This window comes from Gallinula chloropus (genome assembly GCF_964237585.1).
Source record: "Gallinula chloropus genome assembly, chromosome: 2".
In the NCBI taxonomy this organism is placed as follows: Eukaryota; Metazoa; Chordata; class Aves; order Gruiformes; family Rallidae; genus Gallinula; species Gallinula chloropus.
Genome location: NC_140086.1, coordinates 138,711,886 through 138,833,781, shown reverse-complemented (window position 1 = coordinate 138,833,781; position 121,896 = coordinate 138,711,886). Strand labels below are relative to the sequence as shown.

General features: G+C 38.7%; 2 protein-coding genes across 2 annotated transcripts; one reads left to right on the top strand and one right to left on the bottom strand.

Annotated features, from left to right (window-relative positions):
• Window positions 1-468: 468 nt before the first annotated feature.
• Window positions 469-20,038, bottom strand: KRIT1 (KRIT1 ankyrin repeat containing; the record flags this gene model as incomplete). The annotated part of the gene is made up of 17 exons (XM_084260855.1): window positions 19,977-20,038; window positions 18,530-18,651; window positions 17,934-18,093; window positions 16,477-16,569; window positions 15,479-15,608; window positions 13,223-13,466; window positions 12,797-12,912; window positions 12,216-12,359; window positions 11,100-11,256; window positions 10,708-10,815; window positions 8,538-8,694; window positions 6,567-6,718; window positions 5,774-5,940; window positions 3,805-3,892; window positions 1,678-1,884; window positions 1,274-1,390; window positions 469-537 (listed from the first exon to the last, which is right to left on the bottom strand). The coding sequence occupies exons 2-17, from the start codon at window positions 18,629-18,631 to the stop codon at window positions 469-471; spliced, it is 2,211 nt and encodes a 736-aa protein (XP_084116981.1). The 5' UTR covers window positions 18,632-18,651; window positions 19,977-20,038.
• Window positions 20,039-22,768: 2,730 nt separating this feature from the next.
• On the top strand, window positions 22,769-115,230 carry ANKIB1 (ankyrin repeat and IBR domain containing 1). Its single transcript, XM_084260427.1, has 20 exons — window positions 22,769-22,813; window positions 59,150-59,415; window positions 75,757-76,057; window positions 81,781-81,963; window positions 88,541-88,658; window positions 91,617-91,825; window positions 94,065-94,153; window positions 95,838-95,982; window positions 97,259-97,425; window positions 100,807-100,895; window positions 101,895-102,025; window positions 105,888-106,022; window positions 106,588-106,674; window positions 106,760-106,826; window positions 107,240-107,385; window positions 108,038-108,216; window positions 108,785-108,836; window positions 112,057-112,168; window positions 113,758-113,891; window positions 114,239-115,230. The coding sequence occupies exons 2-20, from the start codon at window positions 59,228-59,230 to the stop codon at window positions 114,989-114,991; spliced, it is 3,285 nt and encodes a 1,094-aa protein (XP_084116553.1). The 5' UTR covers window positions 22,769-22,813; window positions 59,150-59,227; the 3' UTR covers window positions 114,992-115,230.
• Window positions 115,231-121,896: the final 6,666 nt, after the last annotated feature.

Here is a 121,896-nt window from a genome sequence, read left to right as displayed (position 1 = left end):
AAATCCCAAGAGTTTTTCAAAAGTAGTTGCTCAAAGATCTTCTACAAAACACCATAACATACACAACCTCCTTGATGTTCCACAGAATAACGTGAAATGTAATTATGTTAACTGAGACTTGCTTAACAGCACTGGCAGTCCCACAGTCCTCTGGGAACAAAAGCCTTACCCGATTCATGCTCATCCAACTCAGTCAACCATTTACATTTCATTAGCTTTATTGGTTAAGCTCAAGCCCTACAATAGCTTATATAGGAAACACAAAAATATTTATAAAAATAATAGATATGTTGTACAGTTTCTCTAAAAAAATAAACCATGCAGCCTCTGTACAAAGTTAAAAAACTGTACAAATTGACTTTCCTATTCTGTAAAATTTACATACATGGAAGTCTTCCATTACAATGGAAAATAAGTTGGGTTTTGCTTAGCCATAAGATGCTGTTTTGTAACTGTTGTTCATTTCCATCATTCGTTTCTTTCACCTGGCATTAACTGGCCATTTAATTTCATTAGAAGTTTAACGACGAGACCTGCCTATATAAAGGGATACAATTAAATTCTGTCAGCATTTCAGAACTATGACACAACCGATTTAAGTAGATGATAAAAACAGGTAGATAAAAACAGTAAGTTAGAAGTTGCATCATTTTAGAAACAAGGAAAATAAACCCTAGGTTTTACTCAGATATCAAGAAAAGTGTTCTTCAAAATTACTTCCCCTATAATCACCTCAATATATAAGAATCAAAACCAACCACTGTCAAAGAATGCAAGATACTCAGATCCTGTCACAACACGGCCTGTTACCACTGATGCAGACTACGGGCAAAACAAGCTGCTTCCATCAGACATCCACAAGCATCAAAAGTTCTTGGTACTGCAGTGAAGTTGCTTTACAACACTGCATTTACAGACCCTCAGTTTTATCCAACTTCAAACTCCACTGGTTTGATAGCAAAGTTATCAGCTCTAACTCTGATTCTCATCATACTGGGGAGTTATCCCTATAGCCTGAGGGACCGGGCACACGCAACAAACAGTTGCTTACTGATGCATTTTATGCATTTTTAATCTTACAGGGTTCACATGCAAGTAAAACAAGGAAACATTCTGAAATATTGAAAAGAAAGTTTTAAGATCATTTTTGTGGGGGCTTGGCTTGGCCTTCTTCTATGCTGCGTAAGGGTGATCAATCTCAAGAGAAGAGGCATGTATCTAGTTAAGGAAAAAAAACAACAGTACATGAGGTATGAAAAATAACAATGCTTACCTGTTTGGTATGCACAATAAAGCTCATTTTGTTTTCCAGGCCATGGATTTGAAAACATGTATCTCCATCTCCCAACTGCCACATAAAGCAACCATACTTCAGGCTGAGGAGTAAAGCCTACAATGAAAAGTGGGAAACTTGCTCAGAAAATATTCTCCATACTTAGAAAATGAACTTTCCTTAGTTCACTTACACTGGATTCTGACTTGGAACAGCACATTCCACAATCTAGCTGTAACTTATAAAGTAGTCAAGTGGAAAAATACCAGGCAGTATTAGTATTTTGGCTAACAATGTTAGTGGCAACTGCACCAAGCAGTTGGATGTGAAGTGACAACTAGAACGGAGTTTAAGAGAACATAATTAAGCTTAACAGGTAGCATTGGCAGTTCACTCAAACTGACCTTTGTTTCCATGTTGAGGAGGTGCAGCCCTTTTACATTTACTCCTACATACACTTTGATGACTTTATGGCTACTTGAACTTGCTTTGGTGAATATCTGTCCTGTGAAAAAAGCTGCTCCGTAAGTAGGAATTTCCCAGCAGTTCTGCAAGAACATGCGCTGAAGGTGATGCATCTCCTTACTCACACCTTCACTGGTGCTGAGATTCTAGAAATAAAGAACAGTGCCAATCAACAGGTCTTCCCAAATAATCGTGGTTATTTGAAGAAAACCTACTATTTAGTGGAATTCCAAATAAACTAGTATTCCCAAAGTGCTTTCCCATCAATTGTATTCTACATCTAAATCAAACCCAAGAGTCACAGAAAGGCTCGGGTGCCAAAAGAGACTGAGGCAGAAAGCAGGTGCATGTACAACCCTCAGAACTCTGACACCGAACCTCTGCAGGGCCCCACATTTCTGCCTCTCTCAGAAGTATGCTGGACTCATCAGGGATAGGAGCTATGCACCCATCTGGCACTAAACACATCACAATCCATAAAACTATGCATTCTTCCTTTAAGGGGTGCAATCCAGCAAGTCATGGAAAGATGAATAAGTACCTGCCCCCAAAATGCATAGATTTTTTTTTTCTTTTTTAAGCAAAAGACAGAAAACTTCTATTTAGTGAAGCCTTCATTCAGAGCAAGACAAGCTTGTTTCTTCCTCTTCAGTACAGCACAATAGTCAATACAAAGGATTGCTAGAGTGCTGCTGCCTCAAAATAGGCTGATGTAAAGTACCCTAACACACAAAAAACACATGAGATGAGAAGGCAGAGACATGAGAGAAAACACAAGTCTTCAACAGTCACGGGGCCCTGACTGTGGGCATGGTGGATGGGACCAACCTCTTTGGATCCACACCCTGCATTACAGTGTATCTGAATTCTACACAGCCATTAAAAAACATCAATTACATGAATGCAATTGGAAAAAAAGATTGCAACTCTTCTCCCCTGTACCCTACACCCCAAAATAATGGCCAAAGAACAGAAGTCAAGAAAGCTATGCTTACTGTTGGTCTCTTCTCCCACATAACAAGTGATAGGACAAGAGGAAACAGCCTCAAGTTGCAGCAGGGAAGTTTAGATCGGATATTAGGAAAAAATTCTTCACTGTAAGGGTTGTCAAGCACTGGAACAGGTGGCCCAGGGGAGTGGCTGAGTCACCATCACTGGAGGTATTTAAAACACGAGTAGATGTGGTGCTAAGGAACGTGGTTTAGTGGTGGACTTGGCAGATCTGATGATCTTAAATGTCTTTTCTAACCAACACATGTCTATGTTTTTATGATTCTTATCTACTTGAAGAAGGTGTAAAGACTACTCTGCTATACCACAGTCTTAGAAAGACCACCATCATCCTTCCTCCCTTGCTATTACAAAGAACAGGAATGATCTGTTGGTTTCAGATAAAAAGGCACCAAGAGGAAGTTTATGATTGATTGACCTTATCTCAGAGGAGGGGCAAAGCCTGAAAGCTTCCCTGGGTACCCCTGCAGTGTTTCCTGACACTGATGTGTGGCAGCTGGAGCAGTTCTCCCTCTGACACACTTCACTTTTTCCACTGTTTATGAAGTTCGTTAATTGAATCTCCAGGTGCCTTTGACCCTGTTTGGAATCCACAGCCCTCCATTAGAGGTCTTTTACAGAAATAGCTCACGTCCACTTTTAAAAGTTTTGCTCAATTAACTGCTGCAGTCAAAGCAGATTATGTGTGTTAAGGGGTGGACATCAGCAGTGCTAACAGAACGTACAAGTTACACTGGCAAAAAGGACTGAGGGGATGTACTGCTACAAGGAGATGTGAAAAAAAGGCTGCTCTGATTTTCATTTTACACTTATGCCTGAACTGGCAGTATCCCCAATACACAGCTGATACTGAAGATAAATGAACAGATGACAATTACATTTACTTCTAACAAACAGATAACTGTACCTCTACAAGAAAAACAGTATTCCAATAACCTATCCTAAAAATTCAGAACATACACAGTTCTTGCTTGATATACCGGTATTTTTGTTCATTAATTGATAATCAAAGAATGTTTAGGACAGGATTTTCTACTATTTGATATTTATCTCACCTTGTATTCATGAAGTATCCTGTTTGTCCAGTGAGGAGCTTTACTTTTTAGTTTAGTGATTGGCACTATGGATTTAAGATTTTCTTCACTACAAAAAAAAGCAGAAAAAAGTTCTTCTTCACCAAACAAAACAAAGAGAAAGAATGCCCACTTGTACCTTCAAGTCACATATTGAGCTAGACGGTCAGCTCCTCCTCTGTGTTGCCTCAGCAGATGAGCAGCTTTCCTGAAACATAAGCCTAAGATATAGAGTAATTCTCAGCTAATGGAGATCCATTTTTGGGTTACACACTGTGTGTCATGCATCATGGACACAGCAGGGAAAGGAAATATTAGCAGCAGAACATGTGAGACTTAATTGATTACAGACCAGTTTGGAAGCAAAAATTATATCTAAACAGCCACCTGCACCAGCATAACACATGCTCAGGAAAGATCACAGCTTATACATACTCTTCCTTTCACTGCTGTATTCAGCCCCACCAAGGACTCAGCCCAATTAATTTTCACATTAAGATTGTATATTACGTGACATGAAAGTGAAGCTATTTATATAAAGTGCCTTTTTTAAAAAACTCAAAACACAGCAAACAAAAACACTCTAAGGAAGCCTTTACTAGTTTGCTTTCATGCACAATTAAGGTAGTCTCATAAACTTAATGATGCAACCTATTTAGTAATTTTAAAACTACATTTCTCAGAACTTGCACATACAACCTAGCAAGCAAAAACCCTGCACAGGACAATGCATTCAGATCTTTAAGGTCAAGGATACTCTCATACAAACAATAGCCTGGATATATTTTGGAAATGACCAGTCTTTTAATAAACATTTATGTCAACTGCAAAATAAAAATCCAGAATATAAATATTTTTGGCCGTCTGAAGAACAAGTTGAGATCTTTTCCAACATCTTATTTTGAACATGGGTGGAAAGCATGCCCAAATGCCCACAAGGCTCTTTATGTGGCCCAAACTATCTTTCCAAGTACTCCTGTCTACAGAGTCAAACACTTCCACTGAGAAGGATCAAGTCAGAAGCACATTGCTCATTTGCTTCAGTGAACTTTTACCTGGCTTACTTTGTAGTGCTACAGTCTCTACACCTAACAGAAGGCAGGGAAGGGAATGAAGAATTGTAGTCAGTACAGCCAGCCCTTTCAGGAAGAGCCTACACTTGCATCAGTGTTAACTGCAGCAGAAAATACACCCTGACTTACAGATGATGGAGAACACAACCCAAAAAAAGCAAGCCAATATCTGTTGATGCTATGAATGAGAGAAGTATAGTAGCATTCCAGAACAGCACAGCTGCTATTATGTGAATGAACTGGGGTGGAGATGAAGGTGGAATCCTGACATGCTCAGATAGTACAGAAAAGTATGTGGGAGGAAGAAGCTGTATCCCAGAACAGACCAGCCAGCACAACAGTAGCTGAGAAGTGCAGAGAAGAGCAGAGGAAACCACCATCTGGCAGGACTATACTGGTGCTGTGCTTCTGATCAATCTAGTAGAGCAGTTCACATACAAACGAGAGAACAGAAATACTACCTCTCCATGGTCAGCTCTCTTCAAATAGGAAGGAAAACCAATCCCAGAAGTTGTTCTAACTGGGCATAATAAGAGGTTTCTTCAGCATTGTCTGAAGTCTCAGTCCTGTGAAACCCTTTATTCACATGAATACAGTAATACCAAGAATAGTAACAGTATCTCAGTATAGAATTACAGAACACAGAACCTCCATCCCTCTGCCTGGGACTGCAATAACAAAGATAGATGTATTTTTCAGACCCCACATCCAGCTTCTGTTAATGGGACAATGGTGATGTGTTCTCGCTGAGCTAGAGCTCAGTGATGAAGAAAAATAGTAAATACATCACACCTAAAATTTCAGAGTTACATGTTAAGTGCTCTCTAAAAATACTTAATCTAAAACCATCATTTTACATTTTATACAGACATACTTACTTTAGGAAGCCCTGTTTATGTTTCTTACTTTCATAATTTCCATAGACTATTTGTAGAAGTAGACTTGCTAGTGTAATCAGCTTGGCATCAGGTGAGGTATAGAAACCTTTCAGTAAATTATATCTGGCTTCATCAAAAAGGATAAGAATAGCCAATGGATCTTCAATCTGTTAAAAAGATTTAAATAATATGATTTCTTTGTAAAAGACAATGATCTTAGAAACTATGAATACAGAAGACAAAGGTGTGATCCCAATTGAAGTGCATATTTTACTAATGGCTTCATAATAGAAAAAATGACATATTTTCATTGACTTATTTCAAGACTCCACTAATCTAACACACTTACAAATTAAAGGTGACTAGCATACAATGCCCACTCAAAAGGTACCCAGAAATACTGACAACTGTGGGATTTTGCCCACATTAATTAATTCTGAATAATATATTTGAATAATCGCCTTTAAATTGGCCAATTAGGTATCTGAAATAAAAAATCATAGCACAAGGAAAAGCAAGCAAATCGTTCCAGTTTTCTTTACCTGTCTGACAGGCAGGTAAAGACTGTGACACACAGACCTATAAACCAAACAGTTTGGAAGGAGAGAAATGAGAGAGAGGGGGAGCATGGGAGGAACCTGAAGACAAAAACTACTGCAGAAAAGACAAGGAGAGGCGAGATCTAGTTTAATTAAGTTTGGAAAATACTCCAGTCATTAAACACACTGGGTGTTGATGGTCAAAGCACTCTGATTCTGATCGTGATTTCATGCTATCACATCTAAGTGCAGACCTTTTTTTCTATTTCCAGTGGAAGCCTCACATCTCTTCTCAGAAAAAGCTGTGAAGTTTCCCTCTGAGGATCCAAGTTTGTCAGTTCAGTGAATATTTCAGGCCAGTCTCGAATATGCTGCAAAGGCTTGTGATATGGCTTCAGTTGGAGGCCTGAAAAAGAACAGGTTCTATTTCTAAATAAACAAGCAGAAAAAACACACACACACATGTACACACCCAACTAAATGCTGCACCAGAACCAGAGTATCTGAAAGTGAGGACACATTAACAAACATTTCTCCCTATTTTTTCTAAATGGCTATATAAAGTTTTGAAAACATGGATTTTGTGACAAAACTCTCAGTATCAATTTACTAAATACATTAGTGATGAAACTTTGTTTCATCCCTAATGATGGCCTTTACAGTTGTACACAAACTACAAGAAATAAATTTTATAATAAATGTTGCCATTTGTTATTCATAGCCATAGATCAGAAGCTGACTGATTTTCAAGTTTAAGCTAAATATCTAGACAATTACTTGTTTTTAAACAAAAAGCATCAGTGAGCTCTTCCCCTCAAAAGCTATCAATGATTTGAGTAAAGCATGACAGAGGTACTTTGAAAAAGCACAAGCTGCAAGACTTCAATGCTCAAACACTTCTTTTTCTTCCAGTCATTAACATCTGTGTTACCTGTGTTTGAGTGTTACAGTATTCAAGTGTCATACAGCAAAGTAAAAAGTTAAATGGCATTACACTGGGAGAAAAAGATTTAAAAATAACGAGCACTTTCTGCAATATTTACAGATTAAAAAACAGAACCAAAACCATCCCACTTCAGTATTGACATCATTAAATAGCATTTTACATGCAAGCCTTCTGTTAATAGACTGTCAACCCAGTATCATACCAGACCCAAATTTTGCTTTGTAAACCACAGAAGGATTTACATCAGAAGGAATCTCAAAGACCATGTAGTCCCAACTCCCTGCCGTGGGCACAGACATCCTCCACTAGACCACGCTGCCCAAAGCCCCAACCAACCTGGCCTTGTACTCTGCCAGGGAAGGCAATCCATTACAGTATCTCCCATAGCTATCTTGTTGCAGCAGTACAATTTACCATGTTTTCTAACAAAACCCAATCACAGTCATTGACTCTGTGTCTATTTATCTTGTCATGTATCTCAGAATGTGACAATACACTTTTTATTTAGATCAGAAATATGAAAAAATACAGCAAATGTAAAAATGATGTTTTGAATCAGAACTCCCTCCCATCAAATACAGCTGAACACTTGTTTATCAAAAATCCTTTTAATGCAAAACACAAAAATTTGTATGATTCTATGACCTAACCAAAAAAAAAATCATTAAATCAGATTGGTTTTAATTACTAATTCTAAATAGATTAAACATCAGTAAAAAGAACTATATGCAAATTTCAGATACTCTGAAGTATCTGGAGGAAAAACACCACTAAAATCAGGAGAAGTTAATGGTAAAGGCTATGACAACAATGGTACCAATAAATGCAGTCTAGACTAGCCTCATCTTCCTAGATGAAATACACTCTAATGCAAAAAGATCAGATCTGTTGGGGGTACCCAAAATAATGGCTAAAACTGGGATACTCTATACAGCTCTGAACGCACAGTTTGAAGACATCTGATTGTAAAGGCTGGCAGTTGATCTACTGGAGGAAAGCTTAAGCAGAGAAAAACAGAAAAACTTGTCTCATTCCCTAAGCAAAAGCTATAGACTGAGACCTACAGCGATTAGAGAATATCTGGCAAAGTGCATTAGCAGACAGCCTAGATAGAAATTATCTCCTGAACATGGCTTGTAAAAGCTGAAAGAAAGAGGGTAATACAGAACAGTCAGAGCACATTTCCTATTTTCCTAAGAAAATATTTTTTTCTAAAGGCAAGCAGAAATAGCAAGCTATGATAAACTCTCAGGTATAATGATCTTCCTTGTGTACTTACTGAGGTTCTCAGAACAGATCCAGATAGTGAAGTACTGCTGAGTTTCTTGAGACAAACGCATCCCCTCCATTATCTGCTGCACAGTAGTATTGTTTCCATGTTTCAACTCAACAGACCGGTACGACCCATCCATACGATAAATTCGTGCCTTTTCATACTGCATAAAAATTTAAACATATTAAATAAAGAACTTGTTAAAATCCTTTCTGTTGGCACTTCCGAAGAGGAAAGCAATTTTCTGTAATTCAGCAACATCAACACTGTTCAGAAAAACAACACTGCACAACTCCTCCATATTTACTCTTTTGTCAAAATTGCTTGTTTCATGTCCTATGCAAGTTCTTACACTGTGCTTTTACCACAATAACTACAGGAAAGATCTCACTGATCCTTTGAGGCCTTCACTTCTGTTGAACTCAAAAGCAAGTAGGCATTTAAAAGTTCCCTAAGGGATTTGGGATCAACTGCCTATGCATATCTCAAAATAGCCACTTCACTATTACTAGGAGCTTATGAATTATCTCCCTCATTAATCTACTAAAAAGACTGATTTTTCAGAGGGAAGCATCATCCTTTACACAGACCCCAGCACAATAAGAATAAAACCTTGCTAAGATATTTAGCATTTTTGTAATATTACTACTAAATCATTTATTCCCTTCAGAACTCCCATAGCTTTCACTGAATTGTGTATGGGCCCAGAATATGCCTCCTGGAAGACAAATCAGGTGCTTATAGCGCATACACACTAGTCATAAATCAACGAAACGTTGGGTTCACCTCTAAGAGCTTAAAAGCTTCCACTGGTTGAATAAAAAGTTGCAGGGACTTGTTATTTCCCTTCTTCAAACAGACTCAGTCATCAAGCACTGAGACATCAATCCTAAAAACTTCTGGAAAAAGATTAATGCTTTGGAAAACTACAACTGACTGAAAAAGGCTGGAATGGAAAGCATCAGTTTGTTTTCGTTGCAGTAGTCACTGTGTCTCCTATTGCAGTAATGTAACCTTTTTCTTTAATGTAATCATTGTATAGCAATAAGTGACAGCATAGTGCAACCTTTTAAACTAGGAAACCCAGTTAAAATGTGTGCGTAAAGTCTTTTAGAGTCATTAGAGATACATCTGCCATTTGATCAACTGCATAAATTCCCTAAAATAAGGGATTTTTTTCATTAATTACTTTGTCAGGTTCATAGAGAATTAAATGAAGATAATTTAAGACATCTTGAAAAATTCACAGGTTTACTGCCACCTACCTATGGAAATATAAGTTGCATCTGAAGTCAAAGAAAAGAAAGAAATGGATTTATATGATCTGGCTACTTCCAGATGAGAGGAATCGCACCATAAATTTTGTTCACTATCCTGGCTAGATCTCCACTGACTGCCAAGGAAGAGTACACTGACTAACTGATGTAAATCCTATTTTGTAGAGGCCAACATTCAGCCAGCTGAATGCTTCTGTTTATCAACATGTAAGATGACAATGCATAAAGCAAGTTAATGGTTATACAATCAAAAGTAGACATAAAATCGGTAGCTCCTAGGAGTAAATCAAAACATCACATTTAAAGTCTTAAATGTATTTCTTGAGCAATAAATATAGGCAGAAGCATTTAAAGAGACAGCTTGTCAGTTCATCAATATTTGCACTAACAATTTCAATATAATGCATATTTTCAACAGCAACTACCATAGAATCATAGAATGGCATGGGGTGGAAGGGACCCCAAGGATCACAGAGCTCCAATCCCCCTGCCACAGGCAGGGCCACCAACCTCCAGGCCTGGCTGTCCAGGGCCCCATCCAACCTGGCCTTGAACACCTCCAGGGACAAGGCATCCACCACCTCTCAGGGCAGCCTGTTCCAGCACCTCACCACTCTCTCTGTAAAAAACTTCCCTCTAATATCTAATCTAAACCTTCCTTCCTTTAGTTTTACTCCATTCCCCCTTGTCCTGCCATTGCCTATCCTTTTAAAAAGCTGATTCTCCTCCTGTTTGTATGTTCCCTTCAGCTACTGGAAGGCTGCAATGAGGTCCCCCTGCAGCCTTCTCTTCTCCAGGCTGAACAAGCCCAGCTCCCTCAGCCTCTCTTCGTAACTCTTCTACAAGTTTATGTGTAAATTAAATATAAACTTTAACCTATTCAGAAAATAAACTCATACAGGTTTGTTTATGGCTTCCTTCAGCAGTTTTGCAGCTTCTTCCCACTCATTTTGTTTGTTTTCTTCACAGACATTCAGTGGAGATCTTCCTTGTTGATCAGTAATGTGCTATGAACAAAACAGAAACACTGATAATATATTTTCACTGAGGATAGGTAAAACGTTATAATTTTTTTGGTGATAATTAAAATACTAGATCCTAGGGTTCAAATGTTTAATTCATACACAGTGGGAAATGGAGAGGTAATTAAAACTATATAACCACTTATTTTTGTAATCTCTCAACAGAATCATTGTGCTTATGCACTGTGATCTGGACACAGTATTATTTCACATACACAAACTAGAAGCTGTTGCTAAAACTATTACTTCTATATATAAACAGAACTTACTCTGTCAATTTCTGGATGATTTAGTAGAATTTGTACTATTTCAGCATGCCCACCTCCAGCAGCAAAATGAAGAGGAGAGCTAAGCTGGCCGTTCAAAAGATTTGGATTGCATTTCCCTTTCTCCAACAGCATTCGAGTGGCTTCAACTTTTCCATACCTGCAGACAGGTTCAAAGGAGAACAGACATAGCAAATGTAACATAAAATCTGTTTTGCAGATAGCCCTAAATATGGAAAAGTATATTTCTATGTTTAAGAGTTTATAGCTTTGAAGTGACGTAAGTGGAATAAGTCTGTGGAAAGGAGTATCAGTTCTGCACGTCTTTGGCAACCACTGATCTAGCAATTATTTAGTGGAGTCATTACAGACACACCAAACCGTGCTTTAAACTAGGTAAGTTTGGGTAGCTGTACCCAATCCTGGTAAAACAGAGCTCAGCCTTGCCTGTAAAACAAAAAAATCTGTATGGGAATCAGAGTAAAGCTTTTGATTGTCACAAGTGGCTTTTTTTTTTTATAACTAACTTTGATTTTCATGTTATTCATATCATCAGACAACTACTATAAATACAGAATACTACCTTGCATAAAGACAAAACAAAAGCATTTTAACAACGGAGGAAAGCTCTCAAACACTTACAGCTGAAATCATCACTGAATTAATAGTCAGGCAAGCAGATCACCTCGTCCAGCTTCCTACTCAAAGCCTGGCCTTCACCAACATGTGCTCAGCTCAGTTGTTGCTGTGCTGTAAAAATGCTCATAGCCTTTAACTAACAAGGACTGTTAAGTTGCCGTGCTAAGCTAGACCCAGTGTCTAGTGGGAATTAGAACTGATGCTTCAGGACAGATATAGGGCAATGGGCAAGGATTTGATGACATGATCTCTGCACCAGGTCTCCTCTGAAACCATGCCGATTGAAATGATCTCAAAACCTGAAAGCAGTCTTTCTTCTCAGAAGGTTAACACTAACATATATTAGTATAAAAAGTCTAGAGGTGTTTTTTTTAATTCTCATTTTTTAGTCTGTATGATAAAGTACGTAAATAATTAGCACCAAAGAATCAGGATAGCAAGAATACGTTTGATTGGAAAAAATATTTTCATTTGACTCACCAGCATGCATAATGGATAGGTGCCCAGTGGTCACTATCTAACTGATTAACAGAAAACTTTTTATCCAGAAGGTGGCTTAGTAAATCAGAGTCACCTTCGCAAGCACTGCGGTGAAGAGGGAAATCATCTACCCATTGGTGTTCCCTACGGATTAAAAGGGGAAACATGAGGAAAATACAGTTCAGAAATATTTCAAGAGTTGAGAACACTGACTTTTTTAGTTACTAACATAACACAAACTGTAGATCTACATAAAGAATAAAAATTAAGCTCATGCATCTAAAATGTGACAATATTCGTACAACTAGTATTTTAATCGTTCAGTAGTCAAGCCACAGCTCAATTCATTATGCTAAGAAATGCTTCCCTAATGTTTATAATTTAAGCCCTTCTTGATCCATCCTTTAACTTACATGTTTCAGTACTCAGAGACTTCAAATAGAATTTCTTTAATATGTATTTATATTAGTATATAAATCCCTGAAGTAAGAGAAATTGCATTCTGACCAAGTCTACCAAGTACTACTGTAATATAAGAAAACAAAATTATCCATTATTGAAAAAAGAATGTAGCATAATACTTGTCCTCTGTGACACTGCTCATGCTACGTTGCCACTTTTCTCTTTTAGGAATCTGAATCTTTGAATAATCTGGAGCTCCAAGGCCAAAATATGGATTTATTACCACTTTGTCAACCTGCAAAGACATAATTTAAACACAACTGAACAAGCATCTTATTTGGCTAAACAACCCCCTATCCAGGCCAGATATTCTCATGAAACCATGTTAGGAAGTTCGGATACCAACATTTTACAATTAAAGAGAACGATGTTCAAATGTGAGGATTTGAAAAAAGATTTAGCAGCAAGTGTGCAATAAGGCAATCTGATTATACTAAACATAAAGCACACATTCATGTAAAAATATTCATAAATTGTAAAATTCAAATGTATTTCTCAAATACATAATGTATTTCTCAAATACATAATGAAAATCTAGTTCTTACCCTATTGGTATACTGAAGGTCAGATCCAAACAAAGGATTATAGATACACACATCTGCTTTCTCCAATGCCAGCATTTTACTCTTTATTTCCAAGGCAGTGTAACCCATGTGTAACGAGCTCTCTGTTTGACCAGGTTCTATAGCATAGGCAGGGTTTATGACATTTGTTTTAATTCTCTCAAGAGGAGATGGTCTGAATAAAGCTGGGATGGAGTGAGACTGGGTATGCCTTTCATCCAGCCACCTGCAGGACAGAATGGACAAGTAATTAATTTTCAGGTAGAAAAGGACTATTTTGGTCATGTCTGTATGATAATCACACATTTTAATACAACGTGCACTGCCAATTTTATGTCAGTAAATTGATACCCAAACATGATTTTTTTTAACCAAATATAGTTAAGCAAATGTATGCACTCAGACACATTTCCTGTGGATGCACGTTCTCAAAGTAAAGGAAGTTACAGACTAAGGTAACGTTTTACAGCCAAAACACTTAACCACACCAAAACGTCACCATTTCGTTTACTTTCAGTTTATCAGTATTACTGCTCTCAACATACAAATTTTGCAGCTTAAAGTGAATGGTGAGAAGTTTCAGTATCTTTGCTGACTTAAGCCTTCCAACTCATGTCTTTTATCAGGGAGAAGTGGGAAAAGGCAAAAACACCAGGTTCTTTGGTAGTTTCAGAATGGCCAAGTCTCTTTGGCATAGATTACCACCTGTCTTTTCACAAAGACAAGAGCAACCTTCAGCACAGCTCAATGCACTCCTGCTGACAGTACAGAAGGGCTTTAGAGCCCTTTTTCTCTGAGCTAGAGGAAAAAGTGCTGTAAACCTGCTGCATTTTTTTCCTGCCACGTTTGAAAATTAACACAGGGGTCCGGACTTTCGAATAAACATATTTTCACTGATTTGCTAAATGATTTTAGAGTTATGTTAACTTAGAGTCTAAAGTCAGGCTTGCATTTAAGGTTTCTGCACACACTTTCTCACAAGCTCAGATAAACATGTACTTGCTGGAACACAATAAATTCTGATCAGTGATTTAGCCTGAAAATACAGAAGACAGACAAGTGTACGCTCTGGAATCACAGATCCACTGACAGCTTCAATCTTGTCTGTCCAGAACCATGTGTTAGGAGGCAGAACATGGCCTGCAGTTCAATGCACGTGCTTCAGCATGGATTTTTAAGTCCCAAATCCAAGCTATCACATGCTGCAAAAACCGTTTTCTCTTCATTGACTCACTGTCCTGCTGGGAAGGAGGACGTAAAATTGCAATCATTGTGCTATAAACACCCTGCTGCCTCTCTGAGGTATTTTCAGGCATTTTCTCCAAGCAGTTGGCAGATAAATTAGTTCTGGTAGTTTGAGCCTTCAGAAAGTGCTGTTTCAGATTACATACATAAAGAATAATCAATATAAACTATTTTCTACTATACATCCAAGGTTTCTCTCATAACTGTAAGGCTGATAAAACATCTTAAGCAGAACCTAAGAGGTCTGAAGGCACTCATTAAATAGCAAATAAATGTATCAACTAGCACAATTACAGACTTGGAAATATCATGGATCTTCTAATAAACTGTAAAAACCCTACACATGGAACCTCTTTAGGTGCTAGCCTGTAGCTTATAATTTTTAATATTAGTAAAGAGCCTCACCTAACTTTATTAATGCAAATAAGTCAACACATAAGTAGGTCTGGTATTTGTTAAGATTACATAAAAAGGACCAAAAACCTGCTCACATATGCAATTTTCAAACTACTATAAATCTGGTTAAACAAATAATCACCTTTCTGAAAGTGAATTCCCTACTGCAAATGAACTTGTATGGCTGGGGTATATGCATTCCGTTTGTAAACAGGGTGTTAATTTAAATGCAAATCATAATGGTATACAATTAACAGAGTAACTTTACTACACACTGGCAAATAATCTGACAGGTGGAAATTATGTCACTTACAGAAGATAGTACTTTAGATGATTTTACAAAATCTTCACTGTGAGCAAGAACTTCCCAAAAGCCACTTGATATACGTAAACTCACCATTCTTCAGTTTTTGAAATTTTTTTTAAAAATATTTAGAAATGTTGTTAAGATTTCAGTTTCTGATAAACACGAAGAAAATAACATGGTATCACATTTCCTCCTTAATCACAATAATGCTATAAAAACTGTGTATTACATCTAAGAATTCTCTCACTTAACACCTAATTTAATGCATTTTTACTGATGGCATTTCTTACTTATCCAAGGCAATTAACATTCTTGCAGTAAGCGTAGCAAAATGGGTGCTGGATTCACTGCAGACCCTCATGATGTCTTGTAAGCAGTAGAACACAGGGCATCCAGGACTGTATGCATATTTTGTATTATCTAAAAAAGAAACATTCTCTGAAGGTAACATTGATGAGAAGACGACTCTTAATTTTCCCTCCTGCATCTTCTGTAGTTACACATTCCCAACTACTTGAGAGTATAATCTAACTTTAAACCAGAGAAACTCTTTTTTTGACAGAAGCTAATTGATAGAAATCACATACAATCCATACCTAACAATTCACAACTCAACAGTGTAGCCTCCAGTTACTACTCCAGCAGCATGATCAGGTTCATCTGAGGAATTAGTATTAAATGTATACTATTGCCAGAGAAATAGAATAGTACTTGGGACTAGAAGAGGTGTTTATTGCTCTTGGTAACTCTACAATGTTTTTTATTTGATTGCATTTATCCTCAAAGCCTCTCACTAAGGCAAAAATGAAGGAGTTTCCCTGAAGCAGAGACATATTTACTTCAGGCTTTTAAAAATGTACTTTACTGAGAAGCAATTTACTGTACCTTCTAAGGACTTTATTCACCAGTCTTTATTTAAACACTTTACAGACTTCAATAAGCATTCTTCTCTGAGTAAACAACAATGAACTGAACAGGATGTCTTATTTACCCTTGCATTCAGTAAATTCTGTGTAAGTTAATGCACGTGCTTTGATACATAATCAAGGGAACAAATACAGCTTAAAACACAAGTGTGCTACTGTTACAGAAACTAAGGCTACCATTAAACCAAATACTTTTTTCCTTAAATTTAAGTAACTTTAGAAGTTTTTAAGTATTCAGAGAGAGGTTTCCACCTGAATGATGCTTTTAATATTTAAAAGCATATTCATAAAAATTCTTAATAAACCCTCAACTGAGCTTCTGCAAAAATGGGTGCAACTTCAGAAATAATGTTCAACATTACCTTTCACAACAGTTGGAACAATGTAAAGTGATGCCTCCTGGCCTGCCTTCTCTCCATCAAGGGGAAACTTTTTCATTAACACTACACGCTTTCCTAGTGCAGTATTTAAAAAAAAATAATAATTAAGCAACTGATAAAACAAACAAACAAACAAATAATCTAGAGTTGACTCAACCTTCCTAATTTCTAAGATAAAATAATTATTATTGTCAACTATAATTTAAAGCAAGCAAAGAAAATCTAGATACATATGAAAAAATTAAGATCATAAATATGCATAAGACAACATTACAGTACCCCTTTTATCATAGCAACTTTTCTATACCCCCGATGTTTCATAGCATTCACCACCTATCTTTAAGTTAAACAAGATTCTTATTGAAATGGGAAAGCACAGCTGCATGCTATATTGCACGTGAGGGTGAATGTTTTATTCATACAGTAGGAGGACAGTACTCTCCATGTTATCCTCCCTTCTACCCTTACAGAATTTAGCATTTTGTTTGCTTTTCTGACCTCAGCTGCATATTTTAGCAGTGGCCACACTAAGTTGTGCATATTAATGTTTGGGCCCTCTGAGTCAACTGAAAACTCTCTAAACTGCATAACAAACACAGTTTTTGTTTTTCATTAGCCATTCCCCAATGTGCATTAATGCCTTTACACAATTTCACATTTGCTGCCCAGCTAGCTCTGCTGAGTCCACTCAATTCCAGTTATTGCCACCTGCAACATTTTAGCACACAATCAGCTACTCCCTTTCTGAACTGTTAGCACTGCACTGCCTTGTCTGCACTGACAACCTTCACAGTATAACCTTACTTACAAAGCAGAAATGAGGTACGCAGGGGGGAAAAGAAAGAAAAGGAAAAAGAAAGATAAAAAGAAAAAAAGTGCTTTAGTCAGTACAGTTTATACCAGGCTGGAAATAAAATGTGCTGGCTAAAACATTTTCTGTTAGCAGAAGTGTGAGGTTGGTTGCTAGACCAGCTATGAAAAAGAAAACATGTTAATTAAGTTATATCTGTAAGCAGCACAATTATGCCAGATTTTTTTTTTTTGGTAGATACTGTCTACTGAACAATGCTGGCTTGAGAATAGGTTTTAGAACAAAGCAATTCACTACTTCAAGTTTTAGCTGAAATTAAGGATAAAAAAGCCACTTCAGTCTGGGTTACCAGAAGTTTAGCCCTAAATTTCAAGTTGAGAAGGAGGAGTGGTACAGACAGACAAAATTTCACTTAAAAATCTTTTAGTAAGTGTTTTACAGGGAGTTGGAAAGAAAGGCAAATTTCTTTTCAGCTGTGTAGCTGGTTTAGGGTTTTTTTTATGAATGCCAAAACATACCTTCTTTTTTTAAGCAAATTTCATGCTTTTGCCCAACTTTTACATGAACATTAGTTAAAAAAATATTTTTATAGAGCTATCAACAATAAATCAGATTAAAATGTTTTTACCTTTAATACCCTGATTGGCTGGTGAAATTGGTCTGGTGGCTTCTAATACATAATCCAAGATGCTCTGAGCTACCTCAGCGCCTCCCTGCAGTTGAGTTTCCAACAAAACTTTCTTTCTTTTTTTCTTTTGGCCTTCGATAGGAACTTCAAGCAACAAAATCTTTCAAACAATAAAGAAAACAAACAAGTTTAAGCACAACTGAAACAAGTACAGCACACTTCTTTAAAGCTTTTTTCTTTTTTAAAAAGTGTATTGTTTACCGTACCACTGCAAAAGTAGTAACAAGATTCAGGAAGTATGAAACGTGGAGAAGCAGGATGGCAAAGACAGAATGACCTCCACAGCAGTAAGGTTAAAAAGAATACAAGGCTGCACCCTTGCACTGAGCAGCCCACAGGGCAAAAGGCCCTGAAATGACATGAAAGGCACAAATATTACAAATCTATTGTGTTCAGATCCCCTAGGGATGAGGCAATGCATAGTAGGTATATGACATACACAGACATTATTTAAACAATGTTGTTACAGTATAGCTGAAGATGAAATATTATATTTACTATTTTTTTTATTTTAATAAATAAAAATGTAGTTTTACTTCGTAAGATTTGGCTCGATACTCCCGAGAATTCAGGCTCGCAGTATTTTTTGGACGAATCACAGCAACGTACGCATCTCCAAGGTTTTCTGGGTTCCCCATCTCTCCTCCTTGTTTTATCACTAGAAACAATGAATAAACAGAAGATAAAGGCTGAGTTGAAAAGAAGAAAAAAGTCCAATAGCCCTCTAAAGAGTAACACAGCAATTATATCCACTGTTCATTTGCATTATTCATTTATTGTTCTTCAGCTGGAGAAATATCAATGGCTGATATAATTCTAATTAATTTTTATAAAAGGGAAAAACCCTACATCACAAAGATTTAATACAAATAGTCTTGTTCTTTAACCCATGTTTAAAATAAACGTATTTATTTTTCTACTTTGTACCCACCTTCCCCATTCTGCAAGCCAGGCAAAGAATTTTATGCCTCTGAAAAATATGTGAAATTGAAAAAAACCCAATGTGTTCTAAAGTGACAAGCAGTGTAATTTATAAAGTCTGCTATGACAAAGTACTGCATTTCTATGAGTTCCACTGGGATTTCAAGAAAATACATGATTTTCCTTCCCCCTGCTCCCAATAGGAAGTAGAACAGAGTCTTGCCTACAGCCCAAGTAACAAAGCTGATAAAAATAAACTATAACATGGATTCATTTACTTAGTTTTACTTCAGTGAGACTGCAAAGTGGTACACAATTCATTCAGACACAGAGCTTCCGAAATTGATGTCTTCAGTATTTTGCAAAAAGTAGACAGAGGTTGTTAGATTTAAGGTAAACTTTTGCTTACCTTTCTGTTTAACCCAAAGTGATAACTGCTATAATCACAAAATTTTGTAAAAACAATGGGGAAAACCTCCTAAGGCTAAATCACTTCCTGTATCAGATTTGAGAAAGGTCATTTGTGGTCATTAGCACTTTCCAACTGATGGAATCATAGAATGGGTAAGGTTGGAAGGGACCTTTAAAGGTCATGTAGTCCAACACACACACACAGACACACACGCACACCCGCCCACCCATACACACACACCCCCCGCACCACACCCCGCCCCCCCCCCCCCCCCCATTAAGCAGAGACATCTTTACTAGATCTGGTCTCTCAGAGCTCGGTCAAGCCTGACCTCCTCCAGGTCAGGCATGGGGCCTCCACTACCTCTCTGGGGAACCTGTTTCAGTGATCTACCACCTTCATATTGAAGAACGTTTTCCTAATATCCAACCTAAATCTCCCCTTTTCTAGTTTAAAACTGTTACCCCTCGTCCTATTGCAACATGAGCTCATGAACAGTTCTTCCTCAGCTTCCTCATGGGCACCTTTCAGGTATCATTTTCTTCATCTGCAGATGAATCCCGTCCAGTACATATCATCAGTAAGCACATGCTTTTTGCATATTAACCCCTCAAAAAGATTTTTAATGTTACTGCCTCCAACTTCTTCACCTCTTCTAGGAAGAACAGAGGTCTTCAGATTCCCGTGCCCTTAATCCAATACTTTTGCTGGGATCAAACTACCTAAAAATATAGTAAAAAGCCCAAAATAAGTAACAGCATGTATATTTTCACCTTCATTTAAGATATATGTTAGACGATTTAATGCTGGTACTTGAATAAGAACAGCCAAATGGAAATGTATATTGATTTACATTACAGCATTACACTAAATATGCAATGTGTTGACCTGTGAAAGAGCTCATACTTTTGAAAGGAACAAGAAGCAACTATCCCTTGTGGGCTGCTGGGAGAGGGACGCTCCCTGCGTTTCCTCACATGTACCGGGACATGCCGGGTTCGGGTCACAGGCTCCTGTGGAGGAAACCTACGGAAGCAGGGCTGGGCCAGGCCAGGCCAGGGCGCCTGGGTAGCTGGTTACAGTCATGGCAGTAAGCAGCGACTGAAGTCCCTGTACCAGTGCTCCGCGCTAGACCCTGAGCGGGGTGAGGATGCCCGGGAAACAGAGTTGCGGGTACGACTCCCGAAATCAAAACTAGAGAACGTAAAAGGGCGGGGGTGAGTAGGAAGGCAACGCCAGTGAGCTGACCCTAACCAAACCCAGCTGCCGCTAGCCTGTTAGCGTCTCAAGAGAACCAGACTTCCCTCAGCGCTGCCGGCCCTCTCCCCCTCCTTCACCACCACTGCCGGCACCCTCAGCAGCCCCGAACCCGCCGGGACAACTCAAAGGGCGGCTCCCGCCTCCCCCGGGGACAGTCACGCCACCCCCACGACAAAGGCCGTCCCGCCGCAAGTACACTCCACACAAGGGACAGCGGCGGCCTCGGTCTCCACCCCCCTCTCCATCACAGCGAGACCGCTGCGGAGGGAGCCGGGCCGCAACAGAGAAGCACGACGCGGGGAAAAGCAGCCCCGCACGGCCGCCACCTCCAGCCGCGGCGGCACCCGCCCCGCCGCTCCGCGCCTCACGGCTGGGAAACGCCCATGAGCCGGCCGGGGCCTCACGCCGCTGCTCCGCGGAGCGGGAACGGCTCCCACGCCCTCAGCACCGCCCCACCAGCCTGAGGGGCAGCTCCCCGACTCAGCTCGCTCCCTCCCTTGCCTTCGTCGGTGGTGCCGATGGCCGCCTCCCCCGCCGCATCCTCTCACCGCGCCCGTCGCCCGGGCCCCGCTCCCGACACACGACACATCCCGTCCCGCTCCGCCCCGTCCCCGCCCCGCTCCCTCCCCTGGCTCGGCGGATCCGCTTCCCGTCGGAGCCCCGCGGGCCTCGGCTGCCGATGAGTTTCCGGGTCGGCGGCCTGAACTTGTGCTGCTGCCGCCGGCGGCTGTTGACCGCGGGCGGAGAAAGAGGGAGAGAGACCGAGCTGCGGGCCGGGAGCATGAGGCGCTACTGGCAGGCAGGGAGACGCTGAGCTGAAGCGCCCGCCCGGGCCCGGAGAGCATCGCCGGTGACTGTCAGCGCCGCCACGCCGCCGGGAGCCTCCACCGAACAAAGGGGCAGCGAGACGGCGGTAGCCGCAACGCCCTGCCCGCGCAGAGGGAGCCTTGCCGCCGGGCGGGCACTCCCCACCGCTTCAGCCGCCGAGTGACGGCCCCAGCGGAGCGGGCGCTCCAGGGGGCGTCGTATCCGGAGCGGAGTGAGGGAGAAAGGAGCAGCCGCTGAGCAAATGGAGGCGCTGGGTGGCGGGCGCGGAGGCGCCGGGATGGGCCAGGGAGAGCCCCTGTGAGGAGTCGGTGAGTGCCCCGCGGTGCTGGCGGCAATCCCAGCGCCGCTTGGAGAGGCTCGGGTGGGGTCCGCGGGGCTGCGAGAGAGCGAGGCGAGTCCGGCTCAATGGGAAGACTTTGCATATCTGGGCGGCGGCAGCCCATCGCATCGCGGGTGCGGTGGGCCGGGTGGCGGCTCCGGGGGCGCTCAGCTCCTCGTTGCCGTCGGCAGGAGGGGAGAGAGGAGGCGAGAGCAGAGGGTAACGCCGGCGTGCGGAGGTAAACAAGCCGCAGGTTATCGAGGCTGGCCGTTTCGGGGCGCGGCGACGCAGCCGGCGTGGGGACAGCCCCCGGCGGCGCGGGCAGGGGGCTGTGGGGAAGCGTAATGGCGGGAGGCGGGGGGCTGCTGGGGTGAGTTGTTCTTGGGGGGAGAGAGGCGGCCTCCGGCCCAGGCTCTCGCCAGGCGCCGCGCCCCGTGGTGGTGGAGGCCGGGGATGGGGGGGGGTCCTCGCCCGGAAACAAGCCGGATTGGGGGGGGGAAGGGGGGTGCGCGCTCGGCGGCGGCAGTCACGGGGCGGCGGTCTCCCTCGGCCGGGACCGTCGGAAAGTTTGGAGCTGCCGGCTGGCCTGGCTTTAACCAGCTGCCGCTGTAGAGCTCATGCCCGCCTTGTTCGCAGCCTGGGAATCTTGCCTTGAAGGCAGAAGGGGAAGAAGCGCGAGCGGCCGGAGCGGGAGCGTGTGGCGCGGGCGAGCGGTGACAGCGTAACCTTGCTGCCGGGCTGGGAGCAACGTCCGGAGCGGGCTGGCTTCGGCCGAGCTGGACGCTCACATCTCCTGCTTCAATTACTATTTTTTTTCTCGGGGGGGGCGGGGGGGGGGGGGAAGCGAGTTTTGATACCGCAGCGGTTGTGTGTAAGTCGCAGGATCGCTCGCACAGACATGTCCAAACACATGCTGGAAACTGGGTGACTTTTGAAAGTGAAGAACCTTGATAACTCACGGCTGCTCAGTCTGTCTCTTATTTACAGGTCAGGTAGTACGCAGAGGAGACGTGGAGTCACAGAAACATGCTCTGCAGGACAGGGAGCTAATGCCACAACTTAAGTTGTAACGACGGAGGGGTCAGTGCAAACCAGCCGTTGTTCATTGCGCTTTCTTCTTCATAATGCGCTCTCTTTTGAGTGCACTTCTGTTCTTACCAGGTCCAGAGATGGAGTTTTAGTTGCAGATGTAACATCAGTAGGTGTGCTGTAATTTAAGTACATCCCCTAAAGGGAGTGACCGCTTCTGAGAGAATTATTAGCTGTAGAGGTTAACAATGAGAAGAGACTGTGTCTTCCTTACGCGTAGGGTGTTTCATCTTTACTGTCATCTTATTGATTTTCAATATGAAGTGTGGTGGATTAGTTTCTCTTTAACCTCTCTTGGGTACAGCAGAAAAATACTGTTCCATGGGGAAAAAAGAAAAACCCAACAACCCAAAGCTTTAGTCATATGGAAAGTAACAGCATTTTTAAACTAAGACCATGTGGCTTATTTAATTGAGGTGTCTGCGCAGAACTGAAGTGGTAGAATTTCTAGCGACTTTTTTCCCCCTTTTCCCCTGGACATGGAAAGAGTAAAAGGCAGTCCTTAGGAATAAGAGACCACATTGCAGAAGACTCTTTTGGAAACTTTAATTCCCAGACTTTCCGTGGTTCTATACTCAGGCAGTTCCTTCTTTAACAAATTTTAGTCCTTAAACAAAAGAATAAAAATATTTGAATAATATAGTATATTACCCCTGAATAAAAATATTATTAGAAATCTACGAAAAAGCTAAGCACTGTTTGTGATGCTCTGTCTTCATATATGTATATACACATGCTATACATACATGCATCAGCAGAATATTATGAATGAAAATATTTTTTAAAAACCCTAAACCAAACTAACCACAGCAATAGTGGTAATATTATAGTAATAATAGTATCAGTACCCAAAAGACAAAAATTAAGTAAGTTTCCTAGACATAGTTATATATTGTCTATAAGTTTACATATATCTGTTGGTTATATGTTCCTATCAGACATACACAGTCCAGAAAATGAAAGGAAACTAAACATCTGAGTTTAAAAGGGAATGAATTCTATAGCTGTCAGATTTTGTTCGATGGAACAACTATAAAAAATGGGTTTTAAAAATGTCATTATGCCTTTGTTCACTATATAAAAGCTTGTTAACACTATGGCTGATTTAATCTGTCCTGAGCAGTTTCTCACCCGCTGGTCTGTGACACCTCTGCTGTGATTGATTAGCACTGCATTGCTTTTTGTTTCAGTAGTAGAGCTTTGTTTATTAACTGTTAATTAGTTTGGCTAGCAGGGTTTTTTTGGTGGGGTGGAGATTTTTTAGGGGGGGAGGGGATTTTTTTTTAGGTTAATTGTTGTTTTGTGTATATGTGGTTTGGGTGGGGTTGTTTGTTTTATTTTAGCTTTGCTGTTTAGGAGTTGTGTTACCCTTAGCTGACTAGTTGATTAACTTCACTTTGGAATCTGAAAACTAGGAGATAGTCTCTGTTGTTGTCATAGATGTCACTACTGAAGTTTTGTTGCTTTTGCTAAGGTGACTCATGCCATTAAGAAGAAAAATTGAGAAGCTGGAGGTTACCAATATGTGTGCTGATCCGGTTATTTTTCTAATCACATTATTATATTTACATAATTGATAATGATACATACCAGAGAGAGAGCTGTTTTGCTTGAAAAACAGCCCTATGGAAATTCTGAAATGTCCAAAACAACAAAGAAAATTGTTAAGTTTTCAACACCATTATAATCAAAGACTTTTTACTGCTTTCCTTCCCTCTTCCCAAAATACATCGCATAATTTTCCATGGAATGTTACTGAAATCACATGTGTAAATTTTAAGGGCAAAGGATATTTCATGCCAGATTATATCATATTAAAAGTTCAAACCAGAGAAGTCTACCTAAAGACTATTAGTTTTCTTCACAAGCACTAAATGTTTCCCATGTTTAAAGTGGAACCAGTAAGAATGGTCTTTGTGTGCCACTTCGGAAGGTCAAGCACAAGTTCCTCCACCTGGAACCAGGACAGTCCCCAGTATCACACAGACTGGGGGATGAATGGGTTGAGAGCAGCCCTGAGAAGGACTTGAGGATGCTAGTGGGAAAAAAATCAGACTCGAGCTGACAATGTATGCTTGCAGCCCAGAAAGCCAACTGTATCCTGGACTGCATGGAATGAAATGTTACAAACAGGTTCAGGAAGGTGGTTTTGCCCCTCTATCCCGCCCTTGTGAGACCCCACCTAGAATACCGTGTCCAGCTCTGGGGTCCCCAGTACAAAAAAAGACATTGACCTGTTGGAGTGAGTCCAGAGAAGGGTCACAAAGATGTTCAGAGTGCTGGAGTACCTCTCTTGTGAAGACTGGTTGAGAGAGTTGTGTTTGTTCAGCCTGGAGAAGAGAATGCTCCAGCAGGCAGCATACCCTTCTGGAGAAGAGAATGCTGCCTGTTGCAGCCCCCCAGTGTATAAAAAGGGCTTGCAACAAAAATGGAAAACGCATTTTTACCAGGGCCTGTAGTGATGGGACAAAGCACAACTGTTATAAACTGAGAGAGGGTAGGTTTAGATTGGGAGTAAGAAAGACATTTTTTACAGTGGGGATGGTGTGGCACTGGCACAGGTTTCCCAGAGATGTTGTGGAAGCCCGGCAGTCAGAAGTGTCAGAAGGTCAGGTTGGATGAGGCTTTGAGCAACCCAGTCTAGTGAAAGATATCCTTGCCCATGGTAGGAGGTTTGTATGTGATGTCTTCAAAGGTTCCTTCCCACCCAAACCATTCCGTGATTCTCTTGATTATTTTTTTTTTGTGGAATATTAGATTGTCTTCTCTAGTATCAGTGAAATAGTATGTTTTGCATTCCAGATTTTCTTAATCTATGTTTTTATATGTATGTGTGTATCTACTTATCTATCTAATGTCAAAAAATAGTATAGCCATAGCAGAATATCTTCAGTTTATTAGTCTAAAAATTACATTGGAGTAAGATAGATGCTGGTCACTTGCTTTGTTGTCTTTATAGGATGTTTTCTGAATTCGCTTTACCCTCCATGCTCTAACAGTACAGTCCTTGCTTTCTGCTTCTTTGCTTTTAGTCTCACATACCTGAAATTCTGCTATGAAAATAGAAAGAAAAAATGTAAAATCAGCCAGGGTTTTCTCTTATTGGTGTGCAGAGGTTGTCTGAGGGAGACTTGTTATTTCTTCAGTCCTCTTCCCGTATTCTTGGTTTTAGTATTTAAAAGTAATTTTCAGAAGTTACAAACATCTTGTATATCATATAGATTAATGCTTCAGATTCATGTTTATGTGTATCTTTAACTCCTGTTTTTCAAACAAGAGAATCACTGTACTTTTAGATAAGATTAATACCTTTTTTGACCTAAATCTACTTTGCAGTACTGCTAGTAGCCTTGAATTTTCTTTAAGGGGTTTTGCTGGAGCTGCATAAGGGAGTTTTTCATTTATTGGTTTTGCTTTGGTTTATATTTTAACGCCCATAAATTCTGAACTCTTACTGTTGAAGGATAATTGCAGTAAAAATACAGTTACAGGTTGTAAATGGATTACTGCAGGGAAATAGAAGAGCCTCTCTGATGTATGCCTGGGATCCTTCCTGGCTCTGGTGACTTTCCAGAGCAGCTGTGTGACAGTGTTGTCTGTAGAGTTTCTCTTGTAACTTTTCTTCTTCAGTTTTGTACTGACAAGGAAGACAAGGGGCCGGAATTATTTCTCTAACAGTAGGTTTTATGTTGGTGCCTGAACTTCCAGCTAGGAATCAATCTTTGCACACAGCTTGCAGTATAGTAATGTTATTCTTTGACAATGTTAGTGTAGTTTAAATATTACATCATGACAGCTGAGACAGTGTATTATTAAGTATGTACAAAACAGTTCTTGTGTGCAGGCTTGTATGTGGGAGATCACGTCATTAAATCTCTCGGGGATTTTCCCTACTTAAGGGAGTTTCCCAGTGGCTTGTGCTTACCATTTTGATGTACCTCAAGAACTTAGAGAACACATGATACAGAGGATTCCCTGTCCTCTTGCTGCCTGATGGAACTCAGTGACTTAAGGGATGAGGGGCAGTGGTGACAAGTTCTTGCTCAGCACAGCAGGTGCATCTCCTGTGTGACCACTCCACCTTCCCAGGTGCCCTTGCATAATAGGTACGAGACTGCAAGTGGAAATGAACAGTAACAAGGATGATGGTTCATCTAGCTTGGAGGTGTCACTGAGGTTGTCTGCCAGTGCTCTATGTCACAACTGCTCTCATAAAGAAGAAAAGTTGAGTCATTGTCGTAGGATACTCCCTTCTGAAAGGGACAGAGGACCCGATATACAGAACAGACCCACTTCTTAGGGAACTCTGCTGCCTCCCTGGGGCCTATGTTAAAGATGTGAAGAGAGAGCTTCCTACCTGTGATGGCCCTCAGGTTATTATCCTTTTTTCTTTTTTTTTTCAGGTAGGCAGCAGTGAAATTGCAACAAGAGGTCCCAGGGCAATCAAAAGAGACTTCAGGGCGTTGGGACAACTGGTTAAGGGATCAGGAGCATAAGTAGTGCCCTTCTCTATCCTTCCAGTTGCAGAGAATGATGAGGGAAGAAACAGGAAGAGGCAGCAGATTGAGTACCTCCAAGCCTGGTGTTACCAGTGGAAGTTTTGGGGTTTTGTTCATAGGTCGGTTTAGTCAACATCAGGCCTGTATGTTACGGGGGACACCTGTCTCAAAGGAGGAAAAGAATCTGTAAATAGGAGTTAGCAGGTCTCACTGATGAAGCTTTCAAGCAGATTTGAAGGGGGAAGGGATAAAATCAGGCTAGAGATCAGCCTGAGCACAGCATGTCAATATTTGAGGGGCAGTGTGTTACTGAGGTCCTTCAGTCTGCTATCTCATTGGAGGCAAAGGATGAAGGTCCATGTAACAGTAAAGACACAAGGTCATTTAGGAATTAGTGTTTTCCCTGCAAAAATGTGACAGGATCAGTAGCCCAAATAAAGTGCAGCTACACCAGTGCACACAGTGTGGTCAACAAACAGGAGCTGGGAGTCTTTGTGTGGAAGAAAAGTGATATCATGCCGTCATGGAAATATGGTGGGATGGCCCCCAGAACCAGAGTGCTGCAATGGATGGTTATAAACTCTTCAGAAGGGATAGGCAAGTAAGGAGAGGTGATGGGGTAGCCCTGTGTGTTAGGGAGTGTTTTGATATTCTAGAGCTTAATTATGGTGATTAGCATTTATGGGTAGGAATCAGGGGAGTCCAACAAGGCAGGTAACATCTGTTATAGGCCACCCAACCAGAGTGAAGTCAGATGAAATACTCTGTAAGCAGCTGTGAGGTCTCACAATTGCTAGCCCTTGTTCTCATGGGGGACTTCAACTTACCGGACGTCTGCTGGAAATACAATAGAGTGGAGAGGAAACAGTCCAGGAGGTTCCTGGAGTGCGTGGAGGAGAACTTCCTGTCACAGCTGGTGAGTGAGCCAACTAGGGAAGGCACCCTGCTGGACCTGTTGTTTGCAAACAGAGAAGGACTTGTAGGGGATGTGATGGTTAGAGGCCATCTTGGGCATAGGGATGGTGAAATAAAAGGTTTTCATTCTTGGAGATGTAAGGAGGAGAGTCTGCAGAACTGACACCTTGGACTTCTGGAGGGCAGGTGGTGGCCTGTTTAGGGGCCTGGTTGACAGAGAGCCTTGGCGAGCAGTCCTGAGGAGCAAAGGAGTCCAGGAAGTCTGGACAGTCTTCAAGAAGGAAAACTTAAAAGGTGTAGGAGCAGGCTGTCCTTGTGTGCTGAATGACAAGCTAGCAGGAAGGAAGACTGGCTTGGCTGAATAGAGAGCTTTGGCTGGAACTCGAGGTAAAGAAGGAAAGTTTATGACCTTTGAAAGACAAGGCAGGCAACTCAGGAGCTCTGCAAGGGTATCATGAGGTTATGCAGGGAGAAAATTAGAAGGGCCAAAGCTCAACTAGGACATATCCTGGCTACTGCTGTAGAAGTCAATAAAAATATTTCTGTAAATGCATCAGCAACAAAAGCACTAAGGAGAATCTCCATCTGTCTCTTTTGGCTGGGATAGAGTTAATTTTCACAAGAAGCTGGTAAGAGGACACAGCTAGGACAGTGGACCAAAACTAGCCAAGGGGAGATAGTCAATACCATATGACATTGAGCTCTGTATATAAAGGGAGGGGGCAGGCCATGGAGGAAGCATCACTGCTTGGGGCTGGGCTGGGCATTGAGTTCTGGGCAGTGAGCAAATGGCACTGTGAGCGAGCAAGCGGCTTTAGAGTGCTGGTTGGGCATAACCCAGGACAGCCCTTTTTGGCACCCAACTTGAAGGGTTGAGATAACAACAGATCTGACCACAGCATGTTAAAACAAATTTCTTACACACGTTTTTTATATTAGTTAAACAGTTACTGGTCACAATAGAGGTTTGTTCACATGGCTGTGTTATTTAAACCTTTACTTGCTGTATGTATTTCCTGTGGTGCTGTTTATCACCTCTGGGAGAGGAGGTAGGATTCTCATTTTGCAGTACTGTGTAATACTGACTACCATATAACTAATATGATAACATCAGTGGTCATGAGGTTAAGCTGGTATTTGCATGTGGCATTGCTGTCATGCCCATGCCTCAGATGACATCTCTTGGAACTTATTAATAATTGTACCAAATCTATGGGGAAGACAGGGGGCTTCTCTTTCTCCTTCCCTTTTTCTTTCAGGCTGGTTACAACAGCTTTTGAGAATCGTTAATATTTTTGGGAGGTTGAAGCCAGCATGCTCCTATTGCTGTGTCTCCTGAATGTGTTGTAAGTCCTGCTTAGGGTTACAAAAAACTGTTCTAAGAACTGCCCAGAGATCTGCCCACAGTCTTGATAGCAATGGGTGGCTTGACATGTGGGACAGTATGGGCAGGTGTCTAGAGAAATGCACACCTCCAATGGTTTGGAACTTCACTCCAGAACAACTACAGGACCCTGATAAAGTGGTAGAGTGTTTGAAAAGAAAATGCTGTGGCTGTTCCAAAGAGGCACAACTTACCACGCTGTGCTGGGCCCTGGCCAGTATCTTGAGTGCTGTCACGCCACATGTACAGGACAATGAGAGGCCCTCAGCATGGGTTCATGAAAGGTAGGTTTTGCTTCATTAACCTGATCTCCCTCTGTGGCAAGCTGACCTGCTTATTGGGTGAGGGAAAGGCTGTGGATATTGCCTGCCTAGGCTTTAGTAAAGCTTTTGGCACGATTTCCCACAGCGCTCTCCTGGAGAAACTGGCTGCTTATGACTTGGATGACTTCCACCCTATGGAAGCCACGTTGGGGCAGTTCATGAAGCCCCCACGGGAAGGACTCACGTTAGAGAAGTTCATTGAGGAGTGTCTCCCTTGAGAGGGACCCCACTCTGGACCAGGGGAAGAATGTGTGGGATCTTCCCACTGAGGAGGAAGGAACGATAGAGACAGCTTGTGATGAACTGACTGCAGCCCCTGTTCCCCGTCCCCCTGTGCTGCTGGGGGCAGAAATTGGGAATAAAGTTGAGCCTGGAAAGAAGGGAGGGGTGGGGGGGAGGTGTTTTATGTTTTATTTTTCATTATCCTACTTTGTTTTGACTGGGTAATAAATTAGATGTGTTTTATTCCATGTTGAGTCTGTTTTGCCCATGGCATTAATTGCTGAATAATCTCTCTCTGTCCTTGACTCATAAGCCTTTTACTATATATTTTCTCCCATGTTTAGCTCAGGAGGGGAGTTGATAGAACAGCTTTGTGAGCCTCTGGCCTCCAACCAGCGTCAGCCCACCACACCAGAGAAGGGCAACAAAGCTGGTGAAGGGTCTAGAGCACAAGTCTTATGAGGAGCAGCTGAAGGAACTGGGGTTGCTGAGCCTGGAGAAAAGGAGGCTGAGGGGAGACCTTACTGCTCTTCACAACTCCTTGAAAGAGGTTGTAGCGAGGCGAGAATTGGTCTTTTCTCCCAGGTAACGAGTTGCCCTACGGGAAGTTTAGATTGGATATTAGGAAAAATTTCTTCACCAAAAGGGTTGTTAATAACTGGAACAGGCTGCCCAGGGAAGTGCTTGAGTCACCATCCCTGGGGATATTTAAAAGATGTCCAGGTGTGGTGCTGAGGGACATGGTTTAGTAGTGGACCTGTCAGTATTAGGTTAATGGATGGACTTGATTTTAAAGGTCTTTTCCAGCAAAAACAATTACGTGATTTTAACTTCTTTGGTGTAGTCTGCTGTGCTATATAGCATTCCATGAATTGGAAACTTAAGTTATTGGCTACTGCTTTTCTGTATCTCTTCGTTGCATTCAGCATTTCCTTTTCTCTCCAAGAAAAATAAGAACAGTAAAAAACAGGTATTCAATTTTAACATAAGCTTTTATTGTGAAAATAGCACCCAAGAAGCATGCAAGTAAGTAAAACAAAAAGACTTTTAGAAATGCTTCAATCACCAAGTTCCATGGAATAGGACTGTCATGTAGCCAGTGGTGTATATTCATTTTAAAGGAGTATTTTTAAACTGCTGTGAAACACTTAGTCGTTGCTTGATAATAAAGGCTGTGGTAAGAAATACAGTTGAGGCGTATCCAAGCTTTTTGTGGTATTTTGAGTGAGTTACAGGTTTCCTGGAATGATCTGAACTATTCCCTTTATATTTACAGTTTCTCTATTTACAGTCTGTAAGGCATTGGCATAACCCTCTCTGACTTAAGTATTCTGAAGCAAAGCAGAGTTTAGAGGAAAAGCTGAAGAATGATCAATTTCTGAACCATCTGCAAGACTGTACATGGTACTAGTTGGCTTCTGGTAACTGGACAGTAGGGTTTGAAAACTAAAAAAAACCTAAAGAGAATAGTTTTGCTCTTGAAGAAGCTAATTGGTTGTAGGCTATTCTCTATATTCAGCATGAAAGTAAGTCACTACTTGTATATCTCCTACATATAACTTATAGAAATGCTTGCAATTTGAGGTCATTTTTCTGTAATGTGGGATAAGTTCTTTTATCTAAGTGTGCAGGGGTTTTTTTCAGGAGTCATTATCAGAGGTGGGAAGAAAAGGTCCACTGCTTGCTTTCAAATTCTGGAGTAAACTACTAAAATACTTTCCATGGAGGAAGATTTTTTTTTTTTCATGCAGTGTCTTTAAATCTGATGCAGTTAAATCTTTCTCCATTTATGCAAGTCAATAATGTGAAGTCTGTTTATATCCTCAAACCATGATGGCTACTACTGTTGAGGTTCATGTTACTTCTCTTTTATACAGTGTCTCTGCCATACCTTGCAGTTGCTGTTCTGTCTTGGTGTTGGTGTTTCATCTGTATTTATTTTACATACTATTTATAAGATGCTCTGACTTCTGAGTATTCTTATTTTTCTTGTTTCTTTTTATCCTTTCCTCTTTTTTATTTTTGTTGTGTTTCATTGTTGCCTTGTACTTCTTGAAGCAAACATTTGTTTCTTCTGCTGACAACATGAATACCTCATAGCTTTGATCTACTCTTGCAGAACGTTTGGGGTTTTTTTATGGAGTGAGGATTGTCTTCAGCAGCATCTGCTGTGATAATGGCTGGTATGCTGTGTTATACTTACCTGACACCTCTGTCTCATGATGTTAATTGGATGGGTGACACAATTTTAGACACAGTGTGGTGTTGGTTTGAGGGTGTTTTTTTGAACACTGTCAATGATCCGGCAGTGCTGTGCAAACAGAAAATCTTAAACAGTTCTTGGCAGATGAAAACAGGAGGAGAGACACATAGTCTCTCATAGTCTGTGAAACAAAGCGCTGGCAAGAAACAAGATAAACTAAGGGAAAATTAACTCAAGTGGGCAAGTTTTTATGTGAATACCACCCTGAATTAAGATCAAACTGTAGTTCACATAGAATTAATAGTTACAGAGAGGAAAACATTTTATTTTGACTTGGTTTCACTTAGACTCCAGTAGCTCATGTCAGCTGGGGGGGTAATATGTGAGATAACATATTTGAAAGGTGGTAAAAGGATGTGTGTGACTAATTGTGAAAATTCTTACACACTTTGATTCTATAGTAGACGTCTCAACTGAAATACTGACTTTGGAATGATGTCCTATAGGACTGTTGGTGATCTCCACCCTCTCCCCTTCTTTTAATGAAAGATGACTTGAGTAAAGATACAGCTTTGGTAGTTTCAGAGATACTTCAGGGAAAAATCACTTAACATATGTAATGCTAATTATGTGTATACTAATGGCATATTTCTTGTCTGCTTTATGTACTCTGTATTCAATTGCAGCTAAAAGTAAACATAAGTTGGAAACTGATTCTCTGCCCCAAGTACGTCACCTGATGATCACTCTTCTTGGAATTTAGCACAGAAAAGAATTAGATTTTTCTAGTTTACAAATAGAATTCTGGTTTAAAAACAGGTCCTGCTTGTTTTCATAGCAGGCACTTTAAATGACTGTAGGAACATCCTGTCCTGTTTGCATGCAGCTGGTTTTGGTCTTGGTTGTAAAATACTACAAATGAAATAATTTAGTGAAGAAAATTGTATTTTTTATACATATTTGTTTAAGCTGTGTTTGCAGTCCAATTAAGATCTCCTTTTCAAGGAGCTTTCACAGATGTTAATTGGGGTAGCAATTCCCCTGCCCCTTTTATTTCAAATAGATTTCTAATAGGAATTCTAATAAATGAAGTTAAAAATTGTGTCTTTCTATCAAAGCTGTTGTGTAGGAATGCAAAATCTTCCTCTGTTAAAAGGCAAGAGTTTATTTTACAGATGAAGCATTGATAATGATGATAATTATGATTGAAATATTTCCTGTTACAAACCAGACTTGGAGAAATAGCTGAAAAACTGTGATAAAAGATTATTATATGTATTTGTCTTGTTTTTCACTACCATTATATTAAATACTGGTTCTATTAAAATTATAGACTTAAGAATAGGAATTTTAGGGCTGCTATAATTTACTAAGAAACTCTTCTCTGTACTAAGGGCTTGTTACTGTACTGCTGTGGTATGTAACTGCAATTTTTCTTTGTATCTTTATTAACTACTATGTAAGATGCAAAAATAATATCTGCAAGGCTGGGTGCACATCAGGACCAATTTTCAGCAGTAGCAATCTGTAAATATTGTTGCAATAGAAGTTTCCTCTGAAATACTGGTTTTCTTATTACCATGCATGTGTAAATTACTAGCAGAATTGTTACTATTTTTAAGGTGATTTTTGTTTTGCTGTTTGTTTGGTTTTGTTTTTTTTTTAAATCCAGTTGGCTCTGCTGTGTTCTAGATCTCTCAGCAGCTGGGGGGAAAGCAAATGTATTAATGTCCTCTTAACTCTATTATGTTGAAAGACATTTAGAAATGTCCTGGTAGAGTAGAGGCCAGAAAATTTCTTGTTAGTCTATCAAAATGGTGAATTTCATCATTGTCATGAAGAAACTGCAAAAGTGTGTGGCTACTAAACTCTGAAGCCCAAAGTTCCAGCTGTGCTAATAATGCAGGTTATATGTTTTAAGATTTTAAAGAATTTACTGACTGATGTGATTTCATGCAAATTTGCTAAGTCATTGAAGTTACTTTGTACCCATAAGGTGAGGATTTTGATACTTCAAAGCTCAAGACTTGAGACGCAGCTGTGTAACAAACTTCATGATAGCAGAACACAATACTGCAGCAGTGATCTGACACTTTTATTCTGTAGAAATAGTTCTACTACAAAATTGTAAAAGCAAATAATCAAGGCCTATGCAGCATTGTTATTTACAATTCTAAGACAGTTTTTGTTTGTTCTCTGTAAAAGTCCTCCAGTTACTTGCATTCTCTGATGGCTTGTGTGTAGAGGTGCACAGCCAGCAGTGTTGAGACATACCAACAGCTCTGTAGCTCATTGCAGTACAAATATACAGTAGCTCTTAATTTAGGCCCTTTTGCCTGACTTCTGGAGAGTCACTGACATAGATACTTTAAGCATTTAGTTTCCCATATTTAGAACGATGTGTTGGAGAGAAATCTTTCATTGGAGCTATTTCAGTGAGTCACCAAGCACAAACTGCCCATTAAAAAAAAAAAATACTGAAGAGACTTTATTTGGTGGCTTGTGTATTGAAATACAAGTTCTTTGTAACATCCCATTTACCAACCTGTTAATTAGGTAAAATTAAACTACACGGAAGTCCTTTATCCTTTTCAGGACATGATAATTAGTATTCAGTAAGATCAAATAGTGCCATTTTGCATTTATAATCTTCATTAACTACCTGGATGAGGTGGTGGAATGCACCATCAGCAAGCTTGTTGATGACACGAGGTTGTGTGTACTGGAGGGCAGGGCTGCGCTCCTGAGGGACCTCAATAGGCTAGAGAAAATGGTTTGACAAGAACCTCATGGTGTTCAACAAGAAATCTGAAAATTGAACCAGAATAACCCCACACAGTAGTACAGGCTGGGAACCAGTGACAAGAAAGCGATGTTGGAGCAAATGACATCACTTTCCTGGTGGACACCAAGTTGAATGTGAGTCAGCAATGTGCCTTTACTTAGCAATAATGAAGACAGGAGCTAAGAGAAGTATTTATGTCAGCTTGACATTTGTGTGACTGAATCTGAAACAGTGTCTAGTTTTGCATTCCCCAGTATAGGAGAGATGCTAATGTACTGGAGCAGGTCTAGAGGAAGACTGCCAGGATAATGAGGAGGCAGGAGAACATAGTGTAGAAAGGGAAGCTAGAAGAGCTGAATGTCCTCAGAGTTCAGAAAAGGCCATGGGGAGGATCATGTTTTCAATTAATGGAGGGTACAGAGAAGGCAGAACCAGACTTTTTGGAGGAGCTAGGGGACAGGTTTGGAGGCAACACAAAAAGTTCCAGCAAGGGATGTTTCAATTAGACATTAGGAAAGGAATTAGATTGTGAGGGTGGTCAAATCCTGGGACAGGTTGCCCAGAGGGCCTGTGGGATCTCCGTCCTTAGAGGTACTGTGAGCTTAACTGAGAACAGCATGAGTAGATTTTGAAGCTTTGAAGATTGCCCGGGGTAGAGGATTGAAGCAATTGACTTCCAGAGGTTCCTTCCAATGTAAGTAAGTGCTTGCTCCATATCAGATGTTATGGTTGTAAAAGCAACCATTTTCTTGGTCCTTTGGCATGCAGCTGGTTCTGGCCCAACTGAAGCCTGTGACCCAGAGGACTGTGGAGCTTTGCAGAAGAGAATGCTATGAATATCTTATGTAAATTCCACTCTGTGGCTCAAACCCTGGTTTTTAACCTGCCTTCTGCATAGTCAAATATTTGAAGTGCTAAGTGTAGTGCTTTGAATTACGATGTGTCTGTAATGAAATAGATTAATCCTGGATGAGACATCTTTTTTCAGAGTTCTGTATTTTTAAATAACATTGGGTTTGTTGTTGAGGTTTTTTTCTATGACTTTTTTTTTTTCCTGCTATGCAGAAGGAGCTTCTTGTGCATCCAATGAAGTAAATATATAACTTTAATTGGAATACAGGTTTATTCTGTTTTGAGTTGTTGGGGCTGGGTTTTTAGTATAGGTGTTTTTTTTTCAAATTCATAAATCCAAACTTTCCCATAAGCAAGTTTGAGGTTTATATTTACACAGTAAAGGAATATGAGGTTAAACTCATTTTTCTGGAATGGGAGGTAGACAGGCAGTATGTTCTAGTACAAAATACATTGCTTTAATGCTTAAGTAAGAAGAGATAATTTGGAGGTTTTAGTCTCTGTTACCTTGGATGTTATTACAATGTAAAATAAGCAAACTTAAACAGTCACATAATTTTACTGTAAGTGCAGTGTAAAGTGCCTATTGATTTGGTCTTTATTTCATATAAATAACTTTTAAATTCAGCCTCACTGAGCTCAATTCAGAAATCCTGTTGAATTTTTTCATTCCTATTATGTATGCAAGTGAGGAATCCGTGTGGAGGACCAGAGTTTTAAAATCCGTCTCTAGGAAGGTGATTGGTTGTTCCCCCCCCACACACACACAGAGTTTTAACTATTCATATGGATTTCTAAGAAGAGATGAGTCAAGTTTCTCCTAAATTAGTCACAAGCCTTAAAAGTATACTGAATAAATTATACTGATTTAACTTCAGTCTTGTTGGTTGTGGTATGAGAGTAGCCATGACTAATAACTATGTCCTTCATTGTGTTGCAGATATACAGAGGTTCTCACTTTTAGCACCTGCTCATGAGCACAGAGGAAGAAATCCTAAACCCCTAAATCATGTGTTTCTTGGGAATAACTTCTGTATGAATTACACATTTTCTAGCAAAACCAGGTAGTATTTTCTGGGTGTCCTCAGCATGTTTCAACTCCTTCAAAATAATGATCACATGCAGATCAAAGCAGACTGGGTTAGTGCTAAATGGAGTCGTTCAAAGAAGTTTCATTTTGAAACTTAAAACTTCAGTATGAACTTTGAAGAAAAAAGTATTCCTGAACCAGTGTACCTACAGCTTACTGTGAAAATAAATCTTTTCGCATTCCTAACGCCAGAGAGTCTACTCTAACCATACCCTACTTTAGCTATTCTATATTTTCTTTTCCCCAGCGTTGCCTGGGTCTCCTTTCTCAAACTCCTTCTGATGATTCCTGTCTTGTCCTTCCAAGACTGCCTACCCAGCTGTTGTATCAAAACAGTTGTAACTGAGGGCACCCAAGAAATCCTCTGATGCAGTAATTGTATGCTGTGGCCCTGATTTCCTACAATTGAGGGTGCTTCTTATAAAGAATTGTTTCTCTTTTTATCTGTGTTGCGTTCTTCAAAAAGGAAATGTTAAAATTTGTCCACATAGAATTGAAGACCTGAGAGCAGTATTCTTTTTTCAAAATTGATTCAGTGGGATATGAGGCTGTAAAATGCAAAGTTTTGGGCTATTTTTTAGTACTGTTTGCTGTCCTAATTAATTAAGGAAATAGGATTCCCATGTTACACAGACATTTGATTACATCCTGAAAATGAGCAAGCTATTGCATAGGTGGATTATGTCCCTTTTCGAGTAGGTGGTTCCAGCATCCCTGATTCCTGGAAAATTCCAACCTCACACCCTTCCAGTGCAATATGATATATTTTCACACATACCACAATTTGAAAAAGGAGTCCTTTCTATTTATTTAATCTCTTTATAGAGGGTTGGGGTTTGTTTTTTTTCCATATTCTGTATTGTTAGTCAGCTGTTCTTTAAATTATTAGGTGCTTGCTTCAGAGGGGCTTCTTACTTCCACTGTAATACTGTTTCCTTTCTCTCACTTCTTGTTCCTTTTCCTTTTTTGAGTCTAGAGAGTAGTCTAATGCAAGTAGAACATGCTTCTTGCTATGCAGGATGTTATTTGAGTATACAGGGTGACACCAGAGTAGACATTTTAAAGCTGTTTGTGCCTGTTGAAGCTTTCAGAAATGTTAAGACTTAAATCCTTTAGTGAATACCAGGACTTTTTTGATTCTACACATCCACCAGCAGTTGAAAATCGTGTCCCTGGATTGCTCCCCAGCAAGTTTTAAATCTATTACAAAATACGATACAACAGGATATGTGATACAGGAGGGAAGGAAGGGAAGATGTTCTGATGTTAAAGATCACCCTTTCCCAGAGAGCAAGTGGGTGGGAACTATGTTACATCTATTTCTTGCCACCCCCACCACCTTCAAGCCTGGTCAAAAAGTATTGTGCCAAGTTAGAGTTTGTTCTCAGCAGAGAACTCAGGCTTATGGGCTCCTGCAACTAAGCCAAACACCTTTCACAAGTACCTTCTTGCCTTACTCTTGCTTTCTGACTGCCAGGGTAGCAGAGCTGAGGTTTCTTTGCCCTCTAGTAAATGTAAGCTCACTTGTGTGCTTTCACTGTCTGTTGGACAGTGATTCTAGTTGTCTTTACCTGTGTCTTGCTTAGTATCAGACACTGGAATAGCATCTGGATTCCCCGTCCCTGGAGGTGTTCAAGGCCAGGTTGGATGGGGCCCTGGGCAGCCTTGTGTAGATCCAGGCCTGGAGGTTGGTGTCCCTGCCTGTGGCAGGGGGGTTGGAGCTCTATGATCCTTGGGGTCCCTTCCAACCCAGACCATTCTATGATTCTATGGTCTGCGGTTGCTTTTAACAATTATCTGGACACAGGTACCAGTTCTGCTGACGTTTTGGGGAAGGACTAGGGTGAAGATGCTGTATTAGTTGTTTGTTGGGAGTTTACATCCTGACTCAGTTTGGTACTCCTTTGTATGTGGCTCAGCAGGGGCACGTGCAAGCTTGGGTGCAGTTTGCAGCAGCCAGTGCTACCTCTGGTGCTGTGGTGCCTGCTTGGTATCTGCAGACTCCCACTCTACCCAGCTGCATCCTTCAGTCCATGGCCCATGTTCCAGCCCCTTCTGAATGCACTACCACTGTCAGAGTCACAGCTAACAAAATGGTGCTGGGCTGCAAGAGAAAATTCCTGAAAATGGCTTTGACTGCAACACTGTGGTGCTGGTACACTCCTGCCTTGCTTCTAGCACCCTGTGGTGCGACTGTGGGCTTTGCAACACTTTGCATATTGCTGGTGTTTCTGCTTCTGTCTGCACTTCAGTTTGAACAAACACTGGTTTGAAAGTATTTCCACTCTTTACAGTGTGCACTGGTGCAAATAATCCTGCTGCCCTATCACTGCTGCCATGCTCTGGCCATTTGGACCATCAGCATCCAGGAAGAAAAGCCAGAAGAGGGAACTGATCTGAGTTACACCTATTCTGCTTCTCTGGCACATGCCAGTTCAAAAAAGGCAAAGTGCAGAAATACAGACGAACAGAAGGGAGTGGATCAGAAACAGAAAGGGCAGGATCAGCTCTCGTGTCAATTAAAACCACTTTAGAAACTGCCTTCTGTCTCAAACAACATTAGTGTCATAAAAAGGTAATGGAGGCAGTTTTCCTGCTTGCTAAGTGCATACTTCGTAATAACTATAAAAATGATTTTATAACTTCTGAAGCTTTCAGAGAAGCCTGCAAGAGGTCACACACTGATCTGTGCAGTGACAACAGGGAAGTGGACCTTAGGGAGGAGAACACCCCAAGACTGGAACAAGAAGTGCAGGGGAAAATGAAATGTGCTTGGTTTGTTTGGGGCGTCTTGTTTTTCTTGTGGTGCCTTTTACTTCCCAACCAGGAAGAACTGTTCTTAATTGAGTGCCTGTGTGTTTCATTGGTGCTGGGACAGGTTTTTCATGAAGTGGTGGCCAGGGGGTCCTGAGCATCACAACTCTGTGAGCTACTGAACTGAAACTAATACAGCTGGTTCTTCCAGCTTATGTCTCACCTACCACGTCTTGCTTTTGCTCCCACAGATACATGCAACAAAACTAGCAGTGGGATTATTCTTCTGACACACTCTGTGTGCTTGGAACTTCTCTTGGTGGATTTGTGTCTCGTTCTCAGGCAGCCACGTGGAAGTTCTACCAGTACATAGCAAGTGTTGGATTGATAATTGAACTTCCCCTAGCGATAAGTCAGGCTGCTTAAGAGCAGCTTTATCAGTCATGGTAGAGGAAGGTAAATGGGCTCGTCACAAGCTTCAGAGACATGGTGACTTGCCCAACAGTGGTGAGCCTGTTCTTTTACATGAGCAGGCTGGATTGTGTAGTCTCAGGTGGCCATATGCTGTCTTTGGCCAGATGTCTGCTGTCACTGCTTTGCAGCCAGGATTGGTAGAATTGAAGTGAAAGTCTTCCCTTATGTCAGGAGGCATGCCTGGCTAGGGAGGTAGCAGGAAGGGAACGCGCATCCCAGTCACAGCAGCCTGGTCATGGCAGGAAAAGCCCATGTGCAGGTGTCCTCTGTGACTTTGTGAGCAGTGTTCAGAAATAGCACTGGCTGAGAACCTCCTGTGCAGCATCACTGACACCTCCTGAGTCAGGAGAATGACCTGGATCTTTCTGTTCTGAAGGATCTCTGTGTCTAATGTAGCAGCAAATAAGGGGGACAGAGGTCCTAAAAGTCACCTTACCTAACCAGAATTACTAGATCCACTACTGAGCTAGCTATGTTTGCAGCACAGTCATTCTTTTCTTCTGACTTGGAAATGTGTGGAGCAGACATGGAAGCAACAGTCAGTGATGAGCACAGCCCAGGCTGTATTAACTCCACGTTATATATTTTAATACTAGATGGGCTTATGGGTAAGCAGTATTGGAAACAAAAGGTATGTAAGTCTAGTAAATACTGCTTTTCAGAAGACTTGCTAGCTGGCTGTAAAAACAAGTAAGGCAGCAGTTTTTGGTAGGAAAAAAATATATCCTCCAAAAGCTTGGGCAGTACACTAAGGTGAATTGGTGGACAAGACATGAAATGGTCTTGGTTACTGGAGAGCAAGACAAAGGCTGTTGTTTAGGGGGCGGGGGAAGCATTATTGTTTGACCATTACCAATCTGATATTGAACAGACTTAAACCTGGTACTGTGGCCATCCAGTGTGACTCTCAAATTCCAATCTACATCTTTTTATAATGATTCCCTTTCTGAGATAGCAGTGTTCTGGTTTAAAGTGTAAAAAATGTTGTGTAACTGGTATATTTGACTGTATAATTAATGTTGAATGCTTCAATCTGTTTCTGGACAGATTAATTTTCTCCTCCATATTGGGAAGTCCAGTGAAATTTTCAAGATACACTTTGGCTATTCAAGTGCTGTCTGTGGGGAGATGTCTTGTTCTTCTCCAGGAAACATGAAGTAGAGAAGAACAGTAATAACAGTAACAAGGTTTGCAGAATACAGAAGAGCATGGGAACAGGGGAATTCTGGGGACAGGGGCAATTTTCCTTACAAGTTCCCTTTTATTTGTTGTTCTGTGAGGTGAGGAGTAAGAAGCAGCAGGATCTACATATATGATACCGTGAGCGTTGTCAGAGAGGACAAAAAACATGCAAGATTGCTTATGCTTTTCTCTCTTTCCTAGCATCTGGCTGCAATCTTTCCATGATAATGCAACATCTCTTAGTGAGAAAGGTTCTTCCATGAGAAAATAGGGAGGAAGTCTGAAATAATTCAGTGTTCTTAAAGGGTAGAATAAATTCCATCTCGGAGTAAAAAATATTCTAGATGTGCTTTACAGATTTCTTGCATTCTGGCTGAATCAAGCAAGGTGAAAGGAGATTAGCATAGATACCATCCCTTTATCAAGTATCGCCTGCCAAAGTGGGATGTACTTACTTGGTGATGAGAGCCAGGGTCTAATTTTGTAGGTCTGATCTCAGAACTGTCAATCTGTGTTGAATCTTGTGGAAAAGCTGTGGAGACTCTGTTTCAGGTTATTTTTCTCAGTGCAGATATGGTTTTCTTTAGTATACTTTTTGATAATTAAAGCTGTGCGAAAAAAACCTCATTTTGTCATGTGTAATCTCTCTTAAAAACTAATTTGGTGCTGGATTGCTGGAGGTGAGTTAACGTGATGCAGTTTTTAAAAGATTCCAAGACAGGCTTGTGGAACAGCAAATGTATAAACCTGATGCCTGTTCCTGGAATATTTGTAGAAATGATGTAATAATAGACTAGTTAGCAGACACGTGGATAAATGTGATGTGTCCTGAGGAACAGTCAACATGGCATCATAAGAGGAAGTCTAGTCTCACAAACTTACTGAAAGTCTTTGAAGAAAATATCAGGGCAAATACACTTCCTATAATTTGCTTGGATTTTCTAAGGGCATTTCACATGATCCCTTTCTTAGAAGTCTTAGAGTCCAGACAGCTTTGGGAAAGGAGGAGGGTCATGTGCATGCAGAAGCTGTTAGTTCAAAGGTAGGAAATGGGTAGGAATAAAGAGGCAAGTTTTCGCAGTGTTTGAAGGTTACTGGTAGAGTCCCAGGTAGATCTGTGCTAGCTTAATGTGAGAATAAACATCCCTGGATGTGTTTAAAAAAAGGGTAGATCAGGTACTTAGGGATATGGTTTAGCTTAGGATGGGAATAGTTGGACTTGATGATCTTAAAGGTCTTTTCCAACCCTGTGATTCTGTGAATAAATGATCTGGAAGAGATGGTAAGTAGTGAGATGGTAGTCTCTAGACAGTACTACAAACACAGTGTCAACTGCAAAAGAACTTTATGAGACTGAATGGCAAATAGCATATGAAACTCAGTTGTAGCTAAAGGTAAAAGAATCACATTTATATAGAAAATTATTCTCTTAATTATTACTACTCAGGAACAAGATCTTGCATTTATAATAAAAACTATGAAAAAAAATCAGCTTAGTCCTTTGTACCAGTCCAAAAAGTAAATCAGATGATGAAAGAGTAGACACCATGCCACCACCTTGTAAATCCATGCAGTTTGCATCTTGTACACAACTCCTCCTCTCCTAACTCAAAAATATTTTAGTGACCTTGGAAGTAGAACAGAAGAAGCAGAAAGGATCTGAAAAGTTGCACAGAATCCATTCCTTAAGTATTAGGGTTAATCAATCTGTAACAAAACAACATGTAAACAGATTGCTATGACAGAAGGGTGATAACTTGTAAAAGGTGATACGATATAAATCTCTAAAATCACAGGTGGAATAGAAAGAGAAAATAGGAAAAGGTTTTTGCTGTCTGCCTCTCAGTTCTTGTAGACAGTGAAAATGGTATTTAGCAAGTGGCAGGTTAAAAACAGATGTTTCTTCACACTGAATAGTTAAGCCACAAAATTTCAGGATGCTGCGGCTGTTACATTTTTGTATGGATTCAGGGAGGTTTTGAACATAATAATGAAGGAAAAATGCATTACAGGTTATTAATATAAAAATAACACATGTGGTGCAAGAATTGTCAAGTGGTGAATTGCCAAAGACTGGGAGGGTATCTTGGGAAAGTACTGGTTCATGCTTGCCAACATGTACAAGTTTTTGTACTTTTCACTGGTATCCTCTGCTGGAAACTCTCTGGACAAGGTATTAGATGAGAAGTATCAGATCCAGTATAGACATTATTGTAACTATGTTTATAGTCTGTGGAAGAAAAATGCAAGTATTTGTAACAGCAAACTTTTGAAGAACTAAAGTCATATATCACCTGAATTCATATTTGTGAAGTTTAAAACCAATTGAAATTTTGCTGCAAGCCAGATAGAATGCTGTTTCATGAAAGCACACAATAAATTGTATTAATCAATAAAAGGTTGACATATAAACAGTAGAAGTAGTAAATAAGATTGTTACAATTTTGAAGGAGTAATCTAGTTGTCATTAATAACATTTGAGTGTATATATATGATGAAAATCATCTTCAGCTTGCTTTAAGCTAATGTCTTGAAATAGAACTGCTGCCAGGATTGTAATCATTCCAAGGCAGGAATAAACCAGGTTTTCTCCCATTTAGAATTTTAGAAATGCATTCCTAAATGAATTCCTATTTGCCTTTATTTTTGGGGATGGACGCTTTTTTTTTTCCCCACTCTGAAATAACTTGTAAAACAGCAAAGGGCTCTAACCAGTCTTTTTCAGATCTATAGTAATTTTTAATTGATACTGTAAACCTTCCAGATCTGTAGAGCTGAAAAAAACACCGTGGGTTTTGCTGTTATATTTTTTATAGGCTTGCCTATTATTTTTGTCATTCTTCTTGTTTCAGTTTAATAATGTAGCTAAAGAAAATTCATTAAGTTTTTTACTTTCTTTGTCTGTTGTAGAAGCCAGGTAATTTTTCACATTTCCAAATTGAATATCAATTGAACCTATTACCTCAAGAATACATGAGCTCCAGTAATCTATTATAATTTTTTTCAGTATTGGACACTGTGGATGCAAGTAATAAGAATGCTCATGAGTAAATATAAATGATGAAGAATTCTGATATCAGACAAGATCGATCAGTTAGTTGTTGGACTAAAGAAATAATTCCCTTAGCAGATTGTTCATTGTCTAATAAGCTTTTTAAAACTTTTTCTCTAATATATAGGACTGACTGCTAGGAAAGAGAAAGGATTATGTCAACTTCTGAGCTTGCAATCAGGAAAACATTTTCTCTGTACCATGCAGAAGGTGGTAAATAAAACTGAGGAGTGCAAGTCCTGCAGGTCTTCAATGTCTTTAAAAGTCATTCTGGTGTTACATGCATAGATTTCCCTGGAGAAGGTGTCTGAGATTCTGCCAGAAGTTCAACATTAGCCTGATCCTTTCTGATTGTTTAAATCTTGATCATGTCAAGGATAGGAAAAGAAGCTCTTACCGTCATCTAGGATCCTTAATTTCTCAGTACCCAAAAGCTTGCTGTCCTTCTTCTGTGAAAATTTGTGGATTCTTTCATAAACTGGGGCAGTAGTTTTCATCCAGAAACCATTGCTCTACATTTTTATCTTTTCACTGTATCAGGCAGTTATTTACCTAGGTCAAACAGTTATTTGATATAATAGAGACGATCAAATTTTGCTCCAGATACCTTTGAAGGTGTCTGGATGTTGCTTAATCCAAACTCATGGAAGTTGCTGTTAAATTACTGCATTGGGGAGAAAGAAAATTCTTAAGACTTTGAAGAAAGAATAATTTGATTATATAGGTTGCTAAACAAATAAAACATAACCATTCCTGTCTTTCTACAGCAGTATTGCAGTTTAAAATGAAAACCTCTGCAAACTGGTTAGCTTTAATCAGTACAAATGCCATTGGATTTGTTAGAGCACAGATGCTCTTTTATTGTTATGACAGATTTCTGCATGAACAGAGAGTTTTTTGTTTACAGGCTGTTGTGGTTTAACCCCAGCCAGCAACTGAGCACCACACAGCTGCTCACTCACTCCCCCCATAGCGGGATGGGAGAGGGAATCAGAAGAATAAAAGTGAGAAAACTCGTAAGTAGAGATAAAGGCAGGTTGATAAGTAAAGCAAAAGCCACGCACACAAGCAAAGCAAACCAAGGAATTCATTCCCCACTTCCCATGGGCAGGCAGGTGTTCAGCCATCCCCAGGAAAGCAGGGCTCCATCACATGTAACAGTGACTTGGGAAGACAAGTGCCATCACTCCGAATGTCCCTTACTTTCTTCTTTCCTGAGCTTTATATGCAGAGCATGACATCATATGATATGGGATATCCCTGTGTCCCCTCACAACTCCTTGTGCACCCCCAGCCCACTCGGTGGTGTGAGAAGCAGAAAAGCCCTTGGCTCTGTGTAAGCACTGCTCAGCAATAAGGAGCACATCCCTGTGTTATCAACACTGTTTCAGACCAATCCAAAACAGAGCCCCATACCAGCTACTGTGAAGAAAATTAACTCTATCCCAGCCAAAACCAGTACACAGGTGTAGTAAGAAACTGAAGCAGTATATGTAATAGTGAAATGTTCCAGCAGGCACAAGATGTAAGAAACTGGTGAGCAGAATGTTGTGGTTTAGAACATAAAGAATGGGGTTTACAACAAAGTTTTGCTGTTTAAGAAAGGCCATAATAGACAAATGTAACAGATCTTTAAAAAGAACAATTAAACAAAAAAAGCAGGTCTTTGTTCAGTAATATTCTTTGAGCACGTGAGCTAAAGTGTATGCCAGGCAGGATTGAGCAGAAAACTCCCAAACTTCTCAACAATCTTAACTGTGAAAAGAACATAGAAAAAGTTAAATTAAAAAATATTTCTAGCATGGAGCATCTGCTCTCTTTACATATGGCTTAGATTTTTAATATAAATACTATTTTTGAAGCACATGGTAACATGCATTTTTCTTAAGATTGGATGTCAGGAATGGTAGTAATATTAATGTTTTGTTTATGCCTCTGGGAGACTAGTCTGAACAACTTGTTTGCTAATTTGAAAGGAAAAGTTTGCTTTTTTGTGTCACTGGTTTAGGGATGCATATTTTGGCAATGAAATTATGAAAAATAATGCAGTGTAAGGAACTTGGTGTCTCTGAGTAAGTGATGGCGTTTCAGGATTGTGGACGTGAGAAATGTCATAACTCATGGAAAGGGGCAATTACAATCTGTTTAGAGATTTTGCTCTTTCAGTGGCTTTAAACAACTCTTTCAGAGTTGTAAAAACAATGGTGTGCTTAGGAAAAACTGAGCATAGCTATTTGTAGGAGGGTTTTCTGTTTGAGCTTGGATGACCGAGAGGAAAATTTAAATTTTAGTTATTTTGTGCCCTCACGCAGCAAGTACAGATACACCAGTACATGTTCACTGTAGGTGACATGGGTTTGACCTCTTGGGTTCAAAGCAGTGACTGAGAGTCATGCTCTGGGTGAATTATTTAAAGTAAAACCCTTGTGCCAATGCTAAGGGGTGGTGTGGCAGGGATATCTTCTAGCTTGAATTTCTTCTCTTTGTTTCTGAAGGAAGCTTTGTTGTCCTGCCTGCACCATTGCATTGACAAGTAGCATAGGTACACACTACTTGAGAAAGTTTTGACTAAAGAAGAGTCATCGTAAGAGACTTACACAATCTCAGTAATTTCCTAGAAATAAAATATGCCAGAATAAGGAATGTTTATTGAGGACAACCACAATTCACCTACTTGTGTAAGTCTTTTATTAATATGTCCTTTACTTTAAATGAACACCTAGTAGTTTTGCCTTATTTAGGTTGCATGACAGTGGCCCATGAATGGCAAAGATTTTTCAGTGTCCTTTCTCTTTTGACTTTCCACCCACTGACTGTTGCAAACCGTTTTCCCTTGTTTCCTGCCTTTTTCTTGCTTCTGGCAATCCAGCCAGGCTTGTTACTCCTGCTGCTCTTTTTCTGCTACCTTGTCTGGTTGTCAGCAGGAATAGTGAGAGCACAGGAGAAATGGCATAACTGCTGTTGCCATCTTCTCTGTCTAGCTTCAGCCTGACCCCTGGAAGTGATCACAAAGAAAGTTCCACTAACTGTCAAGCACTGTTAGCTATTTTATGAAACCAGTATCTGTACAGTTACTTCTGTGAAAGCTTCAAGTAAATAGCTGAAGATCTCAAAGTCTTAAAGATTTTATTACTTGGATAAACAATGCTTTCTTTAAACTGGTTTTTGAAAACCTTTGTAAAGTGAAGTCTGCATACTCTGTTCTGTTTCATGTATTTTTGATGCCAAATGGGTCAGACTTAGCAAAATAAGGGACTCTGGTAACTTCCATTTCTCTTTGCTCCATTCATTACCTTACATAGGAGAGATCAGTAATAGTATTCTACAACGAATGGCAGTTACTTGTATTGTATTAATGTGTCTCCATCAGTGATTAGGTGTGTTGATTCTCTTAATAGGAGAACTGATAGAAGAATTAATAGGAGAACTGCATGACCAGCAGGTCGAGGGAGGTGATTCTTCCCATCTGCTCCACTCTGGTGAGACCCCACCAGAAGTACTGCATCCAGCTCTGGGGTCCCCAGTGCAAGAAACACATGGAGCTGTTGGAGCGAGTCCAGAGGAGGGTTACAAAGATGATGAAGGGGCTGGAGCACCTCTCCTGTGAAGATTGCTGAGAGAGTCAAAGTGGTCAGCCTGGAGAAGAGACTGCTCTGGGGAGACCTTTTTAGAGCATTTTTACATTTCAAGGGGGCTTTTATAAGACAGACAGACATAGACTTTTTATCAAGGCCTGTAGTGACAAGACAAGGAGCAGTGGTTATAAACTGAAAGACAGTAGATTTAGATTGGACATAAGGAAGAAATTTTTTATGATGAGGGTGGTGAGGCGCTGGCACAGGCTGCCCAGAGAAGCTGTGGATGGTCCCTGGCAGTGTTCAAGGCCAGGCTTGGGGCTTTGAGCAACCTGGTCTAGGGAAGGATGTCATTGCCCATCGTAGGAGGGTTGGATGCAATCTTCAAAGGTTCCTTCCCACCCAAAATACTCTGTGGTTCTGTGACTCAAGCTCAGGACGGTTTGGATTTTTTTATAAGATTTATTCTCTTCCTCTCTGTTTTCTTTAGCTTGATATTTATCTGGAAGCCCAAAATCATTATCATGCAACAAGGTTGTGTTTCATTGTAATTACACTAGTGTCAAGAATAATCTTCAGAAATACAAACTGTAAGTGACATACTATAATTAAATTTTGTTATCCACAGCCTTTATGTAAATGATTAAACAGTTTGCACGCAGTGGGAAAAATAGCCCAATATTTCAGCAGAGGTGTTCTGGCAAAAGTTAAAAATATTTCTTCAGGTTATGTGTTTGTGTAAATTAATGTTAGATTAGATCCAATATATCTTTTGCCATTTCCCTGCCAGAGTCAGAATTTTGCCAGTGGGTGTATTAAATATTTTATCAGAAGTGCAGCAGTTGCAGTTCTGCTAATTTTCTGGTGTACATAAGGTGCAAGTGATGAGCCTTGTCACAGTGATGAGCCCTGTCACTGCAATTACCTGAATGGCTCCTTCTTAGCAATGATGATTCTTCAGACACTGGGAATTTAGCACTGTGCCAAGGTGCATGAGTGTCTCTTGGACTAGAACAAGTTAATTAGTTCCTAAAGTTGTGTCTCAGAAATGTTGTGAAATGTTTCTGAAATATTGTGTAGAAAACATATTTTGCCACAAGTATCCGTCCAATTTTAGACAAACAATGATCTGGATTCTGTGTTTAGACCTTAACTGAATGCATTGCTTTGAAGGAGTGCTGACTGGTTAAATTACCTCTTTGTTAAAAGGAAATTGATTTGTTCATTCATCTCTGTTCAGATCTCTTTGAAAGATCGGTGGGGTCACATTGTCTTTTAGCTTTATGGAGAACAAAACCAGCATGTAAGAACGCTTCCATGAAACAACAGAAGTATGTGTGTGTTTGTTTCTAGTCCAGTACATTTGTGAACATTGTTCACCATTTTTCTCTGACAGTTGAACATGCTTTCCTCATCTCCCACTTGAATAGCATAGAAACAGACACTTCTTTAATGTAAGTAGAGTATACTTTACAAAGTAAATATTTATTAAATAATTAAAATGCACCATGTAGAGATGTACTCTCAGTCTTCAAAGCATATCTTGCTTATGTGAAAGTAGGGAGCTCTTCTTACATTACATATTCCATGAAATGGAGTGTAATATTCTTTTCAGTGGATTCAGTTATTTGGATAATAAGAGAGAAATTACAGTAAGCACTGCTTAGTTTATTCATAATGTGGAACCTCGGACTATGAGCAGCCCACAAATAAAGCACTGATCATCTCAGGACTGTAGCTATGAGTTGGGAGTCTGTGGTAGGATACTGTGATTGTTGCTTTCCTCTGTTGATTTGGAATACAGCATGATATTTTGGGGAATTCTACAGTGAAGTCTCTAGATTTATTTGTTTGCTCACTTTTTTTTTTTTTTTTACTTTATTGACAATACATTCCTGTTAATAAAACCAGTCTCTTTTTGTGCACTGACTTCAGATACTCATTATTTCTGAATGCAACTGTGTGCTTTTAGGAAGTGGTGGAATGACACTTACGATGTACAGTGTGGCTGACCTTGTGTATTAACTATCCTTACTTTTTAAGATCCATCATGTAGGTCTCTTGCATAGTTGCAAGATCCAGTGACAGCGTGACCTTACCAAGCAAGATTTTTCCCTGTGAAAAAGCTTCCTCAAACTGAGAGACTTCTGCTTCAGGAACAAGCTAATGTTTCTAAACGTACAAGGGATTTTCAGATCTTACCATGGGGAGTTTGCTTGTGAGCAGTCCTGTGTTGCCATCCTATCTAATGCTTTCTGTGGATATGGCTTAGCAGCCTAGAAGTTTTGTTTTCAATTGGATCAGTTTAATGCCACTGAAAATGGGTTAACATTAATCTGGCCAGATTCTACCAGAGGCCCCCTCCTGCTTCATGGCCAAGTAGTGCACTCCAGTATTTGTTTTCTTTACCCTCAGTTTTCCTAAGAAGAGGAATCTGACAGGAACACATAAATTTCTTCAAACTTTTTGCTCCCTACAGTGTCAGTCTATTTATCCCATCTGTCCCTTATTTGGTAAACTCTTGCCTTGTAGCTCGTGGTGGTGGTTTCACTGTGTACTTTTTGTCCACTGAAACTGACTTTGGAGGGGGGACACATTTGTCTTGAACTGAACTGAGCTGGGTTGTTGCTTATCTTACGGTTAAACAAAGTGTGTTTGAGTCTTTTTTGCAGAGAGGCTCCTATCCCAGCCATCATACTGGGCACAGTGTGTGGGTGAGGGTAAGGAGAAACCAGTCAGGGAAGCATTACACTACCTGAATGGGGTTCTCATGCTGCCATAAGAGACATTGCACTGGTTAAGAACACTGTCGGTCTCGGGCTCATACTCTTTGACTTATCACTGATGCTAACTGTCCTGTGAGTCATCAGCTGGTAGCTCTTTATATAGGAACCAGGTGATACTTGTTCACTTTGCTTGATGAAAAAGTGGTGAGATCAACATTGACCTGTGGGAGAGAAGTCACTTTTATTGACATTTATTGAACTAACAGTGTTTTATGCACTGAATCAAAAGTGGATTGAGTAACTTTAGTCAGTGGAACAGCCTGTAGTGAGCTTTTTATACTAAAACACAGTGGGTTTGAGGTTAAAATGGAGGAACTATCAAGTGTGCCTGTCTTTAGTTTGACTTAATTTAATAAAATGTCAAACATTTCTTTTTGTGCTTCCTTGCCCTCTGACCTAGATAGAGGGGTGTTACATTAAGGGCAGATATTTTATGTTATTTAAGATCTGCTTAGACTACTTAACCTGAGGAGTGAAGAGCTAACCCTAAAAAAGTTCCTGTGTTCTATGAGTGGAACCTAAGATGACCATTAAGAAGAATATCTCGTATCACTGCCAAGGCTACAGCAGACTAAATCAGATTATCAAGTCCTTGACAGGAGGTTGCGTTGGAAACAATTATCCAGTTATCTGGACTTTAGATAACTTTGAGGGTTTTGTTGTTATTTTGAAAATAATTTTCTAAAGACATGGAATGAATATGAAATGATGCTGCAATTACAGGTGAGACTATTGGATATTCCAGTGCATGATTATAGAATGCTGGCTTTTGTGTTCTTACTGAATTGCTGCTCCTTAAAGGGAAAGAAAAAAAAGAAGAAGAAAAAATTCAGGTGCATTGGAACAGATGCTTTTTTTTTAACTAACTTGTGCCACTGGATTTTTTTCTGCAGGGATGCTGTCTTCATCTATCAATCACAGTATACCTCTAATTCGGCTGCACAGTATCTTGTCTCTCTGCCATGTGTGTATGTACCTACCCCACAGCGGATTTAGCTCATTTCATCTGGATGATGAATGTGAGCACTGTAGACAACACCATCAAAATGAATGTAGCAATTACTCTAGCCACAGCTATGCAGAATTTTTTCCTTAAAGTGATTGCTGCTTCTAAGTCTCTGTTGCAGCTGCCCCTGTTGCATCCCTGAAAATGTATCAATGCAGAGAAAACCAAAGCAGTGCTTTAAATCTTTTTTTCTCCACAAACTGGAGTTGTGAAAGAAGTGTGTCTGAAAGAAAATATTCTACTTGGATGAAGGTCTTTGTGTCTGAGTCAATAAGCCAAAGTCTCAAATTACTGAGTTGAGCAATAACTTTAAGCCTTCTACTTGTGGGTACATGTGCCAGCATAAAGAGATTGTACTGTAAGTCCCTAGATTCTCTATTTAAATAAAAACATAAACATATAAATAAAGATATACATGAGGAAATAATTCTCTCACTACCCTATACTGTGTTTGATTCAAGTCAACTCTCAACATTATTCCCACTTTTCAACCTTGGCACTTTAAACACAGAGGACATTATGTTGGTCATCAGTCTATGAAGGGTGAGATGTTGGCACATCATTTTTTTTTCATCTGTACTTTGACATGTAAAATGTAACACTGAGTTTGATAATGTCATGCTCCATTCACAGAAGATAAAAGTGGCAGAGGTACTTTCACCATTTCCTGTTAATGACTTCAGAACTTTTGGCACAAGCCTTAGAATATTTCAGTGGGAGAAAAAAACCCAAACCACCAAATCCAAACAAAACAAACCCAAACAATTTCTCAGTTCTTAAGCTTTGCTGTTGGATTTGTTACTTACAACTTCACAGAAATGTTCCTCCAGATGCAGCTATTCAGCATGAGCAGGTTTTGCCCATTAATTAAAATTTGGCAAATCTTAAATCTTTGCTGTAAACATGTAAGAATTAGCTTCAGCCTGACTTTTTCTGCTGCATCTAAACTACAGGCATCTCTGCCAGCCATACATAAAGTAGGTATGCACATTTGAATTACTAATTTTTAATTCTGTCCTCTTGGTAAAGTGAGCAGTGTTTTAGCACTATGGTGCTTCTAACCTTGCGGAGAGCAGAGGGGCAAGGGAAGAAGAAGAGCACTAGTCAGGGCTTTTTCTGCTGCGTTTCGGGGAGGGCTGGGGATCCTGACAGTTCTTGAACATACCTTTTGACTTGCTTCATTTCTGTTGGGCAGTCCCAATAGTGAGGATTAAAATTACATCACGACATGACACTCGTCCTAAGTATAACAGGTTACTAGGCTTTCTCCTAAACCACAAAGCTGCTTATGATTCCCTTCTGCAATAAATTATGATTTATAATGCAGGACAGACTCTTCAGTAAATATTTTAGAAACACAGCTTTTTAAAATGAGCTGTTTGACTGCAGTATCCAAAGCAAATAAAATAGTTACCTTTTGAGCTAACTGTGCTTGAAACAGAAGATGCTTTTAGAATGCAATATAAGCAAAGCCAGGTGGTTTTGAAAAACAAGTTGGTTTAGTATCTTTTTTTTCTTTATCTTTTTTTCTGTAAGCAGTTCGTTATCAGTCGTTATCGTTTGGGGGGTTGGACTCCATGGTCTCTTGAGGTCCCTTCCAACCCCTACAATTCTGTGGTTTTGTGATCACTATCTTTCAAAGGGTGTAGAAACCAGGTAATCTACACTAATTTTAGTCAGTAATATATTTTATTTTAATAATATCAAGATTGAATTGTGAGGGTCTATGTAGTTTTATTTCTTTATGCATGGTTCACTTAGTTATTCCACAATAAAGTGCTTGTAGTTTACATGAAAACCTACTTTTGTCAAATAAGAACTACACTTTTTTAAGCTGTAAATTGTGTTTGAACTTTTAAAGGTTAAACTGTGGAATTCCACAGTGTTATATTGTAAAGTAATCCTTGCAATTGATGATTAGATACATTGCAGATTTTTGCTTGTTATGTAAATGGAGGGGTGTGCAAAAAATATGCAGCATTTTCTTCTTATAGTTAAACCTGAGGGGTTTTTTACTGATTTTGATAGATTTCCTGAGCCGTATGGTGTAGTGTATGGTATGTCTCACTTCCTTTTCTTCATCCCCCAAGATGCAGACTGACTGCTGTATGATCATGTGTTGGTGCTACATTCAGTGAGAAATTCTGCTTCAGTATTAAAGCAATTCAAATGTAAATTGAGAGAGGAACATCATCTCATGAAAGACTTGTGTGTTCAGTACTTGGTTCCTCAATGAGTGTTAGAAGTGGGATGTTTAACAAACGCTTACCTGATCCCACTTGAACAATATTTTATATTTTATCATTCATTATACGTTTCTAACAGGCACTGTGACAGTATGCCAAAGGAGGAATAGCTTCTAAAATTCTCTTGAGCCATTACAATTGAACTTCTTCAAACTCACTTCTATAATGATGCCCATGGAAAAATCAATAGTAATGGGACAGCTGGTGCAACTGCTCTCAAAATCGCATTGTTACCTTGCTCTACCCATGTCTTTCTGTATCCACCCTTTTTCTTCTTGTACTTAGTGTTCAAGCTGCTGTAAGAGTGGCTGTCCCTTTGTTAAATATTTATAGAGCTGTGATATCAAAGTGCTGCTTTTAGTAGTGTTGTTAATAAGCCCATAGAAGTTTTACTGTTCACTGCCAAAGCAGGGAAGAGTGATGCCCCTTAGACTTTAAGGTGGGTTGTGTAACCAATATTTTGATTTTATATTCAAGCTGGAACTTCTATGTGGGGAAGATGAAGTAGTAAATAGTTTTGAATTTTGAATGAGATGGTTGATGTTTGGAATTCTGACATAATCTGGGATATAACTAGCAAACACTGCATTTAGTTTTTCCTGTATTCTTTGGTGCTAAAGGTTGTGATTATGATAAATATTATGAGTGTATGCCACAGCCCTTTTGTTCTATCACAGAAGTTGAGAATTAAGTGCACAGGTCTACCAACCAAATATCTTGTCTTCATCCTGTAAAATTATTCAAGTTCTCATTTTATTAAGATAAAATACTTGAAAATGGTCAATTTTCTGTTGTCATGTTTGTTCCACTGTGATGGTTTTTTTGGTGATAGAACACAAAAAATAGCCTAAGGATTTAATGCTGGGTTTAAACGAACAGCAAAGCAAGACCAGTGGCCCTGACAGCACGCACTAACTGTGCTGGTCTGGGAGCTGCTGAACTGCGTTTGCAATCCCTGTATTAAGCATACTGAAGGTCTCCAGGTCCCTGAGGCTGTAGACTGGCTCCACATTGCAGTTGGTCTTCCTTGCCACCTGTTTCCCCCCTTTTGGGAGGGAATATACGCATTACGTGCCCTTCACCTTCAAAAACATGAAACAAGGGGTTGGAAGAGCAAACCGTTTCCTTTCTGTGAATCAGAAGTGCCTTGTTCCAGCGTTACCTTGTTAGCTTCCTGTGCCTGAGAGCACGTAACAGGTTGGAAGCTCTTAATGGAAAAAAAAATAACACAAAAAGAAGGCAGTCTGGGCCTCTTTCAGCCATTTTCAGATATGGAAGTTTGTTGCATCAGCTTCTATTCTGTCCTTTTTCTCCTTCAGTTGACGTAGAGGCGGCTTTGGTGGCAGAGGTAGTTGGTCTTTTAGCTGAAAGGTGAACTGAAAACTGCAAATGGGCAGATTTTGAATATTTTACAGCAGGGCACTCATGAGCTGTGGCAGCTTGAGAGAAACAGCAGCTGTCACATCTTGGTTTCTTCTGGACTTCCAAACACGCTGGAAGCCAACTGTTCTCCCCTGTCTGTCTTTATTTCTGCTGGCATGTTTAATGGCTAATTCAGAAAAGAAAATACAGTGTGGCCCACCGAATTTCCCAAGCATGAAAGGCTTGTTTTGGTGTTAAAGATGAAGGACCTTGTGGATACTGTATGAAGGTGAAAGGCAGTACAGTTTATTGTATCATGTATTTTAAGTAGGGAATTGAGTTCAGTTTTGACCCTGTCACTTCTCTCCTTGCGTTATTCCAGAGGTTGGTTTCCTGCTATCACATCAAATATAAGCTGTTTGCTTTCACCTGAAGGGCTTTCATGGACTATCCCCATTCTATCATCTTTCATTTTATTTTAATAATGTGATGATTATAGTTACATTAGCCATTTGCTAAACTTTCAATACCTCTATGCTGATTCTTGGCTTTGCAGAGAGTTTCACTTGTATCTGTTCAAAGCTACATCACTGCTCTGCGTCATAATCCTTTAAATTCTCCCATTCCTTTGACTGAGAATCTTTTAATTTGGAGAGTGGTCCTGTTATGCAGACAAGTATTTTACTGTTTTATTTCATTCGCCTTTCTATATCATGTCTGTATCATAAATAACCTTCTATTGTGCACACAGGCTGGAAGCGGTTTTTGTGGAAGCAGATGTCACTTATGTTCAGTGATTTAAGCAATTCGTGCTGCATATTCCTAAAATTCCCAAATGTTATGAGAAGGTACATAATAGCTCAAGCAGTGTACCTACGTGTTTTGTATTATTAGTTGTTGAAGCTGTGCTACCATATGATGTATCCAGACTCAATAAAAAATAAATGAAGTTTGTTTGATGTGCAATAGAATTAATGAAATTTACAGTTTTTGCCTTTTCTGCACTGCAATAACTTGAGCTTTCTAGTTTTGTGGATCCACTTTACACAGACCCTCAGTTCTGTGGTGCATTCCCAGACCCCTGCCTAAATCCATTCAGATCTCCTCTTCAACACCTCAGCAGTACCACCCTGCCTCTGCTTCCTCTCAGACTGCCCGAGGGCACCATCTTATCTCCTCATCCCTCCCCAAGTTTGTTTAATGTTCCAGTTTTGGGCGAGAAGCAGCATGTTTTGCAGCTGCTGCAAGCTATCCATGTGCTAATTTCCAGAAATAAGTGTACGCCACTGTGCTGTTACCTCCTAAACTCAAATGATGGAAGAAGGTTTTGTGCTTTTCTGCTCATTATGGGCACTAGGATCTTCAGTATTGATTTAAATGAAGATTCTGGGAACGTGATACTTTTCAGGCACTTACCTAATTTAGTTTTTAATCTCGAGAGCTATTGGTGGATAGGGACTGACAGATAATAGGCTAATCTTGTTAACAAACTTTACTGAAAGTCATTCTTTCTGGTTGGTTTTGAGATCCTGGCTGTGATGGCCATGCAAACTGCTGGTTGGTTCAGCTCTTGGGTTTGTACAGTCTTTCATTAAAGCTTGAAACTATCCAGTATTTAGAGTATTGTAGCTGTTTCTGCATATGAAAACAGTCTGTAGCACTGAAAGTTGTGACATGATATTGTGAACCTCCAGTGGCTTTCGTGAAGAAAATAAACATATCTGCAAGTATCTGCATGTTTGTGCTTTAAAACATAGGGATGACAGAAAGATACAAGACGCTGCAGAATCCATAGTGTGATTGAAGAATCTGGGCTTTGGTTTGTGTGTATAACTAAACATATGAAGGGTGTGCATCTGCTTTTAGATGAGTGCCTGTTTTGTTGCTATTATTGTGAGAAACTTTTAGCTGCTAAATGCAGTTGCTTGTTAGGTAACTCTGGTCACAGAGGAGAACATAGGCAACATGTTTAGCATGTTGAGTCTGCGGATTCAGCAGTGTCAATGTTGTCTTATAGAATGATATAAAAAGGTAGGACACAACAAGTCCAAAACAAGGTCGGCCTTACCAAGGTTTTGAAGGAAAAGGGGGTGAAAATGGGGGTCACCAAGGCTACTGGTCTGCTTCTCAAACTGCCCTGACAGCACTGGTAAGATTATGATGGAAGTGGTCTTTTCCCTCGCCTTTTCAAAATGACCTCTCAGAGGAACTGCAGAGAGGAGACAGCACACGACTCCAGCTGGTAGGATCTTGTGCAAAATGGGATTTGAGCAAAGCTATAGCAAGACTGGGATGCTATGTGACACATAAATTCACAACAGAAGCTGAAAGCAGCTTGTGAGGACTACTCTAGGGGAACAAAAATATCTCATTGCAGCTCTTCCCAAGGTTTCCCCAGATCCTTTTCACATTAACTGCATCCACATCCTATTTCCCTTCAATTTTCTGGAGCTCTAGACCCCCTAGATTCCCCAGTTTCTTTTGTCTATAAGGCTGTCCGGGCACCAGTAACTGTGCTGGAAAACCAGTGTAGAAATAGAAGTTTTGAGTTTGTCATGAAGCAGCTCCTGCCCTGCCTGATTATATGTGCCCAACATAATCAATCTCAATTTCCTAACCTGCTGTGCCTGGCATATTTGGATCCCAGTGTGTGCTTTGCAGGATGAAAGGTCTGGCATGGAGCAGTCTGGATGGGATGACTCGTGCACAAAAGAGACCTCCTAGAAGGTTCACTGTACTATCAGCTGCAGCCAGGTGCTGAGTCCCCTGTCTGTCCCTCTGACATAAACCAACGTGCTCTCTCCAACTGCATGACCTGATAAGCTTCTCTTGTCCCATCTCACTACTGGAGATGCTCTGTCTGCCCTGTCTTTATGCAATTCAGTCTGCTGGTCCTCTCCGTGAGATAAAGGTGAGAGGCAGGGGAGCACAGCACTTGGCAAGTACTTTGGGTATGTGTAAGGTGCAGTTGGTTTGTGCCAGTGTAGTGCTTGGCATTGTCTGGACCCATTCGTTATTGATCTCTCAGTGTAATTCTAAAATGGGGTTAGGTGTTTTAAAGAGTCTGCTTAGCAGAACTGTTAAGAGGGAGCCATGGTAACTCCTGTGTGCATGTGCGTTCGGCTTGCTGGCACGGAAAGGGGCTGTTTGCACCCACGTACACAGGCACAGGTGCTTCAGGCACAGTTCTACAGGATCTTCTGTAAGTAGAAGTTGAATTGATACCTGCTTTCTTCCATGTTGCATTTCTTTAGAATAAATCTAGCTCCTCATTCAAGAATTTTGCTTTAGTTCTACTGTGTTTTGAAATCACTTCTAATTTCTAATTCACTTGTCATTGATGGAAAAATCAGCGTTCGTCCCTGTCTTCTAGTACAGGTGGATATTGGCCATATTTTTTTCCTTTTCTGTATGTCAGAGAGGATGGGTAGTGAAAATATTTGTACAGGGAGATGGCACAGTTTGTCAAAGAAATAATCTGTGAACAATTGGGAATTAGTGTGCTTATGCCTAGAAGGAATTAAGCAATGTGTAGAGCTTACAAGCCTTTCATACTTCTTCCCATGCCTGTTTACAAGTGTTTTACAGAATAACTGAAATGTTGTTTGTCTTCCTAGGCTGTGAAGCATGTTACAGAACTGTACAAGTGGATGAAGGGGAAAGGAAAAAGTGCCATTGAGAGCTAGGATAGCAACATGGGAAACACAACCACCAAATTCCGCAAAGCTCTTATAAACGGAGATGAAAACTTGGCCTGCCAAATCTATGAAAGCAACCCTCAACTAAAAGAAACTCTTGACCCAAATACTTCTTATGGAGAAACATACCAGCACAATACTCCGCTCCATTATGCTGCGAGGCATGGGATGAACCGTATACTGGGGTGAGTATGATTTCAGGTTTTGCTTGGGTGTGAATATCTGACCTAAGAAACCCCAAGAGTGTCAGCTAGGTTATAAATACCTTATGTGTGTGCGTAGGGGTGTGTGTGTTGTAACACGTTCAAATAGTAATAGAAAACATGCAAATTACTTTGTAATCACAGGCTGGTATAAAATTTTATTTTCAGTGTCTTTGATCTTTCCTTGTAACCTCAGTCTTGGACCGTTTTAGCTTGCTTTCTGAAGATTTCTATGCTACAGTTCTTCGAAAATAGTGAGTGTTCCAACATTCTGGATGTGTTCTCCTCTCTTAAAATCATCCATTTGTAAAGCCATAACCTAATGGATACAATACTAATTGTAATTACTTCCAGAATACTTCCACTGTATGTATTCTCGTGGTGTTCGTGTTGTTCATTGTGGAGAATAAAACATAAGGTCTTGATACATAAATACCTTGATAATGACTGCTGCTGTCAACAGGTATGGCAGTCCCTAATGTTAGTGACTTCCATTCGTCTGTATTTTTGTCAGTGCTCTAACATCAACTAAAGATTAACATCTTACACATATCTAGACATTGCAGGTACAAGCTGTTCTGGTCTGGTATTTCATCTAGTACTGAGTACACACTGCTAAACCTCTTCTTCAGAAGGTAGTAAGTTAGAGAGAATTTCATAAACATCCTCTTCCTTAGATTAGGAAAAAAAAATGGAAATGCATCCTGAACTGTGTTATTGTTAATATTCTTTTAATCTCTGAGTTTATATCTACTGATGGTCCTGTGGATTGATAAAGTTTCTTTTGTCCCTAATACACTGTAACTGTACTAGCTATCTGGCTTCTCACCATGATTTTTTACTCTGTGTTTTAGATTCACCTAACAGGTTTTTTTATACTTTGTAACTTCTAATTTATCAAGATTTTTGTTAAATATTTTCTCCCTCATATATTCTATATTTCTATTTTTAATTAATGTTTTTGTTTCATCACCGAATCTTTTCATTTGTTTCCAAACATTCCAGAACTTTCCCCCATTCTTGATTATTGAACTGTAGAAAAAATTAATTTAAAATAGCATCCGATTTTTATTTACATTCTCTGTGGGTTTGGTTTTTTTTCCTTGAGATTTTCATGTTATTTTTCTCAAGAAAATATCTCTTAAGAAAATATAACCTCATTGAAACAACAAGAACACATTAAATTGTTTGCAGTTATGAAAAAAAAAGGGAGTTGCAATTACTGACTTCTGAGCAGTCCATTTGTTAATTCATATTGCACCTTATGATGAGAGCTTGAACAATTGATTTGTGTTTTTAAAAAAAGGTAATTTAGAAATGACATTTTACTACAGAGGCTGCACGGGACCTTTAGCATCTAAGTCTCACAGAACAACTCCATTTTATTTTGCACACATTGCAAACCAGTGATCAAAAGAATTTATTTTTTTCCTAGTTTGAGTCCAAGATTTGCAACACATTTTTTGCCAGTGAACATAGTGAAGGTGCTATTATTTGCTGGAGTCTGCTTCTGAAAACCTGGGCTCTTAGAATTGTCCCTGTTGCTAGGAGTAATTTGCTGAGGGGTTTTTTTGCCATTTACTTTTCTGCTGTCTTTCTAAGGGCTTTGTTCAGAATTCCTCTCTAAGACGTGCTGCACAAAATTGTAGCCCTTTTAATCTAAACAAAGTAGTAAGAGTGAATAAATACCAGACTTGCAGTGTGCCTGCTTGCAAAGTTGATAGTAGAAAGGGCACAAGTAATTTCCAGTTAAGCCTCTTCCTTTTGACACAGAAGGTCCTGCATATGACAGAGATGAAATAAATTGAATATTAAAATGACTGCTTCCATTTACTGATGAAGTACAGTAGCTAAAAATAAATTAATTTTAATATGTTTGTATTTTAAAGATATTTACAATTATGAGATATTCGTAATAGTGTTAATATATTTATTTATCTCTTATAAAAGTTTTAAATATTTGGGAGTCTGTAGCTACACTGACTTGTAGTTCAAACTCTAGATGTTACCTATCTGTATACCATATCATTTAATATTTATAGGCTATCAATTGTATTATTGTAGGTGGATATGAACTGATGTGTGATTTACGATTCACTGTGTGAAATTTTCTCAAAATAGTGTGATGCAGTTGTCAGTACACCTTTTGCAAAGCAGAATATATTGAGAAATATTCTGGGCTGTTTAGAAATAACCTATCTGGCAATGCTATTACCAGATGCTGAGGCAAAGGGACAGAGTCCCTGTTGCCAGATGTGTGGCTGGTGGTGATTGTCCAAAGACACAGTGAAAGCACGGGCACGGTGTTTGCAATGAAAGGGAGTTGGGGACATCCTGGTATGGCAATCTCAGAAGTGAAGGAACAATAAACTGGAGAAAAGGTAAAAGAGTTGTGAAGCAAAAACCCTGACCTGGATGAACTTTGCATAACCCAACATGAAGTTTACTGGAAGAAACTTTAACCAGCAAAGCTTTCTCAGCAAATTTGAACTGCACAGTTGTTTTACAGCAGGTGTTGTCCGGCTGCTGAGCCTTTCATCCACAATTTACAGCCCAGAGACTGGATTTAGTAAATAATTGAGTTGTAAAAATTAGAAAAAAGTGCCATTAATTTCTTTTCTCTTCGCAAGATTCAGCAAAAGTGTGTTAAAATAGTAGGATTGTTTCCATGATAATTTGAAATGTTGAAATAAAAAACGGAAATTAGTTAGGCTTTCAGTTAATGCATAACTTTTCTTTGGTCTGCAGCCCTAAATAATGTTTACTTGATGGATCAGTTTCTTTTTAACAGACTATTTAACCTTTAAAAAAAACCCAACCCTGCTGGTCACAGCTGATTAGCAGAAACAAGAACTTTCAGAGCACAGCTTGTAGTTGCCAGAAGTTGTTACGTAGCACTCAGCAGCTCCCTGTAACTGACAGCTTTCCCATTTTCTCTCCTGGTGCAGGAGAGCCATCCATTCCCTGTCCCAGCTATGACACATGTGAGGAGGAGTCTACAGAAGGGGATTGTGTTGGGTTTATGTGTCATGGGATTGGTAGCAGGGGGCTGCAGGAGTGTCTTCTGTGAGAGTTGACTGGGAGCTGCCCCATGCCAGCTCCAGCCAGCTCCAAAACAACCCTAGCACTGGCCAAAGCTGGGCTTGTCAGTGATACTGGTGCAGCCTCCATGATAACGTATTTAAGAAAGGATAAAAAACATTGTACAGATGCTGTGGGAGAGGACTGAAAAAAATGGGAGACAGCCCTGCAGACACTGGGGCTAGACAAGGAGGGAAGAGGCACACCAGGCACCAAAGCAGAGATCCCCCTGCAACCTGTAGTGAAAACAATGGTGAAGCAGGCTGTTCCCCTGCAGCTCATGGAGGTCCGTGGAGGAGCAGATATCCACCTGCAGTCCATGGATGACTCTACACCACAGCAGTTGTAAGTCCACAGGTCAGTCAGGAGGCCTGTTTGAGGCAAATGGAAATGAGAGGATCCAGGGGCAAGGAGCTGGTAGTGTCTAAGGTCAATTACTGGGGCTCTGCCGTGCATGCATCTGTGAGGTAACTGGAAGGTCCAGGTCATCCAGCACTAGTTATGGGATAAACAGCATCCAAGGCCAGTTACTGAAGGGATCAACCTTGTTTATATGTACATTTTTCCCACTAGTGAACCGTCATCCTGCTTGCATAGAGAGGGCAACAGAATGAGGCCACCAGGGTTGTGTGTGATTATGTGAATGCTGAGTGTTTCTCTCCATGTACATCTGTGTGGACCAATATGCATATGTTTGCATGTGTTCTCCTGGGAACACAGCCCAGCCTCAATACTGGCTGGACTGGGGACATGGAGCTGCAGCAGCCTTGCCTGCTTTGGGCTACAGTCTTTATCAACCCCCAACAGTCTGCGGCCTTTTACCAAAAATAGAAAGGAATAAAGAGAAAATATATGCTGTGAAATCTCTCCAGAAAACGTCGAGAAGGTTATTTCCTCATTTTGGAAGCAAAGAACTAAACATTTCAACTTTTCATTATTGGACTGTATTGTAAATACCACAGGAGTAATTTGAGTGTGATTTACTCAGTGATTTTCCACTACAGTCTCTAGACATCCAGGTGCTTGGATTCAGCAGTAACACTGGGAGGACTTTGCCTTGGTTGTTAACAGCTCCAGTTCAGAAATGACATCTCTGTGTTACAAAACTGCATTGATCTCACTATTCAGACTGTTTTCACAACAAGCAAATTAATAGGTAGTTTCTAATGGGTGAGAGGTAAAACTTCTGGAAGTAAGACAAAATAATTACATTGTATTCTGAAGCATCAAAAAAATACTAAAAGATACTCAGATGGAATTTGAGAGCTTTGTACAACATACAAATCGGTCTTATTCTACTGTAAACATTTATCACAGTTCCCTATGAATGAAGGCCTTGACAGAAGATTCCGATTCAAGAGAATAGGTTAAATTTCATTCACTAAATGGGTGTAAAAATATTACAGAGAAGGAGCACATAGGAAATCTGTTTTCTTTAGAAAGTGCAGTCTTCAGATGATCAAGCACTTCCAGTGCCCTCAACTTTTTTTCACCTAGTCCTAAGGAACATTTGAAACCACCTGACTGCTCAGTTTTGAAAGAACTGCTGTCATTTTGGAAAGTTTTTCACCAGGGACTGGCTGTGGGTGAACCATTCCTGACATACCATGAGAGAACAGGCTTTTCTAGAGGGCAACTGAGGTGGAGTGGCTGGAAATCACAGGGACATACTGCTTGTGGTTGAAAGGAAAAAAGCATCTTAGATAACCTGTCATTTTGCAATATATGTTGTGGCTTTTTAGTGTGGTAGCTTTGCTAGGAAGCTTTTTAGATCAATGATAGAATTTTTTTTACTGCTACATCTGAGCACTTTTTGAGTATTGAAGCTGAAAGAGGATTGTTTATAGCTGTTACTGCTCGTCCTGGGCTGAAGAAGGGGACGGAGGAGGAGGTGATAAAAACAGGGAGTTGTGGGAAGACAGGACAAGTTTCTGAAGCTGATATAAAAAAAAAAAAAAAACCACAGGAAAAACAAAGTTTACAGTTACTGAAGATTCTAGAAATTAAGGTGACTGCTGAAACTGAAAAAAAAATCCCACCTTTTTTTTTTTTAACGTTCTTGATGCCTGTCTATCAGAAATCGTAGTATAGGAACTCTGACACTGAAGGCAAAGCTAAATTAGCCAGAGCAAAACATCAGCAGATGTGTCCAGGATCTGGCTATAGGAAATATTTCTTGCTTCATTGCCATAATTTGGAAAGCATATTTCATTGCAGTAAAATGACAGAAGATCAAAGCAGTGATGGTTTGAATTTCAGGTTGATGTAGGCTGGAGTCAAGTCTTGTCTTGTCTTGTCCAGTTTTTATGGCTGTTGAAGAGGTTTCAGTAGAGGCTGATCTACGCAGCAGTAATGCAGTCAGAGAAAGTGTATTGAGAGTAGCAGTAATTATATAGGATTAACTTGACAGAAAATATGTTGATATTGGGAAACGTTGCATTGGTCGTAACACATCTGGGGCTGTCTCTTCCCATGTCAGGTTTTGTGTGGTTGTATTTGTTTTGCAGTCATGTTGAACATTAGTTTTGGATGTATTGGAGGGAGATGTGTACAGACTGATTTTCAGAACAACTTCTCTCAAGTTTTGACTTCTTCTACACAAGTAAAGAATTCTGTCCTGTTTTAGTATCTTAAAATATTACAATATAGGATATTTCATCTGAATAATTTATTACTGTCTTCATCTAGATTATTCACTTTTGATCAACGAAAAGCAACCTTCTTTTTAATTAATAATTGCACAGATAAATTGAATGTAATATTTTATTTAAGATTAATATTAATCATAAAAGCAAGTGTGTCTTCATTGGAATTATCCCTTTATAGTCATTTAGACCCAGTTAGCAAATCTAGTCGGAATAATTATTGAAGGCAGCAGAACAATTCATTTTATTGTGAAGTAGACCCTAAAATTTTAAAATTAATTATGTGCCTGTTTCTTCCCATTGGTTCTGAAAGGAATCTAAAAGAATTGGATCTGCCCTAGCTGTCTTCACTGTAGAGCTCCAGAGCTGAGAAGATTAGTCTCATCCTAGGATATGCTAAATTGTGTAAAATCAAATAATAACCACCTGCAAAGCTGTAAATTGAACAGTTTCACAGTTTTACAATATCAGGCATGGATGCTCCTTGTGGGAGACCCTGCTTGTGATATAGTGGTAAATGTTTCACATCTGTGGTGAATGATGAGTACGGTGTTTGGATCCATCCAAGTGTGAGCACTGGTGTTTATCTGAATGTTTCATCGTCATTCAGCAAAGCTGCTGAAAAATACCTGGCATTTTGTTCTCCCAGACACTTTCCAGATTATTTTGTATGGTTATGAGGCTTGGTCATTTAGTTAATACTTTGGAATTTGAAATACTGAAGGGATTTTTTGGTCTGATGCTGGAGAATAAGATACGAAGAAGATGAACGGACCAGGCTTTGTGGGAGTGTTTATTTAAAAGAGCAAGAGGGCGCAGTGAATTAAAAGGTGCGTGACTTCAGTAGCAGAGCATGCAACTAGGTGGTAGAAAATAGTCATTTTCATGATACCCAGTCTCACAAGAAGTCGAGAGAATGAAGGAAGGATAAAATTGAGCAAGTTATTAGTGTGGCTGAATCCTCACTGGAGAAAACTGCTGAAGAGGGGAAACAGTGGGGACACTTAAAGGAGTGGCTACAGACACAGAGTAGCAGCAGTATTGTTTAACAGGTTTCTCAAAGGCTTTCACGCCTTCTTCTAAAGTACAGATAAGACAGGTTGAACAACTCAAACCCTTACCTGACCTACTCTTTTTTTGTTTGTGTGTTTGGGGTTTTTTGTTTGGGTTTTTTTTCTTCCCCTAAAGCTGAAAATCTTGTTTAAAAGCAGCTCTCACTAGCTGGATGTGTGTCCTCCCAAGGTGGGCTCCCTGCTGCTCCTCATGAATTTCTAACAAAATTCAAAACAGTGGGTGGGCTTTATCTTAATAGTAGTCTGACCTACAAGCAAACCTCAAATGCCAGTCATCTCCTGCCTTTTCAATTCTTGAAATTAATCTTTTTCTAGTGTATTTCTAATTATTTTAACCTCGATAGTTGAATATACGTGATGCCTGTGGAGTTCATTGATCAGAACACAGCCTTGGCTCTCCAGTTACAGTGGTGACTGTGGAGTGTGTTGAATTATCAGTTCTTGCTACTGGGTTTTTCCTCACCCTTTAGAAAAGCACTAAGGTTAGTGCTCTTGCACGAGTAAGACAATGTTTAAATGCCCTTAGTAAAATGATCATCTGTTCCCCACATTGCTCTTATTTCCTTCAAAATCAGATACTGCAGAATAAGATTACTTTGTTAGTGACTGGTGGGATACATTAATATGCCACACACAGATATCTTATTCTGTGTTTTCTCCTTAGCAGAACCCTTCTGAACATTTTACCACAGGCAAAGTAAAATTATATTTAGGTTGTAGAGGAGTACAGCTCTGGTCCTTGCCAGCCAGGATGACTGAGTTATTATTTCAAATAATTTTGTTACCAGGTAGTTTGTGACTGTTGAGTTGTTTGGTAACTGCTGAATCATTGTGTCAAATGGCTTAACTTCACCCTGGGGTTAGAGGCATGCACAGCTTCCTTACCAGAGAGGTATGTTAGCTCAGTAGTTAGGAAATAATGACACAGACACTTGCAGTTTCTGATAAACAGAAGAAAACTTAGAAATAATTTTATAGTTTTATAGCTAAATGCAACATTCAGCTAAAATATTCAGTGACATTGTATTTAAACTCAGTTTTCCTTTTGGCCAAAATGCACTGTGGGTGATTTGATTTTTTAAATTTGTATTTTTCCCCAATTTAAATGTAATTAAATTACTTCAGTGAGATATTTAAGGAAAATAAAAATGAGTGTCTTAAAAGATCAAGCAACGTACGGATTGAAAGGTTTCTGTGGAGGGAGATATAGAGGAAAACGAGAATGTCTGTAAGACATTTGTGGTTTGTAAGCAATTAGAAAGAATAGAAATTATACAAAGCCTATTAGTATTTGCTGTATAATTTCATGATTATTGCTGTATAAATAATACCAACACTAGATGTCATACACTGCTAGGTGATTTACAGGCTGATATGTAGATAATCCTCCCTGCGCAGCAATACAAAGCTGTGTGTTCAAATAGTGAAGATGAACCCACTCAGTGGTAGTTTCGCACTTATGGTTTCACCTGACATTTGTTTGAAACCTATCTAAAAATTATAGTCTCAGTTATCTGAGACAAGAATTCAGCATGGATAGTCTTTTCAGAAAAAAAAACCCTGTGTTCAAAGGGGGGATTTGGAGAAAAGGCTGGAAGGATGACACATAAGTTCAAGAATTGATTTCTAGGTGTAAAGAAATGTATAGAAGAAAGGGCCAGAGGCAGATGAGAATCATACAGGTTTTACGTTACACAGGACATTTAGTCACAAAAGCTACTGGCAAGCAGCCAGCTTCAGTGGAAGCCACTTCTAATTTGGCACTCAGCTCTTTTTCTTTTGAAATCTCACTCAGAATGTTGAAATGAAAGCCAGAAGTGTCATGGGATCATGGAAACAGTATTCCTGACTGTCCAAAGGAAGTCCAGGCTCAAGTCATTCCTAAATACATGCAGTAGTTTTCTGGATAAAGATAACTTCAGGATATTGTTACCTTTTTGCATCAGGAGTGGTTTCATTTTGTGTTTCCAGTCTGCTGTTCCTCCTAACAGGCATGGGTACTATATAATAAAGCATTATTTTTATGGCCCACAGGATAACAAACCTAAGGATACAGCCATGTTTTGAGTTCCTCACTTCTGGTGTGTGCTATCTTTGGATCTTTGTTCCACAATTCAATTGTATCTCTTTGCCACTCCTGCACATTGTCCCTCTTGTTTTTCTGTGTTGTACACCAAGCCAGAGATTACTATCTATCTACAGAAGGTCATACTTAATTGTATTAGCTGACACAAAACTACAAAACCAAAGACACTTTTCAACCTATTTGCATCCTTTTAGTAAAGAGAATAGCAAATTCTTTATTGATGCATATTTGTATAAGACCTTTCTTGGATGTCTTTAGGTAATGAGCTGCAATGTTAACATGAGTCAGTCCAGAACTGGAACTCAGACCAAGGTGATCACATACCTTTAATGACTTTAATAGTTTTTTGTAAACAGCCTATTTGGGGAAATCATAGGTTAAAGGACAGCAATGCAGTGAAAAAGACTGTAAGTCCTTTTAGAGCCAGCTTAGGAGAGAGTGAAGACAGTGCTTGTGTTCTAGGTGGTGATTTTGTACTGAGCATTACATTAAGTCCGTAAGTGAAGCAGGCCCAGAAGAGCATATGTTGGCATAGTCAGAGATTTCCATGTGAACCTTAGATTGCTCTAAGTAAAAGACATGACTCATATGTGGCATAGTATGGACTTAGCTCTCAAATTGGTGGTTTTCTCTGAAAATCTGAAGAAAGTGGTTTTAACCCATTTTGCCCAGTGTACCATAGTTGATATTAGTCATATGAATGGGAACAAATGGGAGGCATTTCTGTTTAGGAAAAATAGAATAGGAGGCCAGAGTGGCATATTTGACATAAAGGATCCTGAAATGCCTGTTGAGACTTCAAATTTTGGAAGGAAGAATTAGTTCTTCACAGATTTCCATCAGCAGTTGGAGATGTTATCACTGGCAGCCTCTCAGATGCTTTCTTTGCTGTTAGCCCAAATCCCCACTGGTAGAACCTCACTCCTTACTATAGCAGGATATTAATAGTGTTTATGGGAATTCTGGTAGTGTTACTAACAGTTCTTAGGCAAGCGGCCAATTGAATTTAAGGCTTACAGAAAGTCAGTATAATACTCTGTGTTTTTTCTTTGATAAATGGTTAATGATCTACCAGCAGATTCTTTTATCTTAGACCAGAAATAGTCACTGTCTCCTGCCCAGGTTTTTACTGCATGCAAGAGATTCCTGGGCTGTAAGAGAAGCTTAAGAATCTTAATGAAACAAAGAAGAAATTTCTAGTGCTAACAAAGAATAAAAATACCTGTAATTACTTTTACTAGATGTTGCTTTCAACAGCAGGTAAATAACTATACTCACAAAATTATTTAAACCTGCTCATGCTTCTGTGCACCTGTCAGTAATGACTAAATACATTTCTTCAAGTACTTGCTAGTACACTGTGATTGTTTCTTTATAGTACATTTTAAGGGGAAAAGTACTTTAAGTTAATGAAATAACCATGATTGTTCAAGGTTTAATTCATCAGTATTGACCCAATGTGTTGGAAGCTGAATGATTCAATGATTGTATGAATTCATTACATATGAGCTTTCAGTTACTGGGTAACATGCAACAGTTCTACTGTATGTTGTTGCAACTGATGGCTTACTCATACTTCTCTTAGTGCTCAGAAATCTATGAGCTTTTAAGTTTATGCTCACACTGGACTTGGCAGCATAACTTTTTAAATAGCAGACAGGACTTGTGTGGGCTATCTAACCCAAGGACCAGAGGGGGTGTTGTGAAAGGGAACCCAGTGCAGATCAGTTTGCCTTGTTGCGGCAGCTCACCTCTTTCTTGTACTTTACTTGTATTGCTTAAAACAGCGCTGCGATTTGCTGTGTAGTTTTTGTAGTATACGTAAGTGCTTTACATTCAAAAATCATTGTTTCATTGTCTTTGAGCAGATTCAGACTTGTTGGTAGTCTCCAGCAGTCAGAACTACCTTTAAAATTTCATTTTACATTAGGGTTTATTTTTCTATGCATAGGTATATTTTCACATGGTATGTAAAATATGTATATGCATGCATGTATATACACATATACATAGCTATTATGTGTATAGATAGCCTTTGTTTAGAGAGGCAAAGAGACTGTAAATATGGTGATTTTCATGCCCCAAACATGAAGGATTTTATTAAAACCTGAAGAAATGGTTGTGTGGATGTTAGTTTCCCAGATTGAGGGAATGTGCCAGTTGTTTATTATTCAAGTTCACAGCCTTGTGATCTTGAGTCTCTTGCTGCTTTTCTGCAAATACAGATAGGAGTAGGTGTGAATCTTACAGCCCTTTCTTTTTTTGTCACTTTTTTCAACACTTTCTCAATGCTTTTGTCACCTCAAGTTTGGATTCTGCAAAGAGCTGCAGCTTGAAGCAAAATCTGGAAACTGCAGCTAGAGTAAAGTCTGGCTGCCTCGTGGTTAAGTGGTGTTTCCCGTAGACAATGCATATTTTCACTCTGTCAGTACATTTCCAGGCAAAAATTAGCTTTTCATACCTCTGAAGTTGTGAGTCAAATTGCAGGCCTCTGTCAGGCAGCTCTGTGAAAGTCTTACTCACCAAATACCACTGGTGAAAATGGAGCCCTATCAAATAATGAATTTTGGATATAAAATGTCTTAATTGACCCTTTTTCAGACACTAGCCATCTCCTCTGAACTTTTAAGTCATGGCTTCAGCTGGGCTTTTAATTGTTGGCATGGCCTTCCCATACACTGCAGACATGATCCTTTGACTTTTGGAAGAGATAAAGGGGAGATACTGTGGCACTTTGAAACCCACTGATGTGTCCAGAGTGAGGTGCTGGTTGCCTTTGGCAGCTCTGGTGTTTGTCACACCCATTTATGAGACACAGAAGTTGAGTGACAATCAAGGAGAACAAGTAATCAGTAATTTTTCCCAAAACCCAATGGTGTTTTTACAAATGCCACAAAATTGTTGTTGAAAATTTGCATATGGTTCTTACTGAAGTTTTCAACCTATTTAGAAATGATTGGACAATTTTTTGGCAGATAATAAAAAAAAAGATTGCTGATATTTCTTGCTGCATAGGTTGAAAATCTATCTTGCTGGTAGACTTATTTGAGTAGGGATATTCTTTGTATTATGAAGTGATAGTAAAAGCACACAATGACACTGTAAAAGATTTCAGTCCATCCTAGAACTTTTCATCATTTGGTTAATTGGACCTGTATTAACCTGTTTAAAAACAGAATATGCAAGCAGGCAGGACGGAAGCACTTCTGATTTTAGATTAGGATATACATAACTCCTTAAACAAGAGTTTTATTGTTTATTTCCCAGGAGCTTAATTTTATGGTGAAAAAAAATTTAGTTACTCACTACTAATGCTACCTTTTGAACTATTGTTTAACCCTTTAGAGAGAAATTTGTGATGGTTTCACAGCCTTCAATTTCTACTTTTATGGACAGAGTTTCAGGCTAGAGCAAAACCATCTCATCACTGAACTGTTAAGGATAAGGTGAAATACATACCTTGAGCCATGGGAGAACATTTGTATCCATTCACAGTTTGTGTCCTCTACAGAGGTTCTTCTATAAACATACATAAAATTTAGTAATGGAAAACTAATTGGCTATAGCATATAGTCTGTCAAATAGGTACAGAATCCCCATAGCTAGGGATTATGAAAAGAGAATTTCGATGGACTTGTTGGGAAAAATATAGTTAAGTTGGGTGTTTTTTTTTAAATAAAGGGAGACAAATACAGGCAGGACAGTTCATTGTACAATTCAGTTAACCATGTTATTATGTTAGCAGAGGTTATGAATATTTTTGTTTGTATGTAAAACACTGTTTTGTAAGAAAATGTCTCATTTATGAGACATTATTTATGAAACATTATGCGCTGTGACCTGATTGAGGACTAAATCACATGCTTTAAAACGCCACAGCATGTAATTCCACTGATTATAAAGAGTTAAATATTGAAAACAGAAATGTACATTATAATATTATCAAGCCTAGGTATTGATTAAATAGCTAAAGAAACCAGAGAAACTTCATCTGGTTTGGGAGGAAACAGTGAAAGTCATCTTGCAATTAAAAACTCAAGCCCTGGTTGTGTGTCATACAGATACCACATACAGCTCTTCACTGAATTTTAAAGTAACATTTTACTTTGAATTAGAGAAGCAGCAGGCATCAGTGGATTGAATGTAAAGCAACTTGAAGTGAGAGGAAAATTTGTGGTTAACGAATACCCAAAGGACTCTCCTGACGTTCAGAACATGCAGGCTTAATTAGCACAGGCATCCAGGATGTTACACAGTCTAAGTGCAGACTTTGAAGTAGAGTTCAGGCACTTGACGTGAAAGACAAAGTCCACCCTCTTTGCAATACTGAGTCGCTGCTCTTAGCTTTGTACCAGAGCTTGGTGCTACACCTTTGTGCCAGTGAAGCCTTTAATCTCAGTGCTTCCTCAGCTGTGTGTCCTCAGGGATTCCTGATGAATGCTTCTGCACAGAAACTGGTACTTCAGCTGCCTCACCACAGCCCACTGTCGTGACTGCAGAAGGGATCTGGCCCCTGCTTGGTCACTTTCTTCTCTACTCCACAACTAAGTTGAAGGGAACAGTTGTCTGCTCTCTGTACAGGCTTTGCAAAATTAACTACGCCAACTGACTCAAACATTGGTGTTGCCTAGTTTTAAAAACTGCTGGAAAAGGAGACACATGTGAAAACTTTTACAGTCTTTAGCCGCTGCCTCTTCCCACTGTTGTGAGCTCTGTTTTGTGTTTTTTTCTTCTTAAAAGAGATGCAAAAGTTTTGATGTGAACATTAGGTGACATTTGTACAGTAAATGCCATGGGTAGGGGGAGAAGGGAATAATAATTTTTAAAAAAAAATCTTTTATTTGACCTTGACTTTAGGACTCTGAATTGAGAAATTAACAACTTCACATTATTCTGTTCATACTGCAGTTTACAAATGCATTGAAGGTGATCTTAAAAGTAAAAATGTAACAAAAGTTGTGACAGTGAGTTAGCAGAAGGAAATATCATTGCAAAAATAGAGAAACTCAGATCTTACTGAGTCTCCAAAATTACAGCTCACAGAGACCAACATGACTTAGTTTTAGATTTAGCCTTGTATTTTCTATATTCAGGTTTTGCCAGGTACCCACTGCAAAACCTCATGTCTAAGGCATCTAGCATTCTCATACCTAAGAACCTCTATATAATTTATCTCCTTATCCCTCAAAGAGCTGCTTTTTTTCACCTTTTCCTCTTGTCTTTCTGTTGTTTCCCACAAGCAACTTGATTTTAGATAGTGTTTGATTCTGATTAGTCTTATTTCATGTAGTTGGCTGTGAAGCATTTGTCTATGTTGCTGAATCCCTTTCCCCTGAAACACACCCCCCCTCAAAAAAAGAAAAAAGAAAACAAACCACCAAAAAAAACACCACCAAAACCCCTAAACCACCAACACCAAAAAACCCCAAGCAAACAAAATGTGCTATCTTTTTTTGGCAACATCTTTAATCTCAAGTTTGTCATATTCATGTTTTCTAACAAATGCATCTATCATATCAGCTATCATGTAATGAAGGAGAGATTTCTCTAAGGAACATTTTTGCTGCCAAAATAAGGCACCACAGACGAGACCAGTATGTTCTTATCTTTTCCTCTGAATACATTTTTACCACTTATTTAAAAGAACAGTATTCTAGTCCTAGGTTTCTTTCTGAACTCAAATTGTTCAGAGATTTTCTGAGGGAAGAAAGGACAGAAATCCAACTGACTGAGTAGCTATCATCAAGACATCCTTCTACCACAGAACCAGATCAACTGTGCCTAAATTTTTCTACTGAAATACTTCTACAGCCTGTCTTCAATAATTTCCAAAAGGGAGATGCTACACCCACCCCATATAGCCTCTTTCCTTATTAATAACATCGTTTCAGGATTATTCTTTGTTCTGAACAAAGCATGGGAGAACTCCAAGAGGGAGAAAAGCCCACCATGTAGTGCCTGCAGAGACAAAGGAAAGGGAGGTGGCATTTAGGCTTGAAACCATAACACAGAGCGATAACCAAGGTAAATAACATTCTCTTTAGTCAATTTGGTTACCAAGTTCCTCTGCTCTCCTCTGTTGACCAAGAGCAGTATGGTCTGATTTTGTATTGAGGCTGTGTCTGCCTTCAGGTGGCTGAGCTGCCTGTTTTAATCTGAAAAGGGATTGGAATTGTTTCTAATTATACTTGGGGGTTAGGGCAGGGAGAGTGGAAGCTAGTTGCCTGTATTGTCCTAATGAGGATGCCAGAATAACGGGGTTTTTTTCATTCCTGCAGACAGTCATGAGTCAGGGAATGACCTAGAGAGGGGATGAGCAGTGACTTTGCTGGTTTTATGTGGCAGAGGGTTTATGAGAATAGTGCATGTGTTTCTGCAGTGTTTTCTTGAATGTGTGTGCCATGCTTCTCAACTTGCCTGGTATTACCTCTCTGGGAACCTTCCTTTCTACCTGCACAGAGAGTTCTTTCACTATTGATCCTGGTCTTGCAAAGAGATGGTCGTTCTTCCCTGACATTTTCTGCATTCACCCCCCACCCCATAGGAAAAAAAATTATTTTAGTGTATCTCAAAATGCTAAAGCAATTTTGGCTTTATTTGGCTTGTATGGTAGGTCTCAGTTCTTCTTTCAGAACTGGATTGTGACTTCTCTAATTCCTCGCTGGCAAGAAGCAGCAGGGAGCAGAGAGCTGCATTGTCTCAGGAACTGTCAGGAATCAGATTTGTGATTCCAGGAATTGGTCTGTTGTTCCCCTTTCATTCCTAAGCTGATTCTTTTTGCTGGTTTAGTTTATTGTTCACTTTGAACTGCCTTTAAAGCATTCAAGAGAGACCTTTCTTCCTGCCAGCCTCTGCCATCTGCATCGGTGAGGATTTGCTTTATGTTGCACTTCTGTGTATTCCAGAGTTGAGAAAGCAAATAGAAATAGAGCCTTTCCTCAATGCACGCAGTGCTAGCAGGACAAGTATTTAATATATTTTCAAGTAGTAAGTACTGCCTTGACATCTGGTGAAAAATGAAATTTTAAGAAATGCTCTAGCATTGACCATTTGCAAAATAACAAATGCACTATTCAGGGGACGGAATATAAAAAAGCATCTATTTCATCAGCCCTGTGACTTAATAACATTGATTGCAGTACAGCACAGAACTGTAGAATAAACTTTGTCAACTAAAATCTGTGTCACACACTGACAAAGTAATTATATATGTTACTTACTGGTATTTTAGTAATTCATCCAGATCTTGGCAATTGACTCCTCAGGGAAATGGAGAAGAGCCATCCACTAGTAATGATCTATTAAGAATGTTTATCGCTCACATAGCTAATCAAAATCTTGGCAAGAAGAGACCTTTTATAATAGACCCTTCCCACTTCAAGGAAGTGAGTGGAACTGCGTGCTAATTATTTATCTTCTATTTTTTCCCACCTTGCAGAACTTTCCTTTTTGTTAGAGATGGTAACCCAAATAAACGGAACGTGCACAATGAGACATCTATGCACTTGCTGTGTATGGGACCTCAGATCATGATCTCAGATGGAGCTCTTCATCCTCGCCTGACACGACCCTCAGAAGATGACTGCAGAAGAGCAGATTGTCTGCAAATGATCCTGAAGTGGAAAGGAGCAAAGCTGGATGAAGGACAATATGAACGAGCAGCCATCGATGCTGTTGATAACAAAAAAAATACACCTTTGCACTATGCTGCCGCCTCAGGGATGAAAACCTGTGTAGAGGTAAAAGTTCATATACAGTGAGAAGTCTGTATACTGCTGTTAGTAAGTGACATGCACAGTGATTCACAAAGCTGGTTTGAGGAAAAAAATTGAACTGAATTAACTTTATAATTATCTTTTTCATTAATTGGAAAAATTACAAAGACAAACAGCCCAAAACATGCACTATAAAGAACAATAAGAAAACAGATTACATATGCATTACCTTTGTGACATAAACTCTTTGACATGAAGACGACTCAGGTAGGCTTATAAAAATTGGAAATAATTACAGGACTGTAACATTGGAGAAAAAGCTTTAAAGGTAGGCATAAGCATACCTATATGTGTAGAGAAGTGGAATGACTGCTGGAGAGAAAATTAGAGCTGTGTAGCTGAGACTGGGAAGTTGCTGCCCATGTTTCAAGAACAGGTTTGATGTCTTTACTTCACAGTGCCCATCTTTTTTTAGAGGATGGCATACATCTTTGCTGACATACTTAAATATAATTACCTTTTTTACAAATAAAAAATTACTTTAATGTTTGTGAAAGCAGTGGATAGTAATGAGTAATTTGGAATCATAATGACTTTGAAGGTGTCCCATCAAATCTATTTTTAATCTATACCAAGTGATGAGGACTAGTATTTAATTGTGCTGGTAATTTAAAGAACATAAGAGCAGACAACTTAGATTTTCAAAAACAGCGAAAATTTTCATAAGTCTCTGTTATAACATCAAGATTTGTATTTTGAATGGTAACAATTAATTCAGAGTTCTTTTATAGGTAGAATTGAAGTTATTTTTCTACTGTGTATAACCATGTTTATTGAGACTACATTCATTAGCTTAGTATCATCAGCAAGCTTTATCACCTCATTATTCACCTGCTTCGCTAGATAACTTCTGCATATCTTAAACAGTCCAGTCCCAGCACCTGTGGGACTTCTCTGCAGTAAAAACTGACACTCTCCCTGTACTTTCCTGATTTTCTCTGGAGCTATTTTTAGTATTGGTGGTATGCCTACCACCTTCTGATCTTGTACTGTAACAAATTTAAGCAATACCTTACATATTATAATAAATAGTTCAGATATGTCATGTTTGAGCTCCTTTAGGGCTCATGAATAAGTGCCATCTGGTGTTGGGTTATACCAGTATTTCATTTATTTGTTGTTCTAGGACCTCTTGTGCTGAGACTTCAGTTTGAAACAGACTTTCTTTTGTGTCTGTCATAAAGCATGTGTGGAGTCCAACAATTCATATAATTTTCCTGCTTTATGTTATTTGAGATTACTTTTGCACTTTATCCAGTGACTGACTCTACAAACACATTGACAGATTTACTGTGTGATGTTTTAAAATTATTTATTCTGAGTTGTTATGCACTTGGCATATTGCTCAAAAAACATTCAGAGCCCTCTTTTCTGTGATGTGACATTTACCTTTTCCAGACTTTGTTTTTCATGTGTTTTTCATCTGGAGACATCTTCAGCTTCCTGTTTCCCATATAATTCCCACTCCCAACCATCACAGATTCTTCTGATTTTTCTAGAAATTTTTCCATACATTTATTTACTACCACTTTTTAAAAGTAGGCAGTGGATTATTTGTCTTTGTTCTGCTTTTGTGATCATGGTGAATCTAAGTACATTTGGGGAATTGTTATTGAGAAGTTCAATTGTAACATTTTGAATTAAGTCTTGCTGACTACTCTGGGCAATCATGACTTGCTTTTCCTCTTGTGTTTGCTAACTATTTTGTCTATTATTCAGTCACTTAAGTAGTCTGAAATTTTAATTTAAGCATCATGTGTCAGTATGGCTTTTTTATCAGTACACTTGGGAGATGCGGTGACTGAAGTTCCTTTCATTTTTGTCTTTTCTGCCCTTGCAGCATTTCTGTTCTTGACTAGCATGTCACTTTTATTGTTACAGTTTTGGTCAGGTGATCACCAAAGCTTTTTTTGTTGAAGTCCAAAATTATATTCCACTGAGATTCTCTGGTGTTTGTCAATAGAATTAGTTTATTTATCTCTGAGGCGGTTTGGGATTTTTGAAAGGTAAATAGCACTGTCCTTCCAATACTGTGAACTTCTCTGTGATTCTGACATAGTATGTTCTGTGGTAGTACTTTGTTACACTGATTGTATTCTGTCACGTTTCCAGATGTCGTCTGGAAATTCTCGTTTCCATTCCCTAGCCTTAGCTATGCACCATCTTGAACTGGATGCTTTTCTTTATCTTCTGGTTTTTAATTTTTTTAAGAGTTCAGATAGTTTCTTTTTATTTCCAATAGTCAACACTAATTTCATTCTGTTAGAATAAAGATCATCCTCCCAAGTTTTCTGAGCTTCTAATGAATGGAAACTCAGCTTCCATATGCAATTTTCTGTGCTATAACTTAAGCCACTGTTCCCCAGCTTAGTACTGACAGGAGTTTAGAGGATGCTGCTGTGAGATGCTGATACTTAACCTCCAGTATCACCACTTGAATCTTGGCCCTGTACGTTCTTTCTTCTCTGCCCCATGTTGTTAGAGTTCCTCAAGCCCCACACTAGCAGTTTGTCTTCAACACGTCCCTAGGAGGTACACATTTACTTATTTCACCAGGGACACAAGTCACCATGCAGTTTTTGCTAGCTGAATTGTGCTCAGGCCCAGCTAAATATGTACTTGGTAACTGAATTACAACCAGGTATTGCCTTGCTCTTCCTATGAACTAGAATGAATCTTTATTTGTATGGTTATATGATTGATTTAGTGCCTTTTTTGGTGTGGTTAATTTGTAAACAAATATCAGGCTGTCTCCTAGGTTTATGCTTTCATCTTAATTGACAGCTTTTAATTCTTTTTAGATTTGATAAACAGAAAAATATTAATTGCAAAGGACTATGTCATTTTCTCTTGCTATCTTTTTTAATGCCACTAGTTTGATCCAGCTGCCTGATAAATTCTTGATACAGAGATCTTCAGTCATAGTTGTTCTATCAAGCCTTCCCCAAGAAGATCTGTTTCTTTTAAATTCTACTGTACATTAAAGGACAAATTTGCATGTCATATCAGAAAATGGGAGATAACCATGATTTAGCATTTAACCACCTCTTTGAGAAAAGTTGGTGAAAAACACTCACATAAAATGATTTGACAAGAGAATGGTTGCTTCTGGTTGAGAAAAGGTAAAAAGAAAATAATTTTAGAAACCAGTTTGCAACATACTTCAATATCTGGTATTTACAAGCTTGCTTTCTCACATTTGTGAAATATTATGTCTATTACACTGATTTGTAAAGGGCTTTTAATTAGACGTATATCAGTACGTATATCAGTGGGGTGCGGGGAGAACAATTACGTTATCTGCAGAAACTATTTATCTTTGGTCTCTCACTACACTTGAGATCCCCAGGTACCACAGACTTCAGCTTTACAAGGAGTTTGAGGATGGAATCTTCTGCCTCAGTCATTCTGCCTTCATGCCCACAAATGGAGCTACACAGTGGTATTAGCAGTAGACGTGGTTGTTCAAAATTTTTAATTTCAGGACCTTGAAGCAAATGGGCTCATACAGTAAGATCCAGGCAGGGCATCAAGGCAGAAAGAATCACCATCACTGAAGAGTAAATTGTGGTACTGGAGCTGGGCTGCAGCTTTTAGCTGCAGACTTTAAAATCAATTTGCTTTAAACTCATTATGAAAGTTCATGGTTTGGGTTCCTTCACAAATTATCATTCTGCTTCTCATTGCCTGTGATATGATTCATTAGATGAAACGAGTTACTCGACTGCTAGTTCCCCATTCAATTATATAAACTGGGCTACGTTATCATGGCAGTATATACTGTTCGATTGACTCTGACTCTTAATTTGTTCATTTCTGACTCTTAATTTGCATTCAGCTTGTGTTTGAAGAAGAATTTACAGTCTGATCCACATGGATTGCTATTTGCCAGAGCTTCGACACAGTTATGTAGGCCAACTGTAGATAGACATGGTTTCTACATTAGAAACACAGGATACACCCCCCTCCAAGTTCAGACTTTGTCATGTGCTCTACCATATGGTAAAGGACCTTGGATCCCAAGATTAGTATCTGAGGTATCTTAAGTCCTCCAGTATAGTCTGTAGTCCCTCTAACTCCATCAACAGGAACAGGATTATGAACAGGAACACTGCATTAGAGAAAACCTGAAACAGAGCTTGGTAAAGGAATTTAACATTGTTATCTCTGTTCCTGGAAGAATTTGGGGATTGAAACTCTTAACAAAACAAAAACAGATAAAAAGCTGAATTGCCTAACCCTGAAGTTGTCTTCCCTCTCTCCAGTAAACGGACGCTTACTTAGAACTCCAGGAGTTACCTTTGCCCAATTATTTGGTGGTTCCTTTGACTTCAGAGCAGCACTCCTCTTTTATTGTCTTTTTCTACAACTTTTTGAGAAAGTCCCAGCCCCCTATCCCTACCACACTCACATAAGAAAAAGATAAACCAAACATAATTCATTGTGTATGAAACGCCGACTAGTTGATTTGTTCAGAACTTGTAGTCAAATGTAGCGTCTTGGTATTTCTCCATTCACGTGTGTCAAAATTCCCCTCAAAGCAGAACAGCTGTGTGGAGCCAATTGCTAAGGAGAGTCTGGGCAAAGTTAATGTGCTTGCCTCAAAATACTGAATAGAAAAAAGACCTTTCATATCAAATAGGTTTGATTTTATGCAAGTATATTGCTATCCATCACAGCATATTTGGCATAATAAATGGCATTTTTGCAGTTAAATTATTAATGTGATTGTTTAAATTATTAATCTTCTAATTACTTAAGAGACACAAGTCTTTTTAGCAGTGCTTCCAGAGAAATACAGCATCATCATTAAAAACAACTTGATTTGCATATCCCTCATCTCACAAATTAGATTTTGAGCTGCATAGGTCTATGGAGTGTTCTTTCAAGTATATGTATTATTCTTTTCCTTCTCAGAAGGTGTCTTATTTGCCTCAGTTAAATTTCTGTTAAGAATTTAAAATGTGCAGTAGGAATGTTAAACTCAAGTTTAAAAAAGTTTTGACAGTGTTAATAAGTTTAAATAGGACAAGGTAACTGTAGGCTGGGTATCTTGATAATTATCCTAGTGGTATCTTTGTTTCTGCCTGACACTCTGCTCTGAAGATAAAATATGGTGTCATACCTAATGACATAAATATCTTCACAACTAAATTTAATGTTTCTCATGTACTCAAAAAGAAGGTTAATTGGTACCCCATCTAACCTCCTACCCAAAGAATCTCCCGTTTTCTGTCACCTCTGGTTTACCAGTGTGGGAAGAATGGTGGACCATATATAAAGAATACTTAAAGGTGTTTCTAGCTCCATCTTCCCAGGTGCTTGAGGGCCTGAGACCCCTCATTATCAATGGAACATTGACCATATCAATAAAGCAGAATTTCAGTGTTTAAGACCTAACAGAGACGTACAGTAAAGCGTTGCCTTGTAACATTATTTCTGAGATTTGTGGTTTCATGGAATTATGTTGGATATAGGTATAATTATGTATGAAATCAAACAGCAATTAATTCAATAACAATAGAGAATCTTTGTTTCCCAAAGACCATTGCTATTATATTTGTTTGTTCCTTTTGTTTTCCTTGTTCATATATTTTTCATGCTCTTCTTAACTGACATGTCTTTTCTTCAGGGTGTGACTAGAGTTGGTAATTAATAACTGTATACTTTGCCTTTTTACTTTTCAGCTTCTAGTAAAACATGGTGGAGATCTGTTTGCAGAAAATGAAAATAAAGATACCCCATGTGACTGTGCAGAGAAACAACACCACAAAGAGCTGGCTCTTAACCTGGAATCTCGAATGGTATTTTCACGTGATCCTGAAGCTGAAAGCATTGAAGCTGAATATGCAGCTTTAGACAAAAAAGAGGTCAGAGGATAGTTTAATATGGGGGCATTTTACACATATGTCTAACAGTTGCATTGTGACAAAATCCTGTTAAGTGTTTCAGTAGGTACTGTACTTTGTACTGTGTATTTTAACAAAGCTCTTTATAGCTTTCAAGTTAAGCTCAGAGAACATGACAAATGCACTGTCAAAACTAAAGAGAAATTCTATTCATATACTTAAATACATGGAATGGCTTGAAAGTATTGCAGGGTGTGAGGCTGGAGGAAATACAGCGAGACCAGTAAGCTGGGAAACAGTTTCTCTAAACCAAACATTTTTTACATATTTTTATTTCTCAAGATGACTTTCTGTCTGAAAAACGAGGGCAGGGGAAATTCAGAAAATGAGAAAATCTGTGGGATAGAAAAGGGAAAACATTCTGGTGGATCTTCCTAGACTGAGACTGGGTTGAATGTCACCAGAAACCAGCTGAGTAGTGCAAGATTTCAAAACAGTGCATTTACTTTCTTGTTTTGTCACATGATGTCTGAAGCTACCACACACCAGAACTTGCATGAAAAACAGGTAATAACAGGTGTTGTTATTTTGAAATCAGAGAGACTAATTCACTGGCACAAATTTGCTTAAATTTTGGTATACTTTACAGAAGGCTGTATTCTGATAAGGATAATTTGACCAAAAAGATTCTGAGCAAAATTTCTCTCCTCCATCAATTATCAGATTTTAATTACCTGCAATTCTAAATAAGAATACATAGATAAATTATATGATTCAATAAATATTTTTAATAACTGTGTAAATGAAAGGGCAATAGATTTCTGTATGTCTGCTCCCTTCTAAAGTAGCATAACCTTGCCTTTTACTCTTAACCCACTTTTGACATAATGACACTTAAAAAAAAATCATTAAGATTTATGTATGAGTAGGCTTAGATCACATCAGCTGTTTCCCTGAAAAATGCCATGCGTGGTCACTTTTATTTAAAAGTAAGGAAATCTTTGTGCTGTTCAATTAATTTTCTGACTCATTTTCTAGAATAAATTCAAAGATAAACAAGCCTAATTAGATTGTTTATTCCTACATGAGAGGTTTTGAGATGAGGTTTAATATACCTGAATTGTACATTGAAATAAATGTAAAGATCTCAGTTTCTCTGAATATTCCCATATAGAGACATGCTCATTGTTTTAGAATATAGTTTGAAATTAATATTTTCTTCATTGGCAAAACCACTTTAAAAGACCGCTTCATTTTCCTGCACCAATTGCAGTTTGCCACTCCTTGAAGAACTATTTGCATGGTTTTGTTATCAGCTGGATCATAGCAATGATTTGGCTTAAAAGAAGAAAAAGTTTTAAAGAGTGGTAATATGTAATTGTTCTATTTAACCTGGATATTTTTTATCATATTTTTTGCTGGCATGTGCCTCAGCCCAGCTAAGAGGATAGTGAACTTAGAGATGTTGGTGGGACAAATCAAGAACACTTGAACAAGGGAAAATAGTCCCATGACTGTTTAAGTTTAAGGTAGATGCTCAGAGAAAAATCGGCGTAAAGACTTGGTCATTACAAGGGACTCAGTAAAAGGTAATTCTGTTAATTCAGGGTTGCTTCACTGAGAATGTTAAAAGCTATAATTCTGTTCCTCATTTGACTTGTTTTTATCAACATTGTTGAGCGTGAGAACTGAAATGTAGGCAGGCCTGCAGACAGACCCAGAGCCATCTGACCTACCAGGGCTGCTTTCCCACATGTTCTAAGGATTCACAGGCCAAAAAATGTCAGCCTGGAATTTGTAGTCTTGAGGCTTCGCATAGAGCAATTCTGCCTTCATGTGCTTCCTTCTTCTCTCCCCACCTTCTTTGTGACTTTTCAGTGGGATAAATTCTCTAACTTGTTGTGTCACTGTAACAGCCCAAGTGCTAGCACAAGAGAGATGCCAACAGCTTATAGCCAGGGGAGGTTCATTTTCCCACCTTAGCCCTCAGAGTGGCCCAAGCCAGCGTACCACTGAACTGCAATCCAAATGTCTGCATGTCTTCATCTTCCATGTCTGGAATGAGGCAGTGGAAGTTGCACTTACCACTGACTATGGTGGTGCCTCAAGTTGTTATCTTAATGGGGCATGAGAAGCAATATGAAAGGCTTCCCAGAACCCATATCCTTCAAAAAAATTGCCCCTCAGAGCTGGTCCTCTACTTCTTTTCTTTCATTAATTTTTTAAAAATATTAAACACCAAGAGAAGCAAGTGTGCAAAATTATTAACATAGTATTTAGATTGTAATTGTTTAGTGATGCCTTTTAATATCCTCCCAAAACACACACACACAAAAATAACTCACAAAGAATTAAAAACCTTTGGAACACCAAGGAATGCATTTTCCTCAATGAAGGTTAGGGGAAAAGTAAAACATTTTAAGGTCATTAATAGAATTTCTTCCCAGAAAAAAAAAATCCAGATAGCCTTAACTCTGTTGTTTATAATATGCAGAATAGTATCTGGAGTGGTCGTACCCAGTATGTCCCATTCCAGACCTTCTGTGTTTACAGCAGACGGTAATTCTCTTTTTCACACAGAGTGAAAGTTTTTTTAGTGCTCTGGGCAGTGTCATTGAATTAAGTGTATATACTCAGAGTAGTAACAAAGCTCTATATGTGATGTCAAGAACTAGTTGTGTTGTCATTCATATTGAAATATTACCAAGGAATTATGTGAGTGGTCATGTTTGGAATTGAAATACTTGTAATAGTGGAAAAGATAACTTGCAAATATCTTTTTCAAGCTATTGAGAAATACAGATTGCTGAGTAGACCCATATTTCAAAATTGATAGCCCAACAGAGTTGTCCATCTTCCAGCAGTTCTGTTCACTCCTCCCACAAGGGTTTCTGAATAAAATCCATTTCCATCATACAGTTACCCAACCTTTTTAAATTTCCTTTTACTGCAGTGCTCCCTGAAGCATATTTTTAAAGGAACATTTCTATTTTACTTTGGGTTTAACACACCTCAAACTTTTTCAGTCATCAAATTAGAGACTGCAGTTAAAGATGGGGAGCAAACAGGCACTAGTAGTTTTGAAACATAAAAAAGATTAAGTGTGTTTCCACAAAATGCAGTTTTTAAGGAAAACAATGTACCAACACACATGCAATCTAAATTTCCCTATATAAAATGAAAATGCTAAATGTTTTAAGAGTTAAGTGTAAAGTGTGACTCTCTTCACGCTGTAGTTAGTTGGGGCAAGAGAAGATCTATGTATGATGTGTGGGCAGTGGGAAGGGCATTAGAAAATCATCCAGGAGAGTACTTCAGATGACCTTGGTCTTCATTCTTTTCTCTTACTTTGTTGATGAACAATCTCCAAAAGTCATTATATATAATCTAAGTTTATATTTATCTTTTAAATCTAATTTGCAGTTACACTAAATAATATGACAGTAACTGATTCATTTTAAGCTGCTTTTATAGGATTTGATTCTTTTATTTGCAGGCTTTTAATTTGCTCTTTATTGTAGCATGGGGGCATATTTATCTTGGCGTTGTACCCGTGGAAGATAACAGGCACCTTCCTTTCACTCACACCATGCAGTGTTTTAAGCTTGCGTAAGAAAAACCTGGGAATGAGCAGTACATCAGAGTAGATCATCCAGAACAGTTTTGGCTCTGTCAGACTCAGAGAAATACATGTTTCTTCAGTTCTAGAATTGATGCAATATAAATATATATATAAATTCAAATATCACAAATAGAAAAAGTTCTCTAAAATGATTAAAATGTACTTTACAGATAGAATGTTTAGTAACTGAAAAGATAGAAAGGGACTAACAAATATGACAAATATATACATAGAGTGCTTATACTTGAATGAGTTAAATAGATTATAAATATATGTCCCATTATAAATATATGACTCCCTTAACTGTAAAACTCCACCCACCCATAAAGGAGAATGTTTACATGAAGAATATTTGACACCATTTAATTATGTAGTCACCACTATAGCAAAGAGTTATTTTGCCCTTGTCTATTGTGATGGTACTTTAAAAGTGAAGAAAATAACAATAGTATGAAATGAACTGTTAAAATAATCAGTTTACATATTAAAAGTATTTTCAGGAGAAAACCAACTATGATTTATGATATCTAAATACTAATGGTTAAAAAATTAGATTAAAATAGTTAAAAATAATGGCTCTTGAGAAAAGTGTTAAAATATGTAGTGATAAGCTCACCAGTGCATTAAAGTAGTAACTCAAGTAATATATTCCAAAATCATTATGTAGTTACATTGTGCTAATATTGAACAATGCCTTTTTCACAGCATATAGCAATAAAGAGTTCGCCTATAAATGAGTATTAAAGGAGATCTCTGAGTGTCATAAACTGTAATCACAATCTTTATAGTATATGGCAGTGCAGAGTGGAGTCATCAGTATTTGCAGTAGTTAAAAATAAACCTCTATAAAGGGTGTACATCCTTATAACTAAATACTCTGTTTTTACAAGTCTCTACAAGACTATGTCTGGCACACATTAACATTTTTAAAGCTTCTCATTGTATAAAACCTTCAGTCTGGAATTTCCAGATTAAGCAACTTAACAGTGTCAGCCTAAAATTTCCCTTCTTTCAGCTTCTGTGGGCTCATCTATTATTTTATGAAACAAATATCTGAAGTTGCAAACACATTTTTAAGAAATATGACCCTCATTACTTAAAAAGATAAATTTAAGATTTTTTTAAAAACTTCAGGATCCAAAAATCCCTCCTGGGTTGTGGGGAATGTTCCAGCTGAGGTAATATAATGTGGTCTGTTACTCAAGGGAGAGTGTTTGACCTAGAACCAATCGCTTAAATATAATTTTGAACATATCTGCATTTCAGGATAAAATAGTAGGTCCTAAAATATGCATGTATGTTGCAGGTTTAACAGAAAAGACATTCCTCTTTGATACATGTGTTCTTCAAGAATTGAGTACTGCTGTGCTGACAAAGTCACTTGTTTTACAATTGCAATTCAAAATGCAGTTAGGATTCAGTCAGGATGATTTACTCTTTGCTTCCATTTTTTTTTCAGTACATTCGTGCAGTTATTCAGGCACCCAGCTGTTTGTATCCCTGTCTCTCTGACATGTTTTTATAAATGATCTCTTTTGTAAGAAATTAAGTAGGTCAGACAAATTCCAGCATGCTATGAATCAAGCGGCCCAGATTTATTTCACTGCAAGCCATTAAGCTTCAGATTGTCCTTTACTGAGTCATGCATGATCAGCAATGGAAGGACATACAGAAACTCCCTGAACTTGGGCAATCAAGATGAAGGTCAGGATACTCACAGTCCATTTCTCTTCTGCTTTTCTTGCTTTCTCAAAAAGAAAAAAGACCCAATGCAGAGTCGTGGGATCATTTCTCTTGCCAGTGACAAAGTTCTTGGTATCAAGTAGTTCCTGTTTATTTTACTGACCAGCTAACAGAAGAGGTTCTTGTGGGAGCCATTTATATTTTAAGATGCATTTTATAGAGTATTTTATGATATCTAGAATGTAGAAGGAATGTTGGGTTTTTAGAGTAAGTGTCTCAAAAGAACAAAATCGTTTAGAAGTCCAGGGTATCCATTCTCCCCATCTCATCTGCCTTCTGCTTCTCATGCAGCAAGGGTTATAGGAACAGCAGACTTTTACTTGGATTGTAAATTTCCAAGGACAGGACAAGTAGTTATTATTAGCTTTTTGTTTTTCTAATTTGAACTTTTTTTTAATGCTATAGTAACCTGGATGTAGCTCCAGACCAGGAAGGCAGCTGGATGGTCTGCTCAGACTGGATAGGGCTATCAGAACTAGATAGTTTCTCAAAGAGAGTTTTGACATCTTCATACACAATGAATCCCCAACCCTGAGGATACTCAAAAGCTATCTGGACGTGATCCAGGGCAGCTGACTCTAGGTGACCCTACTTGAGCAGGAGGGTTGAACCAAATGACACCCATAGGTCCCTCCCAACCTTAACCATTCTGTGTTTCTATGAGCCTCTAACTGCACCTCATCTGTCCTATCCATGACTTCATTCTCTGTTTCTCAGAGGGTTGATACTGCCTCAAGAGACCTGTACTTGATTCTGGTCACAGTGTATCCCTTCTTACTATTTAATGTCTCAACGTATCCTCCTCCAGGTCAATTCAAAGTTAATAGGTCTCAATTCATGTATAAATTTAGTGACAGAGGATCTTCATGCAATGTAGATCCACATGCCATAATATTTGAGGCTTAATCACTTAAAAATACATCTGGATTCTGTGAAAATCTAGATTGTTTCCATAGGGACAGTCTATGTTAGGCTAGGTCATCATTTGAACATGGCCTCCAACTATAAAGAACTCAGATTTTGACATCTACAAAGGTCATACTACAAATACTTTTAAATTACAGTGTTTCCATATAGCTTTGCATGGTCATGGGACTGCGCAATGCATAAATTACCACACAGTTGAGAGGATGGTCATTAAATGTGCTTTGAATGTTTTCATTTTAATATGGAATTAGAGACTAAATGGGAAATAGTGTTAGACGTAAATTGTCTGTCTTCTTCTTCACAAAGCCATATGAGGGATTAAGACTTCAGGACCTGCGAAGGCTTAAGGATATGCTGATTGTGGAGTCTGCTGACATGCTCCAAGCCCCACTCTTTACTGCAGAAGCTCTACTTCGGGCACATGGTAATCCAAAACCTTAAGTACTAAAGAAACTGTTTTCATCAAAATTAAAATTGCAGTTTTATGTTTACTTTCTTTTTCCAAGTGAAAGATAAGTAATGGCCAATGAACTATCAGGAAACAGTTCACGCAATACTTCAGACAGAAGTACAGCTGCAGTATGTCAGAAAGCATTGAGGCAGGCAGGTAAACTGATAGGAAGGTAATTCAAACTAGGAATTATAATGGAAGACATTTTAACTTAAGCCGTGTGGAGAAAGAGAGTTTTCCTATTTTAGTGAGACATAGAAGTAGAACTTCCAAGGTTTTATATGTCAGAAAAGTCAAATTCACTGTACCTATTTTTGTCAGACCATTGGTTTTCAGCCACTATATAGTTGTGCACAAAACTAGATCAGTATTTTTGTATTTATTTGCTTTTTGTTGCAATAACAGCAGTCTGACCACTGTAATAAATGGTTGGAAATTGCCTTGGGGTTTAAAGTATATATGTGCTTTGAAGGATTTTTATAGTTACTCTTTTAATACAGAGTATATTTTTCCACATGTACATCTAACTAGTTTAATTTCACCAAAATCAGTCTGTGCTCATGTGAAATTTGAACTGGGTTTGTATTCAGTGTGGGGAGATACTGAATTCAGTGTGTTTGCTTCAGACAAAAGTATCTCTCTGAAACTCAGTGGAAGCTTTAGGCTTTGATTCAGTGATTCAAAACTTATGCTTACTGAAGCATCTGCATTATTACTATTTGTCAAAGACACTACTCAGGCAGTTAACAGTTTGCTTGCTCATCACCATATTGCTGGATTAAGCTTACATACACGATTATTTTTGTGGGCTCCTTATGGAAATAAAAGGGAGAGGGAAAAATGAAGTAGGAAACTATTATTTTAAACCTACAACATTTGGCAGACTTTCATGGGGAAGTACAGTACCTGAAACTCAACAGTTTCACATCCTTTTCAATACCTGGTATTTGTGTGCCCTTTAACACTGAATTAAGGCAACATGAACTTGAGCCAGTCAATGATTTTTAAGGCACAGTCTTTGCATATATGTTTTTAATGTGGATTTTTTTAAAATTCCTGTACTGTGTTTGTAATGTGTACAATATTTGAACGCTACTTTGGAGTCTCAGAATACCCTCATTAAGGCTAAATATTGCTAAATATTTCACCAAGTGGGTAGGCAGGTTCTGTAACCTGTGCATATATTTTGAAGAAGAAAATGGTGGCAATACAGTCCAGAAGCAGTGAGGTTGATGTAAACTGTGGAGAAATGTCTTCCAGCATCTCACAATCAGTAATTGAAAGTTGAGAAAAATCAGTCTGTGGTGGAAAGGTGTTGCCTTAGTGATGTAGCAGTAACTCACTGCATTTGGCCAGTGTGGAGAATCTTTGCAAGTCATGAGAAAGGCGACTGTTTTGCCTGTAGCTGCAGTCATACATTGGAAATAATTCAAACAATGTATTTTATTTGAAAGAAAGACAGGGAAGTGGTTCAGACTAGTAAAGGGAATAACTGAGCTATTTACAAAGGCTTAGACAATTGGGAAATATCAAATGCCAAATTGCACTGGTTTTGCATTTAATCTTGAAATTCATAAAAGAATGATGTGAAATCTTAATTCACACTGTGTATGAAAAGATGTTTGAAACTCTTGGAAAGATCATTCTTAGGTACTACTTTGAATAGTTTACAGACATGTCATATATAATCCAACATACTTTGATTTCTTTTTTATTGTAAAACTATATCAATTTACTGGCACAGGCTGTAAGAGTTAAGAGTGGATTTATTTTGATTTATTTATTACTTAAGAGACAGAAGTATGTAGACTCAGAGCCAAGATTTAAAAAAATGTTAAGGCAGTCATGAAAATAAATAACTTCACGGTTTTTCTACAATTGCTTTTTCAAGATTGTTCCAGTTTCTCTTCTAGTTCATTATACATGAGTTGATTTCAGGATAAAAAAGAGGCAATTCAGCAAATACAACTAACTGTAAATTATTTATTTAAAGCAATAGGAAAAAAATGGGGAAATTTCTCTTTTCTTCTGAAACTCTAGTTCATCTCATCTGTGCATAGTGTTGATGGTCTTGGATTTAAATCCATGTAGGAATCTGATAATCTACATTTAAATAAGAAATTCGCTATTCATAAAATACCTTTAATAATACTTGTAGGAATCAGAAACAGAAAACTTTTCAAGCTATAATATAGAAAGATTTGATTTAGTTTTGAGACCGTCATAATAAAATTTGTTTCGCTAGGTTTTTTGTATATAAATTGACAATGTTGGTTATGAATAAAAGCAAAACATTCAATAGCAATTATAGAATAAAAATGTAGAAAGAATATATGAAAAAAAATTTTGCAAGTAGGGGGGTTTTCTTTTATTTCCCCAGAAATTCATAACTCTCATATGCCTGTATGAAGACTGGTAACTCATTAGGTTGCAAAACTTTTTGGTTTATCTTTGTCATCTTTTTTTGTAGCACTTGTCTTCATCTTCTTATAAAAACACAATAGATAAAAGTAAATCCATACTGAAGAATTACTTTTTTCATAGAAAGGGAAAATACTGCCAATTCTGTGGTGCAAAGTTGTTATAATTTGATCTGTCTTTGCAAGTCACTGCAGTTCTGACTGAGTCTCCTAGCTACTTCAATTGCTGTAAATACCTAATAAAACCAATTTTATTTAAAACTGATATTGCAGGGAAAAGAGATGCTTGCAGTGCAATTATTTACATAAATACATTGCATTATGTATTATCTTGGAATGTGTTCTGTAAAATTTAATGCCTAAAGTTCCATTTGCTTAGTTTATATCATAGTTATGTATTTATAGAGGGGTTTTAGCTTCGTGTTTATATATTCATTTGAGGGTGCAGTTCCAGAATATATTTTAAACATTGTCAGCTGCATAATTTCCTGTATCTATATATTTATTGAAGACTGGGACAGGGAGAAGTTACTTGAAGCATGGATGTCTAATCCGGAGAGCTGCTGCCAGCGTTCGGGGGTTCAGATGCCAACTCCCCCTCCAAGTGGGTACAACGCATGGGATACGCTCCCTTCTCCACGAACTCCGCGCACTACTCGCTCTTCTGTAACTTCCCCTGATGAACTCAGCCCCTTGCCAGAAGACATGGAGACAGCTGTGGTAAGTTTATAAATAGATTGAAACTAGCAGGGTGAGAGTGCTTATTTCTAAACATAGAGCACTTACGGGGACAGGAGAGCTGCGATGTCATCTCATTCTGAAAGTGAGTTTGTACGGGCGTGATGTGTTTCTCTTTCTGGAAGTGGTGAACAGAGAAGTTGGCACCCTCAGCATTCTATATAGTAACACAATTGAGCATCCGGCTGATATACAGCACTCTTTTCCCCTTGGCTGTCACTCATAGAGTGGCATTTTACCCAGCTACAGTCACATCAGCACCTTTGGCTCATTTGAGCTTCATCTCATCTCATCCTTATCAAGACATTCTCTTTCATTGTATCCCTTTCCCCGAATGTACTGGATGCTGTGAGCTCTGCGTTTTAAAATTTTTTTCTTTAGAAAACAAAATTCTCTTTGTCTGCATTTTGAAATGTCAGCCCACTAGTGTACTGTAAGCTTGTAATTACTTTTACTATGTGTGGGCTGCTTCAAGCAGTTTACGAGGCTATTGCAAATTTGAAATATGAAAGCGCCTTTCATTAAAATCAGTGTGGTTCTTTTGGAAGACAGAGTTCTCTTTTTAATAATCCACAGCTGCAGCATTATAAAAACTTACTCCATGACCTAAGCATTTTTTTCTAGAATATTATATGCGTATTGCAAATGGATCATCCCCTAGATCTCTCATTACAATTAAGTTTTAGTATTCCTGTATAGAAATCTTTTATTTCTTTAATTGAAAATGCTGAAAAAGAAACTATGTAGAAGGAACAATATTATCATACATTTATTTACTTTCACAGTTAAATATCATCCAGGAATATTTCCTAGTTAAAATGTGTGATGAAAGATAACATATCTTCAGTTTTATATTGTGTGGGGTTTTTTTCATTGATGGTCCATAAGTTAGGAATGCAGGTCTGGGTAATGATTGCCATTCTAGATCTAGTGTATCTAAATCCAAATCCAGAGTTAGACATTTAGTTTTCCTGTTTGTTTAAAGATCTTACAAAGAGCTATCAAAATATTTTCAAAATGTTGTTTATGAAATAATACATATTTTCTGGCAGGAAAGTGAAAACTAAAAGGAATGGATAAAATCACAAGTCATAAAGCTCCTTTTCAGATATTGTATTTTACAACCTATCTTATAATTAAAACCGTTCTAGTAAATGTTCTGTAGTTTATATTTTGAACTCTGGGCTTTATGAAATTCCTTATTTTAAAGTTATATTTTATACAAAATTGAAAACTCCGATAAATTTAATAGTGAATATTTTGGATGCATTGTCAACTTCTAAACCACTTAACTTTGGCAAGACAATAAGCTGAAATGGATAAACCAGCAATAAATGCTTTCATCAAGTTTTACACATTAAAGGCCTACTTGTTTGGTTTGGTTTGGTTTTGGCTGTAAGACAAAAGCTTTTAAAAAGTGGCATACCATAGGCTAAATTTCTGAAACTGTCCTCTGTGTGTATAGTATGTAATGTATTGAAAGATGGAGTAAATTTTCATGGACTCTTTGTTCCAATGGAAAGAATAATCTGTTTGGACCCCTTGAATAACATGAATATTTATTTTCATTAATATTATATTTCAACAAAGGAATGAGTAGTTTCATCCCTGTGCTTTAAATGTTTTCAGAATAAAGGTCCCACTATTCAGTGTTATTTTTTCTGTGGTACTCAGTTGTGTAAAATTCAGCGATCTTCTGTTGGAGCATTTATAGCTTAATTTATTCTTTATTTTGATTGAAAGCCTCAAAGTATTTTAAAAAATAGTGTTTATGTAGATTATTGCTTAAATTAGTTGCCGCTGTTGTACAGCCAAATTGCTCCATCTTGATTTGCACCAGATTGTGTGAGATGCTAAAGATTTCCTGTAGCCTCTCTCATCTCCACACTCTATTTCTGACTGCCCGTGAAGCTGATGTCCCTTTTGTCCCTAGAACTGTAACTCCAAGGCCCCAGCGCTCTGCAGGGAGAAGCACTGACTGAGCTGGGTAACATGACAGAAGGCACCCCAATATGTGCTGTTTGGATAGGGAGGTGTAGAAACAGAGATACCTAATCTTTCCCACTTCTATAGTTTAAATAACTTATAATTAGATTTTTTCCCTTCTGAGCACTGCTTTAAATTTTTGCCAAGATTTTCCAACATAACATGTCACGCTAACAATATGAAAGGCTTCAGCATATTTCATAATCAGAAGGGTTTGCGTTTTTTTCATTCACAGTGTGACATTTGTATGTGTAATATTTCTGGGTTTGAAGACCCAGTGGATATGCCTTGTGGACATGACTTCTGCAGAGCATGCTGGGAGGCGTGAGTATATGTACTTTTCTGTCTTTCAAGAAACTTCCATACTTGCCAGGAAAGTACAAAGACCATAAACAGCTAATGGTAGAGTACTGTTTGGGTTGCAAGGAGCTGCTGGTTTGACCCTGTTGAATATTTCAGCTGTCACTCAAAGTGACCATAAATTGTTTTAGGGTTACATAATGGTACTGATTCACCAAAACTCTTAAGCAAATATTTTCTAGCCCACATGTAAATAGATGAGTCTACTCTTGGTTTGGTGGGTGCATGTGTGGTGCTGGTAGTGTTCGGGTTTATACTTTCTAAATTAAGCACATGCTTAATTCCATCTCTTAGTTTAGCACACTAAATTTAGGCATAGTAAATGCGTTTCCAGTCAGAAAAGCAATCAGAATGCTTTCTTACGTTTACAGTTAATAACTTAGCTTTAAACTTTAGCTTAAAATTTTATTAGGGTAATTGCCTTGTTACTACATAGTTTTTTTGAAGTTGAAATAATCAGGCTAGTAAAAAATGGGACCTGGGTAATTATGCTAGTATAAATGTTAACCATACTTCCCAGGAATAATTGTATCTGTGCAATCTGTATTTGTTGTTGTCCCCTTTCAGGAGGTGGTACTGCTTGAACTGTACCACTGTAGTGGCTTGTTACAGTCTCCTATCAGCATAGGTTGTCCTACTGCAGCTCAGCCCAATGTATAGGAACCAATTCCTCCTATGTTAAGGAAGAGCACAGCACTTTCTCTCAATTCTTCTCAGCAGCAGGAGAATTAGTAGTCACACTTCTGTTGTGTTGCAAATTGTTACCGAGCTATGTAGAAGTCACCAAGAGATCCCTGGCTTGACACAGTGTTTCTAATTTGGGTGCTGGACTGTGTGTACTGCAGTTTGTGCATGCATTCAGAGCTACAGTTCAATGTCAAGCCAGTGTTGGCGGTGGCACATCTAGGGTGGGATTCATCTTTCCCAGCCGGTCATTTCTAAGATACTTGGAACATGTCCAGGACTGAGTTATCCCATTCTGAGATATGAAACTAAGATGGGATGAATTGGCAAGTCTCTCTACCTTAACTATTAAAGGATCCCAGGTGACTAACTTAGAATAGCTGCCTGTCCTTCAGATGATTAAAGTTAGATGAGATGAATATCATCCTTGATGTCAGATTAAGGTTGCTTTTAAACTAAGCAACCTTGTGCACTGTTAAGGTCCAGCTTTCTGCAGATTTATGAGCTTGTTTGGTCCTGCATTCTGGTGCTTAGGGACTATAAAGGTCTTCGTTTAGAAATTTGTTTCCAAGAGCAGAGCTATTTTGACTGGCACAGTTGTAAAAATTAATTGCATATTGAATTAATTATTTCCTAGATTAATTAAACTTATATGTTCTATTTCTAAGTTAGAAGTAATGCTTGGTTTAATTAAACATTGCAGAGCTATCTCTGATAAATGGTAAGGTTGGAAACCACAAACACACAGGACTAAGCATCGCTCATCGTGCTCACTTCTGAAGCACCATGGTGTTCTTTTAATGTTTTTAATTATGCTGGTCACCAGATCTGTAGCCCTTTTGACCAGAAGGGCATACTTCCTATTCTTTGTTTAACAATGGAATAATGTGACTGTCTGTAGTATAAAGTATTCAGCAACCTTTTCCTTTTTATTCACAAATACTGACTGACAAAATTCTGGCAGATTTTTGAATCTGAAAATTCAGGAGGGTGAAGCTCACAACATTTTTTGCCCAGCATATGATTGTTTCCAGCTTGTGCCTGTAGACATCATAGAAAGTGTGGTTTCCAAGGAGATGGACAAAAGATACCTTCAATTTGACATTAAGGTAAGATGTCAGACTGTTCTTGTACTCTTGAAGTGTATTTCATTTTATAAAAAATAACTCAAAACTTCTGTGTGCTGCATATCTGTAATGCTGCAATATATCTGTAACTTTCCAAGTGGAAAGTAATAAATGTATACGTTCACTGTCTTACATGCCATAATATCAATGCTTGATATATCACTGAGAAAAAAGAAAGAACATCATATTTATTCCTTAAGCACAAATGCAATACTTCCATAATGGGAAGTATTAATAAATAATGCAGTATTAATAATCCATAATGCAGTATTAATAAAATTATTTGATCAAACTAATGTTTGTAGCGGGTGATATGAATCTTTTAATCAGCTGGGCTAGCTTGTGTTGGCAATCTATTTGAGAGCTTTTGGATTATTTTTATTACCAAGAGATTTCTTGCATTCAAAAATAGTGCCTGTTTTAATTTTTAAAAATTAGTCCAGGAGAATTACTTTTTTTTTTTTTCCATCATGACAACTTTTTCTTTTATGCCACTGTAGTAATGAACTAGTCTTTGAGGTGATGTGCTACTTTACCAGTGGTGGGGGGGCAAAAGAAAGTAGAGAAATATCTTTTCATTTACAATACAATACCTCCCCTGGTGACGAGTCTCTTTTAATACACAGCAACAGAATCTTACCCAGTAAGGTGCAAATTAAATTACCAGATCTGATTAATCTTTTGCATCTTCATATTTCAAGTGGCTGTTGATCAGCATAGGTTTGAAGCAAAAATTTCCTTTCCTCCTTATTTATTTATTAGATGTAATTTTTTCAAAAGAAAACCTGCTACATTAACAAAAAAAAAAAAGAATTGGAGGTAAATTCCTGAGTTAGTTTAGTTCTGATTTCAAGTTTATTTTGGGTGGGATATATTGTGGGATTTTTGTTTCAGTAAATAAGATGTAAATTATTTTCAACTACAAGAGTGAGTTCTGTTAATGAGCATGTTGCCAGTGCCTACATAGTAGAAGTTTGTAGTAAGGCAGATCACAGAGGAATTACACACATTGAACATTTTGTTTGGGGTGGAAGCTGTTTGCATCTTAGCATAAGTCTGGAGCATTTTTGTTACTCAAAAACCCCTCATTATTAAGGTGATTAAATTATTCCCTTTTTATTACTGTTTTTAAAAGCCTATAAGGTAGCTACAAGATTGTCGTTCTAGTTCTTGGCTTTGAATACAGATTGTTTTATGTCAGTGATGGAATCTAATCTTATGTCATAAAATACTTTCCTCTTTTCCTTTTATCCCCCAGGCCTTTGTTGAAAATAATCCTGCCATTAAATGGTGCCCTATACCGGGCTGTGAAAGAGCAGTAAGGCTAACAAGACAAGGAACAAATTCAACAGGATCGGATACACTGAGCTTCCCTATGCTAAAAGCCCCTGCTGTAGATTGTGGAAAAGGACATCTTTTCTGCTGGTTGGTACTAGAAACTCGCCTACATCTACATAAGCTCACAGTCACTGCTGTTTCATAGATTAATTGAAAAGTCCCACTTAGCATCAAATGTGCAACAGAAGTGTGTATGGGGTGGCATGTGACTGTACTATCCATGCACTAAATAACTTCATGTGCACATCTGCTTCAGTATTTTGGGGCACAGCAAAGGTGCCAAGCAGTGGTATGGAGTGTTGTGTTCGGTTCTGAGGGGACAGAGGAGAAGGGACTTTTTGTGTCAGCTATGAGTAGTCAGAATATAATTGAAACATGGGATGTTCTGAACAGTAACACGCAAAATCAGACTTTTTAGCTCTTTCTGAATTTTGGTAGTATCACATCAAAGAAGCTGGAATTTAAACAGGACTGAGAAGGAACTACTGCTTCATACACAGATATTCTGTTTGCAGGATCACTACCATCATTGTTTCACTTTAGGATCAGTGCTTTTTCTTTGTTTTCTTCTTTTGAGTCTTAAGATGAATACAAACTTGATAGGGAGTAAAAAGCCCTAAGACATTTAAGAATCATTCCTCAGATTGCCAGTCCTCAGCACTTCCAAGGAAAGGACAACAACAGTTACCAAGAAAAGCAGAAAAGGAGTGGGATATTTTTCTGAAGTGCAGAGCAAAACCCTGTCCTAGTTCCTTGTGATTATCATACTCTCACTTTATGGCTGGAACATTGTAGAGGGACATCCTTTTCACTAATGGAAAATCTAAAAGGGTCAGCCAAAGTGCAGATACTCAGACAAGCTGAGTAATCCTTTTCATTTATCAGTTGAAACCATGGTGTGAGAAGAAGAGATCCTGAATGATCTGCTTAATTCCAAATATCATAAGACTCTTAATGGAAGGTGCCTCTGATTTAAGTTCTTTAACCATATGAATGGAAAGGAAGAAGGAACACCAGAAAAATAGATGTAATGAAACAACCCCAAAAGCCAGAAAACAACTTTTTGGGAGGAAGTTGTTTGCAATGGATGGAGAACTCAGAAAGAAATCCTGTGGAAACAAACCAGAAAACATTTTTTTACCAGTGAACATAGAGCAAACCTTAGAGATATTCCACAAGAAAGTACCATCCTCTCTTCCCTGGTTCTGATTACAGAGAATCAATTTTTCTGTTAACCTGAAGGACAGAGCTTGAGACCTCTTTAGTGTGATATTGACATGATCCTTCAGACATTGTCAGCATCTGCTTCCTTTACATGGCCTGAATGCAGTAGCTCCCCAGAACATCCTCTTGAGTGTGAAAATGTCCTTTGAGTGCCTAATTTTTGAGAAATGTCCTTTGAGTGCCTAATTTTTGAGAAATAATTATTTTTTTATGTTTCCTGGCAATATTTCTGAGTGTTCTTTTTTATGTTAATGCTTTAAGATACTACGCAAGCAAATATGCTTAAGTTGTTGAAAAGACCTCATTTTAGCAGCAAAATGTCTAAGAAGACCTTTCCAAGGCCCTTTTTTTTCTTCCCCACAAAAGTGAATGAAAAGTTCCAGCAACGGGAAGAAAGTTCTGTTAGCAACCAAGGCGTCCTGCAGTAATGCAACAGTATTTTGTGGTTTCGATTAAAAATTGATCATATGATACAAATATTATCACAAAGGGAAAGAAAATCCAGAACTGCATTCTTCTTGGACAATGCTTTTAGCCCTTCCATGAATTTTAACTTGCTGAAACTTGCTACAACATTATTGTGTATGCACCTTCAAATAAACCATCCTGCTGAGTGTTGAGGAAGGGAGTCTGGGGAGGCTGACGCTGTTAATTGTCACAGACATTTGGCCTTGGTTTCCTTCATTCAGTGCTGTCAGGGAGTCTATACAGCTTTGGTTCATGAAAGGTTTTATGAGTGATTGGCTCAATACTCTTATCTCCTGTAAAATGGCATCTCAGTATAAAAAGCCTTGGTTTGGGGTAGGCTGAGGAAAGACCTTCCTCCATGAGAAGTTGTTCTGTAACACTCTGTTGTGACTGTCATATAGATACCAATATAGATTTTGATATCGATATAGATGTATGATATATATGTGATTGCACTTCATTAAAAATCCACCAATGGACAAATTTGAAAACATCAAAGACACAATCTTCCCCCCCTACCCCCAGTAATAGCTTGGCTGATTAGCTTTTACATTTTAACTAAGCTTGTTAATTTTTGCTAATTATAGTCCTTTCTGGGTACAAATACTGTGTGAGAAGTCTTGGCTGTCTTGAGTTCAATTATTGAAGTGCGCCACTGTCCTACAGAAGTGAAAGGGGTTGGTTTTCAACCAGGGCTGAGAATGCTGAGTAGTCATTCCAGTGCAGTCTTTCACTGCTGCAGATCTTAAGTATCTCCAAACCAGAGGTCCTTGTATAGTAAATATAAGCTTGTTTGATGGCTGCTTAACTAGTGGGGAAAAATTTGTGAACTATTGCCATAACCTTTTCTTTGTTCCTGCATTTCTGCTTAAGAGGTGGACAAGAGCCATCAGAAGAGTACTGAGGTAGCTTCTGGCTATGCACTGCAGAGAGCAGATCACCACTGGGTCTGCAGAAAGCTTGCATATGCTCTGATGCAGCAGGTGTCTGTCTGAAACATACTTCCTCTGAGTAGTTTTATTTGATGTGACAGATGTGTGAGGCTATTTGCTACCATTCCAGTAAAAAAAGGAGTTATTACAAATCCCAGAGTCCATAGTGACACATCTACATGCAAGCACCATCTGGAAGCCATGCATCTGCCACTGTGTAGTAATTATTGCTATCCTTAAAGCTAGTAGTAACCTAAGTAGGAAGCTCAAGGGACTAATTTCTTCATTGGGTCCATGTAACTAAGTTAAAGCCCCCATTTAAAAACTCTGGTGGAAAGAGTAGACATCCATAATTAATGTTGGTGTTGAAACATTTGGATCTTGTTTTAGATTGAAAGCTTGAATCTGCTTAAAGATTAATTATTACAGCTGAATAGATAGATGCAAGTATTTTGACATGAAGTGCATTTCAGCTATAGCAAACCACCCATTTTTTGGGGTGTTATCTTTATTGTACTTTACCTTTATCACAGAAACTATACTAGCACTTTTTGTGATGCTAAAATTGTACCTGGACATAAAAAAAACTGCAAACCAGCGCATGTATTTCAGATTTTACTTTTAAAAATCTCTTTTCCTTTCCTGTCTCATTTAAGTTTTTTGTTGATCTTTGTGATAGTCATGTATGCTTGTAAGCAAGTACTCCGAGAGTATTTTAAAACAATATTTCCTAACTTTATTATAAAGTTTGAGCATCTCTTGGTAAGTTTCCATGATTTTAGCTTGACCCAGTTTTAACTTTAAATACCTGAGTGATGAGTTATTGTGTTACTGTAATTTTCAGGGAATGTCTTGGTGAAGCACATGAACCTTGTGACTGCCAAACCTGGAAGGACTGGCTGCAGAAAATATCTGAAATGAAACCAGAAGAACGTAAGAGCCGTGACTGGGACGAGGCCTAATTTTTTTTTTTCTTTTTTTTTGAGGGATTTTTTTAGTTGCATTGAGTGAAAGCTCTGCACTGGTTGAAATATAGGGAAAAAAAGAGAAGGAAAATTAAACCCCTGAATGAGGGGCTGTCTCGTGCTTTAACTGCATATGCGCTATGGTAGACCGTTCTCCTTAAACCATTCCTCCCCGTAAAACTGCGTGTAGTTCAGCCAGAACATAAAAAACACTTTTCCCTTCCTCTTAACAGAATTTAGTCATTAATGTATTGATTTATTCCTGAATATAACTTTATTTTTCCTGAGCAATTTTTAATGTTTAGCCCAGTCTGTACTTCTGTTTAAGTTGTGTTTCATCAGGTACATTGTGTGATCTAAAACTATTTCAAACCAACAGGTGATAGTAATAGTAATGTTGAGGGGGAATTGCAAGGGAATTGTGGGGGATGGCTTAATGTTCAGTAACTTTTACCAAAACAGGTAATACAGGGTGGGCTTACACAGGACACACATTTCCTTGGTCAACAGAAACAACAACTTCAACATGGATAGTAATTCTAACTTGGTTACCACAGTTCAGAGACTTTCCACACTATGGTATAAATACTCTGGAAAGCGTGTGTGGAGCCAGGAGTTGGACTTGATGGTCCTTATGGGTCCCTTCCAAATCAGGAAATGCTATGATTTTATAAAGAGGCAAAATATCACCATACTATGTGAAACTCTGCCAATGTTTCTCATACGTGTATTTTATCACTTTTATTATAATGTCATATATAATTTACATACACATGTATAGAAGTGTATGTTTAGAAAGAATATAAAATCAATGTGTATCATTATATTCATATATGAGAAATACATATAATGTATAATTATGATGTTCTATCAAGAAACAGGTAAACATCTTTCCTGATACAATTCAGGTACAATTTCAACTTCTCTTATTTTGCATGCTCCATATCCTCCCGTCACCCGTAAAAAGTTGTGGGAGTGAGTGAGGCTTATGAGGATGCTGCCAACTGTCTGTGGTTACTAACGAACTCCAAACCATGCGCCAACTGCAAATCTCCAATCCAGAAGAATGAGGGCTGCAACCACATGCAATGTGCAAAGGTAAGAAGGACCCTACCTACTGTTGTGAAACCCTAATTCAGGCTGTGTATGTCATGTTTTAGCAGCACAGTCATCTGAAACGCCTGAAATGTCATGGCTGAGATCTGTTGGAACCTGCTGCAAGAATTAGATCATGTGCAAGTGGTGGGTTATGTGTATTTAGAAAATGTTTAGTGGAATCTGTTTGGTTGGCAGGTGAACACGGTAATCATCGAAATGAGTTTGAAATTCCATAAACCTGTAAGAATTACTGGCAATACAGTATGAAACGTAGGGAAACTGAAATGATTGATAGTTTAATCATCATTAATAATGTAGAAGAGAAAGAACGTATTTAGTTGGCAGAAGATGAAACATTTTAAAGAATGGTGAGCTCTAATGAAGGTTTTGCTTTACTGCATTTTTCTCTTCCATTATTTCTCTAACATAGCAACAAAACAGAGTTTAAATGGAAAACTGTAAACAGGAATTAATCAGTAGGAATGAAAAAGCAGTGAAGAGTAATGCCAAAAGAAACTTACTGGTGACAGCAGCCAAAAGATTAGTCATGAGTTTGCACTATGCTACCGAAATAGAAAAAATATTTTTTGCCATGAGCTCAGCATCTTTTGAGAATGCTGCTTCTCTCAAAGGAGTTAAAAGCAGCATATTTAGAATACTGTTTCTTTATGTCAGAAGGATCTTATATAACTACAGCTAATACCTCTTTGAGGAACATCATTAAAAATAAGTAAGTAACACACACTTACCGTAGTTGGCCTCCAAAAAAGAGCTGAGATTTAGAAGGTAATTGTTTTTCTGGAAATTTGTTCGTCTCTCCGTTGCTACCCAGATCCTGTTCTCTTAATCTTATCATCACATATTCTTTCTGTGGTATGAATTAAAGGTTGGGCCTATTTTGGTGTCCTTTTTTTCAGTTTTGTCTGTGGCAGCAGACAACAGATTCTCCTTCACTTTGGCTTATACTAAGTTTGCTGGAGGGGTGTTTTTCAGGTTTTTAGGTGATTTTTAATAGAGCTCATAAATTCCATAGTGCAAATAACTGTAAAAGATATGTTTGTTGCAACTTTTGCCACTGAGCTCATCTCAGTGTGGTGTGTTGACCCTCGCCAGGCCGATCTATCACTCACCTCTTCAGCTGGGTGGGGAGAGAAAATGTAACAAAAAGGACAGGGAGAGATCATTCAGCACTTACCATCACAGGCAAAACAGACTCAGCTCAGGAAAACTAATTTTATATATTACCAATCAAATCAGAGTAGGATAATGAGAAAAAAGGCAAATCTTAAAACACCTCCCCTGACCCTTCCCTTTTTACTGGGCTTAACTTCAGTCCCAATTCCTCACCCTCCTTCCCACCAGTGGCACAGGGGGGCAGGGAAATGGGATGGGGGTTGTGGTCAGTTCATCACACATTGTCTTGGCTGCTCTTTCCTCCTCAGGGGGAGCATGCAACAATGCTTCCTGGGCTTAACAAATCACATCTACTGCCTGGCCACCATCTGAGCCAAACAGAATTGGTAATTGCTGAGCAGGTAACTGCTGAGTAGGTATTTTGGCCTCTCTCTTGGTGGCTTCTGGCTAGAAAAGACTGGCTATTAAACACTGTTGAATGAAGATAATTTAATTCGGTACCATTCTGAGGCACTGGCTGACATGTTCAGTTCTCTATTCTCCTTTTATGGTGTATCTTATAAACAGCTTAAAGTGTACTTAAAGCAGATAGATTTCTGTTGTGCTGCCTCCCCTCAGCTTAGTGAGGCAAGAGAGGGAAGCGGCATCCTCGAGCTCATTGCAGGGCTAGGACAGAAGGTATAATGGACACCTTGCTTGTCTCTTCTTCTGCTGAAGTAAGGGTCTGTGACAGCTTCTGCCTTTGCTGCAGTAAGGTCTGCTCAAACCTACTACATGATGCTCTTAGAAGCTACCGTGTACTTTGGTGTAGAGGAGGATACTCTTAACTCCTAAAATTCTATTTCTGTACTTAAGCAGACATCATATTGTTTTATGAGCCCACTTTGTAAGGAGACACGGCTTTGGCAATCCTGCACTGCTACCTGTAGTACTTTGAACCAGATGTGAAGGAACAGGAGGGGTTTCACAGATAATGAATTACTGTAACTTCCCTGAAACTTGGTAGCTATATGGTGCAGAGACTTAATTTGTACTGCCACCAATAGAGTGGCCAAAATACCTACTCAGCAGTTACCTGCTCAGCAATTACCTCTTCTGCTTGGCCTGGCAGCAGATACGATTTGTTAAGCCTAGGTGGTGCTGCTGCATGGAGGGGTGATCGTAAAGGCACATAAAACAGAGCTCAGGGCTTGGGGAGATGTATAGAAACAGGTGATGTGGTTTTGAATGTTTAATGAGACTGAGGTATTGGAGAATGGTTTGAGAACACCGAGTGAATCTTGGGTTATTGAAAAGGCTTTTGGAGGTGTGAGAGATTAGAAGATAGACATGGTGAAGTGATCATGGAGGGAGATAATTTGAGAGAGTTGAGATTGTTGCAGTTAGGTGCATGTACACATATATTAATAGGAAGCAAAGGTTTATGAGTTCTGTTGATTGTGAAACAACTTGGTTTGTACCATTTGTAGAATATTTTAAATTATTTTTTTCTTAAAATGAATGAGAGGTGATGCAGTGAAACACACTTAACACTTCTATACACAGTTACTCTCATACTCCATTCTCACCACTCATCTTACCATTTCGTATAAGCAAGTAGCTTCAAAAAACGTTTAAGAGTAAAGAAGGTGCAGCTTAACAGCAAGAAGAAATACCCTTGTCTGCATTGCTTTTTAGAAGAAAATCAGCACCACTGGTGAGAAAAATTAGCAAAAGTACAATGCAAGAATTAGATTGTGTTTCCTCCTGCAATATATATCTACTTAACTGTGTAAACCAACTACTGAGAAACACATCTGGTATGGACTGGGTTAAAGCTTAGCGAAGAGAGAAAAAAATTCAACTTATCAAACTCCAACAATAATATCAATGGCTTCATGTGAATTAATGTAAATTTTTGCTTTGGGTTTTTTTCAGGATTTTGGTTTGCTCATCTGTAAAACAGATAAAATAGTCAGGATTCATCAAGTTCTAAAGTCTTTTGCCTGCCTGTCCATTTGCCTGTCCTTCAAATTATTTTGGAATCAACTAGCTGAGAACTCAGTGCTGAGTTGAGAGTATTTTACACAGTTTGATCACCTCTGATGCAGAGAAACCTGGATAAGCCAGATCTCCTTGTAAGGCATTACCAATGCAGAAAAGGCTTACTTTTAAGTAATCACTCTTCAAAGTTCATGTTCTGTTTTCTTCTCTCTTGCTTTAGTAGTTGTGGTTAGTATTTTGCATCAGGAACACCACATGGCAAAAATACTGGTAGTGATGGGTAGGGTTTTTATATTAGGAAAAAAATCGGCCTTTCTTGTGAACAGTGTCTGTGTTGCTTAAAAAATGGGACTGGTTGGTGGGTTTTTTTTTTTTTAAATAATAAAAACCAAACACAAAAACCTAAACCCCAAACAACAACAACAAAAAAAAACAAAACCCAGGCCTGATCAGCTGTATTTACAATTTGATTTATTTCATCCACTTAAAACTTAACTTGTAGATCCAACAGTCTTGTGATCCAAGGATCAAAAAATAGAACTGACATGGTTTGATAACCCAGATCTTCTGTAGTAGGTAAAATAGGAAGGAGGCTCCTGAGTAATTGTTTTGACCATAAGCATACTCATAATGATGTTAATTCAGTTGTTTATGGAGGAATAACAATATGTAACTGCAAATCTACAATCACAAATGTATCAGCTGCTTTTTTTTTTTTCTTCCCTTGTTCCTATTCTTTCTGAAGTGCAAATATGACTTTTGCTGGATATGCTTGGAAGAATGGAAGAAGCACAGCTCTTCCACTGGAGGCTATTACCGATGCACGCGCTATGAGGTTATTCAACATGTAGAGGAACAGTCCAAGGAGATGACAGTAGAGGTAACAAATGGATGTGTGTGTTTGAAAAGGTGCTACGGCTGCAATTTTATATTTAGGATAAGTTAGTTCAAAATTCTTCCCAACTCGAGTTCTAAATAGAAAAACACAACCTTGAATATATCAAAGAGATCGAAAGAAAACATTGCTTATTTGTGGATAGAAGCGTAAGATTTGGTCCTGGTTTTGGCTTTGGTAACAACCAGTGGATGACTTTACTCGAGTCATTTTACTTCTCTGTGCCAGGTTTGCCCCTGTGAGGTGGACGAGCTGGCACTGTAATTAGCTGCTGTGTGCTACAGAAGACATGCCTTAATTTGGGCATTTGGAAAGTCTGCTTGAGTAGCAGGCTCGCACAGCGTAGCAATTCTTTGGTTATAGTATTTTAAGGCTTGTGAATTTCAAAAATTACATTTGTCTACTTGCATGGCAGTCATCAGCATTGCGTGCAATGCTTCCTGAATACTGGGAATAGAAAGAGTTGGCTGTGTGAATATATCTAATGGTGATTGCTAAATTAAATCATAAAATTTATCTGGGTTTCTTTTGTTTCCTCATTATTCTCCAGGCTGAAAAGAAGCATAGAAGATTTCAAGAGCTTGATAGGTTTATGCACTATTACACAAGATTTAAGAACCATGAACTTAGTTACCAGGTGGGGGTCAAGCTATTTTTTACTGGGTTTTGTTGCTGTTTTATTCATCCAAAAATAATTGTCTTATTTTATTTTATTTTTCTAGTTAGAACAGCGCCTTCTAAAAACAGCCAAAGAAAAGATGGAACAGTTGAGTAGAGCTCTCAGTGGAAGTAAGTCTTTGCTGTAATCTATGAATTTGATTTGAAATTGAACCAGCTCTCTTATGGCTAAACTTTTTTTTTCGGTTCTTTACTTTTATTTTTTTGGATAGAGCTCACATCACTCTGTTGTGTGATGTGATCCCTCCCGCAGTAGAATTCATAAACAGTGGATGAAAACTAAATGCACAATAAATCTTATCTATTCCAAAGGCTTAAGAAGAAAGTAGCATTACGAAGGGAGAAGTTAATATTCTGGCCTTGCTTCTTTTAGTAAGACGACTGTGTAGTCACTGAGAACTTGTTGCTGTTTACTTACAAAATATTTACTTGACTTGCACATAAATTTTATTGGGAGGAGAGCTCTCTAAGAAATGCTTACATCAGCAGGAAAAGACTTTCACAACGTTTGTTTCACCTTACAGCAGAGGGAGGCTGTCCCGATACCACATTCATTGAAGATGCAGTACAAGAGCTGCTAAAAACTCGCCGCATTCTTAAGTGTTCTTATCCATATGGATTCTTTTTGGAGCCTAAAAGCACAAAGAAAGAAATATTTGAACTTATGCAGGTAATACATGCATGCATTTTGCTTTTCTAATGCTACTCTTTGTAATATTAGTTACCAGTTTCTTGTTGCAGATTTTGTAGTGTACAACTGAAACACTTTGTAACCAAGTTGGAAAATTAATGTATTTTTATTACCCTGTGACACAGTAGCTTTCAGTTCAATCTGAGAATGAATGAAAAACAATGCTTAGCTGCAGAATGAAAGGGATAAGGACAAGTGGAAGAGGAAAAAAGAAATCTATTTACTGTTAACCTGCTTTTCTGCCGCCTTCTCCTTCCTTAGCTCCTCTTTCCTGTTATTCCCTCCTAATGTATCTGACAAGTGGGTGGGGACAAACTAGGGGAATACCTGGGTGGTGGTGGCCTCAGGGGCAGGGACTGCTGACTCCTTTCCCTTCCTTTGGTGCCCCTGAATGTGCTTGTTATGTGTTAGAGCAGGGAATCTCTGCTCCAAGCTGGAGGACAGCTTTTAGGTCGGCAAAAGGGTAGGCTGGAAGGGTAGACGTTTGGGGGTACTTCAGTATTTCAAATGGTCTTTCCAGGAAAATGGAAAAAAAAAAATCTTATTCTGCTCAGTATTCATGGTGTAAAGCTCTGCCCAGTTTTCATTTAACTGCAAAATTACTTTGTTCTGTGATGATTAACTATTGCAGACAGACCTAGAAATGGTCACCGAAGACCTTGCACAGAAAGTGAACAGGCCTTACCTTCGGACTCCTCGCCATAAAATCATCCGGGCAGCTTGTCTTGTGCAGCAGAAGCGACAAGAGTTCCTGGCTTCTGTGGCCCGTGGTGTGGCTCCTGCAGACTCACCAGAAGCACCCAGGCGCAGGTAATCCCAGCAAAATTCTGTGCAAGTCAAAAATGCTCATTGATAGCTGCTAAAGTGAGTGAATCCACTGTTACTCTTTGACAGTGAGGTAAAGTGGAGCTGATAAACGTGGTGGTTGTAAATCACCAGGCTGTGGCATTTTCTTGGCTATTTTGATCCTTGTGGAATTACAGCTTTTCACTGAGAAAAAAATGTGTTTGAGAATCACCACTCTGTATGTTGCAACCTAAATTGCTTCCCTATTTGTAATATATTAATGATTAGATGTCATGGCTTCTGTTAGATGTCACAGCTTCCATTTCAATTTTTCTTTCAAGATTGTCACTATGTACCTGGTAAACTCCAAAAAAATCTGTAAGCATTTGCTAAAAATATTGACAGATTCTAGAATAGTAGTCAGCAATTTAATTGTATGGTTTTTAAGGTAAGAATTAAAGCAGAAGATTTGCAAGGTCTAAAGAATTACAATTGCACTAGTTTTTAGATGTTGATAGGGTTTTGAAGCTCTGGAGGTTGTTCATCATTTGCTCTAGTTCTAAACTTTATGGTGTATTTCTTCATTTTATAGCTTTGCTGGTGGAACATGGGATTGGGAATATTTAGGATTTGCATCCCCCGAGGTAAACTATTTCTTTTCCTTTTTTTTAAACTTTGTTCTGCATATTCTAGAAACACAGGTATGATTGCAGTCTGCATGAAGAGCTTCCTTATTTTGATTCCAAGCATTTCAAGTTCAAGCTTACCATTTTATTTCACAATAGAAGGAAATATATGCATAGCTAATTGTGCAGTGACTCTAAACAGTGCCTCTAGCATGGATGTAGATATTTAAGGTGGCATTAAACAAGCTCAGTTGTATTAATCATTTTCCAAGCACATAACCACTTTGAAAATTGTATATAAAGTGGTGTCTGTGTGCTGGGAAACCTTCAAGTAACAAATACATGAAATTGTTTAGATAACTTTTGAATGCAACATCAGTTCAGCAGAATTTGAGAAAAAGTCAAAGAAATTTCCATCCTTCTCTAGCAATCCAACAAAAACATGCAGACATACACCTAAATATTGTTAAACTTTTGAAAGCTTTGGTTTCATTTTTATGCATTGAAGCAGGATGGAAACTGCACACTCAGATGAACTTCTGCTGCTTAACCATGAATAAAAATTACAATTTTTAAAGTGAATATTCCACAATCTACATATGGGAAAGAGTAAATCATTTTGAAGACTGCACTAATACATGAGAAGCTTCCTATAAAGCTTTCCTTTTATCATCTTAATTTTTATTTAATATTCTGTGAACATTAGATTAGAGCATTCAGTTCGGAAGGAAACTTCATTTCAACATTTCCTTGGTGCTGTTTTCTTTCTAGCTAGTCATTTTAAAGCATCCTGGAAAACTCCATGTACTTTTTCTATATATTTCCTTTGCTATTGTTGTTGGTGAGCGTCATGCTGGTGAGAAAATAGCTTGCTTCTCTACAAAGGATCAAGTCGCTTCTCCTGTTTAGTTCCCGTAGTCCTTTCTTTCAAAATAATTCCCCCTTTTATAATTGATATGAAAGTCTTTGTGATGTTGTGGTGCATCAATGGAACTGGTTATGGGAGAAAGCCGGTAAGAAAGCTGTTGATGAGCTGTTCGGCAGTAGGTGCCATTGCATCCTGCTTAGATGGTTGCTTATGAGTCTTGTGATTTGCTGAACTGTGGCACTGTATGATGCAAGCTGGTTTCTTTGCTATGTAGCTCTCAAGGATACTTGCAACCACCTGTGCTAAGGGAACTTTTCATAATTAATATGGTCATCTTTGTTTATTTTAGTGAACTTTTTTGACCTATTGTTATTTTACTGACAAGTAGTAGAATATCTGTGTATGCCAGATTGTCACAGAGCACAAAAACTTACTGGTTTTTGCAAAGAATGCTGCATGTTGCAGACCGTTGTATGAAACCACGATGCTCCTACCCAATAAAATTAAACCCCCTTTTGTTTACATATGTAATATTGTTCCAAGTAACCAGAAATATAATTCTATCAGCAGTGATTAAGGTATCTTTCTAAAGGTAAAAAGCAATCAAATGTTAAATGGCTATTAGTAAATTCTGTTATTTTATTGCAAACAGATAAGACATAAGATCTGATACGACAAATAAATCTTAATGTTCAGTCATCACTTCTCATTATTCCTTATTCAAGTCTTAGTTGCATAATTACTTCCTTTTAAATAATTCAGTTATATTATTTGATGTCAAGATTTGACTTTCTGTTGTTTGGGGCTCTGCATTCCACTTAGGAAATCCCTGAGCTCCCTAGGAGCTGGAAGAGTATTTTAGAGAAGAAATAACTTCATGTTTGTGGTGGTTTTTATGCTTTTCCATAGGCCAACAAGCATGTAATGGTTGGACTTGATCATCTTAAAGATCTTTTCCAACCTAAACAATTCTGTGATTCTATGATCTACTACTAACCACTGCTGAAGACAGAATATTGTGTTAAATGGACCTTTTGTCTGGTCCGGTAAAGCTATTTTTACGTTCTTATCATTTTCATGGATCTTACATAGATAAAAATCTGCCCACACTGATAATTTTGTGACTATTCTTTTTTGGCTTGCACGTGTCATTATGCATAAGAACTTGGTCTGAAACACTTCATAGAAAGCCAACATGCCATCATAAAACCATCAAAATTAAAAAGGTCATTGTGTAAGAGAAATGACACTTCGGGATTTAAATTTTATACTGTAGATGTTGAAGTACTCTAGGATGAAGGGTTAATATAAGAAAGGAATAGTAATGGTAGTGTTATCTTTCCCAAATCATTTGACCAAATGAAGCCTTTGGATTACAGATTTCCCTACCTAGTGTTCAGGGAAGAAATAGTAATATTCTTTTCAGAAAAGAACTAGTAATTGTGTGTATATTTTTATTGCCTTCTGTAAATGAATAACTGAGGAGTCTTACCTACAGAATCAGGTTCAGTGCCAGCTGTACTAAACACATCTGGAAATTTGCCTTCAAGCGTAAAATTAGTCTCTTAGGAAAGCTATGGAAATCAAACCTTTTCTTTGTGAGTATTAAAATAATTAATCCTTGGGATCTTAGTTTGATATGGCCAAAAATTAGTCTTTTCCATAAAAGTTGCATAAACTCTCTCTGGTAGATGCACACAACATGAGAAATTACAGGTTGTAGGAGTTCAAATCCTTATGGTATGTTCATTAGCTCAAGTTAGGCAAAAATAGAGGAGACATTTTAATTCATGGAATAACAACCCACCAGTTGTGGCTTAAGAAGTTCCTAAACCATAGTGTCCTGGAGGCTGGGAAAAGCTCAACAGGTCCTGGTGGATGTCTGCCAGCTTTCTATAGTCTTCCAAAGGGTATTTCCTACTGGCCATTGATAGTAACAGAGATTCTGAGATAATCCATTGGTCTAATACAGATCAGATGTTTTTATTTTCCAAAATCACTAGCTATATATTTATTCAAAGCGTGTTGATGTGTGTCTATGTCAAATTTGGCACCAAAGCTTTTTAAAAAATGCATACTTGGAATTCATTAAAAAGGGAGATTGCAAGTATTAAAATGTGCATAGTACGTGGAAGTATTTTTCTTTGCTGATTCATTATTTTATAGATTCAGGGTTGCCTTGGATTATTTTGTTTTCATTATTTATGTGAAGCGTTGCACGACATAACTTGCAATTTATTTTTCTGAAAGCAGGTGATTTTATAATGAATGTATAAAATCACACATTTTTTAATAAAAATGTGGTGCTTGTTACAGCAGAAAAATATTGCTGCATGCTGCCCTGTATTTTGTAACCTTTGGTTTATGCAGGAATATGCTGAATTTCAGTATCGGAGGAGGCACAGACAGCGTCGGCGTGGAGATATGCACAGTCTGCTGAGTAATACTCCAGATCCCGATGACCCCAGTGAGAGTACATTAGGTATGTTCCTGCCTGGGGCTGGGGGCTTTTTCTCTTCCTACTTCAGAACCTGCTAGTAGTGACCACAGTCTTTCTTCTTCTGTGGATACACTGTGAAGAAGTTTCAAATACATAGTTGTATTTTTCAGGCTAAAAGGTTTATTTTGGGATTCTTAGAAGTGTTGCTGACTTCGTTGTGGCTGGTCCTCTTTTTAAAGAGACATGCATTGACCTTCCCACTAACAACTCCTCAGCTATTCAGAGCAGGTTTCCTTTTCTGAAGAAATTTTGAAGGGCACATGCTTCATCTGACAGCCTTATCTGTACCCCAGCTCTTTTATGCCAGTTAAAAGGTGCATAAAGAGTGTAGCAAAGGGTTGCCCTGCTACAGGCCTGCTGGAAGATAGTCATAAGGCTCTATTCCAACACGCTGCTCAGAAACTCCTGTATTGGCAAAGACAGCGGGGAAACAAGTTGGCACGGGCTCCAGCTTCCTGCTGCTCTTCTAAGCAGTGCTGTGGCTGGTAGCACTGTCCCTTAAGGTCACTGTAACTTGTCTGGCTGGCTGTTCTGCCAGGAGCTTGTGCAAAGGTACAAAAATCGCTTGAATCCAAATCATATTGTGACCCCGTTTCCTCAGAGCTGCCAGTCGTGTGCTGGGTCTCTAAACCATGCTGCACTCCCATCGCTGTGTCTCATGAAATTAAGTCCTATGCAGAGCTCACCCTTTAAAAGCAAAGAGAGAAATCCTTGAGAGAGAAGAAATAAACAAATGCATTCTTAATTTCAGAACGGTAAAAAGAACTGGGGTGAGCTTTGGTCCTTCCCTATGACAATTAAAAGGCAAAACCATCTCATTAAGTATGAGGATTAGAATTTGACTGAACCCTTGGATATTGTAGTGTTGACCAGTGGATACTGCTGAAGCACGTGAGAGACAAATAGTTTGTCTCACCTTATTTCATTCTGAGTTCTGACATGGAAAATTCTATTTTCCAAAGTCAGAAGAGTTACATTACTTTTTCTGGAAACAGCATTTTAGTTCTACTTTTTTGCTGTGTAAGAAGACACCAATGTCAGTGATTGCTGAGGTGTATGCTAATGATTCCACTCTTAATTGTGCTGCAGTGTTACAGTAAAAATTAATCTAATATTAAGGTTACAACTAAGTCACTGTCTTTGAAAGACCAGAGAAATGGGCAAACATTGGTTGTAATCCACCTGTAAATGCATCCTGTGTTGCATCCATGTGCAGTATTTTTCAGGAGTTCCCATAAATCATGTATGTGCCTTAGAAGCACTTTGCCCCTCCTGCCAACGGGCTCTGGCTCCTGCCAGCACACCCCCTCCTTTCAAAGAGCAGAAAGGTACTGAGAGCAGAAAGGCACAAACAAGCCAGGCAGTCACTCCTAAAACAGCGGGACTTGTGTTTTGCCCCTGTGTAAGAGTCGGTGTGGAAGGAGTGTTTCAGGTTATTTTATTCAGAGTCAATAAAGGAGTAATTACACAGCTGGAGTCCTAAAGGAAGGAAGAGGTTCTGTCAGTAAGTAACAGTGGAGAAGGCTTCCTCGCTGGTTCTCCAACCATTTTTGTTTTAATTGCCCAAACAGATACTCAGGAAGGTGGCAGTAGTAGAAGACATGGCACCTCCATGGTGAGTTCAGCTTCTATGGGTATTCTGCACAGCTCTTCGCTTCATGACTATACCCCTGTCAGTCGCTCTGAGAACCAGGATTCTCTTCAGGTATCTCCCCTAATCTTTTTTTCCATTTTCTCTGCCTTGCTTGCCTTCCTCTGCTCTGCTTTTCTGTGTCACTTTGTCTCTGGAAATGTTCTCAATCCTTTGGTGAGAGAGGGACGATCTAGGACCACAAATTAGACATTCACACCGGTAAGGATTGCTAAACGATCACTAACGTAACAACAGTCACCTTTTAAATTCTGTTTTCAATTGTCAGCAAGAACTGATTCTGATAAATGACATGTAGGAATAATGAATGAGTTTCAGATTTGAGCCCAAATTCCTTTTCATCCAAACTACCTAACAAAATAAAAGGTTTATTCTGAAAGCAACCTTATGTATTTCCACAGGCTCTGAGCTCTTTGGATGAAGATGACCCAAACATCTTGCTAGCTATTCAGTTATCATTACAAGAATCTGGCTTGGCCATAGATGAAGAAACTAGAGACTTTCTGAATAACGAGGCATCTTTAGGAGCAATAGGTACCTCTCTGCCTACGAGGTTGGACTCTGCCCCTCTAAGCATGGATAACCCAAGAGGCGCTTTGAGCAGCTCTGAGCTGTTAGAACTTGGTGACAGTCTGATGAGACTAGGTGCAGGCAGTGACCCCTTTTCAGCTGATCATCTCCATTCACACCCCTGCAGCGATACAAGAAGTGGATTATACTCAACATCTAGTGACGCCGACTCCAGCAGTCAGGATCCCAACGCCAACGAAAACCTACTTGGAAATATTATGGCCTGGTTTCATGACATGAACCCACAGAGTATTGCTCTGATCCCCTCAACAAGTACAGAAATGGATGAGGATTCACAGCAACCCAGTACTGAAGATGGGTCAGGAGGGCAACCAAATCTTACAGACACAGGGCTGGAGCCTCAGGAAGAGCATGCACTGTTTGAGGATGCACTCAAAAACGAAGGCAGAGGAACCCAAACAGACGAAAGCGCTTCTGAAGAAAACATTATTCCAGGTGAAACGGTATCACAAAGTGGTGATAGCAACAGGGAGGTGACCAGCACCCTGGATGCTTCAGGAGATACTTCAAGTCAGACTCCTCAAACCTCAAGTGAATGGATTGAACATGTGCATCTGGTATGAATAAAAACTAAATCTGGAGTCAATGAATGGCGGTGACAGATGGTACAGTATGTGGAGTAAGCATTATGGAGGCTTTGATCCACATAATTACAGCTCAGTTGTAACCACTGACGTAACAGCGGATATTTAGGAGTTCTCTTGAATTGTAGTTCTTTATAATAACGTGAACCTTTCAAGGAATATCCTTCACATTTAATTAGGTAGTACTTGCCTTTTTGCTCTCAAGAAAAAGGAATAAGTAGGTCGTATTCCACATTCCTAATACAATGCAGCATCTGTTTAGCCTTAGGTTGATGATCCTTAACTTGAAAGTATGGATTAAAGGCTTACACTGATTACTTTGGTTGGTTTTCCTAAGAAATAGTTTATTCTGTTTTTTAGAACTCATTCTTTCACCAAAATAACATTTAGCAATTTGTTTTCATTTCTCGTTTTCTTTTCCATAACTTTTCCTTACTCGTTTCTCATTTTTGTTAGCAGTGTGAACAGAGGTATTTAATGCTTCTCTTTAGTACTGCTCCAGGAACAAGTTCTAGGGGATATTCTTTCCCATTAAAATCAAAGATTTTTTCATGTCTATTTACAGTCCAAATGTGCCAAACTGTGAATAGTTAGCTGGCGGTAGCCTAACGAAACAGCGCAGTGTTACTCTTTCAGACTAATCCCACAATTCTCAGCAGTGAAAGAAACCACTGGGTAGCATTGCTTCTCTAAATTTAACTGGCATGTGTTGCCATGGTGACTGCATTTAATTAAATGTAGCCTGTATCTTAAGTTAATAAAACCTAATGCTGCTGTTAAACAGTTATTTTAAATATTAAAATACAGTGAGTTAGCAACAGCTATGCTGTATTTTAAGAGACACTTTAATGGAAGTGCAATCATAGTTCTTTGTTTTCATAATTCTACAAAGCATTCTATGCACTAGTAGTGCAATTACTTTTAATGATAACATTTTATAAAAATATAGGAATACAGAATTTTCATATATTAGCCAGTCCCACAATTAAAGTTCAGATAACACATTCTGCTCATCATGTTACGGTGCCTTTGCCTAACCCAACTGGATAGTTGCCACAGTTAAACAAGTAATTCAAATTCAGTGTCTGTTCTGGAGTAACTATGCTATTAATTGCAAAGACCTCCATAAAACCACCCATGGCCTTGCCTTTACAGTAAATAACTAAATGTTCAGTCAGTGTTTTTGCATAAATGAAACACTGCTAGGTATTTGTTCAATTGCACAATATTCATTTGCTGTGTGATTACTGTTTAGTGTAAAAAATAATTAAAAGAAAAAAAACCTACAAAAATCCCTTTTCCTAGTTGTTGTACCGTGAAAAAACAAATGCTGGTTTTAGATTTGCTTAAAAACATCAGTCTACAGTTAGTGAGATACAATGGTACAGTATGTAATTACAACTAGAGTAAGTTGTTGAAATGGCTGTTTTAATTACATATAATCAAAACTTGTCATAACACAGGCAAATTACATACACTCCATTTTAAGTTTTGCTTAACTGTTACCAGAGACTTGTTGATATGATATAAAAGTTTATTACTACTGAGTGTGTATAGGCAAGTGTCATGATAGCAAAGTTTATGTATTGATTACTGTGAGTTCAAGTGAGTGTTTTGGTAACTACTTCATGCAAATCCAGCTTTTGAGCCTTGCAGTCACAAGGTTCGTATTAGTAAAAAATGAAATAATAGTATTTTACCCTTACCCCATGAACACCTAGTTCATTTTGCAAGCATCTTTAGAGAGAACAGATAGAATAGTCTCAGATCATTTTCCTACTCCGGCCACCCTGATCCTGACATAATACTGAACCTTCGCACATCTTTGGAAAATACCTATTTTAAATTGTTCTGTGGTATAAAATCCTTCAACTGAACAGGTTTCTTCATGAACTATCATCATGAATTGGTCTGAAAGGTGTTCAGCTCACACAGCTTCCTTGAATTGTAATTTCTGAATGGAAAGATTCTCACAAAAAGACTGTGTATTGCATTGAGATGTCTTGCAGAGTTACAGTAAGATATGTAAGAGTGCTCTCTGTGAAGATAGTGAAGTTTGTGGGTTCTGGTTTTTTGTAATTTGGTTAGGTTGTGCGGTATATCCATTGTTTCCGTGTTACTCTTACGAGCATGAAATTAGCCTATTAAATTTGTATTTTCTTGGTACTTATTTTAACACCATAGTCATTGACTTTACAATTCAAAAATAAAGTTTGGCAAGACTATTTTGTAAACCTGTTAATTTTATAATGTAAAAAAATTACTCTAACCTTGAATTGTTATTTGCACTTTCATAGTCTATACTTGATACATTCCCACTTTATATACAAGTAGGATACTACAACCATGTAGATGTTTGGCCAAATGAATGCTGTTAATAATATGTAAAATTCTTTGATTAAACATTTATTACTTAAACTAATTCCGTTCTGCCTCGTTATATCTTAGACTTACTGTAGCAGATTCTTAAGACTGATGACAGACATTTTTAGGCTGTGTTCAGTCCTATGCCAGGTTAGCTGGGGACCACATAGTCAGTTGAATGTTCTGATTTGTAAATATAAGGTACTTGTATTCGTTAAGCCTTGAAAACAATACCTGAACCAGACAATTTTGTCAGCATTGCGGCAGCTGTATGGTGCACTTGTTTTTTGCGGAGGGCGATGCCTTGTCATTACAATTAGTAGTGCCAAAGAGAGCGGGAGGGGGTTGTAATTTTTGAGGCCAGTCCTGTTAATTAGAGGTACTGAAGTGCCACTTAACATCCAGTCTCTGTTGTTACCAGGAAATTCCAGACTGCCTCTGTTCTGTTACACCTTGGGTTTGGACACAGACACTATCCTATGCTGTTCATTGTTACAGTCATTTAATTAGCTTCCTCCTTGCCAAGAAGCTGGAGAGCTGCAAAACATCGAATGTACAAAGTTGGATTCATCACTGTAAGGCACTTCCCATCACCTGCTGCTGTAGTGTCACTGCATACACTGCAATTAGCGAGTACTGACTTTCACTAAGATCATGAGTATCACACAAGAGGCTTGGGGGTTTATGGCAGCTAGAACATACTAATAGATATGCAAATTTAAAACATACTTTCTGAGGTGTTTAAAATCATCCATAGGCTTCAAAATCAGACGCCTTCAAAGATCTCTTTATCAAGGCAAATTTCAGTTATCTTCTCCTCCTCTCCCTCTCTCCCAGCACACACAAGGCATCCCACTCTAATACTCACGGAGGCTGTTAAGAATGGAAGCCAAGCATGAATATGACTATAGCTTGTTTCTTTACTAAAAATTGCCTAGACAATCTACTCAGAATTAGACCATACGCTGATTTTGTCCTTCTCACTCTTCTGCAGATCAGCTAGATAGGGAAATTTGAAAGACTTAGAGAAGCCCGTGATGATACAAAACCGAGTGGTGTTTTTACCATCTCATCCTTCTAACTGAAAAGTAAAGCACAAGATGTGCATCAAAATGAGAAGATAGATCCCCTGTAAATACTGCATAAAGCTGTTTGCCCACAGTTGAGGGTGGGGGCAAAAGAATGAATGAAGGCTTGACTTTCAGCAATGATATGCTTTCATTCCACTTCAAAAGTAGGGTAGTATGGAGTTTATACTGTTCTCCAAATGTATTAAAACATAATTGAAGTGCTTCATAAAAATACTAAAAGAAAAAATGTTTCCTAACTTCACTGCAAAGCCTGTTTTTCATAGATAGCTCACCAACAATATTTTAAAGCTAATAGTTAACAGGGTGGTGTTATTTTAAAATTATGCAGGTCTTGGTCTTTACAGAAATTCTGCTGTGAAATACAAACTTCAGAAGGTGTTTTGCATATATTTTTTTCTTTTTAGGTAATTTGCATGAATACCCAGATAAATGGAATATGAGCAAGAAAATATTTAACATATCCAGACAGATGTTCAGTAGTACAAATGCATAATCTTCAGGATTCAGATTACAGCGATACTTTCATCAAAGTTTAAGTGTCTTACCCACCACAAGATACCAGTAAAAAGATTGGGGGGAGTTATTTAGGGTTTTTTACATAGTAATTGTTTGTTACATAAGAATGATTTACCTTTACATAAACGGTTTTAAGGAGCATTTATCAGTTTATGAACCCAGATGTTTTGCTGTGAACAACAGTGAACACAACATGCAGACTTCTCATCGGTTGTATTTTGGCCATTGCACCTTCTGCTCTAATTATCAGATCAATTTTATTTACAATAATCTCTTTGGGGAAAAAAAAACAATCAACAAAAACTCTTACTCAGACACTAGCATTTTTATTCTGCAAATACCACAGTCTTGCTGCCTACATTTTTCTAAAATGGCAGTCCATGTAGCCATCATCATCTTTAGGGATGTAAACAAACAACATCATATTAATTACCCATCCAAGTTTTACTAACACAGTTGCAAAGAATACCAGACTTCATACATGTTACAGCAGAAACCTTTACATTCTGCAAATTAAGAAAAATCTTATTTTGAAATTGGTCGTCTTTATTTTCTGTTCAAGCACCTGGAGTCTGAGGTCCTCCTTCTGACCCATGATGTCTTTAGATATAATTCAGCAGCAGTCAGGCACTTAAAATTCCAGTTCTGCTTTCTGGAGCACATACAGACAGCATTATTGAGCACAGCAGTCCAAATTCTGCTTGGCTATAATTCAGCCATCCAACTCCATTCTCCATGATTTGAGATGAATTGTGTCCCGGAAGGCAGTAGAGATGTGCAGACTAACTAAAGAGAGTGCCTAACTAAAAAGCATGTTTATTCTGTTTGTACAAAGCAAGCACAATATACATGGCACAGAAAGAAAGATAAAGATACAGACCTTTGTGGTGTGTAAATTCATTCATTATACAAGGAGATGTGCAAGGTGTTTAGATGAAGTAAGCTCCTCTTGATACACAGCCAGTCTTGATGGACTTCTGCACTTTCTGCTACCTTACAGGTATTCTCAAAACCACTCTTAGAGATTTAAACTAGATAAGTGGGTGACATAACCCCAGAGATGCACTTTGAATAGACTATCTAAACACTACGCTAAAGACCACTGCCCCAGATAGGGCATAACCTATTTTTAGCAACTGTTAAATGTTTTCCATAGATAACCTTATTTTGCTGGGTAGACTCACACTGGAAATCTTTACACTGAAACACAATTGCAATTTGTGCTGTAAAGAAAATGTATCAACTTACAATTTACACTGCTAGTCAGCCCTTCCAGTTTAGCTTGAGTACGGGGCTTCTGCTGTATCAACACAGCACAGCAGCCCAGTTTCACCTCAGAAGAAACTTCTGTGAACTCAAGGATCAGTGTAGTTCTACATCCCACTGTAGTAACAACACAGAGGAAGGTTGAAGTTCACTAACAGAGCCAGAGATGGAATAAAGCAGGGACTGTAGGAAAAACTCCCAGACTAAACCATGGGAAACTCTCCCAGGCAAGTTGGAACTCATTGCAGAAGCCGAGAAATAGAGCAACTACTTCATTTGCACTCTAAAATGCTTCTGTGATACAAGGACAGCAACAATTCTTGCAAACAGGGATCCTGTAGTACAGGCTTTCTGCTTAACATCTGCAAGAAGATACACCAGTGAAAAACTTCTCAACCATCACAAAGTAAGACCTGAGAGCCTAGACTGACAAAACACGACAAGTGCAGAAATACTAACTTTTGTTTAAAAAGTGTATTCTTTTAGAGTGCAAATGAAGTAGTTTAAGAGACCACTGTAACATGCTTTAAAAGAACAGAGTACTTGTGGTCGTATGTGACCTCTGCCTTCACTTCACCTAGCCACATCCCAGGGGGCCAAAAACCAAAGACCTCACAAAAACCGGGGATAGTTCTTGGCTCTACCACACACTTAAAAGAGTAATTAGGATCCCAAATTTGCAAAGATAGATGCATGCCCTTTATGTAAGTAATAACTGTGCAATCCATTTCAAGAATATCATTGTTGCCTACATAAAGAGTTAAGTATCAAGCAACAAAAACCCTTTAACCCATGTTAAGTGTATTGGGTGTAACTGAGAGAAAACGTATGCTGGTTTCCATTTCTCACAAGACATCCTGGTGCTTCCATTGCTGTAAGGAGTGATCAAACAGCACTGGCAGTCCCTGACTCTCCATCATGGTAACTCTACTGGCCTTCCACAAGGACAGCACAATAATCATGCCAAGTGCATTCTAATCCCAAAGTGTCATTTACCGAGGTTCCACTGAAATCACAGTCATTAATGAAGCCGCCCTTTGTCAGGAAATAGTGGAATAAAACTCTTTTCTGCCAATATTACATAAATACAAATGGCTAACACCCACTGAATTAGCTTGAATTATCACCTCAAGTTAGGTTTCATAAAGCTTGATATTTTTTTTTATTCAACTTGCTATTTAAAAGCCAAAGAAAAGAAAAATCACAGCAGATGTTATAACAACAATATATAGTAGCCTATTTAATCAGAATATACAGACGTATGTAAAATAGATGCATCCTACATTGATGGCAGAAGAGGAAGACTGCAGCATTGTTTTGGAAAGACCAAAAGGGAAGAATCTGGGAGTGGGGTAGATGGTAAAAAGGGTACAGTAAAACTGAAGCTGAGAAAACCCTATTTCCAAATATACTTGTTATTAATTAGCACTGTATCTTACCAAATTCACAGAGTAAAAAAACTTCACAAAGGATTAGGTACTCACCTGGGCAGAAATCACTCATTTCTACCCACTTCTACACAGACCAGTGATGCTATACCAACATAACAGTGCTGAGGGGGCCGAGCAGTGGAGGACTTCTGAGGGCAGTTGGGAAGGAAAACTGGCAGAAACTGCAAGAAAAGTAATGGGAAGAGTTTAAAGGTCT

Bases quoted from the DNA above. Each gene is read 5' to 3' on its own strand.
- ANKIB1 (XM_084260427.1), top strand. From the start codon at position 59,228: ATGGGAAACACAACCACCAAATTCCGCAAAGCTCTTATAAACGGAGAT. The intron at 95,983-97,258 runs GTAAGATGTCAG...TTTATCCCCCAG, and splicing joins ACCTTCAATTTGACATTAAG to GCCTTTGTTGAAAATAATCC. The intron at 112,169-113,757 runs GTATGTTCCTGC...TTGCCCAAACAG, and splicing joins CCCCAGTGAGAGTACATTAG to ATACTCAGGAAGGTGGCAGT.